At 38.4% G+C, this 144,179-nt stretch overlaps 2 protein-coding genes across 8 annotated transcripts; both read right to left on the bottom strand.

Moving 5' to 3' along the window:
* Positions 1-20,586: 20,586 nt before the first annotated feature.
* Positions 20,587-64,196, bottom strand: LOC100024138 (alpha-tectorin). Its single transcript, XM_056826116.1, has 12 exons — positions 64,047-64,196; positions 61,558-61,845; positions 57,071-57,208; positions 56,503-56,668; positions 50,946-51,358; positions 45,001-45,571; positions 41,216-41,808; positions 38,620-39,221; positions 37,084-37,297; positions 34,245-34,428; positions 30,436-31,037; positions 20,587-21,316 (listed from the first exon to the last, which is right to left on the bottom strand). The coding sequence occupies exons 1-12, from the start codon at positions 64,194-64,196 to the stop codon at positions 20,657-20,659; spliced, it is 4,581 nt and encodes a 1,526-aa protein (XP_056682094.1). The 3' UTR covers positions 20,587-20,656.
* A 21,751-nt stretch (positions 64,197-85,947) lies between these two features.
* On the bottom strand, positions 85,948-136,812 carry TBCEL (tubulin folding cofactor E like). 7 transcript variants are annotated; one of them, XM_056794206.1, is made up of 9 exons: positions 135,813-136,812; positions 115,640-115,789; positions 113,263-113,402; positions 107,738-107,919; positions 106,097-106,353; positions 103,222-103,348; positions 101,682-101,798; positions 89,528-89,892; positions 85,948-89,315 (listed from the first exon to the last, which is right to left on the bottom strand). In XM_056794206.1, exons 2-8 carry the CDS (start codon positions 115,770-115,772, stop codon positions 89,574-89,576), a joined length of 1,275 nt encoding a protein of 424 aa, XP_056650184.1. In that variant the 5' UTR covers positions 115,773-115,789; positions 135,813-136,812; the 3' UTR covers positions 85,948-89,315; positions 89,528-89,573. The 7 variants fall into 7 exon arrangements, with proteins under 7 accessions (XP_056650184.1, XP_007494688.1, XP_007494690.1 ...); XM_007494626.3 differs by adding an exon at positions 116,046-116,137 and having other exon boundaries at positions 85,948-89,892; XM_007494628.3 differs by adding an exon at positions 130,310-130,410 and having other exon boundaries at positions 85,948-89,892.
* Positions 136,813-144,179: the final 7,367 nt, after the last annotated feature.

Raw genomic sequence — 144,179 nt, forward strand, 5'->3', positions numbered from 1 at the left:
CAGAGATCAGAGTCACACAGTATTTCCTACATTCCTCATTCTCCCGCTTATAATACTCTCTTTCCTCAGCCCTTGGGAAATAGCATAACAAGGTTTTACTGTACTTACAAAATAAATTGTTTTCCTGGGTTATTAGTAACACTTTAGAGGCTTAATGGCAAAAGCATTTTTTAAAAAATAAGATTTTTTTTTGTACTTTTGGTTGGCTTGGGGTATTTCATTCAACTCAGGCTGACTTAACCAACATTGTCAGTTTTTCTCTCTTAAATAATCAGTTTTCTTCTCTCGTTCTTACACACTGGACCAATGTGTTTATGTTGACATCGATCAGAGAACAGAGGGAAGTGGGACAGCCACAAGGCTCTGTAACTCGCAACAAAATTAAAAATGAATGTTGAAATTCTGACTTCCTATCAAGCTTTTGCAAAACACTGACAGTGTAAAACCTCATGTTTGATTGTGAGCTATTTGGTGATTCTTAAAATCAAGATACATTCAACTCCTGACTATCTGCGCCAATAGAGGAAAGCAGCCATGCATAATAACCTATAATTCCCAAATCATTTATGTTTGGCTTTGAAATGTAGACCTGGGAACATACAAACATGATCTAATCTTTTCTTTGCTCAGCTTCATCCCTCCACCAGCTCAGCTTGACTATCAAAATTTGACTGAGGGAAGCTCTGGCTTTCTGTGGATAATTCACTAAAATAGATCATCCAATTGGAGTTAATTGAGAATTGGACCTGGTAGGAATCCAAAGTCCTAAAGCAGATTGTTATAGAGGACCCAAATTTGTTTAAAAACCTTAGACTTTAATGAATTCAGACAGGTCTAAGAAATTTATAATGATTTGCTTTCTATCCAGTTCATTTTGGATTTTCACAAAGATCCTTGATAGTGAGTTATTTGGGTTTTTGTATTTTTTTTGCTTTTTTGTGATTAGAAATATACCTTCTTCAAGTTGATTCTCTTGCTTAGGGGAACAATCAGGAAAAATAAGAGGAAAAGAAAGGGAAGACAATGGGAGACATGGGCAAGACCAGTACTAATTTTGAAGACTCATAAAGATGTGCACAGGTTAAAAGATCATTCCTCTATAAACTAGAACTCTCTACTATAGTGTTGGCAAACCTTTTAGAGATCACATGCCCAAACTGCACCTTCAAGCCATCGGTGAGCCCCCCCCCCCCCGCATTACCCCAGAGAGCAGAGGGGAAAAGTGCTTGAATTGGCCTGATGGACAAAGGGCCAGGACATACAAAAAATGTCATCTGGTGCTGTGGAGAAGGGAATGGGGTAGCCCCTATTGGCACATTGGGGCACACATGTCATGTCTTCACCATTTATAGCACAATGATAACTGATGGCCATAAAAATTACCTGGAAGTATGATAAGACTTCTGAGATATTGGATATAAATTCAGCTATGTCTGTTGTAGTTTAAGAAAGAAGAACAAAGTGCAAAAAGGCTGGTAAGAAATGCCAAATAACACATTTGATCTTAGAGGTAATATGGAGCCCCTGGAGCTTATTGAGTAAGGGAGCAAACAGGTTTGCACTTTAGAATATCACTCCGGTAGCTGAGTAGAGGATGGAATGGAATGGGGTGAGACTGGAAGCAGGCAAACCAACCAGAAAGCTATTTCAATGATTAAGACATGAGGTGATGAAGGCCTAAACCAAGACAGGAGCTGCATGCACAGAGAGGAAATATGTTTGAGAGATATTGTGAAGATAAAAGATAATCAGACAGCAACAGATTGGATATATGAAATAAAGGTACAAGCAGAGGCAAGGATGACACTGAAGTTGTGAGGCCATGTGCTGGGAAGATGGCCATGCCTTTGACAGTAATAGAGAATCTTGGAATAGGGATGTTTTTGGGGGGCAGACAATGAGTTCTGTTTTGTACATGCTAAGTTGGTGTACATCTAAAAAGCATTTGGAAAGTGGATCTTACAAATGAAACCTCTAGCAGTTAATATGGTACCTTGACGGTATTCCGGTCATTGATGAGGATCTGTTCTTCATTAATGTAGAAGTAGACTGGAGAAATGATGGTGAGGTTGGGGGAGGACCACTTGTCAAAGTTGATGATGAGCTGAAATGAGATATCAGGTAACTTTTGACAGATGGTAGAAAGGACAAAGGCACAGTTGGCAGGGAAGCGGAGGAAGGCGCCATCGAAGGTGCGGAAGACACCGCCACCTGCTGCAATGCAGTAGGAGCTCTTCATGCTAAAGCAGCCACGGACTCCATTCCGGAGGGCACATTCTTCATCTGACTTGCACTGCCGGGGGTCACATTGGATGAGATTGCGCCGGAAACAGCGGCATCGGCGGGTACAGTCACTATTCCAGAACAGCTGCTTGGGCTGGAAAAGAGAGGAAGATGAGGATAAATCAGGACTTCTGACTGGCATTGAAAAGCCCAAAAGCCATCCCCACTGGTCATTTTGCCAGTCTGAGCCAGCCTATTTTAACAAAGCTGAAACTTGAAACATTGGGGGGAAAGAGTAGGAGCTGTGGAGGGAGAGAAAAGAGTGACTTCTTGGAAGTCTTATGAGTTACAAACAATTGGAGGTAAAGCCTATGAATTTGAGCATGTCTTTATTTTTTTGGTTTGAACCAGGAATTTGAGTGCCTTTTGTAGCCCAATAGTCCATCAGTAAGCATTTTGTAAGTGCTCACCATGTGTCAGGCACCATGCTAAGCACTGGGGATACAAAATAATAATCATAACAATAATAAAGATCACGCGGTCTATGTTCCCAAGGATCTCATACTCTAATGGGGGAGACAAAATGTAAACAATAATGTGTATACAAGATATATATGGTCTAAGTAGGGAAGGCAATGGTAGTGAGGGGAGGACTAAGTCTTCTTGCAGAAAGTGGAATTTGAGCTGAGCCTGAGAGAAGCCAGGAAAACCAGCAAGAAGAGTTGGTAGGGAGAGCCTTCCAAGCACAGGGACAGCCAGCAAAAAGCCACGAAGTTGGGAGATGGAATGTGTCCAGCATTACAAACCAACCTGAATCCAGAATTGTCACAGGCTGACTGACTGAACAGGACAAACATTTGTATTGAGACCTTTCGCGAAGAACAGCTTCCGATAACAGCTGGTCTTTCCCTCAGGACTAAACCTAAATTGGTCCTAGACAGATGGGTGTCTGTTCTATTCTTAAAGATGCCAAGGAAAGCAATGCCATTCTTTTGACTTCCAAGCACTAGAAGTTCTTTCTTAGGTCTAATCGAAATGCCTCTGCCTTCAAGGAAGACTGATTCATGCTCTCATACTCTATGGGCTTCTGGCTTCACTCATCTGAGGAATCACCTTTTACCTCCTTTAAAGAGAGTAACTCAAAGCAATCCACCCATCCTCTCCAAAATCATCTTATAAACCCCAATGTGGAAATTTAAATTTATAATTCAATAATGAACCAATTCTTGTACTTTTATATAGGATCTGAGTTCATGAGGGCTGCCGAAAATTAGTTATCTCTGCCCAGCCTAGAATAGGTAAGTAGAAAATCTCACCTCATATGATGCTCTGCAACTCAGCAGGCGCTCAATAAATATTAAATCAAATTGACCCCAAAGCAGTTCCACCAAGGAGAGATGCCTGAAGGCTAAGAAGATATCCCTCCTTGGCCATTTCACAGTTCCCTGCTTAAAATGGTATCCTTTTCAAAGCCCTGGATACTTAAATACAGAGATGGCTAGATGACTGCAAAGGTCTTTTAGGGAATTTGTTCACAACTTGGGACACTTCCATGTCGCTCTATTGTTGATCTTTTTATCCACCAAGGGGGAGTGGTTCCCGGAATCACCTCTCCTGTCCCTCCAGTGCTATAAAATATTCTGGGTGCTGGCAACCTCAAAAATCGACTTCATTTTTCTTATCAGATTTATGGAATAATTGAGTGGATAGTCTGGCTTCTCTCTGATAAGAAGTTAGACATTACATTGGTGGAAGGAGAAAAATTACCTCACTTGGGTGGATATGATCAAGGGTAAATAACTCATGCTGCAGGAGAACTTCATCATAAAACTAGCCTCCCCATAAAGTGACTGGCCCTGATATACCTCTCTTTGCCCTAATTAGACATGACAAGGACAGCCAGGAGATTACACTGAGAGCTAATGGCCTAAAATGAGTTTTAGTCTGTGTGAATGTGTTTGGGTGAATATATTTGTGTGCATGTACATGTAGCTGCCTGCTCATATGTAGTTTGTAAGCAGCATCCCAAGTGTGTGTAGATTATGAAAGGAGACATGGATTGTTTAGATTATTATTAAAGTTTTTGTTAATTGGCCACTCTCCAGAGGGAGCAGCTCTGGAAAAACCATGAACTTTTTCCTAGTGGTGGTTGGAAAAACAATGCTATATTAATATTAATGTCATCACAGAGGCATCTGAGATATAATAGGAAAAGCATAGCATTTGGAGCCCTAGGACCTAGGTTTGAAAAGACATCATGACATTTAAAATCTATATCAGATAGCTTACCATTTCAGAGAAGGGCAGGGGACAGGGGGAGGGAAAGAGAGGAGGGAGATAATTTACAACTCAAAGTTAAAAAATAAAAAGAATGTTAAAGGGGCAGCTGGGTGGCTTAGTGGATTGAGAGCCAGACTTAAAGACTGGAGGTCCTGGTTTCAAATTTGACATCAGACACTTCCTAGCTGTGTGACCCTGGGCAAGTCACTTAACCCCCATTGCCTAGCCCTTACCATTCTTCTGTCTTGAAAACAATACACAGTATTGAATCTAAGATGGGAGGTAAAGGTTTAAAAAAGAGAGTGTTAAAAATAGTTTTTAAATGTAATTGGGGAAAAATAAAATGTTAAATAAATAAAGCATGGCCAGCACTATTCTGTGACCTTGAGAAAGTAATTAAACTTTCATAAGCCTTAGTTTTCTCATTTGCAAAATGGGAATAATACTGTCACTTCCTGCCTCATTGGGTTACAATGAGCATGAAATGAAATAAAGAATATAAATTAATATTGGCTAGTACATCTGTTTATATAAATGTATATTTAAATGCCTACTTTCTATCTTAGATATTAAATATCGGTTCTAAGGCAGAAGAGTGGTAAAGGCTAGGCAGTTGTGGTTAAGTGACTTGCTCAGGGTCACACAGCTAGGAAATATCTGAGTCAAGATTTGAATTCAGGTTCTCCTGACTCCAGGTCTGTCACTTTGTCTACTGTGCTATCTAGATGCCCCTTATTAGCTCTATTATTAATTGTACTTTGTACAATTATTTGTACAATAATTGTACAAATTATAATTGAGGCAATTAATATATTAATGTATATTGTCTAATATATAATGGCAATTATATGATGTTTTTCCTAATAATTCAAAGCACTTTCCCAATCCCCCTTATTGCCAATACCTGCCCTCTGAGCTTCCCTTCCATTTATACTTTATATGTATATCTTGTATGTGTATAGTTCGCCTCGTCTTCCCATTAGAATGTTCCATTCTTAAGGTCAGGGATTATGCTTTGCCTTTCTTGGCACACCCAGAACTTAGCACAGTTCATGGCACATATTAAGTTTTAATAAATGCTTGTTGACTATTTGACATTCAACTGGATTATCTAATTATATATTTAGGATCTCACAAGGGTAACAAAGGATATCCCTGTGAATTGGAAAGAGGCACAAATTGTCCCCATTTTGTAATTGGATAAATTGGAATCAGAGAAGATCAGTGATCTCAGGTGACAGATCTCTCTTAGTACTGGGGCAGGTTTTAGAAGGCTGTGGTCTCAATACCTGGCCCGATGTTCTATTGATCAGGGTTGTTGGAAAATTAAACAGGTTATTCCCACCTTTTGGATGATGCACATCTATCAGCTCTATGAGACGGTTAAAATTCTTCCTTTTCCAAGAGGCCTCCTTGGATCAATCCTACCTACCTCAAGCCATACAAGGTATCATTTTGCATTTGGTAAAAACACTGTATGGTAACTATTTCTTTGCTACTTTAATTAATTTTTTTCTGTCCTACAAATGTACTGGAAACATTGGGGTACAAAAACAGAACCATCCCCTCAATCATGTGCTGGTAAATGTTTAATAATCAACTTTATTTTAAAAATGGTGTTCCCATGACACATTTTATTTTTTTAAATTTTATTTAGTCAATTTAGAATATTTTCCTTAGTTATAAGAGTCATGTTCTTTCCCTTCCCTTCTTCCATCCCCTTCCCATAGCTAATGTGCAATTCCACTGGGTTTTACATGTGTCATTGATCAAGATCTATTTCCATATTATTTATATTTGCACTAGGGTGATCGTTTAGAGTCTACATCCCCAACCATATCCCCATCAACCCATGTGATCAAGCAGTTGTTTTTCTTCTGTGTTTCTGTTCCCACAGTTTTTCCTCTGAATGTGGATAGCGTCCCATGACACATTTAAAAAAAAATTTTTAATTTACATTATTAATATTTTTTCATCACTTTAATTAGAAAAGATAATCAACAAAACAGTAAGTCAAACTTTGGTTGATGGTGTTTGCTGATTTCTGGGTTATAAGTGATGAACCTGAAAATTTCACAATCTGTTTTCTAGACCTGAGCTGGCTTTTAACACATCCTTGTATCTCACTCTACTTTGTTTTTAGTACCGTCTCCAATACTTGTTGACAATTAACTACTATTGGAAGCTTGGAGGGTGTGTGTGTGTGTGTGTGTGTGTGTGTGTGTGTGTGTGTGTGTGTGTGTGTCTGTATGACTGAAATACCTTTTCTAACACAATGAATGATTTTATGAATTCAAAGAAAGATTATAGCCACAATCTAACACCCTAAATATTTTTGTTTTTACCTCCTGTCTTAGAATCAATACTAAGTATCAGTTTCAAGGCAGAAGAGTGGTAAGGGCAAGGCAATTGGGGTTAAGTGATTTGCCCAGGATCACATAGTTAGGAAACGTTGGAGGTGAAGTTTGAACCTAGGACCTCCTGTCTCCAGGCCTGACTCTCTGCCCATCAAACTGCCCTCTTGTCCCCGTAAATGGTTTAATAAATTACTGTGAGGCTCTAGAGAATAGAGAAGAGTTAGCTGTTTGAGTTCTGTCTAAGCGGAGATGTCAAACACATAGTCATGAGGAGCATGTATCAACACTCCAGACTGCAGCTAAAGTCAGATTAAAATAGAATTGGGAAATATTTAACAAAATAAATGAGTAAAACATAGATAACACATTTTAAAGTTAAGCCAATACATAATTACTCATGTGCAGATTAATGGCCCCATTTCTATTTGAGTTGAACACTACTGTTTTAGATGACAACTTCCCCAGAAAGGGAAATTCCAGTAAAATGGAAGCTCTTAAGGGCAGGAACTGTTTTTCATTTTTGGCTTCCTAGATCCTGTTCCTTGCACATTATAGGCACTTGGTTAATGTTTGTTGAATTGAAGGGAAAGAGAACAGACCTAATCCCTCCTGATTAGAGAAATGCAAATTAAAACAACTCTGAGGTACCACCTCAAACCTAGTGGAGTGACCAGTATGGCAGCAAAGGAAAGTGATAAATGTTGGAGGGGATGTGGCAAAATTGGGACATTAATGCATTGCTGGTGGAGTTGTGAATTGGTCTAACCATTCTGGAGGGCAATTTGGAACTATGTGTAAAGGGCTTTAAATGAATGCCTGTCCTTTGATCCAGCCATAGCACTGCTGGGTTTGTACTCCAAAGAGATAATAAGGAAAAAGACTTGTATAAGAATATTCATAGCTGCGCTCTTTGTGATGGCCAAAAACTGGAAAATGAGAGGAAGCCCTTCAATTGGGGAATGGCTGAACAAATTGTGGTATATATGTTGGTGATGGAATACTATTGTGCTCAAAGGAATAATGAACTGGATGAATTCCATGGAGACTGGAACGACCTCCAGGAAATGATGCAGAGCGAGAGGAGCAGAACCAGGAGAACATTGTACACAGAGATAGTACACTGTGGCACAGTTGAATGTAATGGACTTCTCTACTAGCAGCAATGCAGGACAATTCAGAGGAACATGTGAGAAAGAACACTATCCATACCCAGGGAAAGAACTGTAGAAATGGAAATGCATTAGAAAAATATGTGATCGATGAGGTAATGTGATTGGGATATCATTGGGGTTTTGATGTTAAAAGATCACTCTACTGCAGATAGGGATAACATGGAAATAGGTTTTGAACAATGATACATGTATAACCCAGTAGAACTGCTTGTTGGCTTCAGGAGGGGGGAGGAAAGAGCCCAGTGGGGAATAATGAATCATGTAACCATGGAAAAATATTCTAAATAAAAAAGAGGAAAAAAGAAAGAGAACAGAGTATGGCAACATTCCTATATGGTACCCCCAAATCCAGGATTCTCCAAATAGAAAAATGAAACCCAAACTAGAAGAACTAAAGGCATGGGGAGAGTTCCCCAGTCTCTGCTCATTCTTATATGAACTCTATAGTTGATTTAAGGAAAGGACAATCCTCCTCCCCATCCCCCCATGCAAGCTCAAGGCTCTATATTTTCAGTTTAGAAATATATACAGATAAAAGAACTGTAAATGACAGATTCATGGTCACCATATTTTCAAGTCATACCCATGACAGGAACTTTCAAATAAAGATTCATGGTTGAAAGGAAATCAGAAGGGTTCAGAGAGGAGCCAGGCAGGCAGAGAATCTGAATGTGGAGGAGAATGGGGTAGCAGGGTCACCTGGAGCCCATTGGAAAACAGAATCCAAAATCCCTCTTCCGAATCTGGTTCTCCAGAAGTCTCTGACTCTCCCTGTTTCAAATTCCTCTCAGTTCCAAACTAAGATGGTACAAGAGATTAGCAAATATTGACCAATCTCTTTGCAGAAGGAATGGAATATAAATAAGGAAAGAGGAAAACAAAAGGCTCAACTCCCATACCTCATAGTATTTGCCATCTGAGTAACAGCCACAGCTGTGAGGCAGGATGCAGCTCTTTCCATTTAAGACATAACCAGCGTCGCATTGACAGCCCTCCACGCAGTAGTGATTACAGTCACTTTTCAGGCGGATAGCAGCACATCGGGGCTGACAGACACTCACACAACTCTCATAATGGCTGTTTGGAGGGCAGGTGACAGCTGAAAGAATTGAAAAAAAAGTGGTCTTGTTCAAGGGAAGGTGGGCCAGGGAAGAAAGTCATATCATCACCTTGCGGGAGGGATACAGGGAGAGGTGGGACCAGTAGCATCCTCAAGGAGAAGACTTCCCAGGTCTAGGAGATGTTAATCAAAGGATAAATAAAGTGGGTTGGTGATGGATTTTTCCTGCACGTAATTCCCTTCTCTACTTGGAAAAGTGCTCTGTAATTTGTATTTACTCACACTATCCACATTATATGCCATAATTACTCACAGTTCCATTCAGGAAGGTCTCTTCACTGTCTTTAGTATATAACCATAATTATTTTCATTTCCGTATTCACTCAGGTTTTTCTCCTGGCTAGTAGAGCCAGTTTTAAGGCACATCTCAATTCCCAACTCCTTCAGGAAGCCTTCCAGGACTACTCCAGACCTCTCTCTATCCTTTGAATTAAAGCACTCTTGTCTACTACCAAATGAGATAAAGTGCTTAGCAAACTTTAATAAAGTGCTATGTAAATATCAGTTATTATTACTGCCACATAACTGAGTGCTCAACCACTGGTTGTGATGTTCATTATTGATTCATGTTTGTCTTGTCTCTTCAATTATACTGTAAGTTTCTCAAGGGCAAGAAGCCTGTCTCACTCTTCTTCTGTCTTCTCTCTCTGGTGCCCAGAACAATTCTGAGCCCCCCAAAATGTGATGAATACTTATTGATTGGTTCCAGAGAGTGTAATTTAAAATTTTCAACACAGTTCCCAGGTAAATTGTAATTGAAACTTCCTGTCAGACATCTTCCTTCCCCCTATCCTCTCCCTTGAAAAGATGCACAGATGAAGAAGTAGGGATTTGTTTCTACTTTTAACTCCGGACTCCAAATTTCTGCTGCTGTTGTAAATAAACTTCTTGTCCTACTCACTACGCAGCGGCCCATTTAACATTATGTAGGTGTTATCTCCCTGCTGGAGCTTTGTCCTCTAGCCAAAAGCTTCTCAGTTTTAAGGCACATCTCCAGTCCCATAACCTCCAGGAAGCCTTCTATGACTACTGTGGATCTTTCTGTGTACTTCGAACTTCTCAAACACCCTAATCTACTCTCAAATGAGATATGCCAAGGATATGCCAAAGCCAGTCTATATGAAGAACTGATTGTTAGTTTTCTGTGTGAGCATTTGTACCTTGGAAATCAGCAGACACTACCAATCAGGAATGACTTGTTATTTTGTTTATTGTCTAGACTTAAGAAAGTAATGGGGAAAATGTTTTTAATGCTGATTGAACTTTAAAAGTACATGGGTTTTACATTATTTTTTGAGATCTGGTTGTTAAACATTTACTAGTACACTCCTGGATATATCTCATTACATTCTAAGTTCTTTGGGTGTAGGGACTTCTGTATTAGCATGGTGTCTAGCAAATAACAGGCACTTAATGCTTGTTGTTGGATTGATTGCCTTTACCTAGTGAGTAAGGGATTGGCAAAAAAAGGAGTGTAAGTAGAATCTATGATCTGGAAATGGCAATCAACCACTGCTATCATTTCTGGAAAAAACATGTTAATTGATACCCCTATAGTTCTAGTCTTCACTCCTATGTGTCCTGAGACCAAAACATACCCCTTGGGTCACCGCTCTCTTGTATGTGTTGTCTTCCACTATTAGACTACAAGTTCCTTGACATTCTGCTAGAATCTTGACTATCTTGGTTCTGTCTTGCCTTTTGTATTTGCAATTTTAAGCTTAGCACAGTGCCTGACATGTTGTAAGTGCTTAATAAATACCTTTCATGCATCCATTCAGGTGCAGGGTATTGGAGTAGCAAAATCTTTTTTCCAGTAAGAAAAAGAACTAGTAAAAATTCCCTAAAGGACTTGACCTTGGACGAAGCCCTCTTATAAGCACTTTGGTGGGATGAGGAGTAGAAATCAAAGCTCCTATTATCTGCCCACTATCAATCTCTCCAAAGGTCTCTGACTACCTTTTAGACTAAATTAAATCCTCTCTTGCCTCATTTAAGGGACAGAGAGAAGAATGGGCCTATATAACAATCTTCAAGTTGGTCAGTGATTCAGAGAATTCCCTCTTTCCAGCTTGGCAGACACTGTTCGCTCTTTTCTGACCTGAAAAGGTTTTTAGAGAGGAGAAGGGTAATTGGATAATAAATTGTTTTCTTATTGACAAGAAAAGCTGAAATCATTGGAAAATACTAGCATTTCTCCCTTGCTACCAATAAGGCTCAAGTGTAATGGAGGATTCTTAATTAACTTCTCCTTCTCCGATTTCCACCATTTGTCAAGAATGGAATGTTGAATGCTTCTTAGGAGAAAGAGATTCAGGAAAATCCCTATTCTTGTTTTTTAGAAGGCAAGACCATGCTAAGCAATCTTACTTTTTTTAGTCAGATATAGTGAAATAACAAGGACATTCTCTCTCAGCTTTTGTTAAGTTATTATGTTAAGTATTAAGAGACAGAGCTAGCTCTGATCAAATTACCTCTGCTTTAATTCTTTCCTTTTTGTCATTCTTTTCCAACCCCCAAGTTTCTTTTCTATACCCTAATTATTTTTTTAAACCCTTAGAATCAATACTGTGAATTGGATCTAAGGCAGAAGAGTGGTAAGGACTAGGCAATGGAGCATAAGTGGCTTGCCCAGGGGCACACAGCTAGGAAGTGTCTGAGGCCAAATTTGAACCTAGGACCTCCTGTCTCTGGGCCTGGTTCTCAATCCATTGAGCCACTCAGCTGCCCCCTATATACCCTACTTTTAAATGATATCTCTGTGTCATTCATTGGTACTGATGGGTCATTTAGGATTTACTTACTTGACTCAATTTACTTAATGCCAAGTTCAAATTTTCCATGACACACTTGGATGCTCTGACTCTAAGTTAAGACTTGACATTCTGCTAGAATCTTAGCTATGTAAAGAAAGATCTTCCCTGAGAGATCACTGCTACATAAGCCAGGGCTATGGAAATAAGAGCCCCTTTTCTTCCCATTTTTGGGCTTAAAATAAAATATTTTTCAGAGTCTCAAGTAAGCTCCTTCAGGATAGGGACCATACTCTATTCATTTTCTCTATCCATCCCTCCTCTGTTCACAAGAGTACATACCCCAATACTGGTTTATAATACATATTTATTAACTGATGAAACTAGAACTCAAAATACTGAATGCCCTATTAGTATTCTAATTCTCTTGTATAGTGGGAAGAAGAATGGTCTAGGAAACAGGAGACCTGAGTTCTAGGTCCAACTCTCTACTAGTTTTATAACCTTGGACAATTCAGTTAGTTGCTTCATCCCAGCTTTCTTAGCTGTATGATGGGAATAGTAGCTGCTCTACTTATCACTAAGAGGAGTTAGTATGATCAAATAAAATTAGGTAGGACAACACTTTGGAAAGGCATGAAATGCTATACAAACTGTTAGTATTACTACTAAGTTCGTCGATCATCAACTTCAGGTCAGTGTCCAAATTGAGGTTCCTAAGAGTCTTCAGAAGGGTAGGGAAGGAATCATCTGGGAGTCTTTACAGGGATAGCCTTAGAATTATTCTATCATTACTGATTTTAGCTAAAGAAAAGTGAGCTTGTATTTGTGCCTTTGAGATAAACTATTTTTTTGACTCTCTCCAGTACATGATACTTGAATTTTATTCAGTTTGCATCTGACAAGGACCTGGAATGGATAGTAAACATCCTGGATGACAAAAATAAAATTAAAATATACCTTGAAAATTGCCTAGTATGGTAGGACCAATGAATGGGTCTGCAGGACCCTGAAAGATTTGGGGATCTGAAAAATCATCTAGCAACTCCAACATAAGAAAATGAACTTAGAGAAAAGAAATGATGTTTTTTGGTCCAAGATCACACCATAAATAAGTGGGTTCAAGGAAGAAATAGCACATTGGGCCAGAATCTTTCATAGGTCATACAAAGGACAGGTGATAGCCTCTGCATTCTACCTCCTCCATTTCCCTCTTTCTTCAATCATTTGTGGAGTAGACAAAGCTAGAACAGATGTTGCTGACTGAAGGGACACTGTAAGTCAATGTATTTTAGTAGAATCAGTGGTGACCTAGATTAAAATGCCACCCTTGAAACTTAGTACCTGTGTGACCTTAGGCAAATTCTTCCAATTGGGTTTCAGTCTCCTCATCTGTAAAATAAGAGGATCGGTCCCTTCTAGCCCTAGGTCTTATAAAAATCTATGGACTTTAGCCAGGTAAGGAGAGGGGACAAAGAGAGAGGGGAACATTAGCAAAGAAACCAAAGAACTATAAAAGGGGAAGGCCCTAGGAATGGAGTATTAGACTGGAATGGAATAAGCATTGGGTTTAGGTCATATATTTACACTGAGAAGTTCTAAGCTAGTGAACAGAATTCCACCTTCATTCAATTAATTTATTGTACAAAATGGTAAATGGAGGGGAGGAAACTTGCCCCTGGGACTGAGAAGAACTCAAAGGTGTTATGGGTAAATAATACCTGGTATATTGAAACTGTTGTATTTTCCCTGTGTAAAATTATGTCTACCTTAATTATGTTTAAAATGATCCACTGGAGAGACTGGTCTCCCAAAGGATCACAGGGGGATGGAAAATTTGCCACACCTGAGCTACATTCCCAACATCCTTTTAAGCTATATCCTCATTTTACATAAGGATGTTTGGAGATAAATTTGGCTGTGACCCATGCTGCAGGGCTTTTTTTTTTTTTTTGGTAGTTTGTACTTTTGGTAAAGTGCTGCAGGTGTGAGTCTCTGGCTCTCTTTGCTCTGTTCACTTGACTGAAAAAATCCTTTTTCTTTTTCTTCTCTTGTGATTTATTATTTTAAAATCCTATATTTTTTAAATACTAGGAGTATTTATTCATTTTTACTCCTACAAACCCAAACTATTATTGATAATATGTTACATTGCTCTTACTGTTGGTATTGAATATAGGTATTGCTGGATTGTTGGTAATGTACAGATGTTATAAATATAATAGAGTTGTCAGTGATTAAACTGATTCACAGGCAGTGGATGGAGGGATGGATGCAGTTTAATTCAACTCTAATTTATTTATGGTTGAGGTAGGAAAAAGGAAATAGGAGGATAAAAACTAGGAGTTAGGGATAGGTATATTAGTTATAATATCTACTTGCCTTATTTTATAATATCTCAATAAACCCCCAAAGCCTAACTCCTCACAGAATTTCTTCTTTGTCTACAAAGGTATACACTACACTTTACTATACTCACTGACTAAAATATTAAATTCTAACTTACTAACCTATGCTAAAACAATGAACTTTAAATATATAATTAACTCCTAAAGTAAGGTATATAATCTTCAGAGAGAAGTTGAAGCAGTTTCTCTCTTTCTCCAAAGTCAGTTTAGTCTCTCTCCACTCCAGTCCAATTGTCACCTCAGTTGGCAAAACTGTTCTACAGTTCCCCCTCTGGTTCAGAGGGGCAAAGCTCTCAGTCAACATTCTTTCTGATCTCAGGATTTGTATTTCAAATCTAAAGTATTAGTCTCAAAGTCACTAAAGATCTTTTTCCTATCAGAGAATGACCCAGAAACCTGTTCCTAACAAAGTCAGAGAGTCAGGACCTCTTTATGCTAGGCCTCTTAAAGTTACCCCAAAAAACTCTGTCTGTCCCCTCTCTTAAAGGGGCCAGCTTAAAAGTCACAAACCCCTTCTCTGATATAAAAACTCCTGCTCCTAATAAGACAGGGCAAATTAAATAGAATTCTTATCACAACTAAGGGGAAATCAGGGGCAAGTCCCTTAACTTTACTGAGCCTCCATTACCTCATCTATAAAATGAGGGGTCAAACTAGATGATATCTGCATTTCCTAGCTCACTTTGCCAGCCTCATTGGTCTAGAGAAGCAATAGATATTTCTATAGGCAGTGACCATTGATTTTGTCTAGAAATATGCTTATCTTCTTGGCCTCAGTATTTCTTTTCCTGATGCCACCATTTACCTCAACTCCCACCTTTGAAATCTTGGAGTTATCTTTGATAGAGAGGCATGGGAGAGGGAAGAGTCAGTTACTAAATCTTATTAATTACACCTACATGATATCTGCCATCTGTTTCCTCCCACTTTTATCAATGCTCAAGTATAGACATCATCTGGTTTGATCCCTTCTTTCATAGATGAGGAAATGGAGGCTCAGAAAAGTTAATGTATTTGTTCTAGCTGGTTTTCCCTTTGCCTTCCTAGTTATTCTCCATATCCTTGCTAGAAATACCTTTGTTATACCTAAACCTAGTGATGCCATGTCTCTGCCCCCCTCCCCCAATCTTCATTGGTTTTCTAAAGTTGATTAAATAAAATTAAAATATTTCTACCCCTGTCATTCAAATCCTTTCACAATCTTGTACCACTTTGACTTTTAAAATCTTATCCAATTAAATTGCACTCCCATTATGTTACCATAATAAACCTGGTTCTTTCCTATCTCCCTATCTCTTCTGATACTTAATGCTCTGCTTGGAATGCAAGTTCTTCCTGTCCTCTCTTCACTATTCCTTAAAGCCATCTCAAATATCACCTCATTCTTAAAGTCTTCCTCAGTTCTCTCAGGTGGAAACAACCTTCCCTTTTAGACGCACAGATCATGTGTTTTGCATCTCCCAGTTAACACTTCTCATGTAATGTGTCATATTATGTTGGCTTTTTTTTTTGCCTGTGTTTTATCCCCTTGACATGCTATAGGCTCCATGAGGGCAGGGTCTCTGTTTTTTCCATACACCTCTGCTGATTCTTTACCTAGGATTTGTAAACATTTAGTAAGAAAAATTGATCATTGCCAATATTCAATTTGTTTCCTTTGCAATTCTATACATTTTATGTTCTACATTTTAAAACATTATTTTGAGAAAGGGTCCATGGGTTTCACCAGGCTGCTAAAGGGGCTCATCTTACCAAAAATGGGGAACCTACTGTTCTATCAGTTTTTACACAGGATCACAGAGTTAGAACAGGAGGGGACCTCAGAGGTCATCCAGAGAGAGTATTTCTCCAGACCACACAGGAAACAAATGGCAAAGACTGGATTTGGATTGAGGTCCTTTGACCCTGAACTTATCCTTTATACAGTAGGCATTTTTAAAATATTTGTTTAATTAATTAATTAAATTTAAATCAGAAGAGCCCAATGACACTGGATAGATTAAACCATGAGGTAGAGAGGAGACCTGACATGATGTCAGGGGACTCTTGTAAAGTTAGGGTCTGGAGCTAAAAGGTCCTAAGGCTTCTTTCATGCTAGTGAACCCAGTGTGTGTCAGGATCTTGGCAGCTTGTAACTTTGTAAATAAAACCTGAAAATTTATATATATGTATATATATATGTATATATGTATGTATGTATATATGTATATATATAGGCAAAATTCTAGACTTCTGCCATCAGGAACTCAATAGGTAGCCAAGCTCATTACTGACTGCAAAACTATTTTCTGGCTTTTCTTCTTCTATCTCTTTCTTTTAGTCACTTTCCATCTACCAGACATTCCTTTGGGGACCCTTTTAAATCATTTGCTTTCATCTGTATGCATTGAGTATCAGTACATAACCTTTTAATATGTTAGGAGGTTGTCCCTGTTGGTAGTCAATAAAGTAATGTCCAATTGGGAAAAAATCTTATTTAGTGAGATGGTACCAAAGGAATCTGGGTCATAAAGCTGACACACCATATTTCTTGAGTTTGTTCCTATCAAACAAATCAATTGTCAGAGTCTCATAAGGGATGAAACCTGCAAAATTGGGGTCTGGGTATCAACCTACCACAATCAGGTCATAAGGAGGGTGCCATGTTGCCTTGATTGGTGTGAGGTATTGGAAGTGGCAATGAGGTCCTGGGAACAGGCCCAATGGGATGCTTTGAGCATCAGTATATAGCCTTGTAATACATTAGGACTTCCAGATATAAATTGCTCATTTCTCATATATGCACCATGGTAGGCCCTGAGGGAGTTACAAGATCAATGGACCTATTTCTTTCTTTATATTCTGCCTCATTAGACATAACAAAATTACCTTGTTTGTGTAATGTTTCATGTACGTTATGTAATTTCCAATAATCTTGCCATATATTTTGGGGGGTGAAGCAGGGTGGTGTGGGAGAAATTTGAACAAAAATATATCAGAGACTAAATTTGAGCTTAGACCTTCCATACTCTGAGAGAGGCTTCCTATCCATGATGCCTGTTAAAGAATGATAAAATTGCCAAATATTAGGGGACCTCATGTCTTCTAGTCCAACCTATATACGAATAGAAATAATATATGCACCAAGAGGTCATTTGGCTTCTATTTGAAGAATTCTAATTATACAGAACTGGCTATTTCCTGAAATAGACTGGGCCATTTTGTGACAGCTCTTATAATAACAATTTGCATTTCAATAGAACTTTGAATTTTATGGACTGCTTTTGTTCTGTCCCCTGGACCAAGGAAACAAGTCAACTTGACAGCCCTTCTGATAGTTGTAGATAGATATCTTGCCCAATCTGTGTCTTCTCTTCTTTGGGCTAAACATCCCTAATTCTTTAGTGGCTCTTCCTATGGCATGGTTTTGCATCTCCTTCTTCTGGCATGGTTGTACATCCTCTCTCTATGGTGGCTGTCCTTCTCTGAACAAGTCCCAGTTTGTTAATGACTCTTCCAAAATATGGCCCCAGGGGGCATCTAGGTACACAGAGACTAGAGTATCAGGCCTAGAGTCAGGAGCACTTGGATTCAAACCTGGCCTCAGACATTCCCTAACTGTGTGACCCTGGGTAAGTCACTTAACTTTATTTACCTAGTCCTTGCCCTTTTGTCTTAGAGCAGTTATTAGGTTAGAAAGTGACTTTTTTTTTTTTAATTTAATGTGGCATCCATAAGAGGACATAGTCCTTAGATGGGGTTTGACCAGAACTGTAGCAGTCCACCCCCAGCTATGGGCAAGGGGAACAGTTGGTATGTACAGATTGCCTTAGAAGAGAGCATGCTCAGTCTTGAGCGTGCTCGGTATTGCACGTGGCTGGGAAAGCCTCTGACCCTTGACCCCAGCTTCCCCCAGGTTAGGTGGGAACACAGGTTTCTTTGTGCTCACCTGGTTAAGAGAAACCACACCTATACCTTGCCATTAACCAATGATGATCATCCCTATGTACTGTGCATATTTGCATATCAAAGAGATTAAATATGCCTCAGCCAGCTCCGCCTTTCTCTCTTCTGCTCTTCCTCCTTTCCAGCTCGCACTGATGTCTGTCCTTGCTGGGGCCAGGCTCCATCTTTAATCTTTCTATCATCTCTTTGACCTGTGTGGTATTGAATCTGGATCTCTGGACTGGTAAAAGCCTTCGGAATGGTCCTTTGATCAGAGCTTGGCTGTGGCTCATTGGTAATTAATAAAAACTCATTCCTGCCACCTCATATCTCTACTTCGACTCCGTCATCCCCCTCGTGGTATCTAAAACTTCTATCCTTTCTCTATCTTCCTACCTTAAAGCTTCTCTCTCCCCTTTGAGGAAGCTTTAAGAACAAAGATATTATCTTTCTCATACTGGAAGCTATGTTTCCAGCATACTGAGTTTGCAAACTTACTGAACCACTTGAATTTTTTTTTATTTAAATAAATTGATTTTTAATTATGTGTCTCTGATCTTATGCTCCTCTGTTTGGTGTTTCTGAACCCAAGTATAAGAATTTACATTTATCCCTTAGTAAATATCACCTCCTGGATTTAGCTAACCATCTTTTTAACTTCAGGGTAAACACAAATTTCATAAGGATAACTTCTCATACCTTCATAATAATAATAATTTGGTTGGTGAGGAGGAGGGTAGATGGTATCAACCTGTGATTTCATTAGTGTAGGGAACTCATGATGTGGAAATATTCTCTTCTAATAAATAGAGATAACTTTTTTGTACACTATGATCTTAAGAGAGTTTGCTGGAGCATTGAGAGGCTAAATGATTTACTCAGGCCTTCCTGATTCCAAGGCTTGATCTACTACACAAATAATACTCATTCATTCATTCATACGAGGTGTCCCAAAAGTTTTAGTGTAGTTTTAAGCTTTCATACCTTAGTGATTAAAGTTTTAATCACTTAAAATAACCCAAAGACTTTCAGAACACTCTCTATAGTGATCTAAGGTTTGCAAAATACTTTTCCTCACAGAAATCTTGTGGGTGAGTAATATAAATATTGTTATTCCTACTTATAGATGAGGAGATTGAGGCTTATAAAGATTTAAATGGCTTGTCCATGGTCAAATAATTAAGGCCAAGCCTTAAGCTTGAGTTTTCCAACAGAGTTTATGAAATATAGACCACCAAGGATCCAGTAGGTTTTCCAAGTCACTGAAAAATAGAATCTAAGACCTATATTTTTCCACTAAGGAATTCTCTCCATTAATTAACACTTATTGAATCCAGTTGATCAGTCAGTTGTGGATCAGAGCTTTGTCAAGTAACCTTTCTGACATATATGGATATATGTAGCTATATACACACATATGAATATATGGGCAATTGAGTGGTTCATTGGCTTGGATTCAGAAAGACTCATTTTCCCAAGGTCAAATCTGTTCTCAGATATTTACTAGCTATGAGACTCTAGACAAGTCACTTAGCCCTATTTGCTTCAGTTTCCTCACCTGTAAAACAAGCTGCAAAAGGAAATGACAAACTACTCCAATATATTTGCCAAGAAAATCTCAAATGGGGTAACAAAGATTTGGGCATGACTGAAATGACCAAAGAACATCTCTCTGTCTCTGTCTCTCTCTCCATATATGTACATATATACATATATATGTAGATTGACAGATCTATCTACCTATTTATATTCAGATATAGAATATCTAGATCTCTGGACTTATAGATAGATATAGATATCTGTAGATGTAGATAATGATATCTATAGATCTAGATATGAGTGCATCCACCATATTCAACCTAAATACTTCTCTAGTGGATAGAAAGTAAGGGAAGTTAATCTGACATAACTTGTTCTTCATGAATCTCTATTAAGTAGTAGTGATCACATTTTTCTTTTCTAAGTGCCCCACAGACTGCCCCTTCTTCAATCCCTTCAATCCTCCCCACTTTTTTTTCAGACACTGACAAGATTGCTAGTCCCTGATTATAATTATCTGCCACCTTCTTTTTAAAAATCAGGATTCCATTTTCCCAGCTCTATCTGTGGTGCCTCCACCAATGCCTATGATTCCTTAAAGCAGAATAAGGTAAATCCAGTGCTATTATCCCATTTTAGATGAGGAAACCAAGGTTTACAAGCCTGGCTGAGTGTAGGGTGAGCCAGACTTAGTTTCTTGATTCCCAGTCCTTTGCTCTTACCACACTGTTTAAGAATATCAATAGCCCTTGTAAACTGAAGGAAATTGTATCATTTGTCCTCAAATTATTTGTGTATCAATAGCCCCAGGAGGTTCTAGAACTATGTACCTATTCTTCTATAGCCCTTCTCCACTTTTTCCATGTTTGTGCCAGCACTTTCACCCCAGAATATTTACTCTCTTTTCAGCTTTCCCCCCATAAAATTCATCCCCAAGAAGAGAGAAGAATGGCGGGATATAGAAAGAGGGTAGCTCACAGCAAGATGTGTAGTTCCTCCAGCCGGTGACTGCAATCCCTTGGGTCTGGCACGTGCTAGCATAGTTCTGCAACCAACTGCATGCCGTCTGCACAGCTCCTCCATCAATACAGGAATCAAACAGGCAGTTCTTGTAGAAGAAACTGGGGTTGACTTTGCTGTGGCACTTGGCAAAGCCTGCATTCTGGTTGGGGATCAGGCTGCAAAGCTGCTGAACTTTGGAGAAGCCTTCTACCTTGGCACAGGAGGGGCAGCGGTCCCCACAGCCCACCTGGCAAAAAGTGTCCCTCTTTACCCAGCTCTGCCCAAACTCATTGACACTTGAGGCCATTAGGCCCATGGGCATCTCTAGGTCATCATCAGGATTCCCGTTGTAGCGGCCACATAGGCCAAATGTGCCATTTTGCATGTTCCTGGGCACAGTGACCGACAGAAAGGTTTTCCAATCATATACGACCTTCAGCCCAAAATCAGTTTCCACTACCACATGGAAACCAAAGGAAAAGATGTTAATTTTTCCTTGACCCAGCTTCAGGGGTAGGTACAAGCGCTCGTTATTGACCTGGAAGAAGGAAAGTGTCAAGGCAGAAAAAGTCAATTTCCTCCAAGATGTCCCAAATTCTGTCCTAGTGGTTGTTTACTAAAGGGCCTTATAAGTTTTCAATGAAAAATTTAAAAGACTCTAAATGAGAAGCAGAGATGGCATATAATGGGTCAAAACCTTGGTACCATCTTACTGCCCCTCATCCCCCAATGGAAAGAGTTCAAGGCCCCGAATCCAAGAAAGAGCCTTGAGAATAGCCATGACCCCACAGTTCATTCAAGCTTAGCTCTGTAGCCATCGTTGAGAGGAATAATCACAGTGGAAAAGGGGCCCATCTTTTTTGCCAAAACCAAAACCAACTGCTGACTCGCTGCCACAGACTGGTAGGTAAACCCAAGAACCCCAGAAGTCATGGCAACTCTTAGACCACTAGCCCTGCTTCCAGTCTAGCCCCCACAGATATCCTAAAGAAGCCAGCTGGATGCTACTGTAGATCTCCATCCACAGCTACTGAAGGCCTGAAAAAGAACGTTTTCAACACCAAAATCTTTGGCACTTTGGTTCACAGTAACTGACACAGCTCAACATCAGAAACCGATATGATTTTATCAGTGGAAATTATACTTAAGAAGAAATGTTATCATTAGCTTTGTCATTGCCCACTAAGGACAACGGAGACTTTCCATCTGACTTGCTGCTGAAACTTTCTTGCATGGGTTGTTTCCCCTATGAGAATATGAGCTCTCTCAGAGTATAATGCATTGCACATTGTAAATACCAATTCATTTATTTATTCTTTTTTTTTAATGCTTACTTTCTGTCTCAGTAACCACTCTCCAACAGAAGGACAAGGGCCAGGCATATGGGGGTTAAAAGACTTGCCTGCAATCGCATGCAGACAAGAAGTATCTGAGGCCAGATTTGAGCCTACATCCCCCTGACTCCAGGCCTGGCACTCTGTTCCCTGGGGCACCTAACTGCCACTTCTTCATTTATTCTTTTATCCACTATATTTCTTTGTATTTGCCACTATTTCTGATTTTCAGATTTGTTCTGATCTCCTCTTATTATGATTTGTCATAGATTTAACTAACTGTTAATACCTTAATGACTACTCTTGATATTTTTAGAATACCTATTCTCTAAAGATGTAAATTGTTTTTGGTGTCTGTGAAAGGGGATACAAGTTAAAGATTCCTGAATTCTAAAAGACAGAACCAAGAACTGAGATTGTCTAATGCCATTCTTAATTTTAGTTTATTTTAGGGAAGTAGAAAATCATTAATTCCTCACCTGTGTAATAAAGTCAATTGGATAAGTGCTTTGAGATCCTTTTGGAAAAGAGAATATTTGTACTTCAGTTCAAAGACACCATCTAAGACTGCATCCAAGATAGGAACTTTATTGCAAGACTATTCTGCCAAAGAATTAAGCCAAGTTTTTTGTTTCTTTTTGAGGGGCGGGGATGAACATTTTATTTCATTGATGATGGGAACTTCCTTGTAAAAATCCCCTCTGCTGATGCGGACCAGTAACTACTCTGCAATTTATTGTCTGAAGATTTTTCCTATAGTACTAATAGAACATGGGGAAGCTAGATGGAGTAGTGGATAGAATGCTGGACCTGAAGTTCAAATCTCTCCTCCGACACTTACTAGCTGTGTGCCCCTGGGCAAGTCACTTAACCATGTTTGCCTTAGTTTCCTCATCTGTAAAATGAGCTGGAGAAGAAAATGGCAAACTTCTCCAGTATCTTTGCCAAGGAGACCCCCAAAATGAGGTCATGAAGAGTTGGACATGACTGAAATGACTCATCAACAACAACTGTTAGAGTAAATGATTTGCCTAGGGGTCACATGACTGGTATATATCAGAGGTGGAACCTGAATCCAGGACTTTCTGACTCTAGGGCTTGTTTGCTATCTATTGAGGTTTACTACATGGGCAAAGGGAGAACAGATGATAAATACCCTGGTCAGAATGGATAGCATTTATTATTTATAAGGAGTTGGGACTAGTGTTGCCAGCAGGTCAGTATTTGTCTGGCTCATCCGGCTATTTTATCACAAAAGCTGGTTGCTTCTTACTAATACATCATATTAGGGCTTGGGTAGTCCTACTTGGGAATGGGCTATCTGCTTCCATTTTTCATACCTCTGGACTTTTTATCACAATGTCCTCCCTCTAGGTGGGCCAGAATAACAGGCTGCATTTTTCCCAGAATAAGACCATGCTCAGGCCACTAAAAAGAAATGTTTTCTAAAGAACAATCTGCTAATCTTTGAATGTGAGCATAAAGTTAGGAATTCAAAGCTGGGTTGTATATTTGTACAAAGCACTAAACATTCGTGGTAGGCTCTATGGTCCCACTTTCAAAGTCACATCGCTTGGAAAGAGATAGTCTTATAATCTAGATGAAGGAGGTGGCTGGATGCCACCTGATAAGAAATAGCTCATTTACTGGCCTACTATGGCACCACCCTCTCTCCCACGAGGCCCCAGATACTCACTGTAGTCACTTCTCTAGATCAGACAGAAGCCCATTATTTAAATGCATGTTGGAGACAAAGGGAGAGAAAGCCCTGGATGGGATATTTCTCTTCTAGTCTTCTCACCCTAGTACACATTACTTTGTTGGTCGGATTAATTCATTATTTTACAGGACACAGAAAGCCTGGCTCTGATGGAGGGTGAGGTGGAGGTATCAGAATGAGGTGTAGGACAAATAAGTTTTAAAAGGAGAGTAGGAGACAATAAAGGACACCAGCCCCAGGCAGCCCTTGTGTAGGATTATGTCAAATTCATTGATTACCGATTCTAAGGGAAGCCTAGTGATGCAAAGATATGGCCAGCTGCCCGCCCCCCCAGATGGCAGGATCCAGTTGGCCATGGAGCAGAAAAAGAGCTTTCTCCCTGCTTCCACTCCATATGCTATGCAAGAATACCACTTTTAAGAGATGTATATAATAAAGAAAGTGAATATAGGACAAGCCTAGAAGAATTTGGACAAAATTCATTGGTCAAAGAAAGAACCCTGAATAGAGGAGACATTCTGTCACCTAGAAAACAAAACAAAATTGTCAAATAAAATTATTTTCCAATTGGACTTTGGTTCATAAATAAGTCAAAGGACAGTTTAAAAAAAATCAAAGCAATGAACACCCAGTGAGGTAGACCCTTCATTCAACATAAAATAAGGGGTTACTCAGTGAAGAACTGATTGGGGAGAGGGCATTAACACTTGAAGTCTAAAGGGAATGGTAAATAACTCATGGCCCTATTCTCCCTTATAAGTATTCCTAAGGAAATGCAAAGATATTTTCTCCAAGAGCTCAGGATTTTTTCAGCTTTATTATCTTCCCCAATTCTACATTCTCTGTTCTTGGCTGTTGGGCCTGGAGAAATAAGGAAGGAGGAGAGAAACACTTTAGGGACCCAATAGGGTTGAATTAAACTAGGTAACTAATGAGCTTGTCAGTGTTGGGGTTTGCTTTTATCTTTTCTGTCATTCCTATGGGGAACCCTGGAATAGGATCCTACTTTAACTCTGGGAAACTCAGATTCTGTTTGATTTGATTCATTCCCAAATCCCATGGATTCCTGCTTCTATCTTCACTAAGTTACTTAATTTCTGTAAAGAATAGAAGGGGTAGGAATAGAAGAATCTAAAAGGAGAAAGGAATAGGAGATACGAAGACAAGGTAGGAAGGGAAACAGACAGAAAGAATTCCCCACCAGCTCTCTTCTCCATTCTCCTCCCTTGCTGTTGAACATGGAAGGAAACTGTCCACTCACTAACAGGGACCACTACAAATTCATTTGTTTTGATCTCCCTGGAATTTGTACTGTCTCCAAGGCAATACTTTCATTCGTCCCTAATTGGATTTCTATTCCGTCCTTTCGGCAACTTCTAACTTTTTCTCCTCTCCTTAAATACTGCAAAGCAACTCTCTTCATCTTCCTTTCAGCTCAAAACTTCACTTCATCCTTTATAAAGAATACCGAGTCTGTGAATGTTAACTCCCTATAAATAAGGATTATTTCAGTTTTTGTACAGTTATCCCTTCCATATCATGACTTTATCCTCATGGTTTTGATATATTATGGGTCAGCATAATAAATTAAATGGAATTGGGGGGGGGGTTGTGGAAGCTGCAGGCGATATAAAAGTTTAGAAACTCAGCAAATGCACACTTAACCCAAAATTTACACTGTAAACACCCCATAAAAGAAAAAAAAATTAGACTCTTTTTCTTGTACAAAAGGAGAGCCAAAAAATTTTACAGGATTTTTAGGGTCACCTGTGGGGTGGAGGGCTCAACACCCAAACCCTGATGATATAGAAGGGATAACTGTCTATTATCTCTGGGTGTTTAATAAACATTGATTAATGGAGAAGCTCTCTCCTTGTCCATTCTACATCATAAAACATCATCCTTGGACATCATCCCTTATTCTCTTCTCTTTTCCTCCATGATGAAAAGGTGGCCCTTTCTTACCAAAATTAACCGACCTATATGTTCTATCCCTCCTTCTATCCCTCTGGCAACCAGAGAGCACTTTAGATAGGCTACTGGACTTGAATTCAAATTGGCCTCTGATTCTTACTTAGTTGAATGACCCTAGGCAAGTCCCTTAACCAGTTTGTCTTAGTTTCCTCAATAGTAAAATGGGGATAATAATAGTACCTATATCCCTGGTTGTTGAGAGGATCAAATAAAATATTTTAAAAGTGCTTAACACTATGCTGGACACACAGTAGGTACTTAATAAATGCTTGTTGCAAGAATTTATGACCAAACAAGAGATAGCATTATAAAATGAATAATTATGATTATATTAAATTAAAACATTTTTGCATAAACAAAACTAACATAACCAATTAGAAGGGAAACAACAAACTGGAAAAAATGTATAGCAAATTTCTCTGATAAAGGTCTAATTTCTTAAAAGTATAGAGAATTAAGTCAAATATATAAGAATACAAGTCATTCCCCAATTGACAAACTGTGAAAGGAAACAAACAAGCAGTTTTCAGAGGAAGAAATCAAATCCATCAATAATTATATGAAAAATTGTTCTAAATAACTTTTGATTAAAGAAATGCAAATTAAAATAACTTCAAGTTACCACCTCATACCTATCAGATTGGTCAATATGACAGTAAAGGAATGTGATAAATTTTGGAGAGGATGTGGTAAAATTGGGTCACTAATATATTGGTGAAGTGTGAACTAATCTGGCCATTCTGGAGGACAATTTGGAACTAAGTCCAAAGGGTATAAAACTTGGCATGCACTTTGACCTTATAATAGCACTATGAGGTCTGCATCTGAAAGAAACCATTAAAAAAGGGAAAGGGTCTACTTATACAAAAATAAGGGGATGCATATCAATTGGGGAATAGCTGAAGAAATTGTGGAATATGATAGTAATGGAATATCATTGTGCTATAAGAAACAATGAGCAGGATGATTTCAGAAAAAGCTGGACAGAAACACATGAACTGATGCAAAGTGAAATAAACAGAACCAGGAGAACACTGTATGCAGTAACAGCAATATTGTATGATGATCAACTGTGAAAGACTAGCTACTCCAATGATCCAGGACAATTCTGTAGGACTTAGATAAAGGATGCTATGCATCTCCAGGGAAAGAACTGTTGGAACTGGAATGCAGATCAAAGCATACTATTTTTCACATTAGTTTATGTTTTTATTTGGGGATTTTGGTTTTACATGAGTATTCTCTTATAACAGTGGCCAATATGGAAATATGTTGTGCATTATTATGCACATATAACCCAGTTCAAATTTCTCACCATCTCTGAGAGGGGGGAAGACAATGGAGGGAAGGAGACAATTTAAATCTTATATTTTTTGAAAATGTTTGTTGAAAATTGATAATATATGTAATTTGGAAAATAAAATATCTTTAAAAAATTGGGGGCAGCTGGGTGGCTCAGTGGATTGAGAGTCAGGCCTAGAGACAGGAGGTTCTAGGTTCAAATCTGGCCTCAGACACTTCCCAGCTGTGTGACCCTGGGCAAGTCACTTGACCCCCATTGCCTAGCCCTTACCACTCTTCTGCCTTGGAGCCAATATACAATATTGACTTCAAGATGGAAGGTAAGGGTTTTAAAAAAATAAAAAAATAAAAAATGTTTGTTCCGTTCACCCTTATTGCCTGTCTTAGAATTCTGTTGACTACATTTTAATCTTCAATACTCTGGGAATTTTTTGACACTTCTCTCTTTGTCTCTCTGTCTCTATGTCTATGTCTGTCTGTCTGTCTACCTGTCTCTCTCCTTCCTTGTACTCCTCTCTCTCTTTGGTCACTCCTCAATTTCTTTGGCAAGGACATTATCCATGTTTTGTTCCTTAGCTATGGATATATTACAAGACTCTCTCAGACTTTTCTCTGTCTCCCTCTCTTTCTACTTTTAGTGATCTCATCAGATCCAGTGAGTTGGATTATCAACTGTGTAAATGACTCCCAGATCTCTGTTTTTATTTCTGATCACTCACCCTACATCACCAAATTGCCTGTTCAAATTGGATGTTCTGTAGGGATCCCAAATTCACCATGTCAAAACCAAAACATTTTATTCCCTCTTCCCCAAATATACACTTTCTATAAACTTCCCTATTTCTAATCTCTAAGGTTCAAACCCTCCCTTAATCTCCATGTGCAATGAGCTGCCAAGTCTTATTGATTCTATCTCAATAACATCCCTTGTATCTTGAACCCTTCTCTTTGGTTTCATTGTCATTAACCTAGTTTAAGTTCTCATCACCTCTTGACTGGACGACTATAATAAGCTTCTAATTATTTTCTCTGCCTCAAGACTCTTCCTTTTCCAGTTATTCTGCCACACATTGGCAAATTGATATCTCTGAAGCACAGACATGACCTTGACACTGTCCTGCTCAAGACACTCCAGTGGCTCCCTATGGTTTTTAGAATAAAATACACATTTCTGTTTGACTAAACTTTTTTGTAATCTGGCTCCAGCCTTCATTTCTAGGCACATTACTATCCTTCATTACTCCGTGTTTCAGTCAAATTGGTCTACTTGCTGGTTCAAGTGTATGGAATCATAAATTTCTATCTTCTGACTGTCTTTGTACAGACTGTCTTCCCTGCCTGGAATGCTTAGAAAACAGCCTCCCTCATCTTCTTTACCACCTCATAAAGTCTCTAGATAGCTTCAAAGCTCAGCTCATGAGCTATCTGATGACTTTCCTGATAGCCCCAGCTGCCAATACCCTCCCCTGGGCAGTACCTTGACTTTTTTGTCTATATTTGAAATGTACTTATGTGCATTTATGTTGATTCGGCCAGAAAGAGGGGGCTGTTCTATCTTTGCTTTTGTATCCCCCATCATCCAGCAGGGTATCTGACACATAATAAAGCCAATACATTTTTAATTGATTTAATGTCCAAGATCATTTATACATTGTAACATTAGACTTTTTTCTATTTCTTGTTCATCACTATGAACCTCAGTTTCCTTATCTGTAAAATGAGAAGAATGGAGCAGATAATCCCTTTCAGGACTAAATCCTGTCATCCTAAAAGAGTTTGGGATGATGGAAGAAGCAAAGGAAAGCAAAGAAAAAAAAATAATAATAGGTGAAAATTTATGAAGAGCTTCAATTTTTGCTTTAAAGTATTTTACATTCACTATCTCATTTCATAAGAGGAAGAAGACAATGAATGTCATTTCTAGTCATGTAAAATGCTGCAGATTAAACTATGCATTGGTTTTTCTAAATAGAAAATTTTCATTAAAATAGGGTTCAGAAGGAAAGGAGCAATTTATTAGGTGCCTACTATGTGCCAAGAGCTTTACAAATAATATTTTATTTGATCTTCATGACAATACTGGGAGTTAGTAGGTGTTGTGATTATTTCCATTTTACAGATGAAGAAACAAAAACAGAGACAAAATTAGTTCCCTAGAGTTGAACATGTTTGAGGTTGGATTTGAATTTAGATCTTATTAAGTTTGGCCCAGAGCTCCATCTGTGAAGGAAGGAAGGAAGGAAGGAAGGAAGGAAGGAAGGAAGGAAGGAAGGAAGGAAGGAAGGAAGGAAGGAAGGAAGGAAGGAAGGAAGGAAGGAAGGAAGGAAGGAAGGGAAGGAAAAAAGGAAGGAAGGAAGGAAGGAAAGAAGCTACCAAGAACAACTAGCCTTTATCCACCTAAATGAACTCACATGAATTGGAGTAAAATGGGTGAATTAAGGAGCAATGTGCTGTGGGTGCTGAGCAGGCAAAGATGACCAGTTGAGGGAGGAACAGAGAACATGTACAAGAGAATGAAAATAATAACCTCGGACTGTGGGGCTAGAATTGAGCGAGTGTGATGCTATGAGATCTTTAACCCGAAGAGGAGGCTTCCAGAGATCCCAAATAGTACTTTCAAATACTTGCTAGGTTGCCATGTAGAAATGAGATTAGATTTCTTTCTGGGCCCAGAAAGTAGAAGCAACAGATATAAGTGTTAGAGAATCAGATGTAAGTGTAAAGGGGAAAAATCCCAACATTCAGAGCCCTTTCCCAGTTAAATGGGCTGCTTTGAGAAGTCATGGGTTACTCTTCATAGGGACTCTATATTTTTTACATTGGATCATTTGTTAGCACACTGTAGGAGGGATATTTCTGTTCAGTACGTGTTGTACTAGCAGAGTTCTGAGATGCTATCTGAGATGCAATGATTCTTAACATATGTAAGCCTGAACAGAGCTCAGCTCCAATGGCAGTGTGTTGTAATGGAAGCCTGGGTTCTAGACACTGTTTTGTCCCTAACTAATTGTATAATGTTGGACAGGTCACTCAATCTCTCAATTGAAATCAACAAAATGAAGCCCTCAGTGACCTCCTACTTGGTGCTTTCTCACATCCAATTCTCCTGCCAGCTATTGGAGACCCTGTCTCATATAGACACCCTTCGTGTCCAACTTTATTTCCTCATCAGTTACCAACATACAATTTTTTTCCTGATTCACTCAGGTTCAAATGTGTTTCATTATTTGTAAAATGGAGTGATTGGGCACGCTGATTCCCAGGCTCGTTGAGCCTCTCCCTTGTCCCCAGCCTCCTCCTCCAGAATCTAGCTTACCATCCACTTACCAGTACTGTATGCTTGTAGGCCCGGTGGATTACAATACTGTACCCAAAAACAGCCACATCCACCTGTTTGACCCACAAGGCCAGCGATGGGTCTCGATCTTCATTCTTGGCTGTGACTGTGAATTTGGGAAACTGGTCTGTGCTCTGTCTGCTTATGGTGGTGCACAAGATGAGCGGGCAGCTGCTCTGGAAGTCAAAGGGGTAGCCATCAAAGGTCAAGTAGTGGCCATACCCTGAAACAATGCAGGAGGCATCCGTGCGAGCCTGGCAATAGTAGAGGCCGCTCTCCTCCATGCAGTATTCATCATCTTTGCAGGGGATGCTCTCACAGTGGACACTGTTGTCTGTCCCGTTACAATAGCAGAAGAGTTGACAGTCCAAGTCTACCCAGAATGTCTCATTTGTGGAGAGCTGGTGCCCCTCAAAGTTACAGCCACACTCGCTGCGGGGAACACACTGGGTGCCCCTTAGGGCATAGCCCTCATCACACTGGCACCCCTCGGCACAACTGTCCACGCAAACAGGGCCAATGGCCAGGGTCTCGCAGGTCTCTGTGCATGTCATGCACTCCTCAAAGTGGCTGTTCTCAGGGCAGTCGAGAGCTGAAGGCAACCAACGAGAAGGAAGACTCAAGAAAAGAACAGGGATCAGAAATGTGTTTTTTAAAGCCTGATATGCATAGCAAAATGAGTAGATCAGTGCTTAAATCCTACATGGCTATTATAAGGAGAGGGAACTATGGGAAATGCTCCTAGGTTCTTTTTTATTTTTATTTAAAAAAAAACAAACAGCAACCTTACCTTCCATTTTGGAATCAATACTGTGTATTGGTTCCAAGTCAGAAGAGTGGTAAGGGCTAGGCAATGGGGGTCAAGTGACTTGCCTAGGGTCACACAGCTGGGAAGTATCTGAGGCCATATTTGAACCCAGGACCTCCTGTCTCTAGGCCTGGCTCTCAATTCATTGAGCTACCCAGCTGCCCCCTTCTTTTTTATTTTTAAAGTCCTCTCTATATGCAGCCAGAGCTTTAATGCTCTATTCATACATTTGTTCAACATCTTTTCATTTGTCATCTTGTACATCCCTTTCATCATATTATTCCCCTGCTCAAGAGTCTATAGTAACTCCCTCTTGCCCAGGATATCAAGTTTAAACTCCTCTGCCTGGTTGGTTTTCAAGAACCCCAACCCCTCTCCCACTCAGTCTGGTCCCATCCTACACATCCAATTTTAATCTTCCACTACTCTCAGACATGCATCCTCTGGTCTACAGGTCTACGCTTATATCCTCTGTATCTTCCATATTCATTCTTTCCATTCTTTTACTCCGTTTGCTCTCCCAAATGCCCTGTACTTTCAAAGTCCGCTTCTCATCTGACCTCTTCCAGGAAGAATTCTTGTGAGTTCCAGCCCCAGCAAAGATATTCCTTTGCTTTCTTAAAGCTTTTAAATCCTTGAGACCTTATATAGTCACAGAAGGCAAGCATTAAAGCTAGCAAGACCAGAATTTATATCCCATTTCTGAAATTTAGTCTTTAGGTGACCCTGGGAAAGTCTCTGAGGCTGTGAGTCTCCATTTGCTCATCAGCAAAATAAAGTGGTTGGACTGGATGTTCTTCAGAGGCCCTTCTAGTCCTAAATCTATGGTCCTGTCATAAATATACTATTGCATTTAGTTGTACGCTTTCTGGTATTGTTTGTTCATTTTTGGTGAATGTCTGTCTTTCCCCCAATTAGATTCTTTTTTTAAATAAAAAATGCTTACCATCCCACTTAGAATCAATACTATGTATCAGTTCCAAGGCAAAAGAGTGGTAAGGGCTAGGCAATGGGGGTTAATTGACTTGCCCAGGGTCACACAGCTGGGAACTATCTGAGGCCAGATTTGAACCCAGGACCTCCTATCTCTAAGCCTGGCTCTCAATCCACTGAGCTACCCAGTTGCCCCTTTCCCCATTTAGATTCTGACTCTTAGATCTCAATCTGGGTACAAAGTCCCTTTCTTTAATTCTTTGGTATTCTCTCACAGAATACCAAAGTATAGGTTAGTGTTGAGCCCAAAGCAAGCATTCACTAGATATTTAATGATTAATGTCTTTTTTCATATTCTTTACCTTATGTCTCCTTTTTTATCTTAAGCTACAAGCTTCTTTTCCCCCCAATATTTTTTATTTAAGTTACATGTAGAAACAATTGTTTTTTGACATTTTAGAATTCAGATTTCCCCCCTCCCTCCCTTCATCCCTCTCCCCCAGGTGGTGAATAGTTTGATATAGGTTATACCCATTCTTTCATGCAATACCTATTTCCATATTGCTTGGACTATAAGCTTTTACTAGCCAGGAATCCCATTTGTCTAAGTTTTTGAACAAAGATTAGGACAGCACCTCATAAAAATAGATTTTCAGTACTCTAGTTCTGGTGATCAACAGACTCAGCCCAGTTAAATCTGAGGGCATGCATATATGTAAATATTTATTCTATTTATTTATTCTATTTAATTATTTATTGAATGCTTTAGATTTATTTTTAATTTAAATTTTATTTAATTTTATATTAAATGTTAATAATTATTAAATGTATTCAATATAATATACATTATTTTTCTAGGTACATACGTATCTATCATTATTTATCTATCCATCTATCAAGCATTTATATAATATTTATTATTTTTATATGTAGGTAAGTATCATCATTTATCTGTCCATCTATCAAGCATCTATATAATATATACATTATTTTGTATGTATATATGTATCTATCATCATTTATCTATCCATCTATCTATTGCCTCTCTATCTTCCTGTAAATAAGAGCTATATCTTTGATGGAATAATCTGACTTTTTCACTAGGGCACCAAAATTTAAAGTGTGCAAAAAATCAACATAATAATAATAACAACAATAACAACACTTACGTAACTCTTAAAAGTTTGTAAAATGTAAGACCATTATCTCATTTGATTCTTTCAACAATCCTGGGGGAACAGAACTATTATTTTTTTACAGTTGGGGAAACTGAGGAAGGGAGTGGTTATATGGCTTGCCTAGGGTCATACTTCTAGGAAGTATGTCAAGTACACTTCAAACTCAATTCTTCCTAATTCCAAGTCTGTCACTCTGTCCACAATTCTGCCAATAATAACTTTAAATCCCCAGAATAATTGATTTCCTTTCCCTCTCCGGTGGATTTGGGGCAGGATTTTTAGTTGCTGGCCTGGGCGTGTTTAGTGCTAGCTGCCCTAAGAGCAGTTCTGGAGTGATAAGCCACAGCTGGGCTCTCTCAGATGCTCCACTTGGCCCTGCCTGCTCCAGAGGTGGTCAGATCCAGTCTTTAAGAAGCCTTCCATAGGTCTTACACTTATTGCCTCTCTTTAAGAGTGTTTTACAACCCAAGGACACGAAGGACACCACAGAGATAAATTTTACTGCGATAATAGTTTTGTCCACAAGTACCAATGCAATAGCTCCATGCCGTGAGCTGGAAGCAACTGCCTTCCTACAGGCCGGAGGACTATCTCCTCTTCATTGCTTTCCCTCCATTGATTCCAATTGCATGTGGCTTGCAAGTTGAAGGCTAGTTCAGTGCTGATTAAGTACATCTGTACAGAGGGATTTTCACATTTGTCTGAATTATGAATGTTATAACATCAACCGCAGGTTTATGGTGATAGCAAATAACATGACTTATTTAAATGACTCCATTTATGACTTATTGTGTTGTCTGAATCCGTCTGCAAGTCTGGAACACACAGACGTGGGGCAATAAAACTTCCCCTGGCTCCCGAAATGCCTCTTTGAAATTACTTAATTGGGCAGCCTGTCTCTGCCAGCAACGGCTCTGGTTAAAAATATCCAAGCACAAAGGCAATGGTTGTGTCTCTCTATCATCAAATAAGATTAGGTTGCTGATACGCAGCTGCTGCCCATTCCGGACCTCCTCGCTCTCCTGGACTGGTTTGGGATTAACCCCTTGGCTCTCTCGGGCCACCTAAGTCTAGATCAGACACCGCACAAGATAACCGTGGATTGAAGTTTCCTTCCCAGGAAACCATGTTCAATGGGATTATTTCTATCCATAGCCTCCCTCCAAATCTGCAGGCCTAGAGGTGCAAGATGGGGAAAATCTATTTTGGGGATCTAACGCACACAGGGAAAGAGAGAATCGTCAGTATTGTTCAGCATTTCTAGAACGTGCAAAAATATGGAAAATTCTGCTTGGCACCAGACAAGGTAACAAACAGGGCGAATTCACGAGGAGCGAGCCATCTAGCAAGCTAAAATCACAATAAACTAGCTCAGTGTGGATTAGGAGATTAGGCAACCAGATTCAGACAATGGAGTCACACTGGAAGTCCAGGGGTGGACAGAATATACAAGCACTAAATCCAGGGGCTGTGGTATAAAAGAGAATGCCAGAGGAAGAGGAAAACTTGGGACAGTAGCATGAGCCATTGGCAACCATGGGCAAGGGTGGGTTTTGTGAAAACTGCTAAGAAAATATCTCAGTTCATAATCATAGAATCTTTTTCACTTTTCCTTTTCTCTCAACCCCTACATTCAATCAACAACTTTGTAATAGCAATTTTTCTTCTGGATCTGTTGTTGTTTTGTGTATTAGTTGGGTCTGACTATTTGTGACCCCATTTAGGGTTTTCCTGGCAAAGATATTAGAATATTTGGCCATTTCCTTCTTTGCTAATTTTACAGATGAGGAAACTGAGGCAAACAGGGTTAAGTGAGTTGCCCAGGATTACCCAGCTAGGAAATGTCTGAGGCCAGATTTGAACTCAGATTTTCCTGACTCCAGACCCAGCGTTCTGTGCAAGATGGCACCACATAGCTGCCCTCTAATTCTTCTCAACTTCCACAGCATTCTTTTCCCTTTCCTTGTTTAGGCCTTTGCCTCTTCTCAATGAAATTGATACGACAGATTCCTAATCTGTCTTATTATCTCTAGTCTATGTCTTCCCTAATCCATCTTTTTATATCCTGCTTGAGTCATTTTCTGCTCTAATCATGTGGCTCTTCTACTCAAAGTGGCTCCCTCATGCCCAACAATGTGTCACTCTTGATTGTAGAATTCAAGGCCTTCTGCATTCTGGTTTTAATTTACCTTTCTAGCCTCAGTTCATATCACTTTAACTCACATAATGTATGTCTCAACCTAACCAAAAAAAAAAATTCTATTGTCTGCCTCTTATTTTGGTCTGTCCTGACTTTCCATCTTGGCACATGCTATTGACTCAATAGTCATCCTGACTCCCTCTAAGACCCAACTTCTTTTGCAAAACTTTTCTTGACATTTTCCTCACCTCCAACCTTTCTCCCTTCCCAAATATCTCACTGCCATTTGCCTTCACCTCTCCATTGTAGCTGAACCATTCTCTTTTGTATCATAATAATCTGTCTATTAAGCAGGACACTCTTCGATTATAAATTCTTCAAGAGTGCGGTCTGTATCTTAATCATAAAGGTTTCTGTATTCTTAGTGCCTTGCACGGAGTAAGTACAAAATAAGCATTTGCTGGATGAATTCAATGAATGACAATAATCATAACATACTGATAACAGCTCATAATCCTACAGTGATTTAAGGCTTAAAAGGACTTTTTCTCATAATAATACTATGAAGTAGGTAGTAAAAATATCCTTAGCCCTTTTAAAAATGAGTTTAACGAAGTTCGCAGAGGTTAAGTGTCTTGTCTAAGGTCAGCAATACTGCTGGCAGACACCAGAAATGGGACGTGAATCCAGGCCTCTTGACTCGAAGGCCAGGGTCCTTTCGGATCTATATCCTGCTGTCTTCCAAACGGGGTAGTCCTTGGAAATTTGAGTTGAATGTGGTTTTGCACGGAAACAGGTGAATGACTTGCCCCCTTCCAGACCCCTAGGACTTTAGGACAATCTCCCTTCTAATTCCTCTCTTCTATGACAGGTCTCTAACTTTCCTCAGCCAAACTTCCATGTTTCTTCCCTGGCTTCAGTGGGGGCCACAGTCAGAGTGAGAACAAGAAACAAGGGAATGGCTTAGTCATTATTTACATTGGGTGAAAATGTTAGAGATTTAGAGACAAAGCTTCTCTCTCAAACATTTAGAGATACTTTTTCCTTTTTTTTCTCCTTAAAAAAAAAAACAACCCTTTCCTTCTGTCTTAGAATAAATGGTGGGAGGAGGTAGGTGACTCAGTGGATAAATACACAGTATTGATTTTAAGATAGAAGGTAAGCATTTAAAACAAACAAACAAAGAATCAATACTAGGTACCAGTTCCAAGGCAGAAGGCTAGGAATTTGGGATTAAGTGACTTGCCCAGGGTCAAACAGCTAGGAAATATCTGAGATCAGCTTTGAACATAGGTCCTCTCAAGTCCAGACCCAGCTCTCTATCCACTGAGCCGCCTAGCTTCTCCTTGGAAATGCTTTTTGGAGAAGAAAAATAGCTATAAATGGTGACTGTCCTGAGCTGTGCTCTCCCCTTGTCCTCTCTGCCCTGCTCAGGCACATAAGCACTTCAGCCCCTGTCTGATTCCCTTTGGGCCTTCTCCTCCCTGCAGCCTCGCAGATAACCCGAGGTGTTGTCTTCTAAACATTGACTCTGATTGCTGGGGGTACAGCCGGGCCCTGGGGAGAGGAGTCAGGGGACCGAGCCCGCCAAAGATGGAGCCCTCCAAGGACGGCTGGCCTGCTCGCCCCTGGGGCCGGCCCTCGCCTCCTGCTGAAACAAATGGGGCTCCTGAGTGACGGCCCCTTCCCAGCCTCCACAAAGATTCTTACTCATTTCCTCAGGGGGGAATCCAAGTTCCCAGAGCACCTCGCTTCCCCCTCGCCCCACAACAGCCGAGGTGACCCAGGCAAGTCTGGAGGAGAGCTGGGGACAGGCGCTGGCTGGAGCTCTAGAGTGTGTATTTATATGTGTATGTATATGTGAATAGTCTACCTGTGTGGGGGTGTAATATGTACAAGTGTGTGTTTGTGGTATGTGTATATGTGCACACATGCATGTAGGCATTAACGCATACGATGTATAAGTACATGCATTATATAAAGTGTGGCAGGTTTCTATAGACACACATACATATGTGTAACACAACCACATGTATACATTTGCATACAGATGCATGTGAATACAAACATGTATGTGCACTATGTGGACACATACCTAAAGAGACACATGCATACCTATACACAATGTGTATATGTGTACATCTTTTATGTGTGCATACATGCAATACACCTATGAGTATATATGTTATAATGTGCATACATACATTTGTTTAAATGTCCACACATGGAAATAGACATAACTCTGTGTGTGTGTGTGTGTGTGTGTGTGTAAAACCTAGGCAGCAAAGTGAGCTTGGAGTCAGGAAGACTCATCTTCCTGAGTTCAAATTTGGCCTCAGACTTTTAAATCTGTTTTTCTCAATTCTGTCAAATAAGCTAGAGAATAAAATGGCAAACCATTTCAGTATCTTTGCTAGGAAAACCCCAAATGTAGTCCCAAAGAACCAGGCCTGACTGAAACAACTGAACAACAACTATATATATATGTGTGTGTGTGTGTGTGTATCAATAGATAGATAAGACGACAGACAGACAGACAGACAGATAGATAGATAGATAGATAGATAGATAGATAGATAGATAGATAGATAGATGGATAGATGGATGGATAGATGGATGGATGGATAGATAGATGGATGGATGGACAGACAGATAGATGATAGATGGATAGATGGACAGATAGACAGATAGATAGTTAGAATATTTAGATCTATCTGTCTGTCTATTATCTATCTATCCATCTATCTATGTGTCTATGTCTATATTATCTATCTGCTGTCTGTCTGTCTATCTAAGTCTATATGAACTGTCTATCCATCTATCTATCTGTCTCTCTCTATCTTGGTTCTGATCCCTACCACCTAAGAGACCAATAATGTTCTGAATTTTGTCCTGAACTTGGTTTTCTCATCTTTAAAATATGGATAATCATGCTCACCCTACCTACAACTCACAAGGATGTGAGCAAAAGGCTTTTGTCAATGGAAAAATACTATCTAAATGTGAATTAATATTGTCCTTCTACATAACAGTTGGGTGATCCTTGGGGATCGACTGATCTATAGGGAAATACTGAGCAGGAAGGTTCCCATCAGACTCACTTTCCCCCTCTTACCTTCTCCCACCCACCCCCCAAGACTTACGGCAGAAGTCGTAGGTCCTCCAGGGGCCCACCTCTACGTCAGCATTCTTACAAGCACTCGAGTAGCGGGCCACAGAGTCACAGAGCTCGGATTCATTGCCCCCACTCTGGCACAGGCGAAAGAGGCAGGTTCGGTAATAGGCGGTGACATTAACAACCCCATGGCATTCCAGGAAAGAGCTGTTGGAAGGGTCATTGATGATGCCACACCGGGAACGGCTGCGGTAGAATTTGAGCAGTTCTGAGTCATTGTTACAGGCTTTCAGCAAGTCCCCACATTCTCCATTGCAGATCTCTTCGAAGGTTGTCCAGCTTTCCAGGAACACTGCAACATTGTCCGTGCACTTGCCATTGGGGAAGCAGAGCTCATCCGTGGCATTTGCATTGTAGAAACCACACAGTCCCCCAGTGCAGTTGAAGTAGACGGTGGACAGTCGAATGTGCAGCATGCCCACGTCTGAGTACTGGACAGTGACGACGCCCTTGGACTCGACAGTGGTGCTGTTCTTGTTCCGAAAAATTTCTAGCTTCCCCGAAGAATGGAAAAAAGGTAATTCCACTTCCTGACCATTCAACTAAAAGAAAAAATATCAAAATATCACCATCAACGTGATGACATTTACTGGTCAATGTACCAGCTGCCTAAGTAATGAAGCCATGGCTTCCTTCTCCTCAGACATGCTCCATTTGAGAATCTCAGCAAGAGCTCACATTTATGTGGCCCTTTACAAAGCATTCTCCTCACAATTTGGGAGGTGTAGAGGGCAAATATCAACCTAATTTCACAGATGAGGAGGTGGAGGCTCCTGTCTATTAAGTAATACAGCTAATACAGAAATCCCAGTCTTCTAACTCCAAGTAGAGGATTTTTCACACAATTTTTCTGTTTTTCTCCTTTTCAGCCTCTACCTTTCATCTTAGAACCGATACTATTGTTGGTTCCAAGGCAGAAGAGTGGTAAGGGCTAGACTAGCATTGATGAAGTACTGGCATTTGTGCTGGGCTGGCTTGCGGGAACTGCTCTGTTCCCCTTCTTCCCAGCACCTGAGGACATTTTTTTGCATGCCCTGGCCCTCTGTCCAGGCAACAAAGCAAGCACTTCCTCCCTCAGCTTCTTCTGGTAAAGTGTGGAGGGGGGAGGGGGGAATGAGGGGAGGGTCACAGACAGCTTGAATTTGCCCTCTGGGCACTCAAACTTGAAAACCTTCACCAAGGCCAGGCTAGACCATGGGAGTTAAGTGACTCACACATCTAGGAAGTATCTGAGGCTGGATTTGAACCTAGAACCTCTGGTCTCTGGGTCTAACTCTCAATCCACTGAGCTACTGACAGGTATAAGCCTACATTTCTGTGCCTGGTCTCTTTTTTCTTTCCTTGTCTACTTCTCCTGACTTCACCTGGAATGGGGAGAATATTGCAAGGACATTGAACCATCTCCCTAGATTCGAAGCCTGCCTAAGAAAAGCTGCAAGACAGACGTGTGCCTTTGGCTCAGTGCTTCTCAGGTGCCTGTGTCCTTTATAAGGGTGTTTTCTACTCTCCTCCTTGGGTAGAACCTTATTGTCCTTCACCATTTTCTTGGCTTCCGCTTTGTTCTACCTTTCTTAGGTCCTCAAGGTCCTCTTTTCTTTACAATTTGATAATCATCTCTAATCCAGGAGGTTATTTTAGGTGGATATGTTAACAGAGGGTACCAGATTCTGGTCTTCCTTCTCTTTTCAGATAAGTGTGCATTTTGCTATCTCAATTCTATGAATATTAGTATCAGAAGGGACATTGGAGACCACTGAGTCCAACTCTCTCATTTTGTGGAAAAGGCTCAGGGAGGCTATGTGACTTGTCCAAGGTCATACACTTACTGGATTTCTTCTAGAGTTATTCACCTGGCCCTTTTAGCTCACCCAAAACATGCCTTTAATGCTGAGAATCCAGACCAAGTAGGAGGAGAGAGGAGAATCTGTTAGCACCAGGACAGGTTGATGGAGAAGATGCTTTTAGGCAGACAGAACCTTTCAGTTGTTTTCACATCTTTTGGCATAGGCAGCTATCTGTGTCTTCTGTTGGCTCAGCCCCCACCTTGCCTCATCTCAGAAAGCTTAGTCTTTACAGCTTTCTGTTAGCACCTGGGAGTTGGGGAAAGACATCTTTTTCCCATTACCCTCTCACCTGAATAGTTAGTCACCATAGTCCAGAGGCAGGAAGTCACTAGCATAATAAGAATAAACAAGGTCTTTCATTTGTAGAGTGCTTTGGGTTTACATAGCACTAGCAACATGTCTCATTTGAATGATTCCCTTGAAGATGGTAGGGCAAGTATCATTAGCTCCTTTTGTTTTTTAGTCAAGGAAACTGAAAATCAGGGAAGTTCTATGACTTATCAAAGGTCATACCACTAGAAGAGCTGCAATTCAAACCCAGATTCCCTCCCTCTAAGCCCATCACCCTTTTTGCTGTCCCACTCTGTGCCCCACATTCCAGTCCAATGACCTTGAGAGCCTGGCAAGCTCTTCTATTTGGGTGGTACCACAGCAAGCCCACTCAAGCCCCATCTCGGAAGCAAGACTCTTACCCTGATTTCAGATGCACCAATTCCTCCAATCTTGATCTCCTGGTCGGCTACCTGGATCCGAATGACTCTCAACCACGATGGACCTGCATCTGGCTTCTTCTTATTGATGTCGATTTCCAGGTAATCGGGTCTCTCCGGGCACGTCTTCAGGAGGGTATAGGAGAACTCCATTGGAAAGGCATAGGCGACTCCATCAAAGGTATGTAGCACCTGGTTCTGGCTCACAAGGCACACGGTCTCTCTCTTGGGGAAGCAGCCCTGGTAGCCATCTTCCACGGAGCAGACTTCCCCCTCACGGCAGGTCTTATTAAAGCAGTAGACGTCCCCGCCCTCCTCGCACAGGCACTGCACTGTGCAGTTGGCTGTGGCCCAGAAGAACTCCCCCATGGTATAGTAGTGGCCATCAAAGTCACAGCCACACTTGTGCAGGGGGACGCACTGGCTGGTGCTCAGGACGAAGCCTTCGTTACACTCACAGCCCTCCGTGCAAGGTGTGAGACAGGAAAGGGAGGCAGTCAGGTCAGAGCACGTATCTGGGCAGCTGCTAGTACATACGGAGTAATGACTGAAGCTAGGGCACTGTACAGTGGACACTGATAAGGGAGAGAAGGAAGATACCGGGTTAACAAACTGAATAGGAGCTAGTGCCAAAGCCAGGCTTTGAGGAGAGAAGGAGACCCGGGGAAAAGTTAGGTCTATTATGTGGTATTTAGGTCCAGTGAGGTGATGTGAACTTTAGAGTCCTTCCCTCTACATTGATTAAACCACCATAGATTTCCAACCTGACTTGCGTATTTTATTTGGGATATCCCCTGGCGACCAAAAATTAAATCTAGGGTCACAACCCTAAATTATCCTTACAGTTAAGAGGGGGAACATGCTATTTGTCTAGGGAAAATAGCCCCAAAATATACTCATAGGTTCAACTGTTTACAGGCCAAATGCTGAATAAACTCAGTTGGATCCGTTCATCCTCAGAAAACAGGCTCCTTCACCCAAACCTTACCAGAACTAACTGCATGGAGCAATCCACTACTTGGCGCACAACTGTTACGGTGAACCCAGATCTAAAATTAACTGTGAATCAGACAACCTCATTATTTGCAAAGATCAAGGTTTTAACCAATGTCTGGAAGGAAATGAATTCACCCAGAAGACTGTAATCTTCTTAAGGACAGGAACGTTCTTTCTATCCTCAGTGCCTAGAACAATGCCTGGACAAAAGCCTTTAATAAATGCTTTTTGAGTTGCACTGGATCCATTATCCAGTATGGAAGACAATTTAGACTACAGCAGCAGAACTTCAGATTTGATGTAAGAAAGAAATTCCCAACAGTGGCATTCTCAATACACTGGAATGAGTGGTCAAAGGAGACATGGATCCACTTCAGCGGAGATGTTAAAAGGAGGAAAGATTCCTTTTTCCTGGGATGATTTGAATGCCCATTCTGCCTGAAAGTGAGGTGGCATCTGGAAGGCCTTTACACACTGAGGAAACTGTGATTTTAATTTTTAGGATATCTCCAACTGTATGCTTGGTTGGATCTCATAAGCTGAATTCCTTGAAGGCCTAGATTATCTTAGAGATAAAGTCTAAAGCTTACTACACAGAAAAGGGGCTAATTGAGGACCTGGAAATGTAGAGGGTGAGAAGCAGAGTGACAGGATCTAATTCACCTTCAAACGTTCTCTCTTCCAGTCAAGCTGGTCTATGAACTGTTGCCTGTGTATGACATTCTACCTTTTGCATCCATGGACAAGTGATCCCCCGTGTCCAGGAACAACTCCCTTCTCTTCTGAACCCTGCCTTGCTAAACCTCTAGTTTCCTTCAAAGCACTGCTCAGATACTGCCTGTCACCCAAAGGCTTTTTAAAAAACTGTCCTCATCATTAAAACCCTCTCCCCCTTGAAATTACTTTGCATGATTTTGTACATTCTTTGCATTTGCTTTTTTTGTAGGTATCTGTGCAGTCTCTCCCAGGAGCATGTGAGCTCCCTGAGGTCAGAAATTGTGTGTGTTTTTGTCTTTGAATCCAAAGAGACCAGCACACTTCCTTACCCATAATATGTGCTTCCTAAAAGTTTGTTGATTTGCCAAATCACAGAAGTACTGGATGGAAATCTTAATTAGAAGCCTGATTACAACTTCACTCATTTGGGGGTGAGACTAAAGAAGAAACTAAGATCCCAGCTCAGTTCCGATCAACTTCTTTCTTTAAGAAAGTCCAGATAGAATTGAAACTATTCAGTGATAGAGCTGGAAAAACAAATTGTCCCTTGTTGGCTTGACTAACAATCTAGGAGCTAACACAAATAGGAGCCTCAATGGATAAGACACTTTAGAAACTCTGCTTTCTAAACCCAATAAATACAAGGAAGAAAAATCTCAAAGCTTGATATTCAAGTGGATACTTCTGCCAAGAGAGCTCAAAATGGCTTTTAACATGATAACACTCCTGGTTACTAGTATCTATTGCTCAATGGAGAATCCAAAGCCTGGGGAAGGGAAAATTTTCTATGAAATCTTTTGTCAACATTGTGTATAGCTCTAGGAAAGACTAGGCAAATCCTGGGAAGAGCAGAAAGACAACTGACACTTCTTGTGATTGGAGATGTAGAAAAGTCAAAACACTAAATCAGAACCTTGGTCCCCATGCTTGCAACCATGGGCTTAGGTGGCCTTTTGTCTTTTTTTTTAACTGGTCTTTATGTCATTACAGTGCTATCAGTCATAAACCACTTCTCAGAGAATATCGTCCCTCTTCCTTTCTATGTCTTGTCTTTCCTCAATGGAATGTTAAGCTCCTTGAGGGTCCAACATTTTAGGTTCCTTGAATTTGTATCCCCAGGGCTTAGCATAGGACTTGGGCACATAGTAAACCCTTAAACATGTTCTACCTCTTTCTCTTTGTCTCTGTCTCTCTCTCTTTCTTCTTAAAGAATAATTAGAAAGAATCTGGGTCTCCTCACACTTTTTGAGGCTTTTGTTGACTAAGTTTTATTTCAGTAAGTGGCTGGTAGGGTCATATCCCAAAATATTGATTAGGACACCAAAGTACTGATGTAGTCCTTATTTACCCTTCCCTCCCTGCAATTGGCTCATCTAATCTTCTGCCCTCTCTAGCAATGGGCAAGATGTAATGCTCTTCAACATGGAGATAAGAAGTAAAAACTCTCCTTTCCAGTGCCTATAACCATCAATGTTAAAAAAAAAAGGACAAGACAAGAAAAAAGGAAAGGAAAGGAAAGGAAAGGAAAGAGAAAAAAAAGAAAAAATTCAAGACCCCCAATTGGATGGGAGGGGATGGAAAATGGTGAAGGAATAAATACTTCAGATATTCACTAGGGAATTAGCTCCCATTACCAAAAGCTCATTCAGACCAGGACAATTTTGCTTACTCTCAGACACACACCAAGCAGTCAGGGGGGTCAGCTGTCTCCTTTCCAAAAACTCTCCCTTGTCACTCAAGCTCCATGATGGCCATGGTTCCCTGACTCAGTGTTTTCTGTAGCCTGTGCAACTCCTTCTCTTTACTCTATGTTTCAAGCTCCTTAATTTTATCAAGCATTCCCTTGTTCTCAGGTTATGAAGCCAGGGAGGAGGGGAAAGATAGAAGGATCTGCTTACAGTCTGGCCTTTATCATGTGGAATGCTTCAATCCCAGCCTCACTCCTGGGCAATTTGTCCTCAACAAAAATGTTCTTGAAGGCCCCTGAAACTCTATCCCTGTACTCCCCGCCCATACAAGGGGATTCTTTCACTTGGGTAGGGATGCCAGCTTACCACAACCGGTCTGGATTCGCCAGTCTCCGATTGGAATGCCAAGGGCTTGGCACACAAGGGCATAGGCCTGGATGGCTTGGCAGAGGAGTGTGCCATTATCCTGGACACTGCACAGGTCATATACGCAGCTGTGGATGAAGATTGTGGGGTCCACGATAGCCCCACACTCCCAGAGAGGACCGTCTGACTTATTGAGGAAACCGCAGTAGTCGGTACCAAAGTAGAGAGCCTCTGTGACTGCATCACACTGGGTACAGTTGTCTACACAGCCAGAGGTACATTTCCAATCGGGGTGATATACACGCCAGCTTTCCCCCAGATCCAGGACTGATGTGGCTGGCTTCCCATCTGGGCGGAGGAAGTCATCAAGTGGATTTTTGTTGTAGTTTCCACAAAGCCCACAGGTAGAGTTTATGTAGGAGCCTGGGACGGAAATGGAGGCATAGTGCTGGCCATCAAATGTCACTAAGAGCCCAAAGTCCGTTTCAACGGCAGTTGACATGCCACTCTGGTAGATTTTCACAGCCCCCAAGTCTATGCTGACAGGCAAAGAAGCCACCAGGTCATTAACCTGCCAAAGGACAGCAACAGTTAGAGGCAGGTCAAAAGTAGCCAGTGGAAGTAGATGCAAGCAAAGGGCATAGGAACCAGAGGGAGCCATCCGGTCTAATTCTTTCACTTTATAGATGAGGAAACTGAGTCACAAAGATATTAAGTGACTTGCCACCATTATCCACCTACTAAATATCTGAGTTAACATGTGAATTCAGGTTTTCCTGATGCCAAGTCAAATGTACTATCTACTACAGAGCCAAAAGAAACCCAATTTGCAACTGATAACCACCAAAAATATTCAGAAGTTCAAACTCTAGTGCTTTTCTTTTGTTCTGGCATGGCTATGGCATTGCATGGTTAGATTATGGTAGGCCTGAGGGTGCTGGTCCTGGATCAAACCTTGTGGTTATATTCCCCAAATCTTCCCCCATCTTTTTTCTATTCATCTAGAATTTTTTTTCACCCCTTCACCTATTGAAATTGTACCTTGCTCTTATAAGCCAGCTTAGAACAGATTCTTATAGCTAGAATGGACTTTAGATGCCATCTAAACTAACTTTCTCATTTTAGTAGATGAGGAAAATGAAGTGAATTGTTTGAATTCCACCCTTCTTGAGTAAATCATCCTTCCTATGTCAGTCCTTACTGATTTCCCCTCTTGCCCTCCTTCTTTCTCCCTGATCCTTTCCTATTTCTTCCTTTTTATCTGTATCCCCATCTGCTTCTCTTCCTCCCTCCCTCCATCCCCACTTCTTCCTCTCCCTTTCCTTCTGTCTCTCTGTCTCTGTCTCTTTCTTCCTCTGTCTCCCTGTCTCTGTCTGTATGTCTGTCTGTCTCTCCCCCTTTCCCCACCATCTTTCTCTCTCTTTGTCTCTCTCAGCACTTCTAACCTACATCACTTCCAGTCTACACCACATGATATAACACTTTTACATATTGTTTTATATTGGTCTAATTTTTTCAGTTCTCAATCTAATCTTCCCAAATAGGCAGCAATTTTATTGAAGTCAGGGGCAGTATTATGCTTCTAACATGGTAGGAGGCATGTTTTCAGGATGGATAGAGAAGTTACTAAGAGCACATTTTTCTGCCTTTAAAATATCTCTTACAGACATCCTCTTTTCTCCACTCATACATCTGCTTTTCTGGGTTCAGGCCCTCAACACCTTTTGCCTAGGCTATTGCCACAGTCTTGAGTCTCTCTTCCGTCTAAGCCATCTTTCCCTCAGAAATCAAAGCGATTCTCTTAAGGCACATGTCTGATCATTCCTTTCTCCACTTAACACCACCCTGCCAATTGCCTGAATCCAGGTATTTTCCTAATAATGACCTCTGTGCAGCCCCAGCTGCAGATGCGTGCCCTCCCAGAGCTGTGCAGGGAAGAGATAGCAGGAAGAAGGTCCATATGACAGAAAGTTAGAACTAGAAAAAAGGCAACGAGTTGATTCATTTGCCCTCATCACTACAGGCAAAGAGGTGAAGAAGGGAGTAGGAATGTGTAGGGGGAAGCAGCTTATCTCAGGCACAAGCATATGCCTTAGGAAGTAAACATATAATATGGCGAACAGCAACCTTCTAAGGTTTAACAAAAACAAACACCAGCTCTTCCCCCAAATGCCAAGTCTACCAATTAAGACAGACTGTAAAGTTCTCTATCCTCTTCTTTAGGAACAGTGGGTAGGGCAGGGGTTGTGTACAAAACATGAATGAGTGGATTTATCAAAAAAAATTAGAGAGAAGAAGATACTTAACTAGATGGTAAAGAGCCCCCAAAGAGCTCCCCACTCATCATCCTTTTCAATCTGACACATCCTTTCTCAACCCTTAATTAATACAATCCATTCCTGGTTACTCAAGAAGCGATAATCCTGGCCTCTGCTTTTCCTGCTTCTCCACCCCTCTGGTTACCTCCTAATTCATTAATATCTGTCCATGGGCTAAGTAGGAGCGGACAGGAGGCAAAGGAGCACCAGTCTGGATTTCTACCTGTGGCTTTTGGCTTTCTGTTGCTCTAGCAAAAACGTCTCATTGGGAAGGATTAAAGCAGTGGGTTCAAGTGAGGTTTGGAGTATCTATCGATTTCCATTATTTGGGCTTTCTCTGTCTTCTCCCCCACTTTGGCATGACTAATCCAGAAGACTTTGTTTTAGTATCTAAGAACAGGTGCAATGAAAAAAAAATCACCCAAATATCCAAAAATATCCAAAGACAGAACCCAGGCTTCCTGAGCCTCAGCCTGCCTCCACTCCCTTGACTGGAGACAGGGCAGCTAAAACGGAACCCGCTCCAGGAAAGCAAATCATCACAGCTGCTCCAAGTCTAACAGCACAAAGTGTCTCTAGGAGTCACTTGCCTGGCAAGCACATCCATCTCCTTCTTGCTTCCCAGTTCAATCACCTCCCCCATTGAAAATGGCCCTGTTTCACCCTAGGTTGGGAGTCTATGAACCGCTATTATGTCATTCTTCCCAGCAGAGAGAGCAGGTGCACTTCGATACATGGGAAACCACTCAGCCAAAGAAAAAAGGGGGCCATTGTTAGGCTGTGGGTGGATTCGTGCAACCTTTTCTTTCCATAACATTTACATTCACATCCACATATTGGGGTCTCTGTGGAAAATGGTGGATTTGTCCCTTATGGCCTGTAATGGATCAGAGCCACGCAAAATCAGCATAGACACTGGGCCTGAGAGAAGCGAGGTTGCATCCCTGGCCTGCCCCTTGCCCACCCCCACCCCCAGTCCCGGGACTGCCACAAAAAGCTCCAAGAAAAAGAATGTTCATAAAAATCAAAAATAGAACACAAAGAACTACGCTTCCTTCTCCAGACTGCAGTTATGTATGCATCATCCTCACAACACACCGGTAAGATCGGAAAGGCGGCTGAATCTTTTCCTGCATCTAGCTTCAAGGGTGAGATAAGTGTAGGACTAAAAAAGAGTTCTGTGAACTTCAAAAGGAAGAAAAGCTCAAACCTTCTAACCTTAATGCTTGGCCCTGAATGGACTGATCTACCCTATAGCAGGAGTAACAGTGATAGTTCCATCAACATGTTGATTAAAGTAGTGCCTCTCTTCCCTGGTTTTTTAAACCTTTACCTTCTGGTTTAGAAGTGATACTAAGTATTCGTTCTAAGGCAGAAAAGCCCTCGGTAATAAGGGTTAAATGACTCGTCCAGGGTCATACAATTAGGAAGTGTCTGAGGCTAGATTTGAACCCAGAGTTTCTCTTTATCCACTGAGCCACCTAGCTGTCCCCCTTCCCTGATTTTGCAACCAGTTCACTGACTGAGCATGAGTCAAGGAGCTGGAGAAATCGCAAATTGGTTCCCCAGCCATGATATCACTTAAAACTACAATGCATGTAAAGGGAGGGAAACCTTGCAACCAGTAACATAGGGAAACCCACCCTTTGGCTTCCTTCTGGGTTTGTAATCACCTTAACGACCTCTGTGCAGGGGGATTAATGTTTGAGCTGAGTTCAGGCAATCAACCTTTCATGGCCTCTGTTATTATTGCCGGCATAAATACCTGGTTGTGACAAGGTCTGCATTAACGTGATGAAAATTGGTACCTCTGCGAATTCTCTAATTGTGAATGGCTCTTGGCCCTCCTTCCTTTGTTGGTGCCCCAGCTCAAAGCTAAGTTGGATGGCAATGAGGATAATTTGCATATGCTAAGCAGGCCTTTCGGAATTCAGGATTTCTTATTCTTTCTGGACCCTTGTGGGCAACTCCAATTCAGGAATGGTTAGGCACCAGTTTCAAAAGGCTGACCCCCTGCCAGTCTCAGTAAAGAGGAGACCAGGCGCCTCCAGGTGCTTGCAAAGCTGAGTCTTGAGAGGCATGAATTATGAATCATTTCGAAGGGTTCTTTTAGAATGGGGAGTTTTCAGCACAAGAGCAGGAGGCATCCTTCCTGTTCCAGGAGGCTACTTTGAAGCTATACTATATAGGAAGAAGGAAATGGCATCTGATTCAGAGTTTGTCTTTGTGACTTTATTGATTACATATAACCAACCACATTCCCAGAAACTATCAAATAGGTCGAAGAAAAATGTAGCTTCTTTGGCTTTTTCTTCCAATTCTCTCCCTATCTCCGTCCCTGCCTCTCTCTCCTTTCTTTCTCGTCTTTTCTGCTTTTGTTTTTGCAGCAATCCCTTTTTATAATGGGGCTCTGTTTATGACTTCTTAAGGAAGTGTATCCTCTTAGTATAGTGAAAGGAGGAAGATTTAATCAGTACAGATGCTAAGGAAATATGGGGGAAGGTGGGAGGTAGGATGAATGGAGGGGACCAGAGCAAACTTTGTGGGTCAATATAATATTCAGAGGCTTATAATTTTTACAATCTACATGGATCCCCCAAGGTTACTAAATAGGTTATACACCCTTTGACCCAGATATGTTTCTGCTACCCAAAGGTATCAAAGAGGAAGAAGAGCCCACATGTACTAAAGTATTTTAGCAACTATTTTTATAGTGGCAAAGAACTGTAAGCCAAAGGAGGGAGGGGAAGAGATGCCCATCTCTTGGGGAATGGCCAATGATTATAAAAAGATAATGGGATACTATTAGGCTGCAAGAAATGACTAGAGGGATTGGTGAAGAGAAACCTGGGAGGGTTTGTATTAAATCATGTAGAGTGAAGTCAACAGAATGAGTAGAGCAATTACACAATAACAACCTGGTAGAGACAAACAACCTTGAAATACTTAAGAACTCTTATCAATGCAATGACCAATCATGTGTCCAGAGGACTGATAATGAAACACATACTTTTCCTCCTGACAGGGAGGCGATGGATTCAAAATATGAAATGAAATTTGTCTGGTGACATTTAGACGTGAACACTATAGGATTTTGTCTTACTTGGCTATGTATATTTGTTACAAGGTGTTTTTTTTTTTTGGGGGGGGGGGACAGTTACTTGGCTCAATGGATAGAGAACCAGGCCTAAAGTCAGGAGATCCTGAGTTCAAATTTGGCCACAGACACTTCCTAGCTGTGTGTCCCTGAGCAAGTCATTTAACTCCCATTGCCTAGCCCTTACCACTCTTCTACCTTGGAAACAATACAGAGTATTGATTCTAAAATGGAAGGGTTTTTAAAACAAACAAATACAAAAAATAACCAAGGCCCCTTTCTAAATTGGAGGGGATCAAGGGAAAAGAAAATAAATGCTTATTATGTAAGAAAAAATTTTAAAACACAACAAAGAATTGCAAATACAAACACACATCCATTTGCTCCGCTTGATTAGACTTAGTCTTTTTGACTTGGTTTTAGACTCTGTTTTCCTTACAGGCCAATGACTAGACTAGATAGCTTGTCGGGAGAACATTCACTCCTAAGATTCTTTAACTCTACAACTCTCCACGAAAGAGGAATCTTACCTTTACTCGTCCATAGCTTCCTTTGGGGATGAGAATTTTGTGGCCATAAACCTCCACGGAGAGCTCCTTCACCCATGAGACAGCTGAGCCCCCTCGGTGCTCATTCTTGGCCTCCACACTGAAGAAGGGGAGGCTGGACACATGCAGGCACTGCCGAGCCAGCAGATAGGCGCACGATCCTTGGAAGTGGAAGAGGAAGCCATCGAACGTATGGTAGTGAGGCTCTCCAAATACCACACAAGTGCTACTCTCCAGTGGGTTACAGTGGAAGAATTTGCCCTTGGGCTCGCACACCTCATAGGGGCTGCAGGAGGCATCCTGGCAGAAAATCTCATTGTTGAAGTCCAGGCAGCGGCATTTGATGGTACAGTTCATGTCATCCCAGAATACCTCTCCTCGTCGGAGGAATTGCCCTGAAAAACAAAACAAAACCATGTCCCAGGAACTGAAACCTGCCTTATCTTCATCTGTCAAGAGGCAGTCACTGAAAGAGTCCTTGTCTGCATTTAGTCAGCTAAGGAAAGAGGATGACTCCTAGAGAGACAAAGTGACCGACTCAAGGTAACACAGCATATCGGTCTGAGGTTTAAAAGTTAGTGCTATGCATTTATTCTCTAGGTCACGGGTTCTTAACAAACTCAGGCATTAAGGACTCAGAGTCTCCATGGATAGATTTCTAGGGGTCTGTAGACTTGGATGAGAAATATGAAATCTTTATTTCAATAATTGGTTTCCTTTATAATCTTATACAGTTAAAAAAACAAACAAACCTTACTTTCCATCTTAGAATCAATACTGTATAATGGTTCCAAGGCAGAAGAGTGGTAAAAGCTAGGCAAATGGGGTTAAGTGACTTGCTCAGGGTCACTCAACTAGGAAGTGCTGAGGTCAGATCTGAACCCAGGACCTCCCATCTCTCTCCCAGAGTCACACAGCTAGACGGTATCAGAGGCCAATTTTGAATCCAGGAACTCCCGACTCCAGGCCTGGTACTCTATCCATTGTACTTCCTTGTTGCCCCTTATTGCCTATTCTTTTTGCATTTGTGGGTAGATATGCAAAGTCATAAATTTTATTTTATTTTATTTTAAACCCTCACCTTTCCATCTTAGAATTAATACTGTATATGTTCCAAGGCAGAAGTGAAATAAGGGCTAGGCAATGAGGGTCAAGTGACTTGTCCAGGATCACATAGTTAAGAAGTATCCAAAGCCAGGTTTGAGCCCAGGACTTCCTGTCTCTAGATTTGGCTCTCTATCCACTGAGCCACCTAATCTTTATTTTTAATCATTCATATATATAGGTACATATCTTTTAAAAATATATGTGTATTTTAAAATGTTCTTGTGAGAAGGGGTCATTAGGCTTCAGGGGACCTTGACAGAAAAAGGTAAGTAAAGGAGGGAGAAAGAGCATAAAGGAGAGGAAGAAATGGAGCAGGGAGCAAAAAAAGAAACATCCGTTTTGAGTCCATGGCATATGAAGTGTAATTGAAGGACCTGGGCACATTTAACCTGGAAAAAAGAAGTCTAAGGAGGTAGGAGTAGGAACGTAATAGCTGCCTCAAGTGCACGAAGGGTTGTCCCATGTAGGAGGGACTGGGCATACTCTGCTTTGCCCAAGAGCGCAGAAATTCTAAAGAGGCAAATTGAGGCTTCATGTCAATAGTAACTTCCCAACAATTAGACCTGTCTCGGGGTAGAAAGGGCTCCGTGGATAAGATGAGTTCCTCCTCTTTGGAGGTCTTTAAGAAGGGACGGTCTTCTTTTTCACATGTTAGAATGTGAATTCTTTTTGTATATGGGTTGTATGAGCTGATCACCAAAGTACCTTCAGATTCTCAAATTCTCTGATTCTAGTAAGAAGCCAAAGGCCCAGAAAGGATTTTCTGCTCTCCCTGCTAAGACATTGCCACACTGAGGATTAAAAGGGACCCTGGGGATTTATATGGATCTTTGGATCCAAATGGAGCTTACTCAAGGTTTTTTTGTTATATTCCCTCAATAAGTACGCTTTGATTCTACTATTATGCTATAAAAATGATGAACAGGTTGATTTCAGAAAATTCTGGAAAGACTTACATGAACTGATGCAAACTAAAGTGAACAGAACCAGAACACTGCACATAGCAATGGCAACATTTTTTGATGAATAACTGTGAATGGCCTAGTTATTCTCGGTACTACTGTGATCCAAGAAAATCTCAGAAACTCATGATGAAAAATGCCATCTGCCTCCAGAGAAAGAACTGATGGTGCTGACTACAGACCAAAACACACTACACTTCACTATTTCTCCTTTTATTTTGTTGAATATCTCTTCCATGAAATGACTAATATAGAAAAATGTTTTATATGGTTGCACATGTAAAATCCATATCAGATTGCTTACTATCTCAGGGAAGGGAGAAGGGTGGAGAGAGGGAGAGAATTTGGAACTCAAAATAAAAAAAATGTCAAAAATTGTTTCTACACATAATTGAGGAAAAATATTATTTAAAATACAATTTATTCTGTAATTTCAGGCTTGTTCCTAGGGGCACTGGAGGTACTGGGCATTCATCTTCCCAAGTTTCCTTGGGTGGGAGCTCTGATGCAAGAGAGTGAGGAGATCTCCCAGACAGACTTGGGTCTTGTTATCATGAAAGAATCTCTGCTACAAGGGTTCCAGCCTTATAGGTAAATGTAATTTATTAATGTCAGCATTATAAAGAAGCAGTACTTTCCATGGAGAGTAATTTCAAGTTTCAGTTAAGGTTTGTTGAAGTTCTAAAAGCTTTTACATTTTTTTTAAATAGAGAAAAGGGAATAGGCTGAGCAGACATACACTCAGCAGGAATGATTATCTCTGCAACTCCTTTCTATACCTGGCCTATAGGAAAAAAATGCAAATTAGCAATTATGTTCCCTACCTTTCAAGTATAGAGACCTCAAAATGGGATAAGAGATTCCATCTAATCCCTGGGGCTTTATAAAAGATCGACCTCAACACAGGCCCCTATGTTCCCTGCCAATTTTTGGCCCTGGTCCAATGCTGAATATATTATGAAGGATTCAACCTGGGATAATTTCAAGTCTATGATTTTTCAAGATTCCAATAAAGGAGAGAAAACTGCCTTTGTTTGTCCAGAGTTCTGGACCCAAAGGTAGGCCTTCCAGATAATTTGATTTGTAAAATGATAACATAATAAGCTGATTCTATGCAGCAGCATTCTCCCTGCTATCACCCAGACCCAATCCCAATCCCATTAGGCTGATATACACCCGGTGACACAAAAGAATGTGTAGCCATTTGTATGGGGATATTGAATTTGTCCTGTATATAAAACTCAAATCCATAATTCAGGAGTCAGGGAATGATGTCAGAGTTGGGGCTATGCACACTAATGGGGTCTGTCCAATTCTACTGCTCTACCAACTCAGATTTTCCATTATTATAGCATTTTAGCCTTAATGCCCAGAGATCAGAGGTCTCCCTGAACATTTATCCTTTTTATCCATTGCTCTGCAACTCTTGGAGAAAGGAGCCAGGGTGCCTGGTTCAGATTCTGCAATTTAGCAGACACTTAGTCTAGTCCAGAGATTTTAAACATATGCAATACTCCCCAGTGCTGCCTGAACCAGATTAAAATGTTGTTGCGAAATATTAACTAGCTAAATAGAAATGCAAGAGAACATAGATAATGTTAATATGTGATTTTCTTGGTCAACATATGGCCTGTCGGGATGCTTCGATATAATTTAGTGGTCTTTGTATTTACTTGAGTTTGACACCACTTAGTCATCAAAAGAAAGAAGGACATGGAATTGGTTGGTGCCTTTCATCTGTGGATGTTAAGTGATGCCATATCTACACTGGAAGGAGCCAATCGTCTGAAATCCTAGTTGACTTGGGGACTAAATTCTTTTCAATCTAGCTTAATTCTGGCCTGCCTCCAAAATACATATTTGATATTCTTAACACCTTGCTGTTTACTGAGTCCAGAAAGGAAGCCACTAGAGAGCCCTTCTCTCTGTGGGCCAGAAAATAGTCTCTGCCTGAATCTTTCCAGCAGCAACTTGAACAACCAGGAATTTGGAGAGAATCAAAGCTAGCTTTAAACCTCACTGCACAAGCCAGAGAACAAACCTCAATAGATTTGCTTTAGGCCAACATCAGAAGTTTAGAGTCTTCTCTGAAATATTAGAAACCTCTTTGGATGCACAAAAGCCAGGGTAAGAGAGAGGAGGGAGGAGGGTGGGAAGGCAAGGGTATCCAATTCAAATAGAAGCAGGGACCACTGAACCATATGTAAGTATCCTTGTGGACCACAGATTGACTTAGAAAACCCCACATTTGTGTCTTTCTTTTTATTAATACTCAATTAATAATCAATTATATATAATATATATTAATATGTATATATTAATATATATTATATATATATAAATATATATTATATATATATAAATAATCAATCAATAAACAATTAATAATCAATCCATTAAATCAGAAAGAAGAGGCATTTTAGTCTGGGTCGAGCAGCACTTGGGAGTGTTGTGGGCTGCATGTGGCCTGTGGGCTGAATGCTTGGCCCCTCTGCCTTAGACCATATGCTCGGGCTTTTCTGCTTATGTGATGGAATGCATGGCTGAGGGCTAGAGAGAGGGGCTCCTCAGACTGCAGGGAGACCTGAGATGGGCCTGGTCAAGGAAAAGGAACTGAAGCCTTCACCCCAAACTCAAAGTGGGCAACTTAGAGATGCCGGATCCACTCGTTTCCAGCTTTTCCCAATAGCTTCCGCCTGAGAGCAAAAAGACAGAGAAATTCTACTCCCAAGTGTGACTACGCGGACCAGAAGCAGGTCCTCCCAAACACAAATGCTCCTATGAAAGTCTCGGGCTTTTTTGCACATCCAAAGAGGTTTCTCATAGTTCAGAGGATGCTCCATACTTCTGATGCTGGCCTAAAGGAAACCTACTGATGTTTGTTCTCTGGCTTATTCAGCAAGGTCTAATGCTGGCTTTGATTCTCTCCAAATTCCTGGATGTTCAAGCTGCTGCTGGGAGGATTTAGGAGGAAAGCAATCCCAAAGACTGTGATACTGATTTCTCTTTCGAGTTGTGCTGGGGAGCCCTGATTTACCTTCAATAGGTCTTGGCAACGCTCCAAATTTGCCTGGTGATGCCAAGTCACAAAAAGCAGATGGCAAAGCAGGAGGAGTAAGTAAGGATTAAAGAACAAATAAAAAGAAGGATAAATGGTCACAAATACAGAAATAACGTGGATGAGGAAGGCTACTTTTTGGCCATCTGGCCATGAAATCCCTCAAGACGCTGGTCTTCTGTGGAGCCAGGCAGGAGAGGGTACAGGGTTGGGGGCCCAGGAGAAGCTACAGGGCTTCAGCTCCTTGCATGACTTGTGCATGCTAAAATTACCTTGATCGCTTTTACACAGCTGAGATATGTCAAAAGAGCAAAGCATCAGGAACAAGACAGCCCCCACAGCCTAAAAAGGTTGGCTGTCACTCTGGACCAAACAGACTCATTTTTCCAGAGAAGGGAAAAGGGCTTTTTACCTCTGGAAGTACAACCATTTGCTGGGTCAATTTCCTTCCCATCCACTTTAAAGGCCCAGCGACCTGGGACATTCACATTTGTGGTCTCTTGGATGTTCACGATATCAGGGGTTCTTGACCCTGGGAGGCTGAAGAAATTGGTGAGGTTTCCCCCGTTAAATCCTGCCTAGAATATAGAAGGGAGAAACGTCTTATGAGCATGCAGACCACACACCTTTAGGCGTCCTATCCAGAGAGTTAAATTTCAGGATCAGCTGTATCTGTTATGAAGATGTGTCCCTTTACAGATCATCATCCATGCTCTAGGTAGGAAGGACCAGGACCTGAACAGTCAGTCTCCTTTATCCTGTCCATCTTGAGCATAAAGTAAAAAAAAAAAATAGGGGGACAAGATGAATGGTTAATTCTACCTGTTTTTTTTTTTTTCCTGCTTAGATGAGGTCAGCAAGAACTGGTTCCTTTAGTTAGTAGCTGGAGGTCTGTAGGATTCCTGAAAAGGATCTGAAGGATGTCAACCACAGCGATGCAAGGAGATTTGAGAGGGTGCAAATGAAGGAAGGGAACCTACCTGGGCCATCACTCCACCAAGACCTGTCAAGGGGTCACCTCCACTTGCAGTTCCAGTGGTCCAGTTAATTTCATGATAATTGAAGAGCGTAAATGTGGATGCACCATCAGAGATCAACACAGCCTGGAAGGTATTTACCTAGAGGAGGGAATGCACACTCATGACTCAGGTGAAGGTACAGAGAAAATGGTTAATGTTCTCATAATGCACCAGGAAGATCTGGGTTCAAATCCTGCTTCTAACTCTCACTAGCTATGGGACTCTGGGCAAGCCACTTCAGTTTCCTAATCTGCAAAAGGATGGGGTTAGAATATCTGGCCTCTAAGGTCCCTTCTGGCTCTAAATATATATTCCTGTGAACTATGTCCCTCTTGTGTTTTATCCTTCCCTATCTCAATGACTACCAAGTTGTTTGAGTAGCCCTGTTTTTTTGTTTTTTGCTTCTGTTTTGTTTTTGGTTGTTCACTCTGCCTCTTTTCTGAATCCTAGCCAAAAGGGACTAGGAGATATCTGCACCCTTCCATCTAGAAGGAAATTTGCTTGAGAAGTACCAAGGGCCTTGCTCAGTACCCTTCTTATTTCTGAGTTCTACAAGACAGAAAGGCTGAAGCTTGTGATATATTGGAACACCCATAGATGGCACCATGAGAATAAAGTATGAGAAACAATTGCCCAGCAGGAAGCCTAAATGAATAGTACCTTATTTCCCCATAGCTGCAATTTGATCAAAAAAATTATTTTTAAAAATAAATTCAGCACGACTAAAGTGGTAATAATGTAGGTTTTGCCTTTTCCCGTTCAGGAATACATAGCTAATCTTTAGATTTCTTGCCTTCTTAAAATGGAATTCAGAAAGGGATGTTTAAAAAGCACTTTGTAGGGGAAAATTGCTACTCTTATTATTGAGCATCACTTTAGATTTGCAAAATTCTTTATGCTCATGTTTCTCAGACAAACTCTGAAAGGAGAGCTACCCTGGCCAAAGCCTAGATCCTAAATAATAACAACAACAACAACAACAACAATCTCAACAACAATAACTACTCGTTTTTAAAGCTTTAATGGCTTAAATTAAAAGCTTAATGCTTCACTTAGACTTTTGGGACACCATGAATAGTCCTTTGAAATTTATGAATCACTTTACATATTTTTATCTCCTTTCATCCTCAGAACAACCCTTTGAATTAGAAGAAAGAGACAGGGGCAGAGGGAAGGATAGAACCTTTCTGGAAGTTCTTCCCTGGTGACCCAATGGCAGACAACTCTTAGGTCATTTTTTAGACCCTTTAAAGTTTCAGCTTTAAACTCCTGAGAAACAGAATGCTGCCTAAATGCAAATTTTTCAAACAATTTTTACAGTCAGTTGACCAGCATCTATAGTTCTGCCCACACTTAGGAAAGACCTACCCTCATGCCTCTACTTTCCAGACCCAGATTTTCAAGAAAATCTACTAAAAACAGAATTGAAAGAAGCAGAGTATACATCTTTTCAGTCCCCTCCATGCTCATAAGCTAGAGGTTATTTTCACAGCAACATTCATATCTTCCAGGTTGGCATTCTGCTATCATAGTTGAGAGACCTAAATCCATCTCCCATGGAATCAAACTGAGCTAGAAGAGATTGAAGCCATTTAGTTTCATCTCTGGCCACTCAGAAAGACCTGGAGGGAAGAAATCACCATGTGAGTGGAGTGAAGAAAAGCTCACTTTGTTCAGGATGACCTATTCACCAAAAAACCTGTTCCTGATAGAGCAGATGGCATTCCTGATAATGCCACACAGATGCCTATCTGCCGTCCTTCATGCCCCTGTTCAACAAATGGGAAAAGTGGAACACAGAGGGCTGTCACGAGCTCCAGATTACTCCAGGGTCCAGTAGCGGGGCTAAGTATCAGACTTAAAAGATGGATTCTCCAAATCAAGGCACATGAACACTACATGAACTGCGCTCTCACCCACTGTGCTGGGATTCCCTACCAAGAAACAAATTCCTTCCTTTGAAACCAAATCTAAAACACATTTTGCCAAAGTAGACTGCAAGAATGATTCATTGCTAATCATAGGAGACAGCTCAAAACCAACCTGCTCAGGCTAATTTACCAGCAATGCTCCTGAGGGTGATCAACAAGCCTTTTAATTTAATTTTTTTTTTTCCTTCTAAACTCAGTATAGGACAGATTCAGCCAGGTTCATTCTGACTAGGGACGTTGGGAGGGGGTGAGGGAGTACCAGTTTGGGCATATCCCTTAAAATTATGTTTCAGCTCCTCCAAGTCCCTTTTTAAATTTAATTTAATTTTTGTAACCCTTGTCCTTTTACAAAAGGAGTATCTACTTTAAAGATAATCACAAATAGACAAACTTACTCCTCCTAGCACAGAGAAAGCATAAAGCATATTTCTCCTTCCCCCCATTCCACCTCAGTCTCTGGGGAAGGAAAGGAGATTAGGTTCATATAATCCCTTTATCAGGCATCAAGTGGATAGAATGATAGGATTGGAGTCAGGAAGATCCCAGTTCAAATCCAGTCTCCAACACTAATTATATGACCCTGGGCAAGTCATTTATCCCTGTTTACTTCAGTTTCCTCATCTACAAAATGAACTAGATATGGAAATGGCAATTCACTCCAGTATCTTTGCCAAGAAAACTCCAAAAAGCGGTTGCAGAGAATTGAACATCATGGAAATGACTGGATAAAACCAACAAAATTCACCTAGTGGGTTCCCACCATACTCTGGGGAAAGCAGGTCTATCTGTCCAAAGCCTAGAAGAAGATTTAAAAATTTCAGACAACTCTTCCATTTCCCTTTCTATTGTTCCTCCCTGAGACTCAGCCTCTGGGGAGCTTTGAGCTGATATATCTTGGACAAAGGCCTTTGTTCTGTTTCCTTAAAGATAGAGAACTTTACAAAAGCAGGTAAAACCCTCTTGGTAGGAAAGGAAAGGAATCATCAGTTAATTTGGGTGGGACTGGCTTAAAGATTTTAGTATTGATGAACCTTTTTTGCAGAATTGAAGGTTGGAAGAGCGTTTTTTTCCTCCAAGGAGCTCAAAGCACTTAGAATATTACCTCATTCATCCTTGTAGAAAGAGTTCTTTCCTAGTCTAAAAATTTACTCCAAAGCACAAAACAGAAAGGATCTAAATTATATTGCTATTTTTTTTTATTGCCAAAGGAAGTTTTTTTAAAAAAGAACAGTGGTCAGCATTTGATGGGCATTTTTTCTCTTTTTTCCTACACTGACACTAAAATTTATTGATTGCTGGCATCCTGGAGCCTAACGCTGTAAGGTACAAGGCATAAAGGACATAAAACATCACCCACAGAATCGTTAGCAATCCATAACATGACAGAGGGAAATGTATGCTTCTTTAGAGGTTATTTCTAGCCAATGCATCCCACTCTTAAACTTGTGTCTTTCTGTTCTACAGAACCTCTTAGCAATAAAGTGCTTCTTGATCCTCGGAATGGAAAGTGCTAAAACGCAGGATGTGCTTACTATATTGTGAGTGTGACTTGCAAGCCTAGCAGTTTCTCACCCCTAGATCGAACTCATTGGTTCCCATTCCTCACCCCAGAACAATTGAATGCAAAGCTAAGGGAATTGGAGCACAGATGGAATTGGAAATATTCCTAGGAAAGCAAGGGCCAGATTCTTGAATGCTTTTGCTCACGGGATAATTTATTGTAAAGCAAAAGGGTCTTCCAATGCTCCAAATGTACCATAAGTATCAGGCCCTCTTGACAAACTCTGCTTCATCATTTCTTTATGAGTAAAGTTGATTATCTATAGGATGATGCCGGAGATAATCTATTTTATTTAAACTTTTATCTAACTGCTCATTGGGGATTTTGGAGCAGATGTTCAACTCTTATTCTTGAAACACTATACCTGCCCACTCAAATGAACATCAAATAGGAGTAATTTCTGTCTTGGTCCCAATAAAAAGTAAAAAAGGCATGACAGGAAAATGAGTGAGGTTATTTGTGCTTCAAATCCAAGTCGCTTTTCTGCGTTTTGTGAGATATGGAAATTTCCCCCAAAATTAGTTTTAGAATTAGAGAGAGGTGCTTCTACCTTAGCTGTGAAAGGAAGAGGCTCTGGGCTTCCTACACTGGACACTGATATATGACCTGGGTTAGCTCTCTGGAACTCAGTCTATTCTTCTGCAAAGTGGGCATACTATCTTTTAAGAGAAGAAGACAATGAAAAGACTCAACTTAGACCTCCATAATATTTTGGGGTTGGGGTAACACATCTTCTTAAATATTACAGCAAGCTGGACTGACTAAGCAGAGTACTTCCCTCTCTCCTCTAAAAAGTGGGTGAGTGGCAAGACAATGATTCTTACACAAAGGCATCTGAGCGCCTCACTGAATTTCCATGCCCTAGCAATAAAATTCTCTTTGACTGTCATTAAAATGGACGTGGATTGGCTGTTAGAACATAACTTGAAAAAGATAAAAAAAATGTGGGTTATTACAGGTGTGGTGCTGCTCCCGCCATAAAACGTGACCTCCTCCCATGTCACAATGAACACCCAAATGGCAGAGAAGGTGGCCATGTCTTTGAAGTATTTCCTGATGTCTTTGGTGGCTCGTCTCAGGATCACAGGGTCCATGGTCTCTCTGTAATAGATCTCTCCTCGAATTCCATTGTGAACATCTGCCCAAAATGGGGCAATGAAGGCCCGACCATCTGTCAGAGGAAAGGATTCTGGAGTAAACTGGCTCACCAGCACATTGAAGGAAACAACCCCATTATTATTGACCTACAAAACAGAAGAAGAGTTTCCTATGAGGGATCTGAAACTGACAATTCCAGTCACTCATCGTGATAGACATCTCCTTAGTCACTGAATGAAAGGTAGCTTTCAAATCACAGATTTGAAGCCCTAAAACACCAATTCCCACCATTCATGTTAGGCAGGCTGTTTACTTTCAGGCAATTCCAATGGCTCCATTTCCCTTTCAATTTATAGTCAATTTCATTTCTCATTAATAATCAGTTTCATTTTTATGTTCCCTTTCCCATCTTTGTTTAAGCTCGTCATACATCACTGAGCTTGTGTGTGTGTATTAGAGAGAGATAGGCAGAGACAAAAACAGAGAAGCAGAGAGAAAGAGAAAATCAGAAGGGAAAATGTGAGAGCTCTCTCTAAGACTGGATTCTCATTCTGCCACAGGAGAGGACTGTCAGTCAAAGATAAACCAGATACGCCTGCCCTCATCAAATCTCACTGCGGAATGAGCCACAGCCTGTTGTAGATGAGCCAATTAGGGATCTTCTATTGATGTCAAAAACTGGTTCTGTACTCAGACCAAGGGCAAAGGTAAAACCTACAGGTGTCTGATTCTATTCAAGATCTTGAAGTCTGACAGCTCCTTTGTACAGTCACAACCTAAACATGGAGCCACGAATGGTTTACTCGGGGTATGTAAATGACTATCTACAGCGATTTCTGCATGATTTGCAAACGGGCAATTTATTACGTTACCAAACTTTGCTGCACATGCACAAGACAACGAGTAAATTCAGTTTACGTAGCACCCATAAACAACTCAATCTTCTCATGCATTTGTTAATATAAATGTTTATGGGGGAAAGCCTCATGGTTACCATGTAACTCATATAATTTTATTCAGAGAAATTTCCTATTCTAGGAATTTGTGCAGTTCTCATAGATGGCAGAATATGGAGAATTCTCTTTGTACTCCTTTAGTAACAGGCTCCTTATAGGTAGGAAATGCTATAAGGTTGTTGCCCTTATATCCCTAGTACCTAACAGAGTGCTTGGCATATAGTAGGCATTTAATAATGTTGGCTGATTGATTCTTATTCATTTTCCTACCGGCATGAATGATGGGCAAGATTCTAATGGCAATTACCAAAGAATGGACAAAACGTGCCAAATTCATTTGGGGGAGAAGAAGTAGATTTCATTTTTGTTTTTTTTTTAAACCCTTACTTTCTGTCTTAGAATCAATACCAAATATCAGTTCCAAGGCAGAAAAGTGGTAAGGACTAGGAAATTGGGGTTAAGTGACTTGCCCAGGGTCACACAGTTAAGAAGTGTCTGAGGCCAGATTTAAACTCAGAATCTCCCAGCTCCAAGCATGGTGCTCTACACTGCTCCTGAGGCTATGTTTTGATTCACAGTTGTTTCTCACTTTCAGAAGATCCTATCTCTCCCTCAGTGGTGGAAGGAGTGCCAAAGATCCAATATGATTTGTATAGTGCCCATCCCAAAGCCAAGAAAGCCAAAGCCAGTTGGCTGAGTATGGAAATTGGATTTCTTTGCCCTATCCTTATATCACCATATGACACACCATCTTACCTGTAAGCAACAACCCCATTAATCCAAAAGCTTTCATACGAAGCAAATAGCCTGGAAAGCAGGTGGTCTCTTGACAATAAATGGCACCATTTGCCTATGCAAACACATAGCTTTGGAGAGAATGCTCCTGAGGCTCCTCTGTGGGCATACTCAATGCAGCCAGGACTGGGGACTGCTTTTTTACAGGAACAAAGCCCCACAAGAGCAGCACCTCCCCAAAGCGGAATCAAGTCCAAAAAGAGCAGCTGCCCAAAGTTTTTACACACTCAGAAGGATAGGAAAAAATGATATTACTCCTGTTGTGGTTCACTGTATCTTTTTTCCCCCTTGTCATGTAGCAGAAATAATGTTCACAGCATTGGGGCTGCTGCTTCCCTTCTGCGTTTAATCACCCACAAAAGCAATTTATTGCCCTGTATACTCCTCCACTATGAACATTAGCCATTAAATATACCTTTGACTTTCTTAATCATAAAACCTATCAGCTCATGAAATCTCAGAACCTGTCATCTGGCTGCTAATAAATCCTCTGGTCCTGGAGCATCAGAAGAGGATATTTAAACTTCTCTCCTTAATGGCGGGGCGATGGAGAAGAAGAGGAACTGTGTGAACAGCTGGGCTATTTCTCCACTTACATAGACAGTTCGATAAGGAACTCCAAAGAAGAAAACTGGGATGGCCAACTTAATCTCCGATGAGCTTCCGTCATCTACTTTGGGGGTCTTGGTGTCATTCTGCCAAAACGGATACATGAGCTCCCTGGGTTGCACTGTCAAAAGAGGCATCCGTTAGATAGATGATTGCTCCCTTTGCACATCTGGCGGACTACACCACCTCCCGTCTGCCAAAGTCAGCTTCTTCCTGGAAGCCTTGTTTACCGAACTGAAATCAGGTTGTTTTCCCTAAACATTCCATCCAAACTAAAATATCTCTCTGACTCCTACTCTTAGGAAATGGAGAGCTAGAGGGATCTTTTCACCTTGGGATGTCAGCTTCCAAGCGGAAAAGGTCCATGTTTTCCAGATGGTCGGTGTGACTTGGGAATATAGGTGTTAACTGACTGATAAATAGATATACATATATATTTAGAGATCTTTGAAGAGAAGAAAGGCACTTCTCTCTGTTCTCAGTGTTATTTGAATTTACCCTGGATGGGTTTTCTACATATTTATCTGTATAGATTTTGTTTTCCTCCTTAAGGCTGGAGTTTTTTCCCCCCAGCATTTAAGAGACAATGCTAGGTACAGATGCTGGTGGAATGGAATGGAATTTTCTCCCTAGGCTGCTTTAGGGGCTAGTATGCTGGAAGTGGGGGGATGGATGTCATGACCTCTGGGACTAGAAGGCACTTCTGAGTCAAGAATATGTAGGATTACGTAGGAGTTTTAGACAGGGGACTTCCACATCCTTCATAAAAAGAATCAGGCAGCCATTCACTGCAAGAAATAAACATCAGCCGGAACCTAAGCAGGAGTAGTAAGGGAGTGGAAGTTTGTAGTAGTACTTGAAATGTGAATGACCCTGATTGAGAATTAATCCTAAAAGAGGGCTCTCTGCCCATTTCTTTCAAAAGGCAGACACAGAATCCTGCAGAGGTCAAGGGATACTGGTCACTTACTTCAGAGCTCACTGGAAAGGAGGCTGTGGCACTGAGCCTTTGCTCATCTCTCTGGCCAAGAGGTGAGAGTCATTACAAAAAAGTCACCCCTGCTGAAACTGTAATGGCACCTTTTATGACAATCTGGCATCTCTCCTGGAAGCCTCCCATCTAAATCCTGGCCTGGTATGGCCTTGTTTACCTAGGGAAATGAGACTATTTCCTCTGGGGAAATACTAATGGATTACCAGCACCAAACCTCAACAAAATGCTCCTTTGAAGTCATCTCCCTAGCTTCTGCCTGCCTTAGCCTTTCTCTTTGCTTCTCCTAAGTCCTAACCAAAAAACCCCCAAACAAACAAAATTATCTTCTCTCGTTCTTTTTCATGTTCGGGTCCAAATCTATTTTGGGCTTCTAGCCACTCTTTTTGAGACACTTCCTGGCTATTCCATTGAAGCTGACAATCCATTCTTATGCCATTCCCCCTGTTCTTGGGAAAGGTCTGCGGCTCCACACTGATGGAGCTGATAGGTTCAGTCACATTTGGCCAGAACTATCTTGGCTCCTCTGGGAACCTTCTAGCTGAGAAAAACAGTTCATATAAAAGAATCTAGTAGAAAGGCCAGGAAGTAAATGGTCTGCAGCTTGGGAAACTCCCAGCTTTCCCTGTTCTGGAATTCACTATACACTTGGCTAATTTCTTTCAATGGGCCAACAGTGGTTAGACTGAAAGAGCTAGCCAGACGACAGGGCATATTCACTATTCCTCCAACCAAAGGCATTTCTGGGAAGTTGACCAGCACTGTAAACTTTGGGAGACTCAGTCCAATATTCAAATTTTTTTTTCAAATATATTTTAATATAGGAAGATTTCCCAACTTCTAACATTTGGGAAATAATTGAGTCCCTCTGAGATTCTCTTTTAAATGTGTTTAAGATGCTAAATGTTTGGGTTAAGGTCATTCCCTAAGTCTGCTGGAGAACAGAGATCAATTTGTCCATCATGCCCAGCACATGCAACAAAAATGTAATAAGCAAGAAATGACATTTATAGAATGCCTTACAGATTACAAAGCACTTTCCTTATAACAACTTTGTTAGGCAGGCACAGTCAACATTGTTCCCCCCATTTTATAGATCAGAGAATTCTGCTAATGATAAAGGAGTTCTTCTAAATAAACTTCTAGAGTATTTTGTATATTTATCCTTTCAGGTAAACTCCTTGGGAACCAAGTCCAAAGTTAGTTCCCATGCTCAGTTAACATGGAAAAATGAGTGCTTTGATAGTCAGGTGGGAGATCAGTGCCTCAGAAAGAACAAAGTACTCAGGCATTACACGGGGCTGAGAGCGGATGTTATCCCCCATCGTGTCCCTAACTTCTGCCTGAAAAAATAGCAGGCTGTGACCAGGGAGATTTTCTATGACTTCACTCCCAATAATTATACCTAGCTCCTAAGGAGATCTGGTGGCTGATATTCTTCCTTTACATGTGGAGAGATCTCTTGTCTTAATGACTTATTAGGACTTTCTGCCACAGGGACAAGGGAAACATTCCTTGTAATGTGGACAATCAGTCAATGCCAAGGCTAATAACAATGCTAACAGAGCATCTGGAAAAGTTAGCCATGGTCTGGACACTTGTATGAATAGAGCCCCAAAGCGGGTCAAGCTTAAAATACATCATAGCCATATCTGAGATGTAAAATTAACCCTACCTTTTCTTTAGGATACAAAAAAAAAAGACAATTTACAGCACTGCAAATGAGTGACAGTGAGGTTTAACAATAGAGAATTCTCTGAGCTACCATCAGGTCCCTGAAATTAAGACTGAATATTTCATTGTAAAGATTGACTACATTTCCCAAGGACCTCCCTTCCAGAAGAAAAAGGTACAGAGGGGTGGGGAGAAGGCCTCCACTTGAATATAATTTCATACTTTTTGTCACAACATCAATACTGTTTGAAGTTTCCAAAATAACGTAGGAAAAATGAAGGGGTCACATAGGTGTCCTGGAAATCTTAAACACTGAGACCCATAATCATGTTTTATAGAAAGGGATAAGAAAAAAAAAAAGATATAAGATTGATTTTTTAATCCCTGTAGTTTTTTTCTTATTTCAGCTTATAATTCAAAGATACATCACAGAGTACATTGTGAAAGGGAGAAACACATGTGACTTTCAACCTAATAGACAGTTTTATACAGAGAAAACTTGGAGATCATTAAAATGCAAGACTTTTCTATCTATGATCTGTGACAGAGGAATTAGTGGAACTCAGACTACGTTAGAATCCTGTTTGGGTCATTACAAGGAAAACTTTCAAATACTTTTTGTGTGTGTATGAGAACTCCAATGAGAGATGTTGAATAGCTATAATATTTTATGTTACTCTGTACCTACACACAATTACTTCATACATATTGGAGCGGGGTTGGGGGGGGATTGAATCTCATAAACCGTTGTCTAGTCTGCTATCTATCTAAACCAGAATCTTCTCTAAAATAACTCCAATGAATTGCCATTTAGTCAGAGCTCAAAGATCTCTAGTGGAGGAGAACCTACTCCCTCCATTTGAATTATTTTAAACATGTATTCTATTTTTTGCTAATAGGAAAACCTAGCCTTGTTCTGTTGGAACTTTTTTTAAAATGTGGGGAAATTAAGTTTATATAATATATAGCTAATTCATTTTTGACCAACCAATCAACAAGAGTTTATTAATCACCTACTATGTATCAGGCACTATGCTTGGTGCTACATATACTAAGAAGGATTTATAGCATAATTACACTTTCCAGAATTAATGCCAGTGTTTTACATCTGTAGGCACGTGGACATACACCTGCCTTTACACTTATGGCTCTTTAAGAGCTTCATTATTATGTGTCTAAAAGCATGTTAATGAAGAGCGCTAAGAAAGTCAGGAGTACTCACCTTGGTGCCGTACAAGTGTGAAGATGAAAGAGACCCAAATTCTAAGTAATGATGAATAATTCATCCTGGAATTTTAAAAAGAATAAGAAAAAAATATATACCCATCGGGCCCCAATAAATAGAGTACCAGATGCTCTTAGTGGAAAATCCCTAGACACATCAAAACCACCATGTAATGACTTCACATAAGCACATCTACTCTTATGAATCAGGTTAAAATTCAGGAAAGGTGGCAGGTCTCTGTAAGTTCAACACTTTGCTAATGAATTAGAACTCCCCTTTTCCTCTACAATACGAAGCTAATTTGAAAGTGTAATAGGATCATTTTAGTCCTAAGTGTAGATTATCACTAGGGTATAGAATCAATGAGTGCTCTAAGACAAGCAGAAAAGGAATCTTCAATGCAAATACATTATTAATAAATAGCACCTGATGAGAGAGACCCAGCTCCTTCTTTAATCTCAAGAATAAAATCTCATTGCTGATCCTCTGTGAAGCACACTGTTTAGAATGAATAAGGTTTTCCATTGTGATAAACTAAAAGACAATTATAAAATGAGACGGGCTTCTCAGGTTGGAAAGATTGAATATGTATCATTCAATTCCTCTGAGGCATGGAATCAAACCTTCATTTAGAATTTTTTGCCCAAGGAACAACCACAGTATAGCCCTGTGTCTATTTCCTTTCTATTGAGAAATCAATGTTATATTGTGATAATGTATGTGTGTATATGGGGGTGGTAGTGCGTGTGGAGGAGACAAGTGGAATCTGATCTAGATGCACATTTTATTGTGATAGAACTAATACCACTAAATGAATCCAAGGACAATCAATGGAAAGCAAACTCATTTGTTTTTACTTTTGCTCTCATTCATTTAATGCCAAGAAATTTCCCCTACATTATACGCTAAGCTTATGGGAGTTTGCATTGCACTTTGGTACCAGCACAGATGCACACCTTTAGTTGTACCCGTACACTTCTATAGTAATTGAAGTACATGCATATGCAGTGGAATCTGTTCAAAACAACCTTGTAAGAAAACTTCTATGCTTTTGATGCATCACCACATGCAATTCACAATGCTAGTCTAGCCCAATTTTCGTGGGCAAGCAGTAGGTCCAATCTATGGAAAAGGGTTCTATTTCCCAGAGCTACCAAGCACACACACTCTTAATGCAAGCATATCTTGAATAGTCACTTTGGCTACAACTGGTACCAGGACTTGGGCAGAGAGCACAAACAAGCCCGGAGCAAAGGGAGATGAGGCACAAGCTTAGAGAGTACCAATCACCAATCATGTTTGTATTCACATTTCTGAGGAAAATTGTTAACAAGATGGAAAAAGGGAAAAAGTGGCACTAACCTGTTTTGCAGAGGCTGGAGGAATTGAGTCAGAAATATTAAACCAAATCTTGGTAAACCAGGCAAAAATTAGGTAAAACAGGAATTCATGTCAGCTCTCCCCCACTTGATGCCAATTATTTCTGATTACTGAAATGATGTCTGAATCTCCGACTTGCTCACGAAACCAAAAATTCAGTTTGTCTTGTGCTAGAGGCAGATAAGTGTTGAATTGCAATCACGTTTTTTTCTATTGATTAAGGAAAAGTAAATCTAAAGATCAGTTTCAGGATTGCGTAAAGGGGTTCTTTTCCTGAAAAACTAAACCTTTTTTTTTTTAAGTAGATTCAGATGGAAATGTCAGGTACTTGGAGCTGAAACCTTGGCCTTTTTTGATCAGAATCACTTTGCACTGGAAAACACAAAAGACCCCCTCCTTCACCAGCCCCCAGACCTTTGTACCCAAAAAAAAGGCAACTAGATAGAGTTACAGAATTAGCATCAATGAGCATGGGATGAAATCACAAAACTAATTGCTGCCCCCCAAATTTAAAAGAAGTTGATTTTTAAGCCTTTTTTTTTGGTTTCTCTGAATAGTTGCCATCTATACACTATGCTATTTTTTTACAGGTATATGTAAAGTAGTTAAAGAAATTAATATGGTTCTTTCCCTAATTTTTCTAGATTCAATTTCTTACCTTTTCTCTGATTCACCAGTTTTAGTAAAACAGAATAGTTTGCAGGCAAGTCAAAGAAAAGACAGCCACCATCTGCAAGCTTTCCACATCCAAAAAATGTATTGGTTTTTTGCCTTTCCTTAACTGGGAACTTATATCACATTGTCTATATTTCAGTCACATAGTAGGTGCTTAATTGAATCTTTACTGGCTGAATGAAAGAAAAATCCTTAGAGTTAGCACAAATATATACACACACACAGTTCTGGGCTCAGATGTCAAAAGTGACCTGTTCACTAGACATCTAGGGTATGAGAAGGGGAAGGATGAGATTTACTGTTTAGCTACACAACCACAAGGCATATCTCATTCTTCATTTCAAATGCCCAGGTTTAAAAATGAGAGCCATGCTATCACATCAAAAAAATATTTTGCAAATCAGTGGAAATTTTACTATGAATTCCAAATCTTTCAATGGACCAGATTTTCCATTTCAATTGTGTAAAGATAATATTTTGAAGCAAAATGCTATTTTGACTCATTTGATGGGGAAATGGGAGCTTTAATCGAGTTTGTTTCTCCCCTCTAAAAACCTTAGATGCCATATTATCAGTGAGGATTCATTTGGTTTTCTTTAACCCTGATGGTGTTCCAGATGTGCTTGTAATTCCAGGTGACATTTTCTTAACACAGATGCTTTTGTGTTTTTGGGGGGATTTTTTCTTACTTTTTCATAGATTCATCTATAACCCACCTTGAGTTTTCAGGCCTGGGCTTCTGGTCAAGATGGCAGCTTAGAGGCAGCAAAAATTCAGACCTCCGAAAACCCTTCCTCACTGATCAAAAACATAGTGCTTCCAGGGGACTGAAAACCAAATCGAACAATAGGACAGAGCTAGGGAACCCTCCTGCTGGACCCAACTTAAAAGGTATGTCCCCCCAAAAGCCTGAACTCCATTTGGGTTTAATGGAAAGGAAGAAGAAAGGACCCAGGACCCCTCCCCCATATACAGCACTGAGTCTCCAGTGGTGGCTGGAATCTCTGGGCTGGCAAGGGTGCTAGTCCAGAGGGAGAACCTTGCCAGCAAAGCTGTGCCAGGCTCAGGGCATAGAACGTGGGTAGTGTAGAGGCAGCTGGAGGAGAAGCACAGAGCAGGCAGCCTAGTCTCAGCTGTAATACTTCATCTTGCCTCCCCCCTCTTCAGGAGGTTTTGGCCTCAGGGCACAGCCAACTTTGCAGATCAACTCCTTCACCCTAGCTGAATCTCATCAATAAGGGCAGATAAGAAGCCTTAAGAGGGCAGAGAAGCTCCAGCTCCAGCACCCCTCCCCCACAGACTCATCTGAGAGGATTGATGACTGAGCTCCATGGGGCAAAATCAGCAATAAACTATAGGCAACAACTTTGACAACAGATCGAGAAGCCCAGCTCCTTCTCAGCTTCTGCTGTCAACTGGGGAAGATCAGACTATCTGACCAAACAGCAGAACAGTCCAAACTCACAGATCCAGCACAAAATGAGAGGAGCAAGACTACAGGCAACTACAGGGGGGGGGGGGGGGGAATGGGGAAATATGAGTAAACAACTGAAAAAGAAAACAGAAATTACAATCAACGGCTTCTATCCAGGCAATGAACAAAGAGCAAATGAAACAGAGTTGGATCAAGGAACACCAAGCAAAAACACAGAAACTCCAGAAAATTGGACACAGGCTTTGGAAGAACTCAAAATACAATTCAAGAAACAATTAAGAGAGGCTGAAGACATCTGGGAAAAGAACTTAAAAAACAAAATAAATCATCTGAAAACATAGTGTCTTGAAAGTCAAAATTAATCAGCTTTAAAATGAGGAAAATGAGATGAAATATGAAGCAAAGAAGATGAAAGATGACCTCCAAAGAAAATCAGACCAAAAGGAGAATGACCAAAAAGCCAGGGATGAAATTCAGTATTTAAAAACTAGAATACAACAACTAGAAGCAAGTGACTTCACAAGGCAGCAGGAAACTATAAAACAAAATCAAAAGAATGAAAAAAAATGAGGAAAACATGAAATACCTCATTCACAAAACAGAAGATTTAGAGAATCAGTCTAGGAGAGACAACTTGAGAATCATTGGTCTACCGGAAGACCATGACAAAAGAAAAGGCTTGGACATCATTCTATAGGAGATTACCCAAGAAAACTGCCCCTACATTATAGAGCAAGGGGAAAAGTGGAGACTGAAAGACTCCACAGATCACCTCCTATACTTAATCCCCAAATGACAACACCCAGGAATATTATAGCCAAATGCAAGAACTATCAGACCAAGGAAAAAAATATTGCAAGCTGCCAAGAAAAAGTCATTCAGATACCATGAAACCACAGTGAGGATAACACAGGCTCTGGCTGAATCTACACTGAAGGGCCAAAAGACATGGAATATGATATTCCAGAAAGCAAGGGAACTAGGTCTACAACCAAGAATCAACTATCCAGCAAAAGTGACTATATTCTTGCAGGGGAAAGTATGGTCATTCAACAAAATAGAGGAATTCCAAACATTCATAAAGAAAAGATTGTAATTGAACAGAAAATTTGATGCCCAAACATAGAACCCAAGAGAATCACCAAAAGGTAATTAAGAAAGGGGGGAAAAAACTTTTTTAAAGGGACCCAATAAGTTAAAATGATATCAATTCCTACAAGAAAAGAGGATATTGGTAAGTCTTAAAAATCGTTATTATCACCTGGGCAGCTGGAAGACTTACACTTAGAGGGAACAGTGACAAACTGTATAAGATGAAATGCCAAGACATTTATCTATGTATATAGATATATGTATGCATAAATATATATACATACATACATACATACCTACATATATATAACATATATATATAAATATAAAACTAGAGGTAAAAAAAAGTTTTCAGGACTGCAATTGACTTCCTTCCTTCCTTCCTTCCTTCCTTCCTTCCTTCCTTCCTTCCTTCCTTCCTTCCTTCCTTCCTTCTTTCCTTCCCCAAGACAGAAGAGCAAGGGCTAAAATAGGGTTAAGTGATTTGTCCAGCTCTATCCAATGGGATACCTCACTGCCCCAACTAGATATTTTCTAGGCCCCTTGCTTGACACCATATAATTTTACGACTCTCTCCTCCAACAATTCCTTGCCACACCTTGGCTACCTACTAATTTGTTTTATTGTGTAAATTATGATACTGACCTAAATATTTTTAATGATGCAGTAACTTCTGACACCTATGTACTGAGTAATCTTCCAACTTCCAGGATCATAGAGATCAAATTGTTTAGTCCAACTCCCTCATTTTACAAGAAGTGAAGATCAGGAACAGTGACTTTCCTAAGGTCACACAGGAAATAAGTGGCAGTTACAGAATTTGAACACAATAGATTTAGGCTTGTTTTTATACTCCATACAAAAAGTATGACACTATCCTACTCAGTGACCTATGAAATGTGGACTCTGAAGGACAGTTGAATCAGATTGCTGACATATGAGACAGCCATGAGAAAGGATTCCCAAGAGCTCTTAAATCCAAAGTCTGACTGTAGTACTAACTGTGACAAGGATCCCAGTATCCCAAGGGCATTTATGCCTTAATGCTCATCTGAAAAATGGGGATAAATATAGTCTTGACTTGATCAAAATGAAAAAAGAAAGGCCAACCCACAAGCCTTTTAGAGAACCCATTGCATATTATTTAAAATTTTTGTCTCCTCATCACCTAGCCCATGATCAATCAGGTTACAAATAATTACTTATGCAGTGCTTACCATGCTAGGCATTGCAAATACAAAGAAAGTTAAAAAAAGACAAAACAAAAGATGATCCCTGCCATCAAGAAACTTCCCTTCCAACTGGGGAGACAACATGTAAACAGTTAGGTACATAAAATATACATAAAGGAGCAGCTAGGTGGTAGAGTGGATAGAGAGCCAGGCCTGGAGTCTGGAAGTCCTAGGTTCAAATCTAGCCTCAGTACTTCCTAGTTGTGTGACCCTGGGCAAGTCACTTGCCCCAGTCTTCTGTCTTAGAGTTAATACTTACAGAAAGTAAGGGTTTAAATATATATATGTGTGTGTACCTGTATGGATGTATATATATATATATGTATATATATATATATATAGCATGTACATATATGTATGTGTATATGTGTATACCCACACACATCAGAGTTGGGAGGCACTCTGAGTAGAGCAGCTGGAGGAGGGAGTGGGACCAGGAAAGAACTCCTGAATAGTCAGGACTTAAGCTGAAATTTTGAAGGAAGGAAGCTAAGACATAGAAGTGAGAGACCAGAGCATTCCAGGAATGGGGGCCACTTAGTGCAAAGATACAAAGACTGGAGAGAGCGGTATTGCAATCTCAGTTCTTTAAAGACCTTATGTTCTTGGGGAGGGGGTGGTAATAAGAGCAGAAGATGGGGTATGTGGAGAAACATCATAGCACAGAAGGAAAAATGCCAACTCTAGAATCAGAGGGTCTGGGTTCAAATCCTTCCTCTGACATTCTGCTAGTTGTTATTCTTTGTACTTGAAGAGGATCAAAGTCATATCACTATGGATGTTGTCTTTTGACTCCATATATATTGTATTTAAGTGACACCAAATAAGTCATCAGCTTCACTCTATCTTCCAGTCATCCAAGTCCAGTGGCAAGATAAAAAGCCAAGATGACTGGTGAATGGTCCAGGATGCAGGGGATGACCTTGGCATCCTCAATATCGAACTACTATCTAGTTTATTATTGCACAGCGCCTCTGTGGCCATTGGAACTAATTGTTCTCATCTGTCCCTTCTACAGGGGAATGTCTTCACATGCCTGAGGTAGACACCTCCTCCAACTCCCTAATGGGTTAATGGTCCTTTGTTACCCTCAACCTGATGTAGCCAGTCTGCTGAGAAGTTTTACTGAGCTGTGGCTATTTGCAAGGCTCTAGCTTCTTGGAACCACAGGAGAGAGCTGGGTGGTAGGTGGACACCAAAGGAGGATGTGAAAAGAACCCAGCAAGCCCTCACACCAGAGGTGCTAGTCTCCCTGAGTACCCATCAATCCCTCTGATATTTACAGCTTTGGTGACCTGGAGAAAGTCTCAGCTTCCATCAGTTATTTCATCTGCAAAACGAGGACATTTGACTAGCTGTCCTCTGAGGTCCCTTTCAACGCTAAAATCTATGGCTATGTACATACTTGAGTACATACAAGGTGATTGGAGGGAGGCACTGGTAGCTGGGCAGCGTAGGGAGTCACCAGTAGCAGGAACCTTAAAACTAAATCTTCAGAATATATTTTTGAGTAAGTAAAAATATCTGCATATTATTCAGATTTCTCTTATATCATTGATGCCACTTCCTTTTCGACCTAGAGCTATGGATTGGTGATGTATGGATGAACTGTAAGAAAAATGACCGAATAGTTCCTTGAAAAGAACATTAAGTGCTTATTAATCAACAAGGGAGACTCAATAACCCTAGAAGATCAATAACAAGAAAATGTTTTCATCTCTAAAGTGTGATTTAAGGTTTCAAAGACATTATTTTTTTGAAAACTACTGACTGGAAACCTACTAAGCCAAAGAGTGTAGATTGGTCATTTCTACAGGAAGAGACATACAGATGACTCACAATTGGCACATCCTAGTCCAAAAATTGTTGCTAATAATACGCCAAATGAATTGAAATCTATATACTACCAAGAAGTTTCTCAAAAGATGCTTTATTCATAGGCAGGAATCAACTAAGATTAAAATTTGCTTTAGACAATAAACTGTGGTTTTGGGATCATTAATCCATCACTTTTCAAGGGTATTTAACTCAAACAAGAGTTTGTATACTGTTGAGAATAAATAAATAATGCATGCCTTCTTCTACAGAGGTGAAACTTCATTGACTGATGGTTAAACATTACAGACGATAGAGGCAGGCAGTCTTCATAAAATATAACTGTGCTTGACTCACCAACCTATAATGCTTTGAATCAGTTGAGTATCTATATTTGTGTATACCTACTTGGGAAAAATCATAACTTTGTAAAGAGGAACAGGAATGTTTTGTACTTTAACTATATTCTAAGCTTCTTACTTTATATAAGGTTGAGGATGAGTAATGGAACCAGGAGAGGTGGTGGTGATGATTGGGGGTGGGTCGATGGAAGTCGAGGTGTGGGGCATGTTATTTGTAAACAATTTGAAATACAAGTTATATAGATTTTTCAAGAAGATTAATTAATGTTGTAAAAGTTGAACTTCCTAGACAGCAAAGTATACAGATTTTCATGCCCTATCTGAATTCAAAGGTTATAATTTCCTCCTAGAAACACTTTTGTGTCTGTATTCATTAACATCTTCCCTCCTGTTATTTGCTATTTAATGTCATGATTGTGTTACTTATAAAAACACCAAAGCATTCAGGGATGTAGTTGTCTATGAAAGACTCAAAAAACCCAGAAATTACATTGTGATTTTTTGGCAGATTTAGATCTTACAGTCCATAATAGATAGCCTGTCTCCTCTGTTTTGTAAGCAATATTTATATTCTTCACCAGGCTCTTTGTTGAATTTTAAAAGGAACAAGAGCAGGGACAGCCACATCTTTTCCCATAACTAAACCTCTGATGAAAACTGTATTGGATTATAAACTTACTTCCCTCTCTATGAAGGACTAATTTTAAGTTCATTTGAAATACTGATATATCTGTGAGAGAAAAACAAGGTGGGAACTGAGTCAATTTTTTCACTTCTTTAATTACCGATTGGAACCAAGTTTTTTGAAAAGCTTGGAACATTAATGCTGTCCAGTTAAAAATCATGCTAATAGTAGGTTCATTGTACCAACTCACAGGGTTTTTAGTTGTCAATAGCATTCTGCATCAGTGTCCCCTTGACCATTCAGAAAACCGACAGGAAAAGAAAAATAGACAGACAAACCAGCCAATTTCACACTTCTGGACACGGCACAAGGGAGAAATTCAAGCTTGACTTTGGGGAATGAACTCAGTTTCCTCATTGTTTGACTCAGAGCCATCACTCACAGCTGAAGATTTTTTTTTCTAAAATTGAATTTTTTGTCAATCAGAAAATTATTCTAAGTGAGTCAGTTATAGATTGTCAACTATCGCCTTATGGTGTCTAGATGGATGAGGTAAGCAAACAAGAGCAGCTTGGGAATTGAGAATTTGATTCACAATCAAGCAGGTAACCTATCTGTTGTGCTTAGTCTACCCAGATAATGAGTGTTTTGATAGAGATCTTCTTAATAGGGAAACTGTAAAACAGATTTTCGCTGCTCTGCAAGTGTCTTAAACCAAAGCAAAACAAAAACCTCAAATAGCTCTATGCATTTTCCTTTTCCCCGCCTCAGTATTACAGACTTTCTTTAAATCTAGGCTCATCCTGTATTTATTAGGCTTAGAGAGTCAACCTATTTTTAGACGTAGATTAGAACAGGTTTTTAATCAGAATGTTCTTTTTACCACAGAGGAAGTGTTTTTGTATTAACAGGATGAATCAAAAAAGAGTAAGAGCCCCCAGAGAACTTCAGAAAAAAATCTCAAAACAATTGCAAAAGTTAACACAATAAATAAATTATACCAGAGACAAAAAGACCCAAGGACTCATGAATTTGTCTTTTAGGGTAATTTCTTTAGACAAGTAATTTAGGCTGTTTCTAAGTGATCTGCAGTAATGTTTCAGGATCAAGAACCTCAAAATAGTCCATCTAACTCAGCTGATTAAACTTTGCAAGGAATGACTGATAGGATATCAATATGGTGTGTATGGTTATGGGTAAGGTGGGAAGACTCAAAATAAGGTAGGAGACTAGGATATAGTACCTTCTTCGTCAAAAATATGCAGTTCAGGTTAATGATTCCAGAGTCTAAGGGGTTAAGGATCTTGCCCAGGGTCACACAGTTTGGAAGTTCTGAGGCTAGATTTGAACACAGGACCTCTAGTCTCTGGGCTTGGCTCTCAATCCATTGAGTCACTTAGCTGCCTCCTGCTAGAATATTTCATCATGGGTCCTATTTAATTGTCTTATATCATTGTTTTGATTAGAGCAGCTAAGGCTTTCAAAATTAATCATCTCATACATCTTTACATACCCATAATACTTTATTTAAATTTTTTAAGTTCCTTTATTTATTTGCCAATTACATGTGTATTTTTAAACAATCATTTAAAAAGAATTTTGAGTTCCAAATTCTGTCCCTCCTACCTTTCCCATTGGGGAGGCAAGCAGTTTGATACAGATTATACATGTGAAGTCACGCAAAACATTTCCATATTTGTCATGTTACAAAAGAAAACACAAACAAAATAAAACAAAAATTTAAAAGGCAAAAACATATCCTTCAATCTGCATTCAGAGTTCATCATTCTCTCTTTGGAGTTGGATAGTGATTTTTCTTTTCTTTAAAACCAAACCAAACCAAACCCTCTTACCTTTGTCTTTGAATCAGTACTATATATTGGTTCCAAAGAAGAAAAAGAAGAAAAGGCTAGGCAGTGGAGGTTAAGTGACTTGCCCAGGGTCACACAGTGAAGAAATGTCTGGATTCAAATTTGAACGCAGGACCTCTCATCTCATCTCATCTCTGGCTCTCAATCCATTGAACAACCTAGCTGCCCCCAGGTAGAATTTCTCTTTATGGGTTCTTTTGAACTGCCTTAGATAATTGTCCTGATCAAAGTAGCTAAATCTTTCACAGTTAATCATCCTTACAATACTGCTATTATTCTAGATAATGTTTCCTACTTCTGCTCACTTTACTTTGCATGAGTTCATATGTCTTCCAGATTTCTCTGAAAGCATCCTACTCATCATTTCCTACAGCACAATAGTATTCCATCACAATCATATGTCACAACTTGTTCAGCCATTCTTCAATTGATGGGCATTCCTTCAGTTTCCAATTCTTTACCACTATAAAAAGAGCAGCTATAATTATTTTTGTACAAATGGATCGTTTTTCCTTTTCTTGATGTCTCTGTGATTCAAAACCAAGTAGCGATATTGCTGGGTTCAAGTGTAAGAAGATTTATAGCCTTTGGGTGTAGTTTCAAACTTCTCCAGAATGGTTAGAGTAGTTCAGAACTCCTCCAACAGTGCATTAGTGTCCCAGTTTTCCTACTTTCCCTCCAGCATTTGTCATTTTCCTTTGCTATCCAACTAGCCAATCTGATAGGTGTAAAATGATATTTCAGAGTTGTTTTAATTTGCATTTATTTAATCAGTAGTGATTTACATTGTGTATTTTTATGTGACTAATTTTGGCTGTATTACATTATGCAATTACATTAATGTAATGGATTACATTATTTTGGCTGTACAAAGCTTTTAAAATTTCATGTAGGGAGCAGCTGGGTAGCTCAGTGGATTGAGAGTCAGGCCTAGAGACGGGAGGTCCTGGGTTCAAATATGACCTCAGACACTTCCCAGCTGTGTGACCCTGGGCTTAATCCCCCTTGCCTAGCTCTTATCACTCTTCTGTCTTGGAGCCAATAAACAGTATTGACTCCAAGATGGAAGGCAAGGGCTTAAAAAAACTCATGTAATCAAAATGATCTATTTTGCTTTTTCATAACCTTTTCTTTCTTTTGTTTGGACATAAACTCCTCCCTTATCCATAGATCTGATACAGGTCTATTCCATGTATCCCTAATTTACTTATATTATCCTTTACATTTAAATCATTTATCCATGTTGACCTGATCTTGAGACATGGTGTGAGATGTTGTTCTGTTCCTAGTTTCTGCCAAACTACTTTCCACTTTTCCTGGAGGTTTTTTTCAAATAGTAAGTTCTTCTACCAAATGCTGAGATCTTTGAATTTATCAAACACTAGAGATTATAGTCATTTACTGCCATGTATCCTAATGTATTCCATTGATCCATCACTCTATTTCTTGGCCAATGCCATTTTGTTTTCATAATCAATGCTTTATAACATAGTTTGAGATCTGGAATTGCTATGCTGCCTTCCTTCACATTTTTTTTTCATTTATTCCCTTGATATTATTGATCTTTTATTCTTCCAGATGTATTTTATTACTATTTTTCTACCTCTTTAATTTTTTTTGGTAGTTTGACTAGTATGGTACTGAATAAGTAAATTAACTTTGGAAGAATTATCATTTTTATTAATGGCTTGACTTACACATAAGCAACTAATATTTTTCTAGTTATTTAGAATATTTGTGTGAAACATGTTTTGTAATTATCTTCATAAAATCCCTGGGTTTGTCTTGGCAGGTAAATTCCCAAATATTTTATATTGAGACAGTTATATAAAATGGAATTTCTCTTTTTATCTCTTCCTGCTGTGTTTTATTGGTAATATATAGAAATGCTGATGATTTATGGGGGTTTATTTTATATCTTACAACTTTGCTGAAGTGGTTGTTTCAACTAGTTTTTAGTTGAGTCTCTAGGGTTCTATAAGTATATCATCTGCAAATAGTGAAAGTTTCATTTCCTCATTGCCTATTTTTATTCCTTCAATTTCTTTTTCTTTTCTTATTGCTCTATCTAGCATTTTAAATTAAATTCCCCCTAATTACATGTAAAAACGTTTCCAACATTTTTCAAAGAATATAGAGTCTCGAATTCTCTCCCTCACTCCCTCTCCCCCATCTCCCACCCTACTTGAAATGGTAATCAATCTCATTTAGATTTTACATGTGCAATCATGTTAAAAAATTTCCTCCATATTAATCCTTTTGTGGACAGAAACACAAATAGAAAAAGAAATTAAGAAAGTGAAAAAAGTTTGCTTTAGTCTGGATTCAGATTCTGTTCTTTTTCTCTGGAAGTAGATCAGTTTTTTTCATTATCAGTCTTTTGGGATACATTTGGATCATTGAATTGCTGAGAATAGCTGTTAGTCATTCATTGTAAAGTATTCCTGTCACTGTGTTCAATGGTTCTGCTTATTTCACTCTACTTCATTTTGCATAAATCTTTCCAGGTTTCCCTGAGCTCCTCCTGTTTGTCATTTCTTACAGCTCAATAATATTCTATTGCAATCAAAGACTATAACTTAAGTCATTCTCCAGTTGATGGGCTCACTTTCCAAATCTTTGCCACCATCAAAAGAGCTGCTTAAAAATTTTTTTTTTTTACATATAGGTCTTCCCCCTCTTTTTTTTATCTCTTTGAGTTACAAACTTAGTAATGCTGGTGTAAAGGGTATGTACTATGTTTATAGTCATTTGGGCATAGGTCCAAATTGCTCTCCTGGATTGGATTTCCTAATGATTGGTTCAGTTGGATCAGTTTATAACTCCCCCAACAATAATGCATTCATGTCCTAGCTTTCCCACATTGCCTCCAAGTTTTGTACTTTTCCTTTTCTATAAAAATAGCCAGTGTGATAGGTATGGGGTGGTACCTCAGGGTTGTTTTAATTTGTATTTCTCTAATTAATAGTGACAGAGCATTTTTTTTTGCATGACTATATTGAGCTTTGATTACTTTGTTTGTGAATTGCCTGTACATATCCTTTGACCACTTATCAACTGGGAAAGGATTTGTATTCTAATATATTCAACTCGTTTCTCTATGTATTTGAGAAATAAGGCTTTTATTAGAGATTTGAAAAAATGTTTTGCACCATTATAACTATGTATTACTTTTTATCTTTTTTGCCCCTGTTTATTTTCTGACTCCCATCTCCCCCAATTTGCCTTCTTTTCTATCTGCCCCACAACCTTCTTTTATCTCCTTCTCCTATTTTCCTGTGGGGTAAGGTAGCTTTCTGTACCCAATTGATTGTGCATGTTCTTCCTTCATTGAGCCAATTCTGATGAGAGTAAAGTTCACATGCTCTCCTCACCAGCTCCCTTATATTTCTTCCCATTGTGAACTCTCATGCCTTGTTAATGTGCAATAATTTACCTCATTCTATTTTTCCTTTCCCTCCTCTTCCCAATGCATTTCTCTTTCTTATGCCTTAATTTAATTTAGTTTTTATATCATCCCATCATATTGAACTCACACCTTCTACTCTACTCCTTCTAACTGACCTAATAATAATGAAGTTCTTTGGTGTTGTGAGAATCATTTCCATGTTGGGATGCACATAGTTTACTAACTTACTAAATGTCTTTTGATTTCTTCTTCCTGTTTACCTTTTTATGATTTTCTTGAGTCTTGTATTTGAGCATCAAAGTTTCCATTCAGCTCTGGTCTTTTCATCAGAAATGTTTGAAAATCCTCTCTCTGTTTCATGGAATACCCCCCTCCCCCCTCCCCCAAAGGATTATGCTCACTTTTGCTGAGTACATGATACTTGGTTGAAGTCCTTTGTCTTCTGCAATATTATATTCCAGAAGCTACTAAGTCTGTTATCCTGACTGTGGCTCCACGATATCTGAATTGTTTCTTTTTGTATGCTTGCAATATTTTCTTCTTGACCTGAGAGTTTTGGGAATTTGGCTATAATATTCCTGCAAGTTATCCTTTTGGAATATCAGGAGTTGATCAGTGAGTTCTTGCAATTCCTATTTTATCCTCTGGTTTTAGAATAATAGGGCAGTTTGACTTAACCCAAACCCCATATCTTATATCCATAGAAACAAGATATAAATCATGGTTTTCTTCTGCATTTCTATTTCTATAGTTCTTCCTCTTGATGTGGATGGCATTCTTTCTCCTAAGTCCCTCAGGGTTGTCCTGGATCATTGCATTGCTGTTAGTAGCAAAGTTGATTATATTTGCTTGTTCCACAATGTTTCACTTTCTGTGTTCTCCTGGTTCTATTCATTTTGCTCTGCATCAATTCATGTAGGTCTTTCTAGTTCATATAGAAATCCTTCAGTTCATTATTCCTTACAGCACAATAGTATCCCATCATCATCATATATACTACAATTTGTTCAGCCATTCCCCAATTGAGAGACATCCCCTCATTTTCTTCAGTTGTTTTTATTTGCATTTCTCTAATCAAGAGGGATTTAGAATACTTTGGTAATAAATACTATGGTACCAATTAGCAAGATGTTGTTTCCCTGCTTATTCCTTTTTAATTAAGTGTATTTTTGTTTTTGCTTTGTCTAAAATCATGATTACTACCCTTTTCTTTTTTGCTTCAGTAGATGAATAATAGATTATGCTTCAGTCTTTTATTTTAATTCTGTATATGTCTGTTTTAAATGTGTTTCATGTAAACCATATAGCATTGGATTCTGGCTTCTAATTCATTCTGCTATACCCTTCTATTTTGTGAGAGAATTCATCATGTTCTTATTCAGTTATTTAATTTAATTAATTTAAATTAATTGTACATTTCTATCCATCCTGTCTTCTATTCATCCTTTTTGTCCTGTCCTTCCTCTAAAGTCTATTTTGCTTTTGAACACTGCCTTATATTTTCCCTTTTATCAACCCCTCCCCTTCTCTTTTACTCTTTCCCCTGTTTCTTTGTTGGGTAGGATGCATTTTTATTAGCAGTTGAGTAAGTATATGTATTTTTCATCTTTGAATCAACTTGATGTGAGGTTCAAGTGTTGCCCTCTCCCTTAACCCCAACTCCCTACCATTTAAAAGCTTTTCCTTGAACTTGTCTATGTGACATATTTTTCTCCTTTTCCTCTTATCTTATGATATTCCTTTCTGGTCTATGCTTTTATTTTTTTAAACATAATTCCAACATAATTGGTTCACCCCCACAGTCCCCTATGTAGAATCCTTTTAATTGCCCTGATAAAGTTCTTAGAAGAACATATAGAAAGGTAGTTTAACTGTATCGAGTTCCTTAAGATCTCTTTCATGCCTATTTTTTTGTGCTTCTTTTAAGTTTTATATTTAAAATTAAATGTTCTATTCAACTCTGGTCTTTCAATTAGGAATGCTTGAAAGCTCTCTATTCATTAGTTTTTTTTTCCTTTGAAAGATTACATTGTTTTGCTGGATAGGTTATTCTTGATTGCAATTCCAGCTCTTTTGCCTTACAGAACATCATTTTTAAGGTCCTCTGTTCCTTTAATGTGGTAGCTGTGCAACTGTGATTCTGACTGGGGCTCTGTAGTATTTGACTAGCTTCTTTCTAGCTGCTTTAAGTATTTTCTCTTTGACCTTCAAGCTCTGGAATTTGGTTATAATATTCCTGTTATCATTTTGGAATCTCTCTCAGGTAGCAGTAATTAGTGGAGTTTTCCCAATATCAATTTTACTCTATTTTGTAGGCTATTGGAACAATTTTTTTGAAAATATCTTGAAGTAATGTCAAGGCTATTTTTGATCAGATAACACAGCAATTCTTAAATTATCTCTTCTTGATTTATTTTCTAGGTCAGTTGTTTATCCACTGAGATATTTTCTTTTCTTTTTGCTGTTTTGTTTCTTGGTGACTTTTAGAGTCATTAGCTTCTGCTTGCCCAAATTCTGATTTTTAAGGAATTATTTTCTTCAGTAAACTTTTGTACCTCTTTTTTATTTGATCAGTTCTGTCTTTTAAGGTATTTTCCTCATAATATTTTGTACCTTTTGTGAATGTCTTTTCATAACTTTATTTCCTTGCTTTAATTTACCTAACTTTTCCTCTACTACTTGATTTTGAAACTAAAATTATTTTCTCTTCCAGGAACTTATTAGGCTGTGTCCAATTCACTTTTCTTTGAATCTTTGCTTGTGGCTATTTTCATTTCATTGTCTTCTTCTGAGTTTGATCTTCCCTGTCACCACAGTAGCTTTTAAAGTTCAGCTTCCTTTTTATTATTTTTTCTCCTTTTCCCAGCTTCTTTCTTGGTTTGGAATTTCATGTTAATGTTGAGCTCTGTTGGGTGTATGTGGGGAAACCTTCTCAAGCTTAAAGCTAATTTCTTTTTTTACAAGAGCTGGTTTTGCAAGTTTGTAAGTTTTTTTGGTGTTTTGAAGATGTGTCTGTGGTCACTGCTCTCTCAGTTTGCACTCTGATCCTTAGCCAGAAGGTTCCTGATCCCTTGGGATTGTAATTGATTATGCTCCTTAGGGTCCTTGTTCCCTCTGGGGTGGAAATGATACTGTCCCTTAGTGCTTCCATTCCCTGCTTGCCCTTTAGCCATGATCCAGAAGTGGATGTAGGGAATGGAGTTGCCAAACAGCATCTGGCACCTGGCCAGAGGACAAAATAGTGAAAATATAATAAAGAGAATACCATTCTGTAATTTAGTCTCTCCTTTACCTTTATGATTAACTTTGGGCCATTCACCACACTGTATCACATTTTTTCCTACTATAGATTGAGTATTGGATGTCTCAGTGCATGTCTTTTTAAGTACTGAGAGATCAAGATAAACTGTTAGAATTATGGTTTGGAAACAACAACAAAAAAATCCACTCCTTTTGAAGCTAAATAAGAGGCAGACAATCTTCAATTTAAATAAGAAACAGATAAGACAATTTTGCTTTTGTATTTCTAAATGGTCAAGGGAGGTGTTAAAGTCATCCATTTTACTTAGATTCCATGCATTAACCTTGGAGTTTTAAGAAACATTAACTATAGCTCCTGGATCTTGATGCTTCTTCTTTCACCCTATAAGTTCAGACACTTAAAAGTGATACAGCAGACTATTTGTACATTTACATGGCTTAAAATGACCATTAGGACCTTATATTATAACTACCTGTATCTCAACAAAAAAAGTTTAACATTTGAGAAATGCAAAATTTCAGTATGCAAGGTGAAATTTTCAAGTTCAAAGAAGGATGCTAAAGATCTCAAGAACAAACTGAGCCTATGAAAAGAAGCACAACTGAACTTTTGCTAAAACTCATAAGTAAGTAAAGTGTAATGGATGTGGGGGGTGCAGAGAATGAAAGGGACACAGTTTTAATTAAGTTTGTTGCAATGGCCACTCATGTCAATTGCAAATTTGATGTAGGCACATCCCCATAGAACTTAGCAACAGTATTACTGCTGATTGCTGGCAATAGAAAAAAGCAAATGCAAAACTTCGACCATAAAATTCCAGAAAGAATCAAGACACAAAGAGAAAATGGACTTGGATCTTTAATTTTTTTTAAAGATTATCTCTCTATATTAATAAAAAGTGCAAAGAATAGACCTTCATGTTTAAATTATATTCTAAAATAAAATATATATATATATATATATATTTCCATTAACTGCAGGAGACAGCTGGCAGAGTCAAAAGCCTGAGAGAGTCCAGTCCCTCTCCATCACAACAATGGACATATTCTGATGAAGCACCCATGGAAAACAGTAGTGTTCACAACACAATCTGAGAACAAGAACAGCTTCTGGATGTTTCCAAAGAGTCTAATTTGCTTGCATTTCCAATCCAACATGAAAGAGGGAGGGGAGGAAATCTAATTTACAAGAAGAAATGGCTTTGCTCATCACAATCAAGCACTCAAGACCCACATTTCAGATACCTTGTGTACTAACACTTCCCATGTAGCAAGCACATTAACTCCTACATACTGTAATAAGTTATCAATGTGTGTCTAAAGGTGATGGTTCCTCCTCCTGCCTAACAACTGCTCTATGCTCATAACACTGCTGTTTTAGCAACACAGTTGTAACATCTGGTTAGTCTTGAAAAGAAAAATTTTTTTAAAGTAAACACACATAAAATTAAAAAGCATAATGACATACTATTCAACTTCATTATACACAGGTTTGTTTCATTTTGGTTTTCATTTCCACCAAAAGCTCTTGAGAAACAAGGTGGTTATAACATCCACTGCTATGTTAAGCACTTGATGGTGGCAGATGGTGGCATTAAGTGGCAATAACAGCAAATAATTCCTTATGGAAGTAGTACTTGGTTAAGAGAACACAGAAGGTGAGGAAGCCAGTATAAGTCTTACAAAACATACAGCTCTGAACCCTTTCAGTAAACTGGAAATCTTAATACATTCAAACCCTTAAAACTGTTTTCTCTATGTCTCATGCATGTGCATTTATAAATGTTTCTCTCATGGTTTTGGTGTGGCTTTTCTTCTTTCTTTTTTTAAAAACTTAAACAATTAACTTTTAAAATATTTTTAAATTTCTTAGAATATCTAAAAGAATTTCTTTTAGAAGAAATTGTATTCTATCGATAGCACTTGAAGTATGCAAACCTGCCCTAAGAGAGGTCTCTGTCTTGCAAACTGCCGGAAAGTGTGGGATGTGATGCCAGTAAGCCTGGAATAAGTCAAGTTTCTAAGTAATCCAACAGAGATGCAAGCAAATCAAATAAGCTTAATTTGTATGTTTAAAGATCTATGTCTTCTAAAGTTCTGTGGTTGGGGGCTGCAATAAAAATAAAATTTATATAAAGGTTTTCAACACACCAATCTATCTTGCTTCCAAATCAATATATCATATTGGCCACCTTTAAGACCTCATATGCCTGCTTTTATTTGCTTTTGCTTCATAACTCCAAAAACTTGTTTTCAAGTTGTTATGGTCAAAATTACACAGCACTGTTGACACCACTGGATATAATGCCAGCACCACATTCAAGTGTGATTGTTCTTCTGTAAATCAGAAATTTTCCCTTTCCCTACAATTTTCACAACAAAATGAAGAAACCTGTAGCCAATGAATGGCGCATTTTACAATAAAAGAAACAGGTTGCTATTTAATATTAAAAATGTACTTCATGAAAACTCTGACTTACAGTAAAATATCTAATTAAATGTGACCACTCCATATATGGTTAAAGTGTTAAGTGCTTGCTCCGCCTTCTACTGAGAGATTTTCATATAGTCTCAAGGGTGAGAATATATTTGTTCCCAGGGATGACAGAAACAACATTCTCAGTTCTGTTGTCTCTTACCTCCATGCACATGCACACATATGCACATGCACACACACATACAGAGCACCATGTGTTTTAATCTTCATGATGCCATAGCTGCCATGCTTTCCCTCCTCACTTCCAAAGAACTGTCAGGAAAAGGTGATTGTAAAATAATTATTCTATTCTATCTACAGCCTGGATCACCTATTTTCATCTCTATGATTTGGGGAAGGTAAAGCCTGCAAGCGGCAACAGCAGAAGGAGAATGAGCCCCATTCATCTTTTTTGAACCCTTTGGTTTCCACCTTTAATGTTTCAGGGAATCTGGAAGTTCAGAAATCTGAGTCAAAAGCTTAACAGATGCTGAACCTGAAGTGCATTAAGAGAAGAAACTCCCATCTTTATGGCATAGAAAAAAAATACATATAGATGAAGAAAAAAACCCAACACCCAAAATGAGACATTCTAAGACTCATCCAAAAGCTTCAAAGAAACAAAAGTTATTTGTGGGGTGATGTGGCATCATCTATCACAGGTTAAAAGTTCAGGTGCAACCAGATACCCAATGACATTCTTTGAAAAATACTTTATGTGAACACCTTTAATCCCAGAGTTAAGTATTTCTGAAGTCTTCAACCTGTTAATAGAATGGACAAGGAAAAAGGAGAACTATATAGGGAAAACTTTTGATGGAACAGGGAAAGATGGGAACAGAAATATTTCAAAGTAGGTTAAGAACCAAGCTTTGAAGGAAAAGTGCTTTTAAAAAAGAGCGCATTTTATGCTTAGAAAAAATATTCAGACAAGAATCTCTGTTATGACAATTTTAAAGAGTTTTCCTACCTAAAGAGAGAAAGCCAGATTAGGCAGACATGTCCTTTTGCTGCCACTCTGACTGGGGTAACTTACTGAAATGTAAAATAAAATGAACCGCCCTTTGGCTTGCTCATGGTAAAGTTATTGGATGGGATCACTTTTCCCACCATCGATGCAAAGCACTGGAATGAGCACTTTCAATGGCCAAAATGGGAAGATTAACATATGAGGAGGCTCCAGGGAATGGATTACCTCAAAAACTGCATGCATGCATGCCTGGAGGAGCAGCAGCAGTAGCATGTGTTGCTAGAAGAGTTTTAAATACTCTCATCTAATATTATGGAATACCTGAGGTCCAAATCAGATGAGAATGCACATTAAAATCCTTTCATTTATTTTAAAAACCAGAAAAATTTCTTGTCAAAAAAAAAATGGCAAATCAAAATAGAATCAGAGTAAAATAAAGTCAATGAGTTGACTTGAATTAAAAACGAAAGGAAAACTGAAGGGGATTGGGAATGGGGAGGGAGGTAGGGAATAAGGAGCCCGAGCTGCTGGCCATTTCTGCCATGCCTCCTGGTTTCCTAATTTAACCTAGGGGTGGTGAGTTAAGGGAGAGAAGAATGAACCCTTCGTGCTATTTTCACAAGTACACTGGCATGGCGGTGGCGGTACGTAGTGGTCACATAGCTTCTAAGGAACACAAAAGGAATCCAGTGATCTCTTCTTTACTTATCCCATGAGGGCGAATAGACTGGAGATCAGGGCCAATTGTCCAAGCCAAAGATACCTGTGTAGAAAAGAAAACCCCACATGGTTCCCCTACCTTTCCTGGGGAACACCCATTCACACACATACCTACACTCACACGTGTGTAGGCACCCACACACACACATCCACACCCGTGCACCCACACAACTTAACCCTCAAAACAAAATAAAAATCAAGCCTTTCCCCCCCAAAGGAAAATAAGTCCTTAAGTATGTGTGTATGTGTGTGTACCTGCACGCTTGTGTGTGTGGGTCTGTCTGTACAATGGCAGCAGGGGCTATTTTGTTTTGGACTCCACATAAATTTTGTCTCCATCCCTAATACCAAAGGAGTGCAGTGCCCGGGAGCTGTACTTCATTTCCTCTGGGCCAAAGGGAGCTTCATGGTCAAAGTGGTAGAGACGCATGTTGCTTGTTGGTAACTGTACTAGAGTTTTTAATTGTTTCTTTAGTTCTGCTACTGTTTGGTCCAGACGAATACTCATTTCCTCCACTTGCTCTTTAAAATGGACTTCTACCCTTGCACTGCTCTGGGGTCTGAGGTCCACGTCAGCCAGGGGCTCCAGCTTCCCATATTTTGTAATCAGTTCATGATACCTAGAAGAAAAGATAGAGTGTTTCAGCAAGACCGTGTTACCTATGAAATCCTTTGTATCTGTTGGGGGGCAACACATTGTTGGATTCAATATCTTCCTTACTCAAAATGCCTGACTGCAAGCTCCTGTCATATCAAGACTCCTTAGAGGTATTCAATGCAATAAGCATGCAGGGCAATTCTCTCCCTCTAGATGGAGTTATTCAAAGGACAAAGTCAGCCTTGGGGCTGGAAAGGTCCTTGGAGACAACTCCTTTTAAGCCACTCAATTTACAAATGAGGAAAATGAGGACCAGAAGGATGGAGAGTCTTGAATAAATTCACACAGCCAGAAGGTAGCAATGACAGGACAAAAGTCCATGTTTCTAAACTCCTAGTCCAAGGCTCTTTCCAAATGTCAGAATGGGAGTCATATGAGCATCAGAGAAAGGATAAGCTACTGATATGTGTGGAATGAAGGGAAAAGTTACATAAGACTGAAGAATCACAACCTATCCAGTTGGAGGCTGGTTTCTTATTCTGGATGGTCTGAATGTTTCCAAGGAAGGATCAACATGCATGAGAGATGCACAAAGATCTTAGGTTTATGAGACTGTCAGACCCAACTGTTGAATAGAATTTATTATTATTTCATTACAAAAAAAGTACAGTGAGATAAGACTAAGTAGTGTTTTTTAAAAAAATAACCCTTACCTTTTGTCTTAGAATTGATACTAAGTATTGGTTTTAAGGCAAAAAAGCAGTTAAGGGCTAGGCATCTGGGGTAAGTGACTTGCCCAGGGTCACATAGCTACAAGGTATCTGAGGACAGATTTGAACTTAGGTCTTCTGGTTTCCAGGCCAGGCTCTCTATCCACTGAGTCACCTAACTGTTCCTTGAATAGTTTTTTAATTTAATATTTTATTTCTCCAAATACATGTAATAATAATTAGCATATGTTTTCCAAAATTTTACGATCCAAATTGTCTCCTTCCCTTCATTCCCTCCTCCCTGAGATGGTACACAACTTGATCTAGGTTATACATTTATGATCATGCAAAACATATTTCCACATTGGTCAAGTTGTGAGAGAATTTGAGTAGTTCTTTTCTAAGAAAATTTAGTACAGTGTTGGGCACATTATAGGTACTTAATACTTGTTGATTTGACTAGTATAAAGGATGAATTTGATGATTCACTTTTGCTTTCTTACTCTAGCTCCCCCTCTGAACAATGCATTTGCAAGAGGCCTAGCAGAAATAAGGATATTGTGGCTATAAGAGGAAGAGAAGCCAACTGGCCCTCCAATGTGTGAACTTAAGTAAACTAACCATTTAGTTATACACAATGCCACAAACTTCATGTATAAATGGAGTAGACCACTGGCATATGGAAGTAGTTTGAACCAAGAATAAAGGTGGCAACACTCCCCCATGTCATAATCATCCTTTACTTTAACAAACAACAACTTCTTAAAAGTCAAATGCTTTACTGCTTTAAAAACTTGAGAAATATTGAAACAATTATTTTTCAATGTTGGCCAAAATGAAACTCTTCTTTGGACTTTTAGTAGCAAAATAATAGTGACCTTTTCTTTATATTATTTGTAATGCTCAATTTACCAAGAATTTTTACATACATAGTTTCAGTAAGGAAGGCATCTATTGATCCTATTTTATAGAAAACTAAGGCTCAGAAGTTTGGAGTCACCTGCCTAGGTGGTAGAGTTGAATTTAGAGCTCCCAGGCCAGAGCTCTTTCTGGGCACCATTCTGTTTTTCAACTACTCACATGCAGGCAATGCAAACCAGTCCCTTTGTGTGAGCTAGTTTCTGCCTATGGGCTGTGATAATTGTTCATTCTTCGTTGTCTATTTTTAGCAAAGGGAAATAAAAGTTGTGCCTCAAATTTACACAATAGACGTGTTCCATGAAAATCTGCGTACAACAATCATATTCATTTTACTAATCAAGTAAGGAGCAAGCGTTTCCTAAGTATCTATTACAGAGTATACATATATTATGTGGCAGACTTAGGAGGTACAGAAAGAGAAAGAGGCTGTGCCTTGAAGCAGCTTGCATTCTAACAGGGCTAAAGCAAAAGGAGCACATATAAAGAGGTATAAAATATATAAAAAATTTGGGGTGGGGAGTGGGAGCACTAGTAATTGAGGTAAAGGGAAGAAGAAACAGGTAGGAAGAAGCACCTGAGCTGAGTTTTGAAAGAACCTAAGTAGTCTAAGAGGGGGAGTGGGGGTAGAATTCATTTCAGAAATAAGGAACGTCAAGCAGGCTAGTCTGCCTAGGTCCTCAAGTGCACAAAAGGGAATAATGTATAACAAGTCTGCAAAGGTAGGCAGTATCTGAATTGTGAAGGACTTTAAATGCAAGAGACAAACCTGTTCTAAGAAGGAATAGGATACATAAAGTTCTGAATGTAGGGTGAAGAGACCTGGGTTCAAATTGTATTTCAAGCCCTTATTATTATTAGATATATGACTTGAGTCTTAGTGTACTTGTCTGCGAAAGGGTATTAATAATAGTACTATACAGTCTGCTTAAAGGATTCTTTTGAGTAAAGCGCTGTATAAAAATTGAAGTTCTACATAAATACCTTATGAACTATTATTATTTGAGGGAACTTGAAAATTGCAAAAATATTCTGACAATTACTTCTTTTCTATTTATTCTGCAAATTAAAAAATTTTACATATTGGATTCTCTTAAAGCAGGACATAGCTTTACAATATAAATTAAACCAAAATCTTCTAGAATATTTAGAGATATGAACAGAAAATTTTAGAATTAATCTCTTACTTTTTTAGTTCAGATATTTTGTTTTCAATTAAAGCTCAATTCAAATGGAATTGCATTTAACTCCAAAATCAAATACCTTATCTTTAGTTCTAAAATCTAGTAAAGGATAATATAATTCCATTCTCCAAAGTAATGCATAGATACCCATCATCTAAATTCTAATTTTCACCCCTCTCATTAACTTTGTCACCTAACCATGAGCAACCCTCTGCACCTCTAATAAATGCCTGATCTCTGAATTGGAGGATAATGTTACAAGTGGAATTCAAAGGATAACACCACTAAAAATAGCCTTTTGGGTAAACATCAGGTAGTATTATTTTGCATTGGCTGTGCATAATTGGAAAGTATATGGTCTATGGGTTTCTTTGTTTTCACCATGGTCTTCTTCTAGCAGTAACTGACTTTACTGAGTTTCGGGAAACATGCCATTACCCATACATGTAAAATCAGTGTGAAGAAAAAGGCACAGAGGAAACCAAAAGCCAGTTGTAGCCTCATGAAGAACACTCCCCAGGGACAGACAGCTTCTCTTTAAATTTAATAAGTTAATTAATTAAAAGATATCCGGGGGGAGAAATCTTATTTCAATTCTGCAAGATGTTTTCACTATAAGCTTTTGAAATATTTGAAAATGAATATGGTAAGGCTGAAGTTTAGCACTTACCCCAAACAGGAACATGAATAGTCAAGCAGAAAATTTTTTCTTCTCTCATCTTTCTTATCCCATTATTGCAAGGCATGGCAGTCAGCATTATACAAAAAAGGTCTCCTAGCTTCCTTTCCTTGGCTGTCCAACTCTACACTTCTAACACTCACAAAATCTCAGGGTCAAAAGAGATCATTAAGTAATCTAACCTAACTTCTACCTGAGCAGCACACATGGTATAGATATCTGTCTCTCATGTACCACAGATCTGACTACAACTCTGTCAATGGGCTTACTTATGCTAATTTATCATGTGGATACAGAACGAATGAAGGTATGTTACCAATTCTTTTCAAATATTTTAATCTGAAGATAGATAAGTCTTGGATGAAACATAAAAGGTAGACATACACAGATACCAAAGGTTAACTTAGTCATAAAACGTTAGAGCTAGAATGAACCTTAAAGACCATAAGATCACAAGTCTGGAGTTTTAAGGGAGCTTTGATAATGGTCTAAGTCTAACTCTCATCATACAAATGAAGAAACTGAAGGATTATGATTTGCCCAAGGTCACACAGTTAGAAAGTGCCAGAGGTAGGATTTGAATCCAGGGTCTCTAGAACCAGAGCTTTGCCTATTGCTTCCACCATCCAGTTCAATCCCTTATTTTACTAATAAGGTAAGAGAAGCCCAAAGAGATGGGCCTAGAAAGAGCTGAATATCAGCCCTTTCCATTATATTGCTGCTGCCACTTTCTGATCTATTAGACAAACACCTTGGAAAGTACTTTAAATCTTAAAAACCCCATGCCCAAAACAATGACAATGTAAAATCACCTTTTAGTTTCTCAAGGCAAGTGATCATGACTTTCTTTTATAAGGGACTCATCATTACCCAAGCACACCTGATCTTTCCCACTTTTCATACAATTCTCTGTGCCTGCATTGCCCTCGTTCTCATTTCTGCCTATCCAATGTCTATCCAGACAAAAGGCCTCATACACATGTACTCTGAGAAGTCTTTCTCGACAACCCAAGCCAAAAGTGAACTTTCCTTTCTTTTAAACTCCTTTACAGGAATTACTTACTGTCCTTAAGTACATATACATAAAGCCTCCCAAACTGGATAGACACTTAAAGAGTGAAGGAGTAGGAAACAAGGAAGCATTAAAGAGTTTTTTAACAGAGGAGTGACATGTTATGCTAAGAAATACTTAGCCTGGTGGCAGTGAGATATAGTCACATGCTGTACGTGCGTGTGTGTATATGTATGCATGTATCTAGGGAGAATGGGTAGGGCTAGTCAGGAAGTTAGTTAGGAAGCTGCTACAATAAATAATCTGGAAATACAAGGAGAGTCAGGACTAAAGTGGTGATGGGGAAAGAAAGGGACAGATATGAAAGATATTTGAAAGACAAACCAATAGGTCTTGGTGATTGATTAGAAAACTAATGATGACTTAAATTTCATCAAGCTTGGATGATTAAAAACAAGGTGGTTCCACTGAAAGAAACAGGTAAAGTAGGATGGGGTAGCTGGGAAGGAATTAATTTTGCCTTAGACAATCTGAAACTGAAGTAATGGCTTAGTATCCAAATATAAAGTCATAGACTAGGAATTAGGATGTATGTTTTATTTCTAACTTGGGCAAAAACTCCTATTTTTCTTGGGTAAATCAGTCTCTTGGTATCTTGGGATTCTTGGTAAAATTTGTAACAATGCTCTCTACTTGGGAGGTAGCAAGGGTTAATGGATAAAATACCAAACAAAAAGTCAGAAAGACATGGGTTCAATTCCTGCCTCTGACATATATTGGCTGTGTGGCTATGAGCAAGCTGCTAACTTTCTCAGAGTTGGAGACACTTCTCTCTATAACTCTAAGTTACAGTTAAGCTGCATTATCAGAGGGAGTTTTCACTCTGGGGGTTCACCACACTAAGGAAATCATAGGTTCATACCAAAAGACTCACTATTTAATAGGCCCAAGAGAATTCCTCAAAAACTAACAAATCCATCCAAAAGCAAATCAGCCAATCAATTTCAATCAACAAGTATTTATTAAGCACCTACTATGTGCCAGGCACTGTTTGGCACTGGGGACAAAAAACAAAGAATGAAACAATCCCTACTCACAAGCCATATAAATCAGCACAAACCTATAGGCCCAGGATCTGTAATAAATTTGAAAAATAGTTGTTCTGAGAAAGCCACAATTTTAAGAAAAAATGAGGATATGTCTTACAGCATTAATGTCTCTTCCAGGCTTCTGATGATGTTAAGCATCAAACACCATTGACACCCAAAACTGGACAAAAGCTTATGAACAATTGCATATGAACTAATAAAGAATTTTTAAGGAATCTTTTCCTCCTTTTCCCCCCTCAATATTGATATTAAGAATACCTAGATCTTTAGATAAAGGGCCATAAAAATATTCCTTGTGGGGCTAAATATCTGATTCTTTCTCCCCCTCCCATTAAAGAGGTCAGAGAATGTGCTATCAGTCAGATGAGCAGTAAAGCAATTAATTTCAAAAATTTCAAGTTAAAAAGTTCAGACACAAAAGATAATTACCCCAAGATCATGATTCTGGAGGGTTGGTCCTCTTGGAGATTTCCTCACCAGCACATACAGACATATGTATACATCTCCGATCAAGAGAGGGGAGGTAGCACATTTTTTGCTAGGCTGGGAAAGTGGCAAGAAGTCAAAACAAAGCACGAGGTAATTGAAATGACAAAGACCCTAAGCTGTAAGGAAGAGCTAACATTTCAGAAGCTCTCCACTGTATGCTGTGGAGAATGCCCCTTTTGTTTCTCATCTAACTCACAGCTTAATGTGAGCAGTGCTGTGTTACTGCCCCTGTCTGGGGATGACTGAGCTGGGCCATGTAGGAAGCCCAGGAGACTCCCATCAAATGGAGGAATGCTCCTGTACAACAGCAGGCTCTCTGTCTGTAAGAAGGAGAAGGTAAGGGCAGAGTGCACTAGGATTTCTCTAGTATCCTAGACAAAACGAACCTTCATCAGGGAGGAGGGGCTGCAGAAAGGCCATTGCCCTGCTCTCACAATAATACAGAGATACAATCAAGTCTATTGAGGAAACCATTAGTTTCACAAGAAGAAATATTCTTCATACTTTGCAAAGAGTTTTACCTTTGACAAATTAACATGTCTGAAAAACCATGACCTACTTTGACACCAAGCCCAAGGATTTCCCAAGTTAGGATCTAAGGGCTTACGAGAGGCACAAAGAAACCAAGGAACCAATGGGAGTGTAGCAGCAAAGAACAGCCTTCAAAGAAATCTAGTCCTGGCATTTACACCTCTCACTGATAATAGTCCTCTCTTCCTCTGCCTATCAGTCAACTGGTTCCTTTTTTGGTTATATTTATTCCTGCTGGGATTCAAAATGTGGAAAAAATTTTAAAGGTTCCTTATGTCAGCAAACCTATTATTAGCCCATAAAACATAATACATGATACATTATTTCCCTAAAGAAAAGTACATTTTAATTGCATGAAAAAAAGAGAGCTATGCACAACCATTAAGTACTCAAGCCAGTCTAAGGATGAGGAGAGATGAAAAACACAAAATAAAACAAAATATGAGTCACCATAGTCAATGTGATGTTGGCTAAGGTACAAACAACTGAGGAAGGGGGACCAAAATAATAAGCACATAGATAATACAGAGACACATACCAGAATCATTTTTCCTCAAAAGAAACTGATGACTCTTAGAAAAACCGAAAGTTCTATTCTGTCATATAAAAGGGAGAACCTCACAATTTGTTTTACTTTAAATTCTGTGGAGTTTTAAGTTTTTTTAGTCTGGACCTGTGATCTTTTAGTAAACTCCTTTTAAGCAATGTAGTTTGGTAAAATACTTTGCAACTTCTGGTTTTAGAAAATTACATGGGTACCTGAGAAGTCAGATGCCAATCCTGACCCCCTAGGTCTTCCTGACTCTTTGTATCCATTCCTATAATATTGCATTAGAAGACTAAGTCCCACTCCCACTCATACTCCTACCTTTACCAAAAGCTTACAAATAAATCTTGAATTTCAGCTACTGAACTGGTCATCTTTTCCACCTACATCATCAAGAAAAAGGAATGTATTTCTCTTTTAAAAGATCTTACTAAGGGGGCAGCTGGGTAGCTCAGTGGATTGAGAGCCAGGCCTAGAGACGGGAGGTCCTAGGTTCAAATCTGGCCTCAGCCACTTCCTAGCTGTGTGACCCTGGGCAAGTCACTTGACCCCTATTGCCTAGCCCTTACCACTCTTCTGCCTTGGAGCCAATATACAGTATCGACTCTAAGACGGAAGGTAAGGGTTTAAAAAAAAAAAAGATCTTACTAAGGTAGACTGGTCAGGTAATGTGAATAACGAATAACCTAAGAGGTCTCAAGGAAACCCCTTAGCAGAGAATTTATGGGAGGACATGGACAAGAGTTATATAGGACAAGGAGCTGTGAGTGAATTGTGATATACACATCTGATGGAAGCAAGTATCAAAATGTTTACATCTTTTCCAAAGCAATTTACTGAAATTAGCTGAAAAACATATTTATAGATCTTATTATAGCAGTCACTAGTTTTTACTGAAGATTAGAAATAGAAAAAAAATTACAAACAGAAATTAAAGAACTGAATCCCAATATTCCAACAGCTCTCAAATAATTTAACAGATCATAAGAAGCCCTGAAAGAAATGGAAATAGTGGCTGGCATATGAGATTAATCACAGTTCTCTTGTAAGAGCAAACTTCTTGCACAGTATCTATAAGCTGCTAGGGAAGGGAAGTCTAAATCAGGAAGATGCTCTTTATCAGACTTTCAGCAGACTTCAAAAATGACTGTCAATTCTGTTAGGGTCAAAACTGTCATCTTTTGAACCTCAGCTAAAGCCTAAAGTTAACATTTCCTGAAAGCTCTCCTAAAAAAAAAATCAGGAAATGAAATATGACCAAAGGGAACACCTTTCTAGCCACCTGCAGCACAGGCTGAACATATTCTGGAACAACATTAACAGATCTCTGGACTGGAAAAAAAAACAGACTTTAATAGCTGCCCCTGTCTCTAAGAAACAGTACACAGCTGAATGCACTTAAATAAAGAGCCTATTGATTGGGAAGGTGGATTTCATAGCGTCAAAAGGCCAAGGAACAGGGGATAGAGATTTCTCATCCTCTGTTGCCTTACACGGTAAACAGACAACACAAAACAGATGGTAGATTGCCTAGTTATCCTGGAGCTATGAGTGTAAGCTCATTATTACCAGAGTTGGCTATCTTATAAAGGCTGAACTTTCAACTCCCCCTACCAGTAAAGAACAGAAAAAAAAGATTAAATGATCATCTATCTGTAAGAAGTTACAAAACTTCCTTCCAGCTCATTTTTCCCTCAAGCCATTAAACATTTCATGCTTCATATGAATTTGAATTCATATGAATTCAAAGGTTGCAGGTATTCAGAAACTATGTTTTCAGGAGTAAGAAAACAGTATATAAAAAGTCTCTGGATCACCTGTAAATTCTTATATTGCTAAGTAACTCTAAATCTCAAAACAGATCTCACTTAAAGATCTAACTTGTTCATAAAGAAATTTTGCTATCATAAAAGACATTCACACACCAAAAACATGCATATCTTCAAGATAACAATGGATAAAATACTGGACTTAAGAGTCAAGAAAACCCGAGTTCAAATCTTGTATCTGATGCTTACAACCAGGAACAAGTAAGTTACTTACTTACCCTTTGGGAACCTATTTCTTCATTCATAAAATGAGGATAACATTACCTTTAGTACCTACCTCATAGGATTGTTGGGAGGCCATAATATCAGTTATTGTTATTTTTACAATTATAAAAAGGCATGCCTTAGATAGAATCATTTTGTGTTGAATGAAAGGAGATGAACAACTCAGTGATCAGAAGCAAGGTTATTTAACCCAAAAATGAGTAAATAGGTAAATTAGTTCAACTTTTCATCCTTATGTCTTAGAGAAAATAAATTGTATGGCTAAGTGAATAAGACCATAGCATTTATAACCTTTGAGCTGGAAAGGACCTTAGAAGAGTAGCCCCCTCATTTTACAGATGAGGAAGCTGACCCAAAGAGGATATTATCAAAGGTTACACTGTCAAAAATGGGGATTTGAACCCAGGTTAACCTAACTCCAAATTCAGTACTCTTTCTCCAATGTTGTCTTAAAACCAATAGGTCCAAGATATTAACAATCAAATGCCATTCTTGAATACTCATTTTCTCAGTCACAATTTCACCTCAGACTGTTCACTTTGGTATTTACTATCTCCTACTCAACAATGTTTTTGTTTCAGAGGAAAAGAGTAAGGAGATGGTAAGAGACATACGAATAACAAGGAGAGTAAAGATATCCTGACACATTACTTTCCCTAATATTTAATTGATACATCTCGAGGTCACTTATACTTTTCTATTCTTTCATCCTCTTTTTAATACCAAAATGAAAGGGTCAGTTTGGCCACCACTTAAATGCATCTATAGCTAGCTTCAATACTGCTAAAATGTTCTATAACATGTTACACTGTTGTTAGTCCACTTTTGTGGAGACAGAGGAATGATCTTCCACTATTATCCTACTGACAAAGTCAGTCCTCACAAACTGTGATTCAGTGTCACTGACTCCTGGCTGTTCCTCAAATGAAACCTTCTAACTTTTGGTTCTGGGCATTTTTTCTGGCTCTTCTCCCTTCCTCCAATGCCAAAATGCTCATCTTTCTTCATCTCTATCTCCTGGCTTCTCCAGCTAAATTCCCACCTTCTGAAGAAGACTTTCCTGAACTCCTTTATTTCAGTACCTTCACTCCGTTGATTATCTCCAATTTATCTTAAATTAATCGTTTTTGTAAACAGCTGTTTATTTGTTGGCTCCCTTCATTACACTGGGAGGGCAGGGACTCTCTCACCTTTCTCTGCCCAGTGCTTAGCACAGTGCCTGGAACATAAGAGTTGCTTAATAAATGCCTCCTGAAATAATAACTGCATCATCTGGCATATTCAAAACCAGAATTTTGCATTCTTCCACGAAAATACTACAGAGCCATGCCAAATGATGCACTGATAATCACTGTTCTGAAAACTTATAAGGTTCTTGCACATGAAGTTTAAAAAACAAAGACCCCTAACTTTTGAAGATTTACTTTAAAACTATTTACTGTTTAAAACTTTTGGGCTCTCAGATTTCAGAGTAATTTCAAAGGAACCTTGAGATTTCTTGAAAGTGACTCTTTATGGGGGCAGCTGGGTAGCTAGCTCAGAGCCAGGCCTGGAGATGAGAGGTCCTAGGTTCAAATCTAGCCTCAGACATTTCCTAGCTGTGTGACCCTGGGCAAGGCACTTAACCCCCATTGCCTAGCTCTTACCATTCTTCTGCCTTAGAACCCATGCATGGTATTGATTCTTAGGTGGAAGATAAGGGTTTAAAAAAGTAATAAAATGAAATAAAGTCACTCTTTAGAAAATAAAATTCTTAATCCTTCTCCCTTTGGTCTTCTTTGCAAGCTCAAAAATCCCATTTCTAAGGATTCCTCAGAGACCTGTCCATCTCCTTAGTCATTTTCATTGTTCCTCTCTCAGCTCTCTTTATATTCTATACCTTTCTCTGTACTGATGAAGCCCAGGATATTTCTGAAGAGTCTACAATATGAAATGACAGTTTAATTTGTGGAGTATGTGTGGGGAAAAAAATGACCTACTGAAGAAGAGGATAAAAAAGAAGCAGTGGTATGGATCTGGGAATGAGAAGTATGGAAGTGACCCGAAAGAAATACATGCGCATGGCCATCTATGGCTTACAAAGCACTGTCCTCACAAGAATCTTGTGAGGTAGGTGGGGAAGAATTATTATCCTTATTTTATAGACAAAAGACTTATGCTTGCTATTAAGTCAGAACTGGGATATAAACCCAGGTTTCCTGACTTCAAGTCCAGCTCTCTCCTTTCTATCATACTGCTTTTCACATCATGACCTATAGTGGAGGAAGTCAGCAATTTTTCTGTTCATATTCTTTCTCTTTCACTTATCTTGGTTTCTTGTGTATCTCTCATATTGTCTATATTTCTCTGTCTAACATGCAGGTAGCCACTAAAAAATCTTGAATCTTCTCATATCTAAACTTGAGACAATACCAACAATTGCAGAGAAAGCCAGCAGCAGAGCATTTTAAACTTTGAACATTTTAAATGTTCTAAAAAAGCAAATTGTCTAAATCACTGAAATTGTTGATCTAAAACAAATATTGTTCAATCAAATTGCTTTATAGACAGCCTTGATTTGTTGTTTAGGAATTTTTACCTGAATGGTACTTCCTCTTGGGGGACATCCACATAATAACGAATGAAAAATCTCTCAGAGTCTTCTCGCTCTCCATCAGTAACAACACTGCCATTAAGTTTGGAAACTGATGGCAATCTGTAAGTTAAAGCCAAAATAAAGACCCTTTGAAAAACAAAGTATTAATCCAGCCTGACAAATGGAAAATGAATTAGTTTAGGATTTAGCCTTAACATCCCCCAAGTAATTTCTGAGTCATCCTAATGAGAGTGACACTGACATGAATGAAGATGTAAAGAAATGTTAAACAATGTGATAAGAAAAGAGAAGCAAAAATCATGAGTTCTGAAGCTGAATTTCTAGTTAGGGGAATCCCTTTATAGTAATTTCTTACCTTCTGTGAAAAACGTTATAGAGAAGAATAAACATATACAAGCTAGAGAGTTCAGACATTAGAAAATGCTTGCAAAGAAATATGTAAATCAAATGACCCACAGAGAATGCTTTCTTTGAAAGTACACAAAGACAGATTCCTTTAATAAGATGTTATATGCGTGTTTGTCTACTTTTAAAGTAGCAAAATGTTTACTGGGTTATTTTAGTTCAGATCAACTCTCATGTGAAGAGGTCATTCATTCCTTCTAGGACATACATTGTATCTAAAGCCTTACAAAAATACTCCGTGCTTTATACAGTATCAAAGAAATCAAAGCCACAGTTTTCTCCATGACTCTACCAGAATCTCTTCAGCTAAAGATACATACTATATGGTGATGAGTTACTTCAGGCATGTAGGAGGCAGAGGTTAAATTTATGTGTACCAAAGGATGCAGGAAACTTCAGAAGAGGAAGCTGAGAATGATAAACATCTCTAAACTAATTTACAATTTAAGCAGAAAAAAAATGAAGTTGTTTATAGTATATTCCAAGTGACCAATTATACTGGCATGGAAAATATGGTTGACTTAAGTAGAAGAAAATTCTTAATAAATTCAATTTTCTTGTTTGCCCTATATTCCAATTATTAACAGGTAAAATAATAATGATGACAATAATAACTGAAATCGATATAACCCTGAGTGCCAGGTACTATGCTAAGCATTTTATAATGATTATTTCATTTGACCCTCTCAACATCTCTAGGGAGTAGGTATTATTATTATTCCTATTTTACAGCTGAAGAAACTAAGGCAAAGGTGAAGTGACTTGTCTAGGGTCACATAGACAGTAAGTGTCTGAGGCTTGATTTGAAAGCAGGTCTTCCTGACTCAAGATCCAGAACCTCAGACCACTGTGCTCAAACCTTACCACCCCCCTTCAAGATAACAAATTCTTCGATTCTATGACTCTTATTGGGCTAATGATTTTTTTTCTTCCCAACTATTTTTTCCTTCGATCAAACTCCAAGGGCTCCATAAATGGCTACTGCATATGTACTGCTGCAGGCACACTTACTAGTATGTTTCTTCCTATTGCTCAGCCCAGACTCATAGCCTTGTGCTTTAAGGAAGGCCCACAGTCACATTCACATTATAGGAGAGAAGAATCAACAAAAACAGACCTGGCTATTACCAACTTCCTGCGCTCTTCAGTGGTGTAGGGCTGCAGAAGAGGTATCCCTAGCAATCTTACTTCTTCAAGTTTGGGGAACGAATTTAGTTTGTCAATGTCTTCCCAGGAATGCAGACCTGCTTTGAGAAAAGCTTTCTTTAAGTAAAAACAGAAGAGAACATTATGAATTTACAAGACTAAAAGAGGAAAAAAGTAGATAAAATTATTTTTTAAATGGAAACACTAGCTATAGACCTTGAATTCCTTTTAGCCAAGGACGAAAAGACAGCATACTGTAATGCAAAGAGTCTTGAACTTAGGGTCAGGAGATCTGGGTTTGAACCCTGGCTCACATGCACATGAGCTTGGTGACCAGACAAATCAAGCCATAGCTCAGAGCATCTGTTTCTCTCTCTAACTGAGGATAATTTATATAAATATATATATATATATACATATATATATATATATATGTATATATATATATATATATATATATGTTTTAACTCCTTCACTGGGGTGCTGTAGGGGAAGTACTTTGCAAACCTAAAAGTATTGCAGAAATATGAGCTATCTTGAAGTAACACGATGCAGCAAATCACACTATTAGCCTTCTTATACTCTCTTAACAGCAGTTACACTTTGACCGTACTGTCAGGGGTGGGGAGGCAGTCTCATTCTAATGTTCAGTCAGTCACTTTTTTTTTTAATTGACATTGCTAAAAAGATGTCTGCTGGTGGTACATTTCTCAGTTACACTCTGAAGTAAGCGTCATTGACTTTTTTCACCTCTAGAACCAGATAGATACAATTTTTGAAAAGTGTTAAGCCATATTCAACTTTTTCACCTAGCTCTAGGTGATGAATTCTGAAATATGGGGAGATTGGCACAGCCCAAAACAGTTATTTTTCTTGTGTATTGGAAAGATAATAATTTGGATCATTTGCATCCTTATTGGCCAGATATCCTGTACCTAGGCTAGAATTTTATTAGTGCTTTTGGTGGGAAGGAAAAGGACAAATTAAAACAGAGATCAAAGAGTTTCGATAAACACAACGAAACCCTGACCTTTGGGGACAGAAGATATGTGGTATTTTCAAAACAAATGATCTGACAGATATAAACTGAAATCCTTCAACATGCTGCATTAAGTTAAGAATAGACTTTTCAGTCCCAAGATGAAATCCCGCCTGTTATGAGCAAATATACCATCCTGGTCAATATTTGGCTCAGGCCAGAAAAACATTCCTGTAATAAGAGAGCTAGTCACGGGTCCATTTGATAATGCAGGTACATCCATTTCAAAGAACTCAGTCCCTTCCTGCTTCTGTCAACCTTCAGCAAGGGTAAAGTAGAGAAGTAATTTGCTTCATAAATAAACCCAATCATAACTGTCCTCCTGGCTTCAAGATGGCATTTGTATCTAGGAGGAGGAAGAAAATAGTTAGCTCAAGGGATGCATATTTGAAAAGTAATCATCTTCCTTTAGGTGAAAAATATATTTCTTTTATTAATTCATCTCCCAACCCCAAACCTCCATTGGCAAGTAAATTAAGTCCATAAGTTGGCACATAATCAGGATTTTTCAATGTACTGATCACTTCTGCTAATTTTTTCCTCTTCTTTCTCTTTTAAAAAAGTTTCTTGTTTTAAGGTATAGCTCTCTGGAAGGGGAGATGGGAACTAATACAAGGGGAAATCTGGGCAATGTAAAATCAATATATCATCAAAAATCTATTTTTTAAAAGAAAACAGTTTAAGAGATGTGTATTTGAAAATTTATCAGTTTCATTGGGGGGGATTGTTTTTCTTTTCTAATTTATCTCCTACTCCAATAACTTACATTGTCATGTAAATTATGTCTGTAACTTTTAGTTCTATTTAATGTTATTTTTAGTTTTGTGGTTATTTTGGTATATGAAGGACCTATAATTACAATTTCACAGTACTCTTCTATTGATAGGGATTTAGCAGATAACTCCTCGTGAGTTGCTGAGTTTAACAAAATCTTCCCCCTGCAAACCAGTCTGGTAACACGAGTCTCTGAACTTAGGAAGGCTAGCTATTTCTTAGACAAAAGGCACAGAACTTATCATTGGGTAAGAATCTATGCCTTTCCAGCTTGCTTAGATTTTCTAAACTTTATATTCCACTAGTATAATCACTGAGAATTCAGGAGCACTTCCACACCATGATGATGCAAGAATGAAAAATTTGGTGAAGACTGTTTCAATAAATATGCTAAAAAGCCCAATGAAGGGTAGGATTAAAAATAAAGCAATCATGTAATAATGAAAACTAGGAAAACAAAAATAGGAATTAAGAAAGAGGCAGGAAAATTGGCAGCAGGTTTCTAAAACTGAAGTCCAAGTAGGGTTTTCTAGCTAATATTTCATGTTCTAACTAATTTCTGTCTTTGTTATCTAGTTCATTCATTCATTTTACGATTTTCACAGCTTCTTTATCTGATGATTTTATCATTGGGGGTCTGACTCCTACTGATAAAGTTAATAATTCTTCTTCAAGTTCGCAGATGGTCTTTTAAGAGTAATAGTAATTGTGGCTAAAAATTCCATTACATCATGGCTGCCTGGCGGTGAGCCTTCCTGAACTTAGATTTGTTCACCGATGAATGACATATATTCAGTTTTTTCACACTGGTAGGATCTGTAAATTTTCTAGAATTTAGGGACTTCTAGATGCCACAATAAGGTATTAAATATAAGTACATTTAGCTTGTCATCAGGGAATGATAACTGCTGAAAATTAATATCAAAAGAAAGGATGAATATGAATGAAAATATATACTTTCTTTTTCATTCATGCACAAACTCAGATCCATTTGCATGTGGAATGGGAAGAAATCTGTAGCATCAGATCCCACCTGACTTGTGAAGGCTGATGGAACGAAGATTGGGAAACAACCTTGCCAAGGAATCATCAGGCTCCTCGATGGCATTCAGGTGATTGTTAGCCAGGATAAGGGTATCCAGCGAAGGAAACATAACTCCTAACTTTCGAATTTCAGTCCAGTCCTGAAGGTTATTATCTGTGATATGGAGTAGCTTAAGAGATTGACAGCAAATAGAAGAACAAGACACTGTTTCATAGTCATTAAGGCACAGGAAGAGCTCCTCCAACCTGCATAAAAAGAAGCAAAGATGTCCTCATTTCATATTTAAGTCTAATATAAATGAGGCACATATTTTTCCATTTACTTATTTAAATTAAGTACCTAATCCATGTAAGAGGTCTTGTCAAGAGTTACACAAGATACAACATGTGTTAAGACATGGTGACTCTACCCTATGCTCTATCTGAAAGGACAAAACTAACCCATGTGAAACACATGTAAATACAAGACTATCTAAAAATTCAAAAGTAAATTCTGTAATGCAAACTGTTAGTGCACTAGTAGTTTAGAAAAGGAAGAGATCAGGAAGAACAGCAGTAATATATAGCAGATTCAGGAAAGTAAGCTATGAACTGTGTCTTAAAGAATGAATAGAGGGGCAGCTGGGTTGTTCAGTGGATTGAGAGCCAGACCTAGAGACGGGAGGTCCTAGATTCAAATCTGGCCTCGGATACTTCCTAGCTGTGTGACCCTGTCACTTAACCCTCATTGCCTAGTCTTTACCACACTTCTGCCTTAGAACCAATACACAATATTGACTCTAAGAAAGATTAAGAATTTTAAAAATAATTAATGATAATAATAAATAAAATGAACAGTATTTGAAGAGGGAATGGCAAGGAGGGAGGCTATGATACCATGAGCAAAATCAAAGATGAAGGTTATAAGTCATAATATGCCTTATATTAGGCAAAGAACAGAAAAACAAACAAATTAAAATAGAGAGTAGAAAATTAATTTGAGTAAGTAGGGTAGGGTCATAGTATAGAGGCATGACAGTTTTTATGTATCTGAACAATTAAAATACCATAGTTTCATAAACATTTAAAAAGATTAAGTCTACAGCTATATACACACATGAATATATATTTTTCACATACTGTTTACTAGTTAGGTTTTGATAAACAGCATCAATAAGTCCCTCTTTGAACTGTTGAAAGCATCACTTCCATTAGAAATAGCAAAAAGATTTCCATCACAGCGGCTAAATCTTAACACACCTTGGAACAACTAAGATTCTGCTTGATCCTCCTCTACCCATGGCCTCACCACCCAACTCCCACCCTGCAAGAAAAATGTAGTGGAGTATTGATGATCCCGTAGTGAGAAAGACTTCACTTAAAAGTATTTGTAAATTCAATCCAAATGATAACAGCTCTGAAGTCCGAGAGCTACCAAACACCATACAGAATTCCAAAGGAAGTATTCCTGGATCATCTTAACCCTGCCAATTGATCTCAGAGGTTCTCTATTTTAAGCCCATTCTCCATTCAAACTACAGTAATGATATTTTGGAGATTAGGAGAGGCAACTAGGAGAAGCTATAAGTATTAACAAAGATGACTATAGGTGATACCCCACCTCCCTCCCTTCCTTGGGCTCTTGGCTTACTCTGGTAACTCCTGTAGTAGCATATGGACTGTTTCCCAAGAAGCTTTACTATTGTTGAGGACGAGTTTTCTAACCCCAGAGAAGGACCCGGCACACGTTCTCTCTAAAACTGACAAATTCAAAGGGTTGGAACTCAGGTTTAGAAACTCCAAGTGGGGAACATTTGACACAATTTTACTGACCTAGGAAGAAAAAAGGAGAAGAAATATTAGATTGTAATCAAATCTTTAAAATAGCATTAATACTTAAGTTAGCTTCTAGGAGCAAAACTTGAGTCTCACTTCACTCTAGTCCCTAACAGAGTAAGTAGTTTTGTTAAATTCCACAAAAAGTTGCTAATCTCTTCCTATAACAGATCAACACAACTCATCAAAGAGAATCAAGAAGAACTATTTATTTTGTCTTTAGTACATTTTTTTATTCTCCTATTCAGAACATTCTTCTACAAAAAGGAATGTTACAATTTTAAAAATTTACACTATAACTCCTAGAGAGCAAGAAGTAGGAGTTTATAAATTTTATACTTCTTCAAAACAAAATGTAAAATTAAAAGTTTACTAAAAACTTCTTGTCAAACATTTTGTAAGATCACAAATGGTTAGAGAGTAAGCAAGGAATTATGTAATAATTCAGTGCCATCTGAAGAGATTAAATTAAAAAAGGGATATCTCAAATTGTCCCAATCACATCTATACCTGGACAGTAACATATAAATTCCATGCTTTTAGCCAACCACTTTAGGGGTAAGACTTAAATTGCCACAGCAAATTGGAGAAGTGGGAAGGCTTTACCTCAAGTAAGACAAGTGCAGAACAAGAAGCTTAGGAAAGGGAAAACTTGGGAAGTCCTGGCATTGCCAAAATGTGAGAGTTCTAGGAATCATGGTGTATACTTGTCTGAACAGCATCCCTCATTTCTCCCTATCTACACACATACACATCCCCAACACATGTACACAAATTTCCACACATACACACACAGAGCACAGAATGTCAGAAATTAGTAGGTCTCTACCTCCCACTCAGACACCAAAGTATAATGAATGTCCAGTTATGGGCTCCTTGGCCCAAGAGTTGTGGACAACTTCAGAGTGTTTAGATGAGAGTAACAAGATGTTTAAGCAACCGAAACAGATGACTCCCATTAGGAAAGTGCAAATAAACTGGGATTATTGAAATTGGAGAAGAGAAAACTAAACAATTTCAATTTGACTCTACCAATAGATCATCAATGATAACAGTGTGAATTTAAGTTATTTTTTTTCTGAGGGCAGAACTGCATTAATCGGTCTGTATTCTGCAGTCCCCACTGTGATACACAGCATGTATCTATGAAAAAGCTGGTTCAATAGATGGTTATGAAACTCAGCAGAGGGAACTGGTTCAGAGAGAAATTAAATCTATCTTTTAGTTTCATCAACCCCAAGCTCTAAAAAAAAATGAGTAATAATTAATAAAAACCAAATTAATAGTAATTCTCCTAACAAAAAATATTTTTAATATTATGAATAATAATGGTCTTTAAGTATATGATGGATTTTCAAAAGAAAGTAGTGACCAATTGTACTCACTCTACTATGAAAAGTAGAGGAAATGGGATTAAATTACAGGATATGTTAGTTATGAACCAAACTGATAATAATTCTACAAACAAAAATATTTTCCTACATTCTATTTTTATAAGAAATGCAAACAATAAAGACATTTGACTGCATAAGAGTTTGATTTCTGCAAAGCAACTTTTAGGTAGTATCCTGAGGGCAGACAAATTTAGTCTCAACCTTCCATCATGCTATATTACTGAAGTATAATTAGAATTAGGGGAAGATGAGCCTGAAGTACTGAAACATACTCAAATCAGATTAAACTGAGTTTATTACACTATATTAATACTAATGTATTTTGGAAAATACTACATTTTATTTACACATATTATTTTACTAATGAATTTTGGAAAACTCAACAAAAACTGAAGCAAAAAGTATTTTCTAATTAAATTTTCAGTAAACAAGAAATTTCAACTAACCAGAATACACTTTCTCCCTCTAAGTATACTAGGGGTTTGACAGTATAAGAATTTTCTGATAGTTTAGCATGGAAACAGGACATCAGAGCTAAGAAAACTCAGGTTCTGAGAAGCTAAATGATGTCTCCAAGGTTACAGAGCTAGTAACTCTGGAAACCTGGCCTGGACTTCATAGACTCCAAGATTGGAGCTCTTTTCACTCTCCCACAGAGTTTTCTCTTAGACTTTGGAATAAGTGTCTGGCATTTTTTATGGCCTCCTTCTTTAGGATCTTTAAAATAGGACTAAATCTCTTCTACCTGGTATAACTTAGATATGGTCACATATGGTGGCTAGGACAGTGGATAAGATCATCTTTCAAGGACTCAATGATCCTATGATTTAATAAGAGACCCTTCAGTCTGGCTTCAACAAAAGGAGAAACTATAGTTTTAAGAAAAGTGGGAAGAAACATTTTTAAGATAATATCTGTAACTTATACCCAAGCTATTCATGATCCAGACTGAGTAGTTAATTGCTCCCTCATCTCAACAGTCTGGTTTAATTTCTTTCATAAAATAGTTTTGATAAAAAGGAAAAAAAGTAGATACCCTGGGAAAGGTCAGACAAAAATCTACTTGGTCACAACCTCCAGTTGAAGACTAAAGAATATACATTTCTTTAAGCTGTGCTGCACAGACTTTGAGGTTGGTACTGCAGAGTTCAGGGGAAAAAGGTAAGTCTGTCCATGGCCATAGGATTTCATAATTCCTCTCACTGCCATATTCTCTTAACCCTCAAAACAATCAAGTAGCCAGCTGTGAGCAACACTAAATTCAAAAGGCAATCATACTTACTTAAATTCATACCAGATTTGATTATCCTGAAGTCAGGATTCTATTTACTTAGTAGTAAAATGGCAAATTATTTTAAGATAAATTTGTTAAATTGAATACTTTCTAAACAAGTGTAATGTTGAAAAAGTCTGGCTTCAGATCATACAGACAAAATCTGAACTACAATGATCTGAAACTATACTAGTAGTCATCAACTGTCTGGCAATGGATTCTATTAATCCTAGTAAATTTAGGTCATCATTTTCTGGCTCTAGATATTCCCACCTTCTACATGAGCCTACTTAACTAAACTAGTGCATGTACTCTAAGTCAGGAAGTCTGACAAATGACAATAGGAGCGTAAGGGGGATAAATGAAGGAAAAATAAAACAGGACAAACTGGAAAGTGGCAATTTTAAGGGAAGCAATAATAAATATATATATATATTCAAATGAAAAGTCTTTGAGAAGGATTAAATGCTAACTAAGAACTCTACTGGGACAAATAAAGCCTGCACCATCAAATAGACATGTACTTAAACATCACACTGTTTACAGGTTGCTCTTAGATTTTATACAGGCCAGAACCTAGGGAAGGTAAAGCCTAGATTCACAATATGTAAAATTTTGATTTCACATTTTGATGTAGACTTGAGAAAATCTCATTGCACACCACATTGTTTCAGTAGCAGAAAAAGGAAAATTATTTATAATAACCCCTCACAAGTCTAAGGCATAAAACTATGGCCATACAGATCCAGAAATGTGTCTCTCTCTTTCCATTTGAGATGTCTGCATCATTATTACAGCTATTTCTGTTACCTATCGATAGATTTCATCAATGCTTGAGCAAAAAAACAAATCTTAGAAATTTCTTACCCAAATAATATTAAGGAACAATAAAAACATGTATATATAGTTGAACTGACCTAGAGGAGGATGCATGTGGGACATGCCTATTCAGGTTACAAACCTTAAAATGGTCAGTCAATAAACATTTATTAAGCATCCAGTAAGTACCAGACACTATAAAAAAAAAGCAAAAGCAGACCTTGTCCTCAAGGAGCTCACAATGGAGGAGACAGAATGCAAACAATTATGTACAAAGAAGATATATACAAGATAAATAGGAGATAATCAACAGAGGGAGGAAAAGCACCAAATTAAAGTGAACTGGAAAAGGCTTCTTGTAGAAGATGGAATGTTAGCTCTTACTAGTCAGGAATACAACTGTCTAGTAGGGTTATTAGGATAACACTCAAAGTGCAAGAAAACTGTCAAGTTCACTGCTGAAAGTTATGGAGTATGGGCAGAGCATTAAAGCAACAAAGACCCTTGGGCGTGTGTAGAATCAGGCACATACTTTGGCAGAAAATGTTCTCCACATAGATGAAAAATGAAAATGTACATTTTAAGTGGAGGATATTCCTTTATCTCATTCAAACTGGCAGCAGTTCACAGATTACATGCAAATGAGATAACAGATCTCAAAAAGTTTAGAATGGGACTAAAAGAATGTAAGAATTTTAATAAAATTATGCATGTATATATACACATACACACACAGGTCATGAGTTGAAATGAGATTGCAATATATTGGTAAAGATGGAAAGGAATGGCAAGAAAAAATAAGGCAGAGTGATAGACTTGCTTCAATCTCTTACCAAGGCTGATGTGGAATCGGCACAACACTTAATAACCTTCCTCAAGTCTCAGTTTCCTCATCTACAAAATAGGGGGTTAAGCTATATAACATGTAAAGTACATCTGAGATCTGGTATACATGAGTTGCAAAGTGCTTCACCAGTTTTACCAATCAATACTCCAGACAAAGGAGTCTATCCCTAGTTCACAAAACTCCACTGAAGCACAGAAAGATTAATTGAATTATTCAAGGTCACAGGGCAAGTTAAAAGCTCAGGGATGAAAGAAGTAAGTGTTTACTAAACATCTACCTTTAAAATGGGATACACATAGAGTTCATGTAGACTTAACCATATTACTCCCTCAATCTTAAAGGTAGCCTCTTGTCAAATGAGGCTAGAGATTATAACTGGCAAGGTGAGGGATGTGATTTATTATGGATTTAAAATCATGTTTAGAAGATGGTTAGCTAGTACCAATCACCCGAAAACACTTAAAAACTCAACTAGAAGTTTAAAAAGATTTGGAATCAACTTCTTGAATAATATAAATGAGTCAAATTTAGCAAAATGAATAAACTTCTTTTCAATAATTATAGTTTCAAGATTTATCAATTGCTATGTCAATTTACAGTACTAGATATTGAAGAAATAGTAGAGACTAAACATAGATTGTACAAACTGTTAAGCTATTGGATATTTTAATGTTTTAGTATTGCTTCAAATTTCTGGAGTCTCATTGACCTCTTGACAAACTTGGTGTTTTGTGCACTAAAAGAAAACACAGGAACAAGGAAAATTTAAGAATTACCACAGCCAGATAGATGAGGTTTGAACATATTTGAGTCATTGTGATTATTTTTCCTGATGGATACAAAGTAATAAACACAAACCTCTAGTGAAAATCAGAATTCAGAAGAATTCAATAAAACAGACACATTTACCTCTTTTGAAGCAACCAAAAGAAATAATGAAAGCATTACTGAAAACAACAATGATGTGATTTGCACTGCATTTCACCAATGTGCAGCTATAACTTTACCTCATGCCAGTCTTCAAGTTTATTGTCAGAAAGATCTAATTCAGACACATGGGCACAGAAGGCAGCGATTTCATTTTCGTCTCCTGCACAGGTAATTCCACAGCTGTTCAACACCAATACGCTTGGGAGGTTGAGTCGATCTGAATCATGGGGGAAGAAAGAAAGAAAGACACCTTTGACGTCAACCTAACTCCTGTCTGCATATGCCCATCCCTGAGACTTTAAGAAATAAAAATCAGACTGCATGAAATTAACACAGTACTGGAAAGTTTAAGAAGTAAAAAAGATAAAAAAACAGGATTGTGTCCCCAGGGGAATGAGTCAGGCCCAGGAGGAAATTACAAGTATAAGATCAGAAGCAATCCAAGAAATGATTTGATCTTTATTCTCTGGAAAGACCCTAAATTCTGAGGGTAGAACAATACAAAACAAAATATCTCATGACTATTTCATATTAAGAGCTAAATATATGCTAATTAATTTCCAGATTATTTTAGCTCCCTCCCAGGTTTCAAATTTTTCTTTTTAGGGGTAGGGGAAGAGGAGGAGGAAGAAAAGGAATAAACATTTATTAAGTTCTCATCATGGGGCAGATATTATGCTAGGAGCTTTATGAATACTATCTGATTTAATTGAGATAAGTGCTGTTGTTATCCCCATTTTACTCTGGGGCAAATAGAGGTTAAGTGACTTGCTCAGGGTCAAACACCTATAAAGGGTCATATAATTTACATATTTCCCAGCTATTCATCCCCCTCCCCCCTAGTTGTGAGGAAATTCTCCAATTCCTGCCTTTGGAGACTCTTCCATGCCTTTTTGCTGCCTTTTATGTCTAAGCCATTAATACACCAGTTAAATCATCTTTCTTCTGTTAATAAAAAATGAAAATCTACCTAAGTTAAATGGACCCACTTAAACACTTGCATCTCTTTGTTTGCAAAATATTTGCAAAGTTCATCAGCCATTCCTACCCATCTTAAAATCAACTACTCTGCTTTTTTAGAGGTAGAGGTGCAGGTATGTAAAAGCACTGCACATCCCAGGCATTGGGCATAGATATAGATATGAGGTTACAGAGGGCAGTCAATTTAGTGCTTTTTAATAACAGAAAATATACCCTATTGGAACAGATCCAGGTAATTTCTGGAAAATCCACTACTAGAAGATTCCACACCTTTCCTTGACATATGTGAAGGATCAGAAAGGGTTAAGAATGCTGTACTAGGAAATAATATGCGGTTTGTATTATTTCCTCCTCTGGAGCCATGATGATGTTTTTGCCTACTTAATGCTGTTAGCTGAAATACAGATTAACCATATTTCTAGCCAAACTCCCATTAAACATTTGAACACAAGAACCTAAAACAGTAATATTGTTTTCATTAACAAGGATGTAGAAATATTTTCTGGAAATATTCATTATTGTACTTACTGAAAGATATATATGTTTTGTGAATTCCCATTTCACATCCTTCTTCGTTGTTCATGGCATTCTCCACACTTATCATACTTTTTTCTTTTTTCTTTCTACTCTTTTAAATTCTCCCCTATTTTCAATGTGAAGCCTTCTCTTAGCAGCGCAACCATCCACCCTCCTTCTAAACTCCTACAGCACTCAGTGTCTACATGATTCACTGGACAATCAACAGATTAACTGTCAATTATAAATTAACCAACAAGTATTTATTGTTATGTGTCAGACACCATACTGGGTACAGGGGATACAAGTACAAAAAAATGAAAAAATCCCTACTGGCAAAGAACTTACATTTTAATGGAGACATTACATTCAAATTATTTTACACAGATATGGTTTTTCTCTCCCTGACTAGAAAGGGGCCCTTGTGGGCAGAGACTATGTCCTATACTTCTCACTTCCATAAAAGTGCTTTGCTTAATAAAAACTAAATATTTTTGGTTGACTAAAAGGAAGACAGGGTAACAAGAAAAAGTTGGTTTGAAGGGCCAACCTTATGCAACTAATTTTTTAAACACCTTTGGGCCACTTAATCTCATAGTTAAGTTTGAAAATACTGCCAGGTCCTGGGGCACTAGGTGTCTCAGTGGATAGAGCATCATGGTTGGAAACAGGAGGTCGTAGGTTCAAATCTGACCTTAGATATGTCCTAGCTATGTGACCCTGTGCAAGTCATTTAACCCCAATTGACTCACCCGTAATTACCACTCTTCTGCCTTGGAATCAATATTTAGTATTGATTTTAAGACAGAAGATAAGGTTTGTTTTTTTTTTTAAAGGATGTGAAAACACATTAAAGAGTCATTTACTAGCAATTCTGAGAAATATTTCTCAGGTAACCAGACACAAAACAAATTATTTGCAAAGTAAAGTAATATTCTGGTTCTGTTTTCTAGTTACCTTTCATTGGAGAACCCTGAGGTGTTGCTGGAACATGAACTCCCATCCCAGGACCACGGCGATAGGGAAAATTCTCAGGACTGTACTTTTCACATAAAACTTGCATGAAACTTCTTCCACTTGGTTGATCCATCTTCTCTTCCTAGAATTCTATAGGCAACAGAGAAATCATCTAATTAATTAATTTAGCAAATATTTTATTGAGTACCTATAGCTTATTAGGCACTGTGCCAGTCACAATAAATATATGGCAGTGCCTAATGCTTCCAGAGCTTATAAACTAGACAGAAAAATAAATCTTTATGGATCTGTGATTTTGTCAGTATTTCCTCCATGGATACAAGTCACATCATAAACAGTGTATACAGTCTTTAATAGTTGCTGTGGCTGAAAAAAAAATCATCACCTTGGGGCCAACATGGTGGTGACCACTCTGAATTTAGCTAGGCTGGTCCTCAGGAAAACAGATTGGCATAGTCGTTGATAATCCAGGATCATCTATATGCCATAATGAAACATCAGAGTAGGATTTTAGGGGAGGAAGAAAGCTTTATACCCAAATTAACAGCAATACCAAATCAAGGCAATTTATGATCAGTGTATTTCATTTATATAGCCAATAAGTGTTGTAAAAATTAAAAGGATAAAGAGATTATTTCCTGGGGGAGGAGGGATGGATAAGCTTCATGCAACAGGTAACATCTGAACTAAAGCTTGTAGGATGGGTAGGATTTCAACAAGCAAAGAAGGCATTTCAGAGAATGAGAACAATATAAGCAGAAAGATGTGATGGCTGAACAGTGCAGAGTATATTTGGGTTTTGGTGAGCAGAACATAGCTAAAGCAGAGGGGTTGTGGTGATAAAATGTGAAAAGTAGACAGAAAAATACAAAGATTACAGAGGGTCTTCACTGCCAGGACCTCCAGTTTGGGCTTTGTCCTGTAAGGCAATGAGAAATCACTGAAAGTTCTTGAGCAGTTAAGGAACATGACGTAAAAAACATTTTCTAGGAAGATTAATCTGGAGGCAATGTACAGACACTGTGAGGGAAAAATCAGGTGACTATCTATATATGTGGAGTGTGGAACAAAAACAGCCAAAGTCCTATGAGATTTCAATTTCAATTAGGAAGACAGGATGGACTGAAATACCATATAACCAATAACAGAAATGCCAAAATTCAAGTTTGGATTTAGACAACTACCGTGCCACAGGAAAGGCAAGAACAACATATAAAATGTTTTGTTTTGACACCCATTCCTCCATCCATTGTGAGGTCATTTATTAAGTCGATTAAAAAAATTAAAGAACCCATAACACTTTAAAAACACTGAAACACACACACACATATGCACATACCTTTTCAATTTAGATTTACTGTTGAACTGAAAAGTAGTCTATTCCTTTCCATTTCAAGCATAAGTAAGAGCTTCCCTAAATAACCCTAAAAGAGTCTTGTCATCTAAAAACTACAGCAAACACTTCAGCACTTCTGTGTGTGTTAAAGTAGATAATGCTACCCAGGCTGTTTGACACTGGCTGATTAATAAACCTAGGTTCAAGGAGTTGGTAATGTTCAACATTCAATCAATATTCAACACAAACATAAGCAACTAATAACAACTTCACATCCCTATCCAGGCTGTTTGACATTGGCTGATTAATAAACCTTGATTTGAGGAGTTGGGTAATGTTCAACATTCAATCAATATTCAACACAAACATAAGCAACTAATACCAACCTCACATCCCTACCCATCAGGTGTGAGGTTGATTTTCTGGTACTTGTAATACTCTTAGTATACCTTGGTTTTGCACAATGTGTCTTATTTGGTCCTTCTAAGAATACTACAGTCCATGTAACATTGTCCTTACCTTACAGGAAAGGAAACTAAGAATTTTTCAAAATCTGGCTTCTGTCAAATCTTTTAAAAATTGCTTTTATTGATGTCTTTTATTTAATTTTTATGTCAGTCATTTCCTGATATACCAACTCTACCTCTCTCTCCACTCTAACTTCCAGCCTGTCTTTCCAGACTTCTTTTTGACACTTTTCTTTTTTATGAATTGTATATCCTAGACAAACTAGCCTACTTTATGTTTCCTGAAGTCAACAAACATATTATTAAGTGCCTACAATGTGTTAAGGATACAAGAAAGTCCCTGCTGATATGGAACTCACAATCTAAAGGGGGAGAAAACATTGCAAATAATTGGGTGCAAAAAAAGATATATAAAGGTTAAATTGGAGATAGATCAGTGACTGGGAAAGGCTTCTTGCAGAAGATGGGATTATATGTGAGACTTGACAGAACTCCAGAGAAGCCAGTCATGGAGAACAGCCAATGAAAATACCCAGTTGGGACACTAATGCATTGCTAGTGGATTTGTGAAATGATCCAACCATTCTGGAAGGCAATTTGGAACTATGCCCAAAGGGCTTTAAATAACTGTCTGCCCTTTGACCCAGCCATACCACTGCTAGGTCTGTACCCCAAAGAGATAAGGAAAAATATTTGTACAAAAATATTTATAGCTACTCTTTGTGGTGGCAAAAAAAATGGAAAATGAAGGTATGCTTTTCGAACAGGGAATGGCTGAACAAATTGTGGTATCTGTTGATGATGGGATACTATTGTGCTAAAAGGAAATAATGAACTGGAGGAATTCCAGGTGAACTGGAAACTGGAAAGTCCTCCAGGAATTGATGAAGAGTTAAAGGAGCAGAACCAAGAGAACATTGTACACAGAGACTGATACACGGTGGTAAAATCAAATGAAATGGACTTTTCTACTAGCAACAATGCAATGATCCAAGACATTTCTGAGGGACTTATGAGAAAGAACATTACCCACATCCAGAAAAAGAACTGTGGGAGTAGAAACACAGAAGAAAAAAAATTTCACTGATCACATGGCTCAATGGGGATATGATTGGCGATGTAGACTCTAAATGATCACTCTATTGCAAATATTAGCAATATGAAAATAGGCCTAGATCAATGAAGAATATGAATCATGTAACAGTGGAAAAATATTCTAAATTAATTAAATTAATTAATTTAAAAAATATGCCCAGTCAGGAGATGAAGTAGCCTGTGTGAGGAATAGCAAAGAGACCAGTGCCACTTGATTACAGATGACATGGAGGTAAAAAGACTGAAGAGATAGGAAGGGACCAGGTTATAAAAGTCTTTAAACACAGAGCAGAGGAAAAGCAGTTCTTTAAGTATGTATGATTTGTTAGTACTACCTCCATGGATGCAGATCATAACATCTCTATATTTTAGTATATGTATAGTCTTTAATAGTTGCTGAAAATAGTTTTAATACCTTTAGTGAAAATAGCTTTAATAGTTGTACCTGAAAAAAAAATCATCACCTTGGAACCAACACAGTGGTGACTACTCTAAACTCGGCTAGACTAATCCTTAATAAAGCAGACTGGCATAACTGTTGATAATCCAAGATCATCCACAAGTCATAAAGAAACATAAAGAGTAGTTTCCCAGTCCTATCATGCTTGTCTTTTTAGTTTTTCTTTGTCCTCTTTTCTCTTCTGTCACTGCCATCATCCTGATGCAGGTTCTCATCACCTAATACCTAGACCACTGTAATAGTTGGTTTCCTTGCTTTAAAAACTCTTTCCATCACAGTCCACTTACCACTCAGCTATCAAATTGATCTTCCTAAAGTTCAGATCTGATCATGTCATCCCTCCCCCCATTCAGTAAACTCCAAAGGCTCCCTTTTACCTTCTTTTTCTGTTTACATGTTGAATGCAAGCTCATTAAAGAGGGAATATTTTTTGATTTAGCTGAACTTAACTGTTAAAAGTTATACAGTTTTCAAAAAGCAAAGCCAGGATTCAAACCCGTTTTCTAACTCCAAAACATTTTCTACTGCATGATAATTAAACTCATCTGTAATTTCTGCCCATGGTCCACATAAATTTTTATACAAGGCAATCCTATGGCACTTAGATATAATCAGTAAGTAAAAGGTTCATACATTTGTTTATAATGCATATTAGCTAAAACAAATTCAAGCCCTTGATATGTGGTTGATTACTTTCTTATATTTGTTTACCTTTTATTTTGTTTTCTTTACATGAGAACTTTTTTTAATTTGACTACTATCTCTTTCATTAAATCAAAATGGAAGAATGGGATGGTGTAGTCTATTTCTTCATAACTCTAGTAGTAGTATACTATACATGGTAGGTATTCAATAAAGTAATACTGAGCTGACAGACATTCTCTGAGATGACTTAATGACTTTCAGAAACCTTCCAGGAAAGTTGTGTCAAAAAGAGGAATCAAAAAACTAACTATTAAATCCAGAAACAGCCCCAAGCGAAAAAGCTAAAAGAAGTAGTGAGCTACCTTTAATCCCTTCTCCTGCTATGATTCCATGATTCTAAGAGTCTTTAAATCCTCAATTCATGCTCCTTGAGTGTAGGGACCATACCTTCCTTTTACTTTTTTCTAACTTGACCTAGTCTCTTAATAGTGGGTACTCAATGAGTAACTATGTTGACTGACAAGCTTTCATTTTCATTTATAAATTAGATTATGGAGAATAACATGACTGGATCTTTCCTAATTCAAAAGGAATATATAAAACCATTAACTATTTAGTGTACTGTTCCAAGTGCAAAGATTTGGCTTGCTTTCACCTAAGATAGTTTATTTTCTGCATAGCTGCTGCCCTCTATCCCAAATCTAATTATATATATAAAGACTTGTATATATTTGGTTCATCCAGACTTTTGGGAGCAGTCAGGCTGAAAGGCACCAGATCTCATCACCTATGGGCAGAAGACAGTACAAAACAATAGCTTCTGGATACTTGATAGTTCAATAATTTTTTGTTTTGTTTTTAAAAAGGGATAACATTGCATGACCCCTACCATAAAACTAATTCTAAAGAAGAATGAAAGCTGAAAAGCTGAACAGCCTCTGGCAACTCATGTATGTCCTGTTTATGTTAGTTTCTTTGGTCTGAAGGTTTCAGAAATCTCTACAGACACTGGAGAAACCTTATAATTTGGAGGCTTACCCTCATTTTGGAAATATACAAAGCCAGGGACACAGAAATTAAATGTTAAATTCAATCTGAAACTTTTGATAGATTTGGGAACCAAGGAATTTAATTTTGTTCTCATGTCCCATTATGCCCCCTCCTCTTGTCCTGTTTGAAAAGCAATTCTAGGCGCCATTACTGGCCATTTTCCAGGTTTCTGTACTGGAACTGCTTTCTAGGAATGCAAATGGCATACACATTAATACAGGGATTTTGAATTGAATTAAGATTGTAGAATGGATCAGTAACACAAATCTATTCAGAATCATCTATAGCAGCTTACGAAGGAACAGAGGGGTATGAAGGAAAGGCTCACACTTAAAAAAAAAAGATTGAAAAATGAGCAAATCCAGGATGGTAAGAGACTCTATATTGTAAAGCCTTTTAAAAGGATTTTTAAAAAACCTGATGACTTTCTGGAAATAACAGGTGTCAAATTACTCTTGACTGTATCTAATGTTGGCAGAGTGCTAATGCATCTGTAAGAGGTTCTGAACTAGTGGTAGATGGAGCCAGGCATCCTGGGTACTGTTCTTTGGTTCCATTACAAATCATGGAATGATCCCTGTGAAAATCACAACTCCTTTGTGCCTCAAGTTCCTCGGTGCATAATACAAATAATATAATACTTGCTTGTATAGAACATGGAAACTGGCCAGTTAAAGGGAAAATGTCAAAACAGCACATCTTTTCAAATAAATTATCCCTAACAACAAAACTATTATAATTAGTGTTCCACAACCAAAGTTCACAATTAATATGAAGATCAACAAACACAGAAATTTATCTGCTAAATTGCAAGATCAATTTTAATTTCATAATGTAACTGTTACATTTCATAATATGACACACCAAATACAAATTCTTGTCACCACTTCCAATACCTTACCCCATAATTTCTTGTCATGGACTCCATTTGCAGTTTAGTGAAGCCTTTGGACCACTTCTTAGAATATATTTTATCTGAATGTTTTTAAATGCATAAAATAAAATACATAAAATATACAAAGGAAATCAATTATATTAAGAGATAGTTGTCAAGAGTAACAAAAAGTTAATGAAACCTAGGTCAGGAATTTATTGTCATCTCTTCTCACACAATAACCATGGAATGTGCATTATAATCCTGATGAGGAACAAGCATCCATGTCATTTCTTGCCATCTCCTTACTACATCCCTGTAATATGGATACCCAACTCTCCTATTGTACTGATTCCTTAGGGACAGAGGGGCTATCACGCTGGCTTATATTTGTATTTTCAAAGTCTAGCACTGAAATAAATAAATAAGCACTTTATTCTTTAGCTATCTATTTTTAATGAGGTTAAAAAAATTTCAGTAACAGTTCCACAATGTTTCCTTAAAGTACTTTCAAAATTCTTGACCATATAGAATTTCCAGCAAAATAAACCAATTTTTCTCCATCTAATTAGATATAGTGAACCCTGTGCCCTCATCACTATTATATTTCTTAACTATGATCTGTCACCTTCAAAAGACAGTTTGGGACTAGAAATGTTCATCAAGTAATTGATTTCACGTCCAGAAAGCAATTAATTTATTTAAACTCTTTCCTAGATCCATGATTGGCAAATAGTTCCATCAGTTCTCTAGTCACCTCTTCCCCTTTAAGTATTTAAAGAATCATTTTTCTTAATGGCTTTAGAGGCTCTTGGAAAGGATTTCTTAAACTTTTTTTTTGGTCTGCCTAATTTCACCTTGTGAACTTCTAACTCTTAAGCAATCTTTCCATTTCTTGAAAAGATAAACATCTTCCTAATGAGAGCCCCTTGGACTATGCAGTTATCAATTTAAGATTTATTCATTTATTTCTGAAGGTTAGATCATCTAGATTCTCAGCACAAATTTAATATGGGTTTATAAGATATTTTATCTCCCTCAAGAAAAGTTTATAATATAGGTAAGTCCAAGAAAAAAAACTAGATAAATCACTGAATGATGTAAACTCCACTGAGGCCAACAACTCACATTTACAAAGCTCTTTACAAAAATGCTTCTCTTACACACCACTGCCACATTGTGAAGTAGGTAGTACAAGTATTAGTGTCCCCATTTCATAGATGATGAAATAGCTAAGAGAAATAAATGACTTTGTAAAACTAGAAGTTGAATCCCATTTTGCTCCAGTTCTTTTTTAACTACATCACATTATCTTTCTGTGAATCCCCTAGTTTCCACCAGTCAGTCAGTTTGCTTTACTGGCGATTCTTATTTCATATACCGAAGATACTTGTAATTCTAATTCAGTTCCGATTCTCATGAACATTGTTCAAATAATGAACATAGAAAAGTTGCTAACTTTGAAGAAAGATGATTAGAGAAAAGAAATCGATTATTTAAAAAACCCACTTACAGCAGTCTTAAGAACTATTAGCCAATTTTCACTAATTTTTTACTAAAAGCATTTCAACTGATGAACCTGAGTGGTGCTGATAATAATTATCATAGCATGCCAGTCACTAAGATTGCACACTCTAAATATATTACTCTATTTAAAGTATTTTCACTTTTTGAGAACTTGGAACAACAAAACACTGCAGCACATAAGGCAAGAAGTGTGGCGCATAAATAACCTTTTTTCACTAGAATACAATGTTATCAAATGAAATGGAAATGTAGAGGTTAATTACTCTTAGTAAGAAACTATTATTCCAGGGGCAGCTGGGTAGCTCAGTGGATTGAGAGCCAGGCCTAGAGATGGGAAGTCCTAGGTTCAAATCTGACATCAGACACTTCCCAGCTGTGTGACCCTGGGCAAGTCACTTGACCCCCATTGCCTAGCCCTTACCACTCTTCTGCCTTGGAGCCAATACACAGTATTGACTCCAAGACAGAAGGTAAGGGATTAAAAAAACAAAACAAAACACTATTATTCCAATTTCCTATAATTTCACAATTACAATGCTTCTTAAAGGAACCAACATATACAAAACCTTTGCACAAAGTTTTCTTTATAACACAGATTCTTCACTCCTACTTCATCTGAAGGAAGATATTAAATGATTTACCATTTTTAACTTACATTTTATAATAAAAAAGCTTAATTTTAAGGTGGAAAAGCAAAGTACTCAAGATTTATACATCTGGAAATTTGGTTGACTTTCATGCCTGTCATTTTGTTATGAAATACGAACACATCACTTTAATTTTCTAATTGAAATGAATCATACCAAGACTTCTGAATCTCTCAAAAAATTCTGGAGGAAGTTCAAATGACAATAGTAATAATTAAAATGAGTTTTGGTTAAACTGAAAGTATATTTTCCAAAAATGTGTGGAAATTATATCTTTTCACTTTTTTTTAAACATTGTTTTCTCAATTTCCAAGTCCTGGCTCCCTAACTAAAACATTCATTTGTTTGGATTTGACCAAATGAATGCTTCCATGAATGGTATATTTTAAAATAAAGCTACTTCCCAAATATCCTCAGAAATAAAGGAAGATGTAGTTTACACTGCCCTTTCCCTAAGTTTCCAAGGAGACTTTTGTCCCACTGCAGTTGGATAGCCTTTCTTCTTGACAAATGAATATGCAACTATCTCACATTTCCAGTTGTTCTTGGTTCTTTTGAGGAAAGCTCTAAATATTTAAACTTATTCTTATTTAAGTTTTGAAAGTAGTTACTTGCTCTTGGAACCAATAGTACAAAAAGTATCCTTATACTAATTATTTTTCTTAATAATTTCCCACAATAACTTCTGAGAGAGGCTAACACTCGTCTATTTTATAAGACATGAAACAAAGGCAACTTGCTCAGTTTTCTTGGTACAAACAGCATGCTAACACTAAATATAGCTTCTATATTACCAGCCTATTGGGCTCTGCTGCCTTTATTAAGGAAGATATGTTTGATGTCTCTAGCAAGTTGTTTGTGGACAGTATGTATATTATACTCAGGTTGCTGACAGATACTTATTAAAAGGATAGGAAAACACTGCAGCCAAATCAATGTAACTGAACAAATGAACTTTTCAAAACAGAAATATTATTCTCTTAACTAGAGAGAGAAAGAATTTTAAAGGCTGGTCCCTTAAAGGAAGTCTGCCCTTCCCCCATCTTAAATGTATGACTTTATCAGAACATGCTGCAAGCATGTTTTTCTCTCTGCTGTGAATATACATATTTAAGGTCATTACTCAGCTCTTCGGAGAACAGATTACCTCTATTATCTCTGCTCAGGAGTAGCTCCAGAAGTTGTCATGTTAAAGTAAAGCCTCATTAGGGACAAACAGCTAACTATCATTCTACAGACCTCAGCACTCTACAGCAGTTAACTATTCTTGTTAATCAAAAGATTTCCAGAATTAAAAAAACTACAGCAGTTGTACACACGTTTTTAAAATGTATTTAGCTCCTAAAGCCATAAAACCATTCTTGTCCACCTGAATAATGTAATAACAATGACGTCCTTGATTAACTAGTAGAGGCATCAATAGAAATTCTCAATAGGTTACAATTGCTGCAGCCCATCCCCCCCAGTTTTAGGACTCTGCTAATTAGCATAGCATGGTAGTAACACAATGATATACATGTGTAATCTATAGCACTCCAGTTCCTCTGTAGGAATGTCTTCCTCATCTTCTCCTTGGCAATTCAAATCCCACAATTCCTTCCTGCCCTAATTCAAGGTCCATCTCTATACACCAAGGCTTCTCAGATCATTCCAGTGTTCAGTGATCTCTCTCCTTTGCAATCTTAGATTTGTCCAAACCAGTCATTTAGCAATGAATCCTCTCTTCTCCTGATGTTTTATAGTATTTTCGTTTTCACTTGTTTGCCTTTTTCTTTAATGAGTTCAATGCCTAGATCAGTCTTTTCTCAATTCCTGCTCTCATATTAAGGAACTTCAAGATATACATACTGATTTTCCCTCAAAACAACAGACTCCCCATTCTCAGTTCCTCAATTTTCTTTATTTCTATGACTTAACTCATCCTACCTCATTTACCGAGATGGTCATATTCTTGATCAGGACATCATCTACAAATGCATTAATTTTTTGTTCATAATGTCTTACATTCCCTTATTTGATTACAATCTACTGTAATCCTATCATTCCCCTTCTGCCCTAAAAACTGTTATTCTCTATCACTGTTAATTCTAATCTCTCAGCTCCTTAGCTTTCATTCTTTCCAGAGCCATCATCTAAGAACTACTCTTTCCTCCTGTGCCCAATTTGACCCTTCAGTGAACCAATTCAACTCCAACTTCTTCTCTATAGTTCTTTGCCTCCCTAGGCTATCATAGCTCTTGTGCCACCAAGCTTCAGACTTGGGTTTATTTACACCATTTGTTGCTTTTGCCCTACTCTTATTTTGCTGAATGAAAATGTGAGAGAAATTAAATGACCCTGACTGGATCACTACAAATTGGGCTCTCATCATTGCAAAGCAATCTTTTTACATACATTTATTTGACTCACTATCCTACTCATCACCAATTGCTTCTCTAGATCTTTCCATCCCTTTACATAGCTCTCCCTTTATCCATCCTCTTGGCTGGGTATTGCCTCACATTTCAATGAAAAAACTGAGGGCTTTTGATAAGAGTTCCCTCTCATGTCATTTCACATCGCCCAGATGCTTTCTGCCATTATTTCTTCCATCACTTTTTTCACGAGAGCCTTTCTTCCCAAGACTAACCCCTCTACATGCACAAGTAATCCCATTCCACTCAGTCTCATCCCCAATTTTATCTTTAATCTCTCTTACTATCACCTTAGTGCCAATAAGCAAACTCATGTCTCCCCCATGCTCAAAAAACTTTAATTGATCCACCCATTTCCACTAGTTATTGCCCATTTCTCTCCATTTTTTGAAGCTGAACTAGCTAAGACTACCAATGCATCCCCTTCCTTTCCTCTTACTCTTCTGAACTCTACAATCTGGCTTCTGATCTCATCATTTAAGTAAAAATACTTTTCCTAGTTTCTCTTGATCTCTTAATTGCCAAATATAAGTTCTTCCCCTGCTCCAATCTCATCCTTCTTGGCCCCTCTATATATAGCCTTTGAAATTGTTGGCCACCCTCTTTTTGATACTTTATTCTCTTTATTTCTGTGACACTCTCCCCACTTTCTCTTACCTATCTGAACCACTACTTAGTTTCCTTTGTGGGATTTTCATCCAAGTCATACCCTGCTAACCATGAATGTGTTCCCTCAAGATTCTGTCCTAAGTTGTTTTTTCTTCTTCTATACTATTTCACTAGGTGATCTCATCAGCTCTTGTGGATTCAACTGCCACCTCTGCACTAATATTTCTATCTACTTAACCAGTCCTAACATCTCTCCTAACCTTCCATCTCCAAATACCTGTAGACATTTTGTCCTTGGTGTTTCTACTCCCAGTTTTTCCTCTGAATGTGTAAAGTGTTCTTTCTTGTAGGTCTCTCCAAGTTGTTGAGGATCACTGCATTGCCACTAATGGAGAAGTCCATTACAATCGATTGTGCCACAGTGTATCCGTTTCTCTGTATGATGTTCTCCTGGTTCTGCTCCTCTCACTCTGCATCAATTCCTGGAGGCCATTCCAGTTCATATGGAATTCTTTGACATTTTGAACTAGATGTCCCATAGACATCTCAAAATTTTGAAAACCGAATTCATTATTTTTCTCCCAAAACATTCCCTTCTTTCCAACTTAAATATTGTCAAAGGTACCATTTTCCCATTAGCCTTCCAAGCTCCCAACTTAGGTATCATCCTGAACCACTCATTCTTCTCAGTCCCCATACCCAGTTACCATGTCCTATCATTTCTGACTTTTATCATCTCTCCTATGTCCCTTCTCTCCTGGCACTGCAACCATGATGAATCAGACCCTCATTATCTCATGCCTAGACTATTGCAATTTTCCTGCCTTAAGTCTCCACTATAGGCTCTCTTCTACTCAGCTGATACACTGATCTTCCCAAACCACAGGTCTAACCATGTCACTCCTCGTTTTGATAAACTTCCTATCACCTCCCAAATCAAATCCTCTGACTGGTTTTAAAGACTTTCATAACCTGACCCCAACCTACTTTTCCAGACTACTTAGACATTTCTCATCTCTATGTACCTATTTCCACTGGCCTGTCCCCGATGCCTCAAATTATTATTTTTCTCTTCATCTCCTCCTCCTGGCTTCCTTTAAGACCTTGTTAAAATTCCACCCTTTATAAGAAGTCTTCCTGATTCCCCTTTAATGTTTGCACTTTCTCTCTGTTGAATATTTCTAATGTATCATGTATATTGTTTGAACATAAAGTTGTTTGCATGTTATGTCCTATAGGTTTTGAGATACTGTGAACAAGTTTGGTCTTTTGCCATTCTTTTTATCTCTAACAATTAGCACAATGCCTAGCACATAGTATGTGCTTATACTTACTGAATATTGAACAACTCTAACATACCTTTCCAGCCTTATTATACATTATTGCCTTTCACATACTCTTCAATATAGTCAAACTGGTGTGTTTGCTAACCCTCACACATTCCATCTCCTATCTCTTTTTCTTTAATCAGGTTGTCCCCTATACCTGGAATACAATCCCTCCTCTTGTCCATGGGTCAAAATTCCTAGATTCCTTCAAAGCTCAACCCAAATACCTCTTCTTACACAATCTATTGACTTTCCTAGCTACTATTATCTCCCTGTAAATTACTTTGTGTTTTGTACATACTTATATATTACATACATGTAGTCTATGTACAATTTAAGCCCCTTGAGGGTAAATTACTATTTTAATTTGTCTGTTTCCCTAGAGACCAGCATGATTTATAGATGGTTTTTAGTAGACACTTAACAAAGGTTGGCTTGATTGATAGTTAGGGAAAATGAAGCAAATGTGTACCTAAACAATATCTTTTGAAAATGGGCACAATGGTAGAAAGATGGCAAATATTCAAGAATATAATATGGCTTCTTCAGGATCACTTTCTTCCACTAGATCAACCTTTATTGACCTACAGTAGTTTTAGCAAAAAAAATTTTCAATGAAACATTTCAAAGAAGTCAGAAAGTCAGGTTATTTTAATGCTTTTTCTTTTGTATGATTTGGCCAATTAGACATTGAATCAGCATTAGGCTAATATCTTCAAATCAGTTCCTAAGAAAAAAGTCATCTAAAGAAAATGAAAATAAATCACACAATAAGGGACATGCCAGAATGGAAAAAAAAAAGAAGCACCATTTTAAGTCACAGCAAAAACAGAACTGCAAGAGCAATTCTACTTTAAATACTGGCTTTTTCTCACTATTTGTGTATATTATGCTATTTGACAATGTTGTCCTTTTTAATGACACTTCTCTAAATATATCAACAAATTGGAAATCATATACAGCAAAATTCCCATTATAAAGTAAATTTTATATTAGTTTATAATCTAAGTTAAATGTTCACTTTAAAATAATGCATCTCATTCAATAAAAGGCTAACTGAATAACAGGTTCCACTGTATTTTAATTCCTAGCCAAGGAGCCATAGTATTAATAATACATCCACTTGTTCTTTGTACAAGAAATCTGTTAAAATAAAGCTTTTTCCTCTTTGTATCTTTGTTCAATATCAGAATTGACATCAAGAGTAACCAGATACTAGGAGAGCTGATGTGGAATAGCAGCAATGGTAACTCAAGACACTATCATCTCATCTCAAAACTCCTTGGTATTGATAATAAAAGCAACATGGAAAGGAAAAGATATAAATTTAAAACTGTAATGTTAACAATAATAAAAGCTCAATCATCAAGAAAAAGTTAAATTGGGGCAGCTGGGTCGCTCAGTGGATTGAGAGCCAGGTTGAGAGACAGGAGGTCCTAGGTTCAAATCTAGCTTCAGACATATCCTACCTGTGAAACGCTGGGCACGGATCACTTAACCCCCATTGCTTAGCCTTTAACACGAATACATAGTATTGATTCTTAAAGAGGAAGGTAAGGGTTTAAAAAAAAAAGGTTAATTTTTCTATTTGCACAGAAATCTCAGTTTAGTGGAAAGCTGTTCTCAACTTCAGGAAACTCTAGGTTCAAGCGCTGCCTTTAACCTGAGTCACAGTTCATATCTATAGGAACCTGATCTCACAATGCTTTGTGTAGTCCTGAAGACCAGAAATTCCTAGTGGTTGCTGATCTGAATTGCTGAAGGGAACTGCTGGCTTAGACATTCTGGACCAGACTAAAACAGTCACAGCATTTCATAGTTGGTAGGAACGTTAAAGTCATGCAATGCAACCTACAGCTCCATAGGAAGTTCATCTAGTTAATATACCTTACACATGGAAATTTAGCCAAGTTTAAAGATCTGTGGTAATAGTGAATTCACTATCCATTAATCCACACTATATGTGTGTGTTATGTATTTTTAGAATTCTAGGCAAATTTCCATATAAAATGGCATTAAAAGTCAGTTATTTGAGAAACATTTTTAACACTAATTTTTAGATGGGCAAGGAAATTACTTTTAAAAAAATAGCTTCTAAACCTAACATTAAAAATATACAACATTCTTTCACCTGGGTATTCAGTATCTCATGATACTGAATACCTTTTGGAATTCCTTCAAAGAACAGATAAGTTACCATTTCTTAAAGGATGCCTTTACTGATTCTCCCAGTTGTCAGTATTCATTCTCTCTTGAAATTGCTTTGGAGCAGTGGTCATCAAAACAATATGGTACTGGCTAAGAGAGAGAAAGGAGGATCAGTGGAATAGACTTGGGGTAAGTGACCTCAGCAAGACTGTCTATGATAAGCCCAAAGATCCCAGATTGTACAGATCAATTGTACAAAAAAATCAAGCCATTCCCCAACTGACAAATAGGCAAGGGACATGAATAGGCAATTTTCAGATAAAGAAATCAAAACTATTAATAAGCACATGAAAAAGTGTTCTAAATCTCTTATAATCAGAGAAATGCAAATCAAAACAACCCTGAGGTATCACCTCACAACTAGAAGATTGGCTAACATGACAGCAAAGGAAAGTAATGAATGCTGGAGGGGATGTGGCAAAGTAGGGACATTAATGCATTACTGGTGGAGTTGTGAATTGATCCAATCATTCTGGAGGACAATTTGGAACTATGCCCAAAGGGCGATAAAAGACTGTCTGCCCTTTGATCCAGCATTAGCACTGCTGGGTTTATACCCCAAAGAGATAATAAGGAAAAAGACTTGTACAAGAATATTCATAGCCACGCAGTTCTTGTGGCAAAAAAATTGGAAAATGAGGGGATGCACTTCAATTGGGGAATGGCTGAACAAATTGTGGTATCTGTTGGTGATGGAATACTATTGTGCTCAAAGGAATAATGAACTGGAGGAATTCCATGTGAACTGGAACGATCTCCAGGAATTGATGCAGAGTGAAAGGAGCAGAACCAGGAGAACATTGTACACAGAGACGGATACACTGAGGTACAATCGAATGTAATGGACTTCTCCATTAGTGGCAATGCAGTGATCCTCAACAACTTGGAGAGACCTAGGAGAAAGAACACTATCAACATCCAGAGGAAAAACTGTGGGAGCAGAAACACCAAAGAAAAACAACTGCTTGATTACATGGGTCTAGGGGGATATGATCGGGGATGTAGACTCTAAGCAATCATCCTAGTGCAAACATCAACAAAATGGAAATAGGTTCTGATCAAAGACACATGTAAAACCCAGTGAAATTGCACATCGGCTATGGGAAGAGGTTGGGGGAGGAGAGGGAGGGAAAGAATATCATTTTTGTAACCAAGGAATGTTCTAAATGGACTAAATAAAATTTTCAACAAAAAAAAGAAAAGAAAGGATTGACAACGAAAAAAGAAATTGCTTTGTATTGGTAGTATTTCATCCTCTCAAAAGAATATAAATTTGTTGCTAGACACTTTCATTTCTGTCTTTATATCCTCTGATATAGTATTTATTAAATCCATAACTATTATGTCTCAAGTACTGTGCTAAGTACAATAATTAAAAAAGAAAAGAAGATGAGACAGCCACTACTCTTAAAGAGCTAGCATTCTAATAGGGAAAGAAAAAACATAAAACAGGAAAGGGGGTGCTGGAGGAGGGTGCTAAGCAGCCAGTCTGAAGGTAAAGCAGATTAGAGAGCGAACCTGAACTGGAGAGTGAGAACATCATGGCTGGGCCTTCTCATGATATAGAGGCAGCAAGGTAGTGAAGCAGATATAGCACTGGGCCTAGTGAGGAAGGCCTGAGTTTAAATCCAACATTGGATACTTACTAGTTATGTGACCCTGGACAAGTCACTTAACCTGACTGCCTCCGTTTCCCCATATGTAAAATGGGGATAACAACAGAACCTACCTCCCAGAGTTGTTGTGAGGATCAAATGAGAAAATTTTAAGTTTTCAAAACAGTGCCTGGCACGTAATAGGTGCTACATAAAATGTTAGGCATTACTACTGTTATTATTATTATTACAAATATGGAGAGTCCAGATGGGCACTCTCCAATCACTGAGTCAGCAAAAGAATAGAGTCATCCCTAGGGAGCTAAACAGTCAGTATAGTAGGAAGAGTAGGACAGAGGGAAAGAACATTTTGGCTGGGAGCTATGTATAATGCATTGTAGATATTAGGTGCTTTAACAAATGATTACTGAACTGTTTAGTAAGGGATGTTAAACTCATTAGATGGGTGGGTAAAGAATCACTTCATAGTTTGAAATTCCCCTGCTTGAGTAATAAAAACATGCTATATTAGATGCAAAGAGCAAAACCATATGGAACCAGTGTGAAATAGTGGAAAAAATGTTGAATTTGGAGTCAAAGACTCAACTTTGAATTCAGCTTTGCCACTGACAGGCCAAACTTAAATTTCATTTCCCTCTTTGAACCTCGGTTTCCTTATCTGTCAAATTAGCTGATTAGCCTAAATGACCTCTAAGTTACCCCCTCCAGCTGTAAGTTAAGCTTGATCTTAAATTTGACATAACTTTCAAATATCAACTGAATTAATTTTTTGATGAATGGAATACAGAGAACCTATGAAGACTCAAATTGAGCAGTAATTTGGAAAAGCAAATGAGAACTATATTCAGAGTCAATAAAATGTGCATACTCCTTGATGAAGTGATTAGGCTTATAAAGAGATCAAAGAAAAAAGAACTTATGTACAAAAAATATTTATAAGGACGTTTTGCTCTAGTAAAGAACTGAAATTAAGGGTGGGGGTACTCATTAATCAGAGAATAGCTGAAAACATTATAATAGTACACGAATATAATATTACTGTGACGTAAGAAATGATGAAAGAGACACATTTAGGGAATCCTGGGAAGACCTATATAATACTCATGCAGAGTGAAGAGAGAAAAATCAGAACAATTTTATACAATAACAACACTGTAAAGGAAAGAAAAAAAACCCTTTAAGATTTAAGAACTCTGAAAACAGCATTGACCAATCATAATTCCAGAGTAATTAAGCATGCTATCCACTTCCACAGAGAAGTGATGGACTCAAGATTTGGAGACCCACATTTTTGAAGTCTAAAAATTAGCCAATTTTTTGAAATATGAAAGTTTTGTGAAATTCTTTCCAGTTGTGACTATCAAGTCTACCCCTCCAAAGAGGAGATTACAGCTTGATACAAACCAGCCCTATTACTATTAGCCATCATACTTTTAAAATCCAGCAATATCACTTGACTCTACAATTTCCTGGGACAATAAATTCCATATATGCTGCATTGTTTCTATTTAAAAGTTCTTTAAACATAGCAACATGAATGAAATTGTTTTGTTTCGTTTGCCAATGCTCATTAATTTTTTACTGATACTATTTTATTATAATAATAGCTTAGAATAAAATATATTTCATCTAAGGACTAGCTTTACAAAGGTGGGGTACCAGGTTCAGAGAATTAAATAGTATGTTAAGTGACTTTCTCAAAGTTCTACTAACTCAGTGGCCAAGCAAATAACATGTTACAAATGCTGCGTATCAAACCCTGTTCCTAATCACTAGGTTTAAAATATGCCATGTAATAATTTCTGGAATGAGAATGAATTCAGTTCTAGTTCTCTTGAGATTTTTTTAAGCAATAGAAAAAACAAATCAACCTAGCTTTGGACTATTGGACTGGCTTATTGCAAAAACCTTGCATAAACTACAAGGTAGAGATAAATGTGCTAAGTGGAACAAGGTCTCTCACATTTCCCAGAAATAGTAATGATCAACGATTTAATACACAAACTTTTCACATAATGAACTGCAAGAATTTAAACAACAAATAGACATGGTCCAAGTTGACAACTTAAATATTAAATGCAATGGCATGTTCTTTAAAAACCTCAAATATAATTCATGGTACTATTAATCTCAAAATAACAACAAACATTTATTAAACACCTACTCTGTATATAAGGAACTGTGTGCTAGGTCCTGGGGGTTAAAATGTAGGTACAGTGTTTAGGTATTCAGAAAAGGGTCCCTACCCTTAAGGAGCTTACACTCTAGTAAGGGGCCAACACAAATCACAGAGTTCAAAAGATCCATGATTTCATTCATGTTAGTGCTACCACTTTCCACTTATGCAGATTCTAAACCATTGAGAGTATATGATTTCACCTGGCATCAGAAGATAACCCATATAGAGAGATTTATGAAATTTGTGACATACTTTACAAATATATTATCTCATTTGATCCTCACAACAACCCTGTGAGGTAGGTATTGGGGATATATCATTATCCTCACCTGGCAACTGAGGAAGTTGAAAACAAAAACTGTTAAGCTGCCTGTCTAAAAATCATAGAATCTGTTAACATTGGAGTGGATTTCAAACTCACATCTCTCCTGGCATCAAGTCCAGGGTTTGTTCTTCTATTATCAGAATGCCTGCCTCTCTGACAAAATGCTATCTAAATCTTGAAGAATAAGATTGTAGCCAACAAGCTAAATCAGGAAAGGCTTCATAGAAGCAACACATGGATATATGAGCTTTAAAATATAGGTAGGAGCAAAATATTCTTAAGATATAATTTTGTGTATTGTATAGAATTCATTAACCAGATTTCTCCCTTTTCTTGAGGAGCTAATTATTTTTAGATAAGATGGCACAAAAGTCATTCAGTATCCTTGGGAACTAATTCCAGGGCATTTTCTACACTCCAATGCCTAAGATTCTTATTCATCCTGACCATCTAACACAAACTTACCCACAATGATCAATATTAAAAAAAAAAAACACATAACATGCTTACAGAAAGAGAACATCTCCCTGGAGAAGGCAGGATCATCTATTTAAAGGTAGACGGCCATTTAATACAAACACGTCTTTTACAGATAAGGAAACTGAGACCCAGAGATGTAAGGTGCCTTGCCCAGGGTCGTACGGGTATTTATTTAGCAGTCAGGATTCAAGCTCAGGTGTTCTGTCTCCAAATCTTGAGCAGAGCTCTCACAGTTAAACCTGAAAGGAAAGCCCTTAGTCCCAGTGGAAGCCATTCAAACTCCCAACGACTTAGAAATGTTTACTATGAGACACTCCCTTCTACATACAACCCTTCAACTTCATTTTATTTACTAAAGCTTCTAGAGGGTCACTACTTCCTAGGAGATGATAGCATCAAAGTCCTCATCTTTACTACAACTTACTCACAAATGACCATTTCCTATTGAAATTGCTTTTACAGGTTGTAGCTAAACAAAATAACATCTAAGTTCCTTTATTCCAGCAGTCTTTGGAGAAGTCCTCCTAAGTATTTCCTTCCAGCTAATCCCAACCTAAGGTCTGTCTTACAAACCTAAGCACAAGTAGCACCCCTACCCATACTCTGGTATTCCGGAGATGGGAGCAGAAGCTCCACTTCCCAGAAGCCCCCGGGACAGATACCTCTCCCCCACCCCCTACCCTTTGGTCCCCATTCTTCTAGCAGCCCCAGCACACGATCCAGACTTCTTCTTTGGGCAATCCCCCTCCCCCATTTCCCCAGCAGCCCCCGGAACTGGCCCTCCCTCCCTCCCAGAGTCCTCCCCCCACCCCCTCGCCCAACCCCGGAGGGGGGCGCCCTGGGCCCAGGAAAGGTGCCAGGTCTGCCTGCAGGCCCGCCGGCCTCCACTCACCCCTTAGCCCGGGAGGCGGAGGAGCTCCTGCTGCCGCTCCTCCTCCTGCCGCTCCTCCTCCTCCTCCTCCTCCTCCCCCCCACCTCCGCCCTCCTCCCGGCCAAGGCTCGGCCTCCTGCCCGGTCCCTGCCGGGCCCCACAGCGGCTCCGCTTCACCTCGTCCCCAACTCGGGCCGCCGGAGCCCAGTGTCCTGCATTGACCCGGAAGCAGCTTCCGCCGCCCGACAACAACACGTGACCCCAACTCACGTGTCACGTCCGCTGCGTGAGCACGGGCGGGGGAAGAGGGGAAGAAGAAAGGGGCTGAGTGGAGGAGGGAAGTGGTGGGGGTCTTTGAGGGAGAGTGTGAGAAGTCGATGGAGGTGGGGGAGATGAGAAACGTGGACGAGGAAGAGAAAGAGGAGGTAGGAGTAGAGAGAGAAATTGAGGAAGAGGAATCGACCCGGTTGCTATGGTGACAGGGAAGCTTTACTAGCTGTTCTCTCAGCTAGAGCCAAACCTTGACTCTGCCAGAGGTCGAGAACTCCTACCAACCCTTTGAGTTTTTGTCCCGGCATCTTCAAGAAGATTGGGATCCATGCAGATTAATAGTATCTTGAATTTGGAAAGGACTCAAAAGTCAAGGCAAAAGGGATAGGATCCAGGGCTTCGGTTTATATACTAACACTTATACTGTGACTTTTGGGCAAGTCTGCCTCACTACAGACGTCCCTGGCATTCAAAAGTCCCACCTTTTGCAGGAAGCATTTCCCTAACCCCTCTTAATTATAGTGCTTTCTCTCTTTAAATTATCTTCTTATCTTGTATATATGCTTTGCATTTATTTATTCTTATGTTATTTCTCCCAATAGATTGTATGCCCTTAAAGGACAAGATTGCCTGTTACTTTAGTATCCCTAGCGCTTAATATTGTGTCTGGCACATTAATAAATGTTTATTGAATTGAATTGAATTGAATTGGTATTGCTAGATGACTCCCAAGGGTCTGACAACTCAAAAAAAAAAATCTCCTGATGATTAAGTTTGTAGTTCACAGATAGTGCAGCTTCTCCCAACATCTACGTTATGTTTGGGATTAATTATATACTCAATGGCTTACATTTTAAAATGTGTCACTGTGTGTCAGTGTACTTGCATTATTTTTCTGTCTTCTTATTTGGTCTCTCCTTGTCCTTTACCCCCAATTAGATTATAATTATAATTATCTTTAAATATTGAAGGACTATCACAGGATCATAGATTTAGAGCTGGAAGGAATCTAATAATGATAACATCTAGCATTTATATAGTGATTTTACTGTAAATATTATATAGTTTTATCTTCATAAAAACCCTGGGAAGTGGGTACTATTATCTCTTTTAAAAGTGAGGAAACTTAGGTAGATTAAAGGTTAAGTGAGTCCTACAACCAAGTGAATGTCCAAGGTAGAATATAATCAGATGCCTTTCTTATTCTAGGTTCAGCACTCTATCCATCCTACTTCTAGGATGTATACTTCTAATCTAACTCCTTCATTCAAAAATGAGGAAACTGAGGCCCAGAGAGCTTAAGTGACTTGCCCAAGGACATATATAGATGGAAGCAGAAGTAGACTTTGAATTAGTCAAATGGCAGAAATAGGAACATTAGGTAAAAGTCACAGAAAAAATAGATTTTAATTCTTTCTAAAGAATAGCTTCTTCCAAATTCGTCACCAAATAGAAACAATCAATAACCAAAAGGAGAGATGGAAGCATGTTCAGTAAGCTAAATAAGGATCAAGAGAGAGTCAGGTCAAAGTCAGCATTATCAATTGTGTATCTCACTCGGAATGGATGGCTAATTACACCAACAGTGCTTCCTTGAGAATTAAAAAAAAAAAGGCAGCATGAGGTAGAGAGACAATTTATTTTTTAAAAATGCTTCCTAACATTTAGATCTGTCCAACAATATAATGGGCTTCTTAAAATACTGAAATCTAGTTTAGTGGACAAGATCAAGCAGAGGCCAAATGACCCATGAAAAGAACATTATAGAGGAATTTTTGCAGTGTGTTAGACTTTTTAGTAGAAGACTTTAAAAGTCTTTCTTAAGTCTCAGATTCTATAATTCTCTATGTCCCCCTCTCCTCACAATGAATGTAAAGTTGACTGGATTTAGGAGGGACTCAGGTATCATACCTCTGGTGTTTGCTAGTTGGGTGACTATGAATGGGTCAAGTAATTTTGAGCCTCAGTATCTCCAGCAGTAAAATAAAAATAATACCCATCCCCATGAGGTTATTGGGAGAATCAAATGAGATGATTTGTGCCAAGTACTTTATAAATATGTAAGTGTCAAAAGAACTAGTAGTGTCATATTATCAAGGCCGAATATAGCAATATTCTGGCCAATAGCAGATCATTTTTGTCCTGTGTTCTAGTGCTTATTGTTCTCAGTAGCACTTGGTTTCTTTTCCTCTGGTCAATAGGAGGTCAAATAAATATACAATTTGAAGGAACTAGAAAAAAGTTTAAGCCTAGGAGAACATTTAAGAAAAGAACTTGTACTACCTTTCCAGCAGTAAAATGTGTATGGTGTGCAACATACAAAATATGTAAGGCATGCAACATATTTATATTGCATTTAGGATAACATAGTTGTGTGCCCATGTTGTTATTGAACCCAAATATCTCCTTTAAGATGCTTTCAATGAGTAACTATGTTAGAAGTTCTGTCTTTCCAACCACTGAATTTCTGTAGAACTTGTTTGTATCACTCAAGGGGCATATCAAAAAACCATCCCTTTTAAAGTTGTTTATACACATGTTTTATCTCTCTTAGTAAGCCTGTAGGACAGAGATTATGCTTTATTCCTCTTTTTATCCTTCACAACAGCTAGACTAGTGCTCTGAACATAATCATAATAATAATAATAGCTGATACTTATATAATACTTGATATGCATTACAATATTATATTGCTTTTTTACTTAAAAATAAAAAATGAACATTTATATTCAAATTTGTATGCAATAATTTAATGATCATGTACTACAATTGTTACAAGTAACATTTCATTTTATTTTTATTGTATCTAGTGTTTTCTAATGAAATGTTCATTCAACCTCAATTGCTATCTTTTTGTCTTCTATTGAATATTATGGTGTATAGGATCATGGTAGCCTTAAATAATTGGATTAAGATAAAATGAAATATTTTGAAAAGTCTGAAAATTGTTTACTCTGTTTTCTTTCTCAATTATTACTGGGAAAGGAATTTGAATTTTTTTAGAACTAAACCTCCCAAAATCTAGCATCAATGTATTTTTCAATTCAAATTCAAATTACTCACCTACCAAGGTTTCAAGGTCCCTTACTAAGTACTCTTATCTGGTATACCCTTATTTACTAGAGTATAATTAGGTCTCTCTACTCCAATGAAATAACCAAGTTTGTATGGAATGGTTGTCACATTTGAAGATGACACAAACCTAAGAGGAAGGCTAATATGTTAGAGGAGAGAGTTGGGGGTCCCAAATGATCTGTAGGAACTAAGCTATAGGAGTGAATCTAATAAAAGCTATCTTTTTATTAGTAGTAGTCTCTCAGAAGCCGAGAATGACGATTGTCTTTGTGCATTATCATCTATTGATGTACCCTCATGTGGCTTTGAAGTCCAAAGACTGAGGCGCAGAGTGTGTGGCACATGGGGCGGGGGACGCCCGTTGTTACGGGAGGTGCGGTTGTGGCCTGGTGTTGGCGTTCATGCGCAGCAGCAAGACGTCGATGTCCCTCATCTTCAAAGGTGGTGGCGGCATGGTGAATGTGGGTTCACCAGCTGCTTCTGTCAGAGGCAGCGAGTTCTAGCTGCTTTGGTGTAATGCCAGCCCACTTCAAGTTTTACTTTAGCTGATCCTTGAGTCTTTTCTTTGGTCGGCCTTGTTTCCTGAGTCCAGCTGACAGTTCACCATAGAATACCTGCCTTGGTATTCGCTGTGGGTCCATGCGGATGACCTGTCCAGACCATCGTAGCTGGGTTTGGAGGACCAGGACTTCGATGCTGGTGGAGTTGGCTCTGTCGAGGACTTCCTGGTTGGTGATTCGGTCCTGCCATCGGATCCTCATGATTATGACTTCTTTAATATCACCTATGTTTCCCAACATTTGCCTTCTCCCCCCCAGAGAGTCCATATTTATAACTAAAAAATTAAAAAGTGGAAGAAAAAGCAATTGAATAAAACTAATCAACTCATCAAAGTCTAACATTCTATTGACAGTTTAATATTCATAGTCTTCTCTCTCTAGATAGCAGGACTGCACCTGTGATTTCATTAATCTAGTGAACTCTTGGGGAAAGTAACACTCTATTTATGCAGGTGACATTTTCTTTACAACTAAGGTCTTTTTTTTTTTTAAATCCTTGCCTTCTGTCTTAGTAAGGGTTTAGCAACAGTTCTAAGACAGAAGAATTGTAAGGGCTAGACAACTGGGGTTAAGTGACTTGCACAGCGTCATAAACTGAGGAAGTGTCTGACACCAGATTTGAACCCAGGCCTTCCTGACTCCAGACGTGGTACACTATCCACTCTGCTATTTAGCTACTCTAGCAATTTAGAATCTTATGGAGTTGCCTAGAGCATTGAGATCACCTACCTTTAGTCATAGGAGTCAATGTGTGTCAGTGGTGGGACTTAAAATCAGGTTTTCCTGGACTTGAGGCCTGTTCTTTATTCACTACTAGATCATGTTGCCTCTTGAAACTAATAAGTTCAAATCACCCAGAGTCTATGTATTGTCTTACATAGATTTCAAAGATTCAGTTACAAAACTACAAAATAGGGAACCCAAGATACATAGTCCAGAATTAAGTTTGTTATTTTTGATCCTAGGTGCATAACTAAGAGTAAAGTGTAGAAGTTGTTGAAAAGTAAATTAAGGCTTCATTTAAGGAAAAACTTCCTGATATGATTATCTATCATTGTGGCACTCCATGAGGTCCAAATCAGCTTGAGTATTGCTTTCCTTAAGCATACAGAAAGCAGCAAGTCACTGTACTAATTATCCAATAAGGGGATATAATATTTATGTTGCCCACCAGGTGGCATTCTATACAAGCCCGCAGGCCAAAGGTCTCTTCAGTATTTCTATTTAGGATAGACTATTTAAGAGGCCAAAGAATCTCTCCTGGTCACCAGAGAGTGCTTAGCTCATGTGTGCCAAAACTATTCCTCACCTTCTTGCCAAACTGTCTCTGTTTACAACTTCCCCATACATCTACAGAACTCCATTATTTACTATACTATGATCATATATTTATTGAATACAGTGAAAAAGGAAAGCATATAGGTCATGTACTTCTAAATGGAGTCTTTTGTCCTCTAACAGCTCACAAATCTTTTACCACTTGCCCTCCTAGATCTTCAGGAGTGTCTATTTCCAAAGCACTCATACTCACAGATCATGGAAAAGAGAAAGACAAGAGCATGTGTGTATTTTGGGGGGGGGGAGTTGAGACCCCACTTTTGGATCATGGCCTGTAGCATGGGTACATGTGCTGGAGGAGTATGGGAAACAGCCTTGGAAATTAGTCTTTTCTGCTCACTGGTCTAGACTAGATTTGTAATAGTTGGTGATCTCAGCATTTAGGACCTTCTCCCGTCAAGACTCTTGCCTCTATCTCTGCTCCAGAATCACAATCTTCTACTCACATCTGGTCTCCAGAAATCCCAATCATCAGTAGACAGAGTTTTGGTTTGTGGTAAAGTATTGACTACCATAATGACAGACCCATTTAGTCCAGTTTTCTTTGTGGACAATAGACAGTTTCATTCCAGTTGTACTGGAAACAGACCCAACCACATAGTGATCAGAAAATTTGAATATGAAATGTAGCAGAAACAGAAAGAATAAAAGGCAAATGTGGGTGTCATAGCATACTGCTTGTGTTATTTCCTGCTCTAAAACGTTCTCAGGATAATATACCTTCCTTGTCCTCTCTCTGTCTAGAAAAGATGGAGGTAGTCTTACTTTCTATTATCTCCCAAATTCTGCCTATCTCTTATCTCCTTCTACAAAAAACTTATAGGGCCTTCATACTTCCATAGAAGTCAAATAGTAATTCAAAAGCACCATGGTTTAATGATTAGAGCATCCTCAAAGTGGAGTTGGCTACCATTTTAGATAGTGGGTTCATCATCACTAGAAGTCATCAAGAAAGGCTTGTTGGATTTATTGTGGTGCAGTACCAAGTGGACTCACTGACTTCTGAAGTTCCTTTCAACTTTGATAGGTTGTGATTATTTCTAATAGCAGAAAAATGGAAACAACTCATGTGACCCAAACTGTAATGCATGAATGTGAAAAATTTTACTGTCATTAAGAAATGACATATATGAGGGATATAAAGTAATATAGGAAGACACATGAAGTTATACAGAAACAAAGAACCAAAAGTAATTTTCTACATACACATATATGAAGAGAGAGAGAAAGAGAGAAACTGACTACAGTTATTTAAATAATAATAACAGCCACAAATAGAAAAATACAAGGAAAGAAGAGAAAAAGATGTTTCAGAAAGGGACAGAGATACAAACAGAGCAATATTTCTCCCTTGCTAATTTGTTTTTATTTACCATATATGCAAAAGTTTCATATTTCAGTACAATCATTTTATATTTTCTTAATATAATTGAATATTTGGGTTTGTTGATATTGTTTATACTTTTAAACAACACAAATGTTAGAATTATTGACCTTTTTATTAGTTCAGAACAAAAAACATATAGCACTTTATTTTTTCCAATGCTGGCATATAACACAGGAGTAAATAACTGGTATGTCAAAAAAAGTTTTAAAGAATAGTAGTTTTGCTTTCATAGTATATGTTTTGACAATTAAGAATGAACTGAGGAAGGATACATACCTTTACAGATTTAGTTATTTTTATATCTCAGGGAGGAAATTTATAAAACAAAAAAGGCTCTGTATAGATAAAAAATATTTATAGAAGCCCTTCTAGAAGTAGGAGACTAGGTGAAAAAAATAGAAATACTCATTTTGGTGGGGAATGACTTAAACAAATTTTAACATATAAATGTAATGAAATATCATTGTGCTGTAAGACACAATGAATATGATGAATACAGAGAAGCAAAGGAAGACTGACAGAAAGTAATCAGAAGTAGGAAAACAATACACATGATGATTAAAACAATGTAAATGGATAGAACAAAACTGGCAAAATAATAGAAACAAATGCTATGAAATTATAATGGCCAAATTTGTCTCTAATGGGGAGATAGAATACACTTTCCTCCCTTATTTACAGAGGTGAAAATCTCTGAATGTGAAACACTGAAAGTAATGATGGGTATGGCTGATTTGTTAGTTTTGTTTAACTGATTTTTCCCTCCTCTTTTTTATTTTTTTGTTTTAATGGTCTCAGTATTGGGGGAAGAAAGAAATATTTTAGGAAATGTGGGTAATATAAAAATAAAATATATTAATATTTTTTAAAATTCAACCATACATTCTATTTCCTTTAACCTTGTTAGAAAATATTTTTCATATCCTGCCACTATTAGCATCTCCTGTCAGATACAAAACTGTGCTAGCAGGTGGATAACATGAAAATATTCCTTCCACAGTTTGGAGTGGCAAGAATGGTCCCTATGCCATATTTCATATCCTACCTCAAATAAAAAATATATATATTAAATTTTGCATATACTTGTTTTTCATAAATTGGCTCCTTTGTTTAAATATATGAAAAACAACAAATCTGATTTTTCTTTTATAATTTAGAGTTTAGGTTTATGAAGAAACACTCTTATTTAGGGTAGCAAGGAAAGTTTGCAAAGCTGATTGACAGCCCTCAAACCAAGATTGCTACAATAGAGACAGATAAACATTGGAGTAGGATTCAGAAGACTTCAGGTCTATCTTTAGCTCTGACTCTGTCACTAATTAGTGATATGAGAACCTTCATCTTGACCCCTCCTGGGGCCTCATTTTCTTGAAGAGGGGATTGGCTTATCAAATATTTTTAGCATTCACATTTTGATTCTTTTTAACATTCTTATCATTATTGACTTGGGAGTGGTGGTGCTAAAGATAGAGGAAGGGTCCACATTTGTGATTTCATCAGTGTAGGAAACTCTTGGTTTAGAAACTATAAAGTACAGATTAGCAAAACTATAGTAATTTTTAGTGTTAGAGTGTTGCCTGGAGAACCGAGAATTTAAGTATATGACACAGGCAGCGTGGAACCCCAGGTCTTTTTGATTCCCAAAGCCCTTTATCCACTTTGACACACTTAACAGGCACATTCTTCAGGAACAGATTGTCAGACTAGGCTTACACCCAGAGAGCACAAGTTGTCACTGCAGAAAACTAACAGGTGAAA

This window comes from Monodelphis domestica, chromosome 4 (genome assembly GCF_027887165.1).
Source record: "Monodelphis domestica isolate mMonDom1 chromosome 4, mMonDom1.pri, whole genome shotgun sequence".
In the NCBI taxonomy this organism is placed as follows: domain Eukaryota; kingdom Metazoa; phylum Chordata; class Mammalia; order Didelphimorphia; family Didelphidae; genus Monodelphis; species Monodelphis domestica.

Excerpts from the sequence above, each read along its gene's own strand:
- LOC100024138 (XM_056826116.1), bottom strand. The coding sequence starts at position 64,196 with ATGCCTCTTTTGACAGTGCAACCCAGGGAGCTCATGTATCCGTTTTGG. Across the intron at positions 61,846-64,046 it reads TTCCTTATCGAACTGTCTAT|GTCAATAATAATGGGGTTGT; the intron begins GTAAGTGGAGAA and ends TCTGTTTTGTAG. Across the intron at positions 39,222-41,215 it reads TTGGTGCATCTGAAATCAGG|TTGAATGGTCAGGAAGTGGA; the intron begins GTAAGAGTCTTG and ends TTTTTCTTTTAG.
- TBCEL (XM_056794206.1), bottom strand. The coding sequence starts at position 115,772 with ATGGATCAACCAAGTGGAAGAAGTTTCATGCAAGTTTTATGTGAAAAG. Across the intron at positions 103,349-106,096 it reads CATCAGCCTTCACAAGTCAG|GTCTGCATTCCTGGGAAGAC; the intron begins GTGGGATCTGAT and ends TTCTCAAAGCAG. Across the intron at positions 101,799-103,221 it reads AGGAAGTTGGTAATAGCCAG|ATTGCCATCAGTTTCCAAAC; the intron begins GTCTGTTTTTGT and ends TTTAACTTACAG.